The following is a 144179-nucleotide window of genomic DNA, read 5'->3' as shown; positions in this document are numbered from 1 at the left end:
CCCCATCCCCCCTCCCCATGATAGGTCCCGATGTGTGATGTTCCCCTTCCCGAGTCCAAGTGATCTCATTGTTCAGTTCCCACCTATGAGTGAGAACATGTGGTGTTTGGTTTTCTGTTCTTGTGATAGTTTGCTAAGAATGATGGTTTCCAGCTGCATCCATGTCCCTACAAAGGACACAAACTCATCCTTTTTGATGGCTGCATAGTATTCCATGGTGTATATGTGCCACATTTTCTTAATCCAGTCTGTCACTGATGGACATTTGGGTTGAAGCTCTTTTTTTTTTAATCTTGCCCTAATTCCTATCTAAGAGGTCTAGGGAGTCATGCCCTACAATCCATATATTCTCATCAGATGGATTTTATTTAGCCCTATATATTGTGACTTACTTTCTAATTGGTCTCTGGCACAACATTATGTGACAAAGAAGAAAGTCAAAGTATTTTACCCCAAAACATACTTCTTTGCCATATTTTGAAACAGTCCTGCAAAGCTCTCCTTTGTGGGGGAAAATCTGCATCTGTAAGAATCTCTATTAACATAGCTAGCTCTTTTCCTTCCAGGCCTCCCCAGTCCTGAAAAGATTAAGTAAGAGTCTAGCACCTTTTAAAGGTCTGAATAGGAAACATTTGTCATCTGTTGTCTCTAAGGGCAGCCACTATAAGACTTCAAAATAAACTTGCTCTCTATAATCTTTTATCTTAACCTGAACATATCATTTCTATTGATCCCAGGTCTTTAGACAAACTCAACCAATTGTCAGCCAGAAAATGTTTAAATTTACCTATAGCCTGGAAGCTCCCACCTACCCCCCTACCCACGCTTTGAGTTGTCCCACCTTTCTGAGTTAAACCAATGTATTTCTTAAATGTATTTGATTGATGTCTCATGCCTCCCTAAAATGTATAAAACCAAGCTGCACCCTGACCACCTTGGGCACGTGGTCTCAGGACCTCCTGAGGTCTGTGTCATGGTCCATGATCTTGGCACAGAATAAATCTCTTCAAATATTTTACACAGTTTGACTCTTTTCACGACATTACAATGCCTTGGTTTTCATATTTGAAAATAGTTTGCTCATTAACCACTTCGAGCTTCATTCAAGTTTTTAAAAAGGGAGTTATGCAAAGTCCTGTGAAAATTAGTGTACCCTCTACTGCTACAAAAGATAGAAGACAGAAATATAGGGTCGGCTTTTAATTCAATCAGCCCCAGTGCTCATTTGCCATAAATGCAGACATCAAGCAATGGAAACGGTGCTGTTTCCTCTTAGTTTTAATGTATATTGCAGGTGCACATATCAGAAGATAATGAAATTCTAAAAGCCCCATGAGAGCCTAAAACCACACTGGATGGGCTGCATAACAATTCAAAATTGGAATAAGGGACAGACAAACTATAAAACTGACAGGATTCATTTTTGATATGAAGTTTAAAAGAAACATTCTTGCAACTCAAAGTTTGCAAGCTCTGCAATTTTTATACATTTTAGAATCAGTGTGTGAAGTTACAGACATTTTCATTCGATAAGGCACACCAGGAAAGGTGCAATAAAGCTAAAAATGCACAAACGCTTGCCCAGGGGCTCCAGACACTCCAGTCACTCACTGTATACCAGCCACCTATACTTTAAGACATCCCTGAAAACCCCGATCACCAGTAGAGGGGACTGTCTTACAAGGGAGAGTTCTCTTTCTCTCTAATTCTTTCACATATATACATATCACTTCTCTTTTCCAGTTCTGTGTGCTTCCTTGCTGTCCCTGGGATCCCCCTGCACAATATGGACAAAAAACTCAGTATCTCTTTGAGTTACCCCAAAAGAATCCACTCACCCAAAAGCCTTAAATAAATAAGGCAGTCCTTGCTAAACACTTTGCAAGAGAGACAAAGGAAAGTGTTTAAATTACTATCCTACAGTAAGCAACTTCAAAATTTCTTTATGCTGTGTAGGCTCTCTGGAGTCCTGTTTCAACATTACTCTTCACTCTGAATGACCTTTTGTCTCTCTCTCTCTGCTTCTCTTCCATGAACTGCCTGCCTATGCAAACGCCTGCCTATCCTATCTTGTTACTCTCTCACTCAGATTTCCTCAGGAACTTCAAATGTTTGGAACCTTTATTATTAGACAGATCAACCTAGCTTTCTCTGTTCCTGCCCTCAAATTTACCTATGAAAACTCCTTGCAATGATTCAGTAAAGTAACAGATTCTCCAGTTAATAGAGCCAATACTCCACAGTTCACACATTTAACAAATATTTCCTGTGTGTCTGCCATTTGCCAATGGTTGTCTTAGGAGGTTAGGATATGGCAGTCAGCGACCATCTTTTTCTGTTTGAGCATGCTTATGATGTCTCATCTCTACCCCAATTTTCTCATGAAAACATTTCTTCCAAACACACATAGTATTCTCTGAAGGGAATTCTGATAAATAAAGTTGTCTACACCTTGCTAAATTTATTGATGTAATGCATATACAATGTTACATATATTCAAGTGACAAGTATTATGTATGAGTATTTGTTAATGTTTCATATGTGAATCAGGAAGGAATTAAAAACCTGAACTGACCTATAACTAATAATATTGAATCAGTGATCAAAAACCTCCCAACAGAGAAAAGCTCAGGATCAGATGGCCTCACTGGAGAATTCCACCAAACATTTAAGAAGAATTAACACTAATCCTTCTCAAACTCTCAAAAAATAAAAATTAAAGAGTACAGCTGGGTGCAGAGGCTCATGCCTATAATCCCACCACTTAGGCTGAAGCAGGAGGATTGCTTGAGCCTAGGAGTTCAAGGCTAGCCTAGGCAACATAGAGAGATCCTGTCTCTCTGAAGGAAAAAAGAAAAAAGAAAAATTGAAGTGGAGATAACTCTTCCAAATTCATTGTATGAGTTCATCCTTACCCTGTATTCAAAATCAAAGATACTATAACTAAACTATAGGCCAATATCCTTGATCAATGTAATATACTGCATTAATAGAATGAAGGACAAATACCAGGTAAATCATCTCAACTGACAGAGAAAAAGCATTTGACAAAAATCGGCACCCTTTCATGACAAAAACACTCAACACTAGGAATAGAAGAAATTTACCTCAACATAATAAAGCCCATATGTGAAATGTCCACAGCTAAAATCATACTCAATGGTGAAAACTAAAAGCCTTTTCTTTAAGGTTAGGGACAAGGTAAGCATGCCCAGTCCTACCACTGCTACTCAACATAGTTCTAGAAGTCTTAGCCAGACAATCGGGCAAGAAAAATAAATAAAAAGCATCTAGATATAAAAGGAAGAAGTAAACCTTTATGACATTGAGTTTATGTCAATGGGGAAAAGCTTTACGACATTGAATTTGTCGGTGATTTATTGGATATGACACCAAAAGCATAGCAATGAAAGCAAAAATAGACTAATGGACTTAGATAAAACTTTAAAACTTTGGTGCAGCAAAGGAATAATTTAACCCCTTTTCCCATTTGTCCTGAGAATACTTACCAGTGGTGCTTGCAGCAGCAGCGTTTACCCTGAGATAACATTGCCACGAACTATCTTGCTTTTATTATTATTTTCTCATCACTCTAGCTATCGACTTTGGAAACAAAAGACATCATTCAATTTACAGTATTCTGTTGTTAGTAGTGGTATTTCAATTTACAAAATATAGTCATTCTCAACTGCCCAAAATGTCAAATCCTAGAAAATGTAGCATTCCTACAAATAATGTTAACATTGTTGTCAAATAGTTATAGGCCAAAGAGTCAATTGATGAATCTGATTTTCCTGAAAGAGATGATTCTGATGATTCAGATGATTCTTATGTGAGTTCTGTTTATAAATAACTCTAAAAACAGTTTTTTTATTTTATTTTCACATTGAAAATCAGTCAGATTTGCATCAGTCTCAAAGAGTGTGTTTATATAAAATTAAATAAGTGCTGGCAGTGAGCTATGCTTTCTTTTCCAAACAGAAAAAAGGTTAAAAAGTGGAAAGGCAACCTACAGAATGGGAGAAAATATCTGCCAATCATATATATCATAAGGGTTTCATATCCAGAATATAACCCCGATAAAGAACTCCTACAACTCAACAACAACAAAACAAATAATCCAACTAGGAAATGAACAAAATACCTGAATAGACATTTATTCAAAGAAGATATACAATTGGCCAAAAAGCCATAAAAATCTGCTCAACATCACTAATCATTAGGGAAATGCAAATCAAAATTCCAATTAGATAATCACCTCACACCCACCTGATGGCCATTATAAAAAACACAGAAAATAATGTGTTGACAAGGATGTGGAGAAATTGGAACCCTTATGTATTATTGGTGGGGATGTAAAATGGTACAACCACTATAGAAAACAGTATGAAGCTTCCTCAAAATTTAAAAATTAAAATACAGTTACTGGGAGCGGGTTGTATGTGGCCAAGATGGTCAAATAGAAGCAGCTAGTATGCGCTGCTCTCACAGAGAGGAATGGAAAGTTTGAGTAAATACAGCACCTTCAACTGAAACATGCAGGTAGACCCACTGGGACTAATTAAGGAAACAACTTGACCCATGGAGAATTGAGAAAAGCAAGGCAAGACGATAGCCCACTCAGGAGCAACATGAAACCAGAAGAACCTCCCCTGCCCAGGGAAGTGGTACTGAAAAATCCAAGGTGACTAGGGACTGGAGCAGACCCCCAGCATACTGCAGTAGCCCTGTGGAAAATTGGCCAGACTATTACGTGGGTGCCCATTCCCTTATCGCCTTGCTGGATAGGTCCTCCAGGCTTGGGCCTCCAGCCACTTCTTTCTGGGGCTATCGAGCCATTAGAAGCTCTATAACTTCCTAGCCAAAGCCCCAAGGCACAACTAAAAACCTTTTTTCTCAAGCCTTTGCAGTGGAACTGCCCTTGCTACCCTTGGACTAATGAAGGAGCACGGTTCCTAAGTGCCTCATACACACCTCCAACAAGCTGCAGTCACACTAAGGAGGCTGTCCATCTCACATGGGTCCCACCCACCCCCTACTGCTCATCACCAAAGAGAGAACCCTCAGCTTGGGCCCACAACACAGACCCTCCCTCCTTGGCTGATTGCACTGAATGATTGCTAACTTACATCTCTCAAGCAAAAGACCCTTGGCCACAACCACTACTAATGTCCCTTCTTCTGCTCCAGGTTGGGGAAGGAGCAAATACACTGATATCACCTCAGAGTTGCAGTGGGCAGCCCAGGAGTGCCAAGCTGTGAACTACAGCCAGCACTCAAGGGGGAGAAGAGCCCACACCTTCAGAGCGTTGAGAGGGAACGTGGCTACAACTATGAGGAAACATAGGGGAGCCACACAATTGAGCAAGAATCTAGCAATTGACCAATAAGCCTAAGTGCCATTTACTTGATCACACTCCAAAACATCAACACTAAAAATACCTTCCTAACATACTCCACTCTGAAACCAAAGACAAGAAGTCAGCTTCAAATAAAGACCCTGCACAAAGCATTGGCTTTGTGAAAACATCCAGAAAAGAAGTCTATTGATTGCACTCAATCTACTCTGCAGTTAAAGGAACACTCACATGCATAGATGAGAAAGAATCACCATTGCACTACAGCCTGGGCAACAAGAGTGAAACACCATCTCAAAAAAAAAACAATTAAATTAAAAAGAATCAGCGCAAGAATTCCACTAACTCAAATGACCAGAATGTTGTGTGTCTTCCAAACAACTGCACCAGGTCTCCAACAAGAGTTCTTAACCAAGCTGAGCTGGCTGAAATGACAGAAATAGAATTCAGAACATGGATAGAAACAAAAACCATCAAGATTCAGAAGAATGGCAAAACCCAATCCAAGGAAACTAAGAATCATAATAAAATGATACAGGAGCTGGAGGACAAAATATCAGGTATATAAAAGTACCTAATGAGTCTGACAGAGCTGAAAAATGCAATACAAGAATTTCACAATGCAATCACAAGTATTAACAGCAGAATAGGCCAAACTGAGGAAAAATCTCAGAACTTGAAGACTGGCTCCCTTAAATAAGACAGTCAGACAAAAATAAAGAAAAAAGGATAAAAAGGAATGAACAAAACCTCTGAGAAGTATGAGATTATATAAAGGGCCAAATCTATGAATCATTGACATCCCTGAAAGGGAGGAGGAAAAATCAAACAACTTGGAAAACGTATTTCAGGATATCATCCATGATAAGTTCCCCAACCTTGCTAGAGAGGCCAACAGTCAAATTCAGGAAATAGAGAGAACTCCTGCAAGATTCTACACAAGAAGATCATCCCCAAGACACATCATCATCAGATTTTCCAAGGTCAAAATGAAAGAAAGAATGTTGAAGTCGGCTACAGAGAAAGGGCAGGTTACCTACAAAGGGATATCCATCAGGCTAAAAGAGGACCTTCCAGCTGAAACCCTGCAAGCCAGAAGAGATTGGGGGCCTGTATTCAACATTCTTAAAGAAAAAAAATCTTCAGCCAAGAATTTCACATCCAGCCAAGCTAAGCTTCTTAAGTGAAGGAGGAATAAGATCCATTTCAGATAAGCAGATAATTGAGGGAGTTTGTTACCACCAGACCTGCCTTACAAGAGATCCTTGAAAGGAGCACTAAATTCAGAAAGACAACTACTAGTTAATACAAAAACACACTTAAACACACAGACCAGTGACACTATAAAGCAACCACACAAACAAGCCAGCATAATAATCAGCTAACAACACAATGACAGAATCAAATCCACACATGACAATACTAACCTTGACTGTACATAGGCTAAATGCCCCCACTTAAAAGGCACAGACTGGAAAGCTGGATAAAAAAGCAAGACCCAATGGCATGCTGTCTTTAAGAGACCCATTTTACACATAATGACACCCATAGGCTCAAAATAAGGGGATGGAAGAAAATCTACCAAGCAAATGAAAACAGACAGGAGAAAAAAAGGCAGGGGTTGCAATGCTAATTTCAGACAAATCAGAATTTAAACCAACAAGGATCAAAAAAGACAAAGAATGGCATTACATAATGGCAACAATTTCAATTCAACAAGACCTAACTATCCTAAATATATATGTACCCAACACAGGAGCATCCAGATTCATAAAGCAAGTCTTTTGAGACCTACAAAGAGATGAAGACTCCCACACAATTATAATGAGAAATTTCAACAATCCACTGACAGTATTAGATCATCAAAGCAGAAAATTAACAAAGATATTCAGGACCTGAACTCAACATTGGGCCAAATGGATCTGATAGACCTTTATAGAACTCTTCACCCCAAAACAACAGAATATACATTCTTCTTATTGCCACATGACATATACTCTAAAATTGACCAAATAATTGTATATAAAACAAACCTCAGCAAATGCAAAAGAACCGAAATCATACCAGACACATTTTCAGACTACAGTGCAACAAAAATAGAAGTCAAGACTGAGAAACTAACTCAAAACCATGCAATTACATGGAGCTTAAACAACCTGATACTGAATGACTTTTGGGTAAATAATGAGATTAAGGCAGAAATCAAGAAGCTTTTTTAAACGGATGAGAATAAAGACACACCATACCAGAATCTCTGGGACACAGCTAAGACAGCATTAAGAGGGAATTTCATAGCACTAAATGCTCATGTCAAAAAGCTGAAAAGATCTCAAATTAATAACCTAATATCACAACTGAAAGAATTAAAGAAGCAAGAACAAATCAGCTCCAAAACTAGCAGAAGACTAGAAATAACCAAAATCAGAGCTGAACTGAAAGAAATTGAGACATGAAAAACGATTCAAAAGACCAATGAATCCAGGAGTTTATTTTTGAAAAAAATAATAAGATTCATAGGCTGCTAGCAAGACAAATGAAGAAGAAAAGAGAAGATCCAAATAAACACAATTAGAAATGATGAAGGAGATTTTAACCCTGAAGGCACAGAGATAAAAATAAACATCAGAAACTACTATGAAAACCTCTATGGAAAACAAACTAGAAAACTAGAAGAGATTGATTAATTCCTGGACATGTACACCCTCCCAAGACTGAACCAGGAAGAAAATGATTCCCTGAACAGACCAATAATGAACTCTGCATATGAATCAGCAATAAATAGCCTATCAACCAATAAAAGCACAGGACCTGATGGATTCACAGCCAAATTCTGCCAGATGTACAAAGAAGAGCTGGTACCATTCCTACTGAAACTATTTCAAAAAATTAAGGGGGAGTGACTCCTCCCTAAATCATTCTATGAGGCCAACATCATCCTGATACCAAAACCTGGCAGAAACACAACAAATAAAGAAAACTTCAGGCCAGTTATCCTTGATGAACATTGATGCCAAAATCCTCAACAAAATACTGGCAAACTGAATCCAGCAGCACATCACAAAGCTAATCCACCATGATCTAGTAGGCTTCATCCCCAGCATTCAAGGTTGGTTCAACATATGCAAGTCAATAAACGGAATTCACACATAAACAGAACTAAGGACAAAAAGCGCATGATCATCTCAACAGATGATGCAGGATAGACTTTTGATAAAATTCTACACCTCACCATGTGAAACCCTCTCAGGAAACTAGGTATTGAAGGAACATAGCTCAAAATAGTAAGATCCATCTATGACAAACCCATGGCCAACATCATACTGAATGGGCAAAAGCTCGAAGCATTCCTCTTGAAAGGCACAAGAGAGGGAATGCCCTCTTGCTCCACTCCTATTTAACATAGTGTTGGAAGTCCTAGCCAGAGCAATAAGATAAGAGAAAGAAATAAAGGGCATCCAACTAGGAAGCGAGGATGCCAAACTATCCCTGTTTACAGAAAACATAATTCTATATCTAGAAAACCCCATAATTTCAGGCTAAAATCTCTTTCAGCTGATAACTTCAGCAGTTTCAGGACACAAAATCAATGTACAAAAGTCACTAGCATTCCTATACACCAACAGCAGTCAAGTTGAAAGTCAAATCTGGAATGCAATCCCACTCACAATTGCCACAAAAAAAAAGAATAAAATACATAGGAATACAGCAAACCAGAGAGGTGAAAGATCTCTACAGTGAGGATTACAAAACACTACTCAAGGAAATCAGAAAAGATACAAATGGAAAAGCATTTCATGTTCATGGATAGGAAGAATCAATATCATTAAAATGACCATAGTGCCCAAAGCCATGTAGAGATTCAATGCTATTCCTATCAAACTACCAATGACATTCTTCACAGAACTAGGAAAACTATTTTAAAATTCATGTGGAACCATAAAAGAGCCTGAATAACCAAGGCAATCCTAAGCAAAAGAATAAAGTTGGAGGCACCCATGACCTGACTTCAAACTATACTATAGGGCTACAGTAACCAAAGCAGCATGGTACTGGTACAAAAACAGGTACATAGACCAATGAATTGGAAAAGAGAACACAGAAATAACACTGCACACCTATGACCATCTGATCTTCAACAAAGCTGGCAAAAACAAGCAATGGGAAAAGACTCCCTATTCAATAAATGGTGCTGGAATAACTGGCTTACCATATGCAGAAGATTGAAGCTGTACACCTTCCTTACATCATGTACAAAAATTAACTCAAGATGGATTAAAGACTTAAATGTAAAACCCAAAACTACAAAAACTCTGGAAGACAACATAGGCAATATCATCCTGGATATAAGGATGGGCAAAAATTTCATGACAGACACAAAAGCAATTGCAACAAAAGCAAAAATTGACAAATGGAATCAAATTCAACTTTAGAGATTCTACACAGCAAAAGTACTATTAGTAGAGTAAACAGACAGCCTACAGAATGGAAGAAAATATTTGCAAACTGTACATCTGACAGAGGTCTAATATCACGCATCTATAAGGAATTTAAACAAATTTACAAAAACAAACTATGTTAAATAGTGGAGAAAGGACATGAACAGACACTTTTCAAAAGAAGATATACATGCAGCCAACAAGCATATGAAAAAAGGCTCAATATCATTGATCATTAGAGAAATGCAACTCAAAACCACAATGAAATACCATCTCACACCAGTCAGAATGGCTATTACTAAAAAGTCAAAAAATAACAGATACTGGTGAGGTTATGGAGAAAAAGAACACTTACGTGCTGTTGATGGAAGTGTAAATTAGTTCAACCATTGTGAAAAGCAGTAAGGCAATTCATCAAAGGGGTAAAAGCGTAACTACCATTTGACCCAGCAATCCCATTACTGGTTATATACCCAGAGGAAAATAAGTCATTCTTCCATAAAGACACATGCATGAGAATGTTCATCGCAGTACTTCACAATAACAAAGACCTGGAATCAACCTAAATGCACATCAATGACAGACTGCATAAGGCAAATGTGGTACATATATACTATGGAATACTATGCAGCCATAAAAAAAGAATGAGGTTATGTCTTTTGTGGGAACATGGATGGAGTTGAAGGCTGTTGTCCTTAGCAAGCTACCTTAGTAACAGAAAACCAAATACCACATGTTCTCACTTATAAGTGGGAGCTAAATTATGAGAACACATGGACACATGGCAGGGAACAATGGGCACTGGGGCCTACTGGAGGATGGAGGGTAGGAGGAGGACCCCTCGATAGGATCAGAAAAAAATAACTATTGGGTACTAGGCTTAACACCTGGGTGATGAAATAAGCTGTATAACAAACCCCCATGATACGAGTTTACCCATAGAACAAACCTTCACATGTACCCCCAACGCTAAAATAAAAGTTAAAAAATAAAATAAAATAAAATAAAATAAAATAAAACAGAATTATCACATGATCCAGCACTCACACTTCTGAGTAACTATCCAAAACAGTTGAAAACAGGGACTCAAAGCGATATTTACACACCCATGTTCATTGTAGCTTTATTCACAATCGCCAAGAGGTAAAATAAACCTAAATGTCCATCGCCAGATGATTGGATTAACCAGATACACATACATTGGAATATTATTCAGTCTTTAAATAGAGGAAACTCCTATTATATGCTACATTGAGGGGGAAACTTAATGTCATGTTAAGTGAAATAAGTCACAAAAACAGTTGACCTTTGAACAACACAAGTTTGAACTTCATAGGTCTACTTATACTTGAATTTGTTTTCAATAAAATTTACACTAAGTATGCCTGCCTCTCCTGCCTCTCCTTCCACTTCCTCTACCTCTTCTGCCTCTGACACTCTGAAACAGGAAGATCAGCCCCTCCCATTCCTCCTCTTCAGCTTATTCAGTGTGAAGGCAATGAAGATAAAAACTTTTATAATGATCCTTTTCTACTTAATAAATTGTAAATATATTTTCTCTTCCTTATGATTTTCTTTTTTTTGTTTGTTTTTTAAAATATTTATTCTCTTCCAACTTTTATTTTACATTCAAGAGGTACATGTGCAGATTTGTTACATGGGTAAATTATATGTCACAGGGGTTTGGTTTTATCACCTAGGTAACTGGCATAATAGCCAATGGGCAGTTTTCCAGTCCTCACTCTCTTCACACCCTCCTCCCTCAAATAGGGCCCAGTGTCTATTGTTCCCTATTTGTGTCCATGTGTACTCAATGTTTAGCTCCCACTTACAAGTGAGAACGTCTAGTATTTGGTTTTTAGGAGTATGGCCTCCAGCTCCATCCACGTAGCTGCAAAGGCCATAATCTCTCTCTCTCTCTTTTTTTTTTAATAGCTGTGTTGTATTCCATGATGTATACATACCATATTTTCTTTATCCAGTCCACCAGTGATGGACATCTAGTTTGATTCCAAGTCTTTGCTATTGTGAATAGTGCTGAGATGAACATAACACACGTGTTCATGTGTCTTTATGGTAAAATGATTTATATTTCAGTGGGTATATACCCAGTAACGAGATTGCTAGGTCAAATGGCAGTTCTATTTTAAGTTATTTGAGAAATCTCCAGACTGCTTTCCACAGTGGCCAAACTAATTAACATTCCCACCAGCAGTATATAAGTGTTCCCGCTGGTCCACAAGCTCCCCAGCATCTGTTAGTTTTTGACTTTTTAGTAACAGCAATTCTGACTGGTGTGAGGTGGTATCTCATTGTGGTTTTGATTTGCATTTCCCTAATAATTAGTGATATTGAGCATTTTTAAAATCTGCTGTTGGCTATGTGTGTGTCTTCTTTTCACAGGTGTCTGTTATTGTCCTTTTCCAATTTAAAAAATGCATTTTAATAGTTTTTGGATTACAGGTTGTTTTTGATTACATGGATAAGTTCTTTAGTGGTGATTTCTGAGATTTTGGTGCACCTGTCACCCAAGCAGTGTCCACTGTACCCAATATGTAGTCTTTTTATCCTTCACCATCCTCCCACCCTTCTTCCCAAGTCCCCAAAGTCCATTATATTATATCATCCTTATGCCTTTGTATCCTCATGCCTTGGTTCCCACTAATAAGTGAGAACATATGATGTTTTTCATTCCTGAGTTAACTTAGAATAATGGCCTCCAGCTTCATCCAAGTTGCTGCAAAGGTCATTATTTCATTTCATTTTACAGCTGAGTAGTATTCCATGGTGTATACATACCACAATTCCTTTATCAATTTGTTGCCTGATGCATATTTAGGTCGGTTCCATATTTTTGCAATTGTGAATTTTGCCGCTATAAATGTATGTGCATGTGTCTTTTTCTTATAATGACTTATTTTCCTTTGGGTAGATAGGCAGTAGTGGGATTGCTGGATCAAATGGTAGTTCTACTTTTAGCTGTTTAAGGAATCTCCACGCCATTTTCCATAGTGGTTTTACTAGTTTACATTCTCACCAGCAGTATAAAAGTGTTACGTTTTCACCACATCCACGCCAGCATCTATTATTTTTTGATTTTTAAATTATGGTCATTCTTGCAGGAGTAAGGTGGTATCTCACTGTGGTTTTAATTTGCATTGCCCCAATAATTAGTGATGTTGAGCATTTTTTCATATGTTTGTTGGCTGTTTGTATATCTTCTTTTGAGAATTGTCTATTCATGTCCTTTGACCACTTTTTGATGGGATTATTTACTTTTTGTCTTGCATATTTGAGTTCCTTGCAGATTCCAGAGATTAGTTCTTTGTCAGATGTATGGTTTGCAAATATTTTTTCCCAGTATGTGGGTTGTCTGTTTACTCTGCTGATTATTTCTTTTGCTGTGCAGAAGCCTTTTCATTTAATTAGGTCCCATTTATTTATTTTTTATTTTGTTGCATTTGCTTTTGGGTTCTTAGTCATGAATTCTTTGCCAAAGCCAATGTCTAGAACAGTTTTTTCAGTGTTATGTTCTAGAATTCTTATGGTTTCAGGTATTAGATTTAAGTCTTTGATCCATCTTGACTTGATTTTTGTATAAAGTGAGAGATGAGGATCCAGTTTCATTCAACATGTGGCTTGCCAGTTTTCCCAGCACCATTTATTGAATAGGGTGCTCCTTCCCCACTTTATGATTTTGTACGCTTTGTCAAAGATAAGTTGGCTTTATGTATTTGGCTTCACTCCTGGGTTCTCTATTCTTTTCTACTGGTCTATGTTTCTATTTTTATACCAGTACCATGCTGTTTTGGTAACTATAGCATAATTTGAAGTCAGATAATGTTATGCCTCCAGATTTGTTCTTTTTGCTTGATATTGCTTTGGCTATGTGGGCTCTTTTATGGTTCCATATGAATTGATTTTCTTAATAACATTTTCTTCTTTTTAGTCTACTTTATGGTAAGAATATTTCATATAAAATACATGTTAATCAACTGTTTATGTTATTGGTAAGGCTTCTGGTCAACAGTAGGCTGCTAGTGGTTATGTTTTTGGGGAACCAAAAGTTATACACAGACTTTTGTGCAGGGAGTTGATGCCCCTACATTGCTCAAGGGTCAGCTATATTGTATGATTCCACTTTTATAAGTTATCTAACAGAGTCAAACTCTTAGAAACATAAAGTGGTGGTTGTCAGGGGCTGGGAGGAGATAGGAAAAGGAAAGTTGTTCAATTAATATAGATTTTCAGTTTTGCAAGATGAAAAATATGTAGAGCTCTGTTGTACAATAATGTGCATATAATTAACACTATTGTATTGTATATAAAAGTTTAAGATAGTAAGCTGTATGTTGTGTTTTTTACCACAATAAAAAAATTACTGGTAGAAAACCCTCCCTCATGAAAAGAAAAAGTATATACATACACATATATACATATTATGTATGTAGGTATGTGTGTGAGTTTCTTTATTGTATTTTTGGGGTTTTCTTTTTCCAAATTTTCTTTAATGAGTGTTCATTGTTTTCATAAAAAATAATTTGGAAATTTTAGTTCATGAAAGAAATTCTGTCCCCAAACCCTACTTATTCCATGAAACTATCCTTGTTTAATATCATCCATCTCTTTTCAATTTTCTGTTCTTTCCACACCTCTATTCTTACTTTCACATTGGTTTTCAGTATTTGTGGATATTCTCTATGTATGTTTCAGGATGGACTCCTTATTAGATTGAAAGTTCTTCAACAGGAAAAAAATTTGTCTTCAAATTCTTCGATATTTTGTTGCCTACCTATAAACTACCTTTTTGTGTGTGAATGCTCAGATTAGATTTCAGTAGTACAGCATTTCTCAAATTATGTATCACGGGTCTCTAGTTTCCTGGAGATGCTCCACAAATGAAGAGTTTCGTAAAGAAATAACTTTAGGAACATTTCATGCTTTCTGTGCCTGTTTAGAATTCACAATGCATATAAGCATATTAAAGGTTCTGAAAAATCCTGCTGTATATAAACCTGCTTAACTTACTTTAACTCAGCACTTCCCAAACAAATTTGATATACAGCACTCTTTAAAAATAAAAAAGAAAACCTATTGACATTGGCTGCTTTCTGGAATACTTTGTAGAAAATCATTTATTGGCTGGGCATGGTGGCTCACGCCTGTAATCTCAGCACTTTGGGAGGCTGAGACCGGCAGATCACCTGAAGTCAGGAATTCAAGACTAGCCTGGCCAACATGGTGGAACCTCATTTCTACTAAAAATACAAAAATTAGCTGGACATGGTGGCGGGCACCTGTAATCCCAGCTACTTGGGAGGCTGAGCCAGGAGGATCACTTGAACCCAGAAGGCAGAGGTTGCAGTGAGCCGAGATCATGCCATTGCACTCCAGCCCAGGTGATAGAGTAAGACTCTGTCAAAATAAATAAATAAATAAACAAATTTTTTTTTAAACAAAAGAAAATCAAGTATTAACTCCTAGAAGACAGGGGCAGATAATATATCTTATTCCTCTTTGTACTTGCCATATCGTGATGTCTGACACATAATAGTGTTGAACAAAGTAAGTGTTTTTGTGTGAATAAAGAAGTACCAGAAAGTGAGCTTCTATGAAGACCACAGTTATATGTGGCTACATAGTTGTAGTTAAGGGCATGTTGATCAGGTTTTAAAAATACATTTAGCAATTTTTTAAATTGAGTACACAAGACGCTGGTCAATAGAAAAATATATGAAAATGTCCCAACCTCAGGATGAAGGCAAAATTATAGGCCTGGAAGATTAGCTAAGGACAGCACAGCTTACATGCCATGAACCATGTATGCACAGAACATTCAGACAACATGCAACATTTAAGATCATCTGGTCCAATTATTCTCAAACATTTGCATTGGCATATCCCTATTGGCCAAAGATAGTGAACACATACATTGAAAGAGGTCTGTAGAAGTCTAACTGGCCAGATACCAACAGGGAGTTTCACTGAAGTTTTATATTTTATTTCAAAAGAAAAAAATCAGTTCTATAATTGTTCCATAATATTCCTGAGTTTAAACATAAAAATAATATTTTACATGTATTAGTTGACTGACACAGTACTTCTGTTTGAGATGCAAAGCCTATTCCAACTCCTCCATTTAACAGTGGGAAAACTAACATCCACAGAGAGAAAGTGACTTTTTCAGGATCACACAGCAAATCACTGGCAAATCTCATCAGGCCTCCTGACTGCCAGTTCTGGGCTCTTTCCTGGCTAAATACAGCTCTCCCACCTCACACAAGACTCACAAAATAGAAATCGACTCAACAATTCCACTCCTAGGTACCAATCCTAAAGAAATGATTGCAGACAGAAAGAAAAATCCAAAGATGTTGTTTATATTAGCATTAAACTGTAAAGGCTCTAGATTTCTAATAATGGGAACATGGCTAAATAAAATCCATGTGATAGAATATTTTGGAACCACTAAAATGATGCTTATAAGGAGTTATACAGTATTAAATTAAAAAATATGAAAACAGGCTTTTCTACCCTGTAATATATATATTAACTATCTACTATTTTTCTATCTCAAATGCAGTGCTCAAAATATTACAAGTGACCATTGTTGAGCAGTGGGGAAATGGACAATTTAAATTTTCTTCTTTATACTTTTCTGTTTTCCACATTCTCAGCAATGAACATACAACTTTTATAATTAGAATTAAGTAGAGTATTATTTTAAATTTATTTGTAATTTAAAAATTATTTATGGGAAGTTAAACATAATGCTTGGCTCTTTTAGTTATCTGATGCTGAGTTTCTTTCCAGACCCTTCTTTCTCTGTCTGGAAGAGCTACCACAAGTTGCGTGTCAGTTGCACTGTTTTCACCCAAAGGTTCTAAGCCCACTGGTAAACACTGGGAAGATGATAACAGAGAATGCCCTCTACACATATAGTGCATGTCTGAGCTGCCAGGATGAACCTTGGACAGAAATCCCCTTGTGTGGCTGGCTTTGTCCTGATACTTCTCTTTTCCACCTTTCTTCCCGGTTCCCTTGCTGGATTTTTACTCTAGAAAGAGCCATCATGCAAGTCGTGCCCAACCTGTGAGCACCTGGGCAGTTCTTGCTCACTGTAGCATTTGTCAGTGAGAAAACAACATCCTCGAAGGCTGCAGACACTTGTGTAATGCCATCAAATGAAGCTGGACTCTTGTTTCCAAAGGGGAGGAACACGGTATCCCGAAAGGAAAATGTCTTGAAATAAACCAGTATAACACATCGTTCTAACACAGTGGTTCTCAAACTCTTGAGTGTGGGTTAGAATAGCGTGGAGGGCTTGTGAAAACATCCAGCTGGGTCCCAACCTCAGAGATTCTGATTCTGTATATGGAAAACAGGGCTGGGAAGATGAAAATTTACCTTTCTGCCAAGTTCCCAAATAACGCTGATGTTGCTGGTCTGGGGGCCACACTTTGAGAGCCAATGCTCAGGCAGAATCAGAGTCCTGTTTAAAACCAGGGAAAGGAGGGTCCCTGTGGCTGTGGACCTAAGGCTCTTAGCAGAAGAAACGTTTGATTCATTAATTTCTTTCCTTTCTTTAGCCTAGTCATTCTCTCCTTCTGTCCCTATTTAGGAGCTGTTCATTCGCTCATCCAGCAACTTAAAGAGCACCCAGAATACACTAGACAATAAACACGGAGCAATAACCAGGATAGATAAGGTCTAACTTGGGGAAACCTCTAACCCAGTGGGAATGGTCAGCATTGATCCAATTGTAATGTGCATTTCCAGTGTTATTTGAGAATGTTCTACTCTATTACGGTAGATGTGAAACTGTTGTGATGTGTTAACTATAGATAACGAGTAAGCAAGCATCTTGTGAGACAGTCAGGATTCATAAGATAAGTAAATATAAATAAGTAGAGCACATTAAGAGAAATCTGATATTCCTGAGGCACCAAATATTTGTGAAACACTAAATATACATGAGGCATCTGAGGCATTTAATATACAGCGTTAACTTAGCCACCCTTGGTGAGACTCTGGCCCCATGTGTCCTCTGCCCAAGAAACACAAGTAAAACCCAAAGGTGCTCATCATGCTAGTTGGCCAAAGGTACTTGTTCCTGCATCTTTCATAGAGCAGGTATGCGGCTGGGGTTCCAGGTATCTTCCACTTTGAGGGGCCCTTAGTCAAATCTCAACTCTGGTCTTGTAACCATACCATCCATGTGAAAGGCTGAGGTGGCAGAGAGAGAAACAGAGCATGTGCACCTGGCTTAACCCAGGATTCCGGTGGTAGTGTAGTCCTTCCACCCTACTTGCACCCATCCTTTGTGTGTTATTCTGTCCCATCCCTGTCCCCTAACTTCTTGCTGTATGTTTTAAATTGGTTCAAACATTTTAGTTTTATCTGTAAGACCTTCTGCTCCATGACCTCTGGGATAGCTTGCCTTGTAATATACAGCATCGATGTAATATACCTTGTAGGGTACTACAATACCCTAATAATCATGCAAACACATTACAAGCATATCTTACTACATTTGCTCTCTGCTTTTGGCATTCCCTCAACCCTTTACTGCAGCTTAACCCTTAAGCTTGTCTTTGGAAAGAGAATGAACACAAAACAGACCTGGGTAACAACTATCTGGCAGGCTTACTCCAAAAATCAGAATAAGTATGTGTGAGTGTCTGGGGAAGTGTCTGGTTTGCAGTGTGTTCCCCACAAAAGTAACTATTATATTATGCTTCTATGCTTCTACGCTTCTACCTTCTACAAGATAATACTGCCTTCTAAAAAACAACACAAAATCTCAAAACCTTCTTCAATTCTTAAAGACCTTTTTTTTTTTTTTTTTTTTTACAAAGCAGCACTAAATTATGCAGCAAAGTCACATCATATAATGAGCTTGGTCACAGCTTTATTTCTGTTTCTTTCCCCAGAGCACAGGCTCTCCCTCGCTCTCTGTTTTAAGGGACTGCTTCTCATATTGCTTGGGTATAATTACTCTGCAACCCACAAAACAAAGGCCATGTCTGGGGTTCATCTATTGACACTATCACTTTGTCCCTACTTGAAACTCCTATCACTTAATGACAAACATTATGTTTCTTCTGTAAAATCAAAGCTTTGTAATTCATCAACCCCCCAACAAAGCGAGCCCTCCTCTCTGAGAAATCATGGGAACCCCCTTCCTATTTGAAACGTTCTATAGCACTGACTTCCATGAACTCCACAAAACAGCTGTCTGTATCAAGACAGGAAAAGCTGGGACACATTTAGTAAGGTTTTGTTTAGGATTTTTAAAATGCAGCCTGGAGGGATCTCCCTTCTGCTAGAGCTGAGAAATGAAGCTGCAGAACCCGACTGAAAGCAGCCATTCGGAGGAGCAGCTGAAAGTTATTTCACCATGAAGCCGGCCTTGGCAGGCCTCCGACACTCCATATGGTGGCAGCTCTGGCCTCTAGGAAGCCCCCAGATCATTCTCCCCCCTTGGTTTGCATTGTTTATAATCCCAGCATGTGTGTTTGAAAGGCAATTATATAGAAAAGATGCCTCACTCTGAATTTTTTCCCCTATTAACTTTTATGTGAATAATCCACTGAGCTGTAATTTAATATTTATTCCATGTATGTATTCTCTGTTCATCTAAGTTGTACGACAATTAAACATGACTTGAACCAAGAACGACTCAAGGAAGCAAATGAAGTTGTTACCCTCAAGGGGCTAAGGTGTGAAAAATATGTATACTGTCTTAGTCAGTTTGGGCTGCTATAACAAACTACTATAGACTGGGCAGCTTATTAACAATAGACATGTATTTCTCACAGTTCGAGAGGCTGGCAGTCTGAGATCAAGGTGGAGCATGGTTGGGTTGTGGTGAGGGCTCTCTCTTCCAGGTTGCAGACAGCTGACGTGTTCCTGTGTCCTCGCATGGCAGAAAGAGGGCTAGTGAGCTCTCTGGAGTCTCTTGGATAAGGGCACTAATCCCATTCATGAGGCTTCCACTGCCGTGATGCAATTTCCTCTCAAGGCCGCACTTCCTATATCATCACCTTGAGGGTTAGAATTTCAACATATGAATTTGGGGAGGACACATTCAGTCCATAACATCCATTTTCCTGTGCACTCTAGAGGCCTTTGAAACACCAAGTCCTCCTTCATTCCCCAGCTCTACCCTCTGCTTCCCTAGAAAGCTGCACACAGACTCCTCCTTCAGCCCCAAATTCAAAGCTTTTATGCATAAAGAGGTCAGCTCTGTGACCGCATCAGACCCCACAGAAACAAGGCAGTTTCTCTCCTGGCTCAGCCCATGTGAAAGGCAACCTGCTAGGGAAATGCTGATACCATGAATTTGCTTAGAGTGAGAATCTGCTGTCATTTTTTATCACTTGATGGAAAAGTAGAGAACTATTAGTCCTCCTTCCCTGCTGAGCTCAAGAGTAAGTTTCATGCTGTCCAACAGAAATATAATACAAACCACAAATGCTTGCCGTCTTCAGATATATGCAATTTAAGATATGCTAGTAGCCACATTTAAAAAAAAAGAATTATAATAATAAATTGTATTTAACCCAATATATCCCAATTCTATCATTTCAACATGTAATCAATATAAAAATTATTAATAAAAAATTAAGTTATCTTTTTACAGTAAATCTTCAAAGCCTACTGTGCATTTTGTATTTACAGCACATCTCAATTTGAACTGGTACCATTTCAAGGACTCACTTGCCACATATGACCAGTGGCTACCATATGGGACTACATAGGTTTAGAGGCTCGAAAACAAAGTGAGTGGCAGAAAGAGAACCTCTGAGTGAGAAATCTCCATGGAAATCACATTCTCTTTCACATTTTTTGGGAATTTTCTTCTGTCTGATGAGTGCAGCATAGCTGCTGAAGAACACTTCCTCTGGGATGAGGCTCACCTGTATCTATACCAAGAAAGTTTCCTTCTTTACCTGCCCCTCTTCTTCAGAGCATTGCTGTTCCCACTCCCTGTGCACACAGATCCTCTGGTGCTGATTCAATAGATCTAGAGTCTCCCCTCCTCATTCCTCTCCAATTGTGCCCTTCTAATAAGCTCCCTAGTGACTCTGCTCCTGCTGATCCTTGAATCCCACTTTGAATAGCGAGGTGCTGGATACTGATGCTCTCCAAAGCTGTGCACATTTGATCCAATGGAGGCAGTGGATGTCATGGTGGGAAGAATGTGAACTTGTACTCACACCACCAGGGCATAAGCTTCAGTCCACCATGTGCTAGCTGTGAGCTGGGCAAGCTACTCAACCTCTCTAGGCCTCAGTCTCCTTTTCTATTAAAATGGAGGCAATAGTAGGGCTAACACATTGGGTGGTGCTAGCACATAAGAAATGGTCAGCAAAGCTCAGACATTTTAGCTTTATGACATTCAATTCAGCCTAATTCAGACATTGAGAAAAGGAAGGAATTACATTTTCTTGATTTAAGCAGAAATGTGTCTAGCTTAATCGTTTCCTCAAGGAAGCCTTCCCTAACCATCTAGTTTGAAGTAGATGTACAGTCATGCATTGTTTAATGGTGGGGATATATTCTGATAAATGTGTCATTAGGCAATTTTGTCGTTGTGCAAATATCATAGGATGTGCTTACTAAACCTAGATGGTACAGCCTACTACACACCTAAGCTTTATTGTTGTTAGGCAATAAACCTGCACAGCATGTGAGTGTACTAAATACTATAGGCAATTATAACTCAATAAGTATTTGTGCATCTAAACATGTTTAAACATAGAAAAGGTAAAACAAAAATATGATATAAAAGATAAAATATGATAGAACTGTGTAGGGCACCTACCGTGAATGGAGCTTGCAACACTGAAAGTTGCTCTGGGTCAGGCAGTGAGTGAGTGGTGAGTGTATGTGAAGGCTGGGACAGTACCGCACACTAGTGCAGACCTTATAAACACTGTACACTTAGGCTACACTAAATGTATAAGAAGATTTTTTTCTTTCTTCAATAATAAATTAACTTTAGCTTACTGTAAATTTTTTACTTTATGAACTTTTTAACTTTTAAAAACTTTTTGACTGTTTTGTAATAATGCTTAGCATAAAACACAAACACATTGTACAGCTGTCCAAAAATATTTTCTCTTTATATCCTTATTCTGTAAACTTTTTTCCATTTTTAAACCGTTTTTTAACTTTTAAAACTTTTTTGTCAAAACTAAAACACATTAGTCTAGGCCTACATAGGGGCAGGATCATCAATACCACTGTCTTCCCCTTCCACATCAGGTCCCACTGGAAGGTCTTCAGGGACAATAACACGAATGGAGCTGTCATCTCCTAGGACAACAATGCCTTCTTCTGAGGGACACCTGCCTGAGGCTGTTTTACAGTTAACTTAAAAAAATAAGTAAAAAGAGTATCATCCAAAATAATGATAAAAAACATAGTCTAGTAAATACATAAACCAGTAAGATAGTCATTTGTTATCATTATGAAATATTACACAACTGGTAAAGTGGTAGGTTTTTTTACACCAGCATCACCACAAACACATGAGTAATGGGTTGTGCTATAATGTTGTAAGACCTATGATATCACTAGTTGACAGGAATTTTTCAGCCTCGTTATAACCTTATGGGACCACTATTATATATGTAGTCCGTCATTCACTGAAACATAGTTATGTGCATGACTGTGGATGCATCCCCTGTTCTCAGATGTGTATATCTCCAGCATAGCCTTTATCACAAATTACCAGTTTTAGTCCATTTGGGCTGCTATAGCAGATTATTAGAAACTAAGTGACTTATAAATCACATATATTTGCTTCTTATAGTTCTGGGGGCTGAGATGTCCAAGATCAAGATGCTGGCAGATTTGGTGTCTGGTGGCAGCCCATTTCCTGGCTCACAGGTGGAGCCTTCTCACTGTGTCCTCATAAGGTGGAAGAAAAGAGGTGGCTCTCTGGGGACTCTTTTAAAAGGTTGCTAATTCCATTCATGAGGGCTCTGTCCTTATGTTCTAATTACCTCTCCAAAGCCCTCACTACCTAATACCATTGCCTTGGGGGTTAAGATTTCAACATACACACTTTAGGCAGACACAACATTCAGCCCATAGCGATACTATAATTATTAACTTATTTCTCTGTCTCCTGCACAGGAATTTCAGTAGTTTGAAGGCAGCAAGGGCAGCATCTCACTCAGTGTTTTCTTATTGCTGGAGACCTAATGCTGGTTTGGCTGCTTAATGGTTTGGCACCTGGGGAATTTGTTAATGATATCAATTCATAGGCTCCACCTCCAGATAGTCTGGTTCAGTGGGTTCCATTTGGACCCAGAAATCCAGATTTTTTAAAAAAGCACCTCATAGATTCTGCCACCTAGTCAGGTTTGGAAACCAGTGGATTTTCCCTCTTTGTATCTGTGGTACCCACCAGTGCCTGGCATGTAGTCGGATCCAAATAAAATGTTTGCTGATTGAACACATCAGCCTTTCCACTGACACAGCAAGTCATAATCTCCAAAGGGTTTGCTTATATATAAAATCTTACCTGCAGGGGTGGATCAGGTTTTGTAGAACCCAACCCTTAGTCAATCTGAGGGGCCTCCTTAAAAAAGAAATATAAAATTAGAAGTGAACATTAATATTTATTTAAAATGAAAAAAACCACAACAAATTACAAACTGAAAAAAATGACAAATGCTGCATTATAAAAACTACTTACTACCTTTACTAACTAATTGCCTGATATGCCTCTGTAGTACTTTTTACCTTTTTTTTTTTTTTTTTTTTTTTGGAAAGGGAGGAAATACTATTTTATCATCTATGTATTAATGATTTTATTATGTTATTGATAGCAAAATTTTCAATAGTGAAATAATGACATTGAGTCATTTCTCTAACATAGTTCATCACATTTTGTTTCCCTTAAAATCTGTAGTTTTTACACACTTACTATTTGTAGTATTTCTACTAGTGTGTGTTCTACAAACACAGAAATCTTAAAAATCATATTTCTTGTAACTGCCCTAAAACTATGTGTGGATAATGTGTATTTGTGTATTTGTGTATTCTCCATTATCAAGTTTAATCCTAGCATAATCTTTCTTAACTAGATATTGATGAACTGAATTATCCAATCACAACATTATACAGCAGATGAGTTTGTGTCCTTTGTAGGGACATGGATGCAACTGGAAACCATCATTCTCAGCAAACTATCGCAAGAACAGAAAACCAAACACTGCATGTTCTCACTCATAGGTGGGAATTGAACAATGAGATCACTTGGACACAGGAAGGTGAACATCACACACAGGGTCCTATTGTGGGGTGGGGCGAGCGGGGAGGGATAGCATTAGGAGATATACCTAATGTAAATGATGAGTTAATGGGTGCAGCACACCAACATGGCACATGTATACATATGTAACAAACCTGCCCGTTGTGCACATGTACCCTAGAACATAAAGTATAATAAAAATAAAAAATAAAAATAAAAAAAAGAATTTTCCACAAACCACCTTCTGGCTCCAAACCTTGTTTTTCCTCTTCTACCTATGTATTTCCAGTGTTGGGGCTGTAGGAGGCCTCATATCACAGTGTGGCTTCTGTCTCACACCTTTGGGTCACAACACCACAGGAGTCAACACAGTGACTACTATGAGGTAGTAGAATGATCCCTGGAAGCCTTTTTTAAACTGGAACGACTAGCAATAACTTTACCGTATCTGAAAATGACTGACAAATCTAATGATTCCATCACACCCAAACTAAATGTATCTCCAACTCAGCTTTCTCTAAGCTGGATTCTCAAAATGCCTTTAGCCAGTCCATTAACAACCATCACAAGGGGAAATGCAATAAAGGGGAATACAAACTGGAAAGAAACAGCAATCTTAAACAATAGCTGTTAATATCTTACTTTTGCAATGTAATTTAAAGATATGACCGTGTGAACACATTGCCTGAACTCCTCCCAGGGTCGTGTAAGGGACTTAGGCACGTATATGTCTCAATATCCAATCTCAGAGAGCTTCACAGTCAATCTACCTCTGCCCATTTGATCCTCACAATCCCTACATTAGATAGAGTTACCTGGTTGTGTGAAACAGAAACAACTCTGGGTCAGCAGGAATGCATTTACTGGAAACATATCAGTCCCAAGAACAGAAGGAAGAGCTGAAAAACCATTTCTCTGAAAGCAGCTCTTAGATCCAGGAAGCAAAAACACATCAATACGCTTTTCAGATTTTCTCCCTTAGGATAAGTGGGATTCAAATGTTTTTCAGCCATTGCTTCAATAGTTCAAAAATGTGATTCCAGGGACATAATGAGCATGGCTCATGGGCCCACCCCCTTGTCCAGGGAGGAGATGGGTGACTTGATTGATACTTCCACCAAGACTGGGTCCAATGGGAAGACGCCTGGTTACCCAAAACTGGATCAGGTGCTGGTATCAGAGTAAGGGGAACATGGAGCCAGCCTCTCACTCAGAGAGAGTGAAGTCCACAGTCTTCTCTGCTATGAGAAACTCATCAGCCAAAAAGCCTAATCAAAACTGAGTGTGTGCCAGCCAGCAGCATTGCTCCCTCCAGGTGGTTCTCAGTAAGGAGTCTTATAATGACATTTGCTTTCTGCAGCTAGGAGTTGCCTAAGCTCCTTGAAGCACAGCAGAGCTAACAGGGAGAGCCCTGGGATAAAAATCTTGCCAGGAGTTCCCACAGTTGGACCCAAACTAATGCTTTTTCCAAGTGCAGAGCAGCAAAATCTGAGTTGTGGCTATCACTGGCAATGGTTCTCAAACAACAGCATGCGTTCGAGTCCCTGGAAGGGTTTCTTATGATGCCGATTGCTGGGGCCCATGACCTCAGCAGGTCTGGGGTGGGATTTCAGACTCTGCATGTTTAACATGCTCCCAGAGGATGATGATGATGCTTGTCTGAGGACCACATCTTGGAACCTACTGGTTTTAGAGGCTTCTCTATCTTCTCCACATGATTACTGCAAGGGATTCCACACCCTCTACCTGGCTCAGCTATCAAGGAGAAGCCTTCAAGGTTGCTATCAAAGGATAAGCAGCGTATCAAGTCATCCAGCAACTGATCACTGGCTTTAAGACACAGCATATAAGTTTGTGTACACACCAGAGGTTCTAATTTTGGACCAGATAATTATTTGATGTGAGTGGTGTCCTGTGCACTGTAGAATGTATAGAAGCATCTCTGGCCTCTCCCTTTTAGATGCCAGTAGTATCCTGTCCCCCTACCCATGGCCAGCTGTGACAATCAAAACTATCTCTAGACATTGCCAAATGTCACTTGGGGAGTGGGGGGAGCAAAATCGCCTCCAGCTGAGAACCGCTAATATGTGTGAGAACATGCTTCTGCAGCATGAGTGTGTTCTAGGAGACAGCATTCAAGATTTCTCCAGCTGGGCTCTATGCAGTCCCTTAGAGCAAACTGTAAGTTGACATAAATCATAATGATGCCTTTCCTTTCGTGCACATACTTTTAGGGCTATTTCACTTACTCAAGTTCCTCTGATTCCTGACCTGTGTGATTGGTACGCAAATAGTACCATCTTCCCCATTTTAAGAATCTCATACTCTGCTGACTGAGCGAGCTAGCCAGGTGCTCTGTTGTCTCTCTAAAACTCAGAAAGTCTCAAAGAGGTTTCAGATTTGCCCAAGTTTACACAGATAATAAACCTCAGAAAATGACCAGAATACATGCCCTCTAATTTCTAGGCCGATGAATTGTCCATCAAATGATGCAATCTGCATTCATTCTATAAACATTTCATAAATAGCACTAGGTAACAGATTTTCATAGTTTTTGGTGGTCAAAAAGCCAGAAAAGACATGAAAACATTGGTTTGTACAGATGGTGGCCTTTGAAAATCCCAACCAGGCCAATGAAATATATGTATTACAGGTTAGTTGTTGTTGTTGTTGTTGTTTTGAGACAGTCTCACTCTGTTGTCCAGGCTGGAGCAAAGTGGCGAGATCCTGGTTCACGGCAACCTCCGTCTCCTGGGTTCAAGTGATTCTCCTGCCTCAGCCTCCTGAGTAGCTGGGATTACAGGCACCCGCTACCACGCCCTGCTAATTGTTTTATTTTTAGTAGAGAAGGGGTTTCACCACGTTGGCCAGGCTGGTCTCGAACTCCTGACCTCAGGTGATCTGCCTGCCTCGGTCTCCCAAAGTGCTGGGATTACAGACATGAGCCACCATGCCCAACCTATGACTTAGTTCTATAAGCTCCTCCTAAGGACAAGTCAATAGCCACGGAGGCTTCTTGTTATATAGGATCAGGTAAACTTAAAGTTCCCTTGGAAATGTACCTGATCAAGCCAATGAGATTCTTCTGATGGCTAGTCTAGGCCCTGTAGCCATAAGCAGAGCAAGGACACCTTGCCTCAGATTTATCCAAGTTACCTCTACTCTTTCTAATATGTCAAATAATATTTTCAGTGGATAACGTCCAGGCCTAAGTCACCTATGTAACAATCTCTCTCTCTCTCTCTCTCTCTCTCTCTCTCTCTCTCTCTCTCTCCCCCTCACTGTCACCCTGAATTTATTCCAGAGAGGATCTGAAGCCAAAGCTCATAGTGAAACATCAATCCACACAGAGTTCAATAAATGCTAGAAATTCAGGGTTAAGGCATCTCTACATGCACGCTATTTCCACCTCCCATCATATCTACCAGCTTGCACTGCAGTGTATGACTCTGGTTTGTTGGAATGAGTGGTTGGGCAAAGACAAACCCTCACAGGCTACATGTATTTATGTGAAATATTTTTCCTATTACTTTAATTTGGCCTCCCTGCCTTTCTAATTTGCTTGTTTACTGTCCTAAAGAGAAAGCAATATTCACTTCAGTTTGAGCATACAACATGCCAAGAAATTACAGACAAGAACAAATCCAGGAAATTAAGAAGATAGCCCAGTAAAATGTAAGTATGGGAAACAACCCATAGCCTTTAGGTTTTTATGCTAATTTGAAAGCATCCCTAGTAAGGGTGTGTGTGTGTGTGACCATTATCAGGGTCTTACTAGTGAGAGGACTAATAAACGACACACAATTTGTCTGGTTTTCAAGGCTGATTGTCATTTTTGTCTTCTGCCTCTTAGGCTCAAAAAAAAAAAACTTTCAATATGAATTTAACATGGTTGAGGGTTGCTGAGTGAGCCAGCAGGGCTATCCCAGAGAGGGCAATGGACTTCACTCCTAGTGAGATCAAAACAGAGCTCTCAGCTGGAAAGAACCACATAAATAAGCCCTAAAGTAAACTAATAATGAAAGCTTGGATTCTCCTGATCCCAGCCTCCCTCTCTGTGTGAGATTGTCTCAATGTTCCAGCATGCTGTTGGAGGCTCTGGTGATGCCAGGCAGATGGAGTTACAAAAATAATCGCCCAGCCAGAATGTTCACTACCAAGTGGCAATGAATTCGTGTCATGACTGCACATGCCCGAGTGATTTCACCATCCAAACAAGATGAAGTTACTCTAATGGCTCCCACTGGCTCCATATGGCCTCTCGATGTTCTATTCCCTGCGGTGGGATTTCCTTTGGTCTTATTTCTTGCTGTGAAATTTATTAAGAGGAAGAAAGGGAATAATAATGAAACACAAAATCCTTACTTACCTGAGTTTGCCTGAAGAAAAGGAAATTCTATGGAAAATACATGGAAAGAAAAGACCAAATGAAACTGTAGCACCTCTTCAGTCTTTGACCACATCTTCAGTAAAATAAAATAAGAACTTCTTGAACTAAAATTTTATGATGCTATTTGTTCTGGGTATATTGAGTGTTTCTGTTAATACTCTTGAAGACAGTTGTGTCAACATCTATAGAGATTTGAAGTAATTAACAATATCAATTTCACCAAAAATATTCAAATAATTGAATAGAAAGTTAAAAGCATGCATATTGGGTTATCAGTTTTTTAACTTCTAGCTGTGGAAGTTTGGGCAAATTACTTAACAGCTCCACTTCATTTTTCTCATCTTTAAACTAGCCATACAAATGATGGTCTTGTTGAGTTTTATGAAAATTCTATAGGTAAAGGGAAAACTAAAGCATGTTATCAAAAGTTGGTGAAAAAAGTAGGGAATGTAGAGTTATAAAGGTAAATGTTAGAAACTAAAATTGTTAATATAAATATCAAGTTTTAGGAGGGCAGGAGGAAGAGGTATAGTGTGTGAGAACTTAAGCCTCATCTTTTTATTGAAAAATTAACAAAATGTCATTTGTAGGTGATAGATTTAAAAATGGAAGTATATAAATATTAATTAAATTTAGTGTAAACCACCATAAAAGCAAAGGACAGCAATGTTAAAGGTTGATTCTGGGATGTGGGGCAGGGATGAGTGAGTGTTGTATGCAAGGCTATTAGTTTTTATCATAGTCTCTTCTGTATTCTTGGATCTACTTCCACATGCAAACATATGCTTCTATTTAATAAAAACTAAAGCATCATAAAATTAATAAGAATCAAAAATACAAAAAGGTTTAAATCAAAATAATACTGTGAAAAAAATTAACATATAGTTTCTTTTTTTACAAGTCTAATATTTTATTAATTATACAATATAAGAAAACTTTTCAACTATTTTTCGTGTGTTATAATTAACCGTAGCACATAATTTAAAATATTAATCAAATATGAGGGAAAATACTTTCATCAGATATACATCCAGTTATTGCCTATCATTTGATGTCTAATGAGACATATTTCTTCAGCTCTATTTTGAAGCATATTTAATAAACATTGATTCAGAGAAGTACAAATATAACTTTTTCAGTAAACATAATACACATAGTTATGAAACATTATCTTAAAAAATTGTCTTTTACTCTAGGCAAGAGAAACTTTTCCAATTATCCTTTAGTCTTCCAATTATCTTTAAATACTTAGTCTTAAAATACTTAGTCTTAAAATAAGACAAAGTGTTTATTATCTAATGTAATAGTACAAGTGTATTACAGTATATGAGTAGGAGGATGTGATCTGGAACTAGGCTGCATAGCTTCAAAACTTAGCCCCTTATGTGTTTCTGTACAAGCTATTTAGACTTTTAGAAACACTTTTCTTTTCTGTAAAATGAAAATAATATTGACTACCTAATAGAGTTTTCATGAGAATTAAATATATTTAATACCCGGAAGCTCTTAGAATATTGCCTCTCCCTATGCCCTATGCCATTGGCAAGTATCAATAAATGTCAGCTATTATTATTACTACCTCCTATTTTCAGCAAAATTTATCTTTTTAATTTTTTTTATTATACTTTAAGTTCTAGGGTACACGTGCACAATGTGCAGATTTGTTACGTATGTATGCATGTGCCATGTTGGTGTGCTGTACCCATTAACTCGTCATTTACATTAGATATTTCTCCTAATACTATGCCTCCCCCATCCCCCACCCCACAACAGGCCCCACTGTGTGATGTTCCCCACCCTGTGTCCAGGTGTTCTGATTGTTCAATTCCCACCTATGAGTGAGAACATGCAGTGTTTGGTTTCCTGTCCTTGTGGTACTTTGCTCAGAATGATGGTTTCCAGCTTCATACATGTCCCTACAAAGGACATGAACTCATCCTTTTTTATGGCTGCATAGTATTCCCTGGTGTATATGTGCCACATTTTCTTAATCCAGATCTATCATTGATGGACATTTGGGTTGGTTCCAAGTCTTTGCTATCGTGAATAGTGCCACAATAAACATACATGTGCGTGTGTCTTTATAGTAGCATGATTTATAATCCTTTGGGTATATACCCAGTAATGAGATTGCTAGGTCAAATGGTATTTCTGGTTCTAGATCTTTCAGGAATCGCCATACTGTCTTCCACAATGATTGGACTAGTTTACACTCCCATTAACAGTGTAAAAGTGTTCCTATTTCTCCACATCCTCTCCAGCACCTGTTGTTTCCTCACTTTTTAATGATTGCCATTCTAACTGGTGTGAGATGGTATCTCATTGTGGTTTTCATTTGCATTTCTCTGACGACCAGTAGTCCTAAGCTGAGCCAGAGTATATGGGGACTCTAAACCTTCACCCCTCTAACACTCGCCCTGTGTGCAGTTTCTGCGGGTACCTGGGGTGAGAAACCAGCTTAGTATGTGTGCCCCAGGCCTGTACCCTGGGAACAGAGAAGACAAAAAAATCTAGAAGATATTTCTCTCGAGTAATTTCTGGGCCGTTTTGGGATCCACATATCATAGCTTAATGGGAAATGAGGGAAGGGGCATGCTGCCATTGCTTTGAGGAATCCGTAGGGCCCCAGCTCAGGAAGCACCAGAGCCTGGAGGAGGATGTGGCGGAGAGGGGTGGGATTTACAGTTTGGGGAGCACTGGGAGTCACACCCTAAAGTGGGAAAGTGATGTTCCCATGGACGGTAGAACCACAGTGGCACGTTATGGAGGGCTCACAGGCCACAGGCCACAGTAGGGTACATGGGACACAGCCCTGCATTACCTGAAATATTTGGGACAACTTTAAGGGTGGTGTTGAAGTTCTGAAGGTTTATAGATAGGGCTCTGAAATAACAAAATTTAGGAAACCATTTTAACATGACCCCATTAGTGTCCACAGGCCTGAGGAAAGGTGTATTTCATAAGTAGTCCTGACTGAGATAAAGATGGAAGCTGACGCTTGTTCTTCATCCTTCCAATTAAAGATGGATTCATATCATCTTGTTGATGGCTTAAGAGTGCACCTGCCTAGAGGCATTGCTGGACAACAACTTCCCATAGTCACTAATAGTTCCTGTTTCTACAATTATGTGGCAACTTCTTCTTTTAAAATGTCTCACAGCCTCTCTTTAAAATGTTGTTGGCCGGGCGTGGTGGCTTATGCCTGTAATCTTAGCACTTTGGGAAGCTGAGGTGGGTGAATCACGAGGTCAAGAGATCGAGATCATCCTGGCCAACATGGTGAAACCCCATATCTACTAAAAATACAAAAATTAGCTGGGCGTGGTGGTGCGTGCCTGTAGTCCCAGTTACTCGGGAGGCTGAGGTAGGAGAATCACTTGAACCCAGGAGGCACAGGTAGCAGTGAACCGAGATTGTGCCACTGCACTACAGCCTGGCAACAGAGGGAGACCTTTGAAAACTGGCACAAGACAGGGATGCCCTCTCTCACCACTCCTATTCAACATAGTGTTGGAAGTTCTGGCCAGGGCAATCAGGCAGGAGAAAGAAATAAAGGGTATTCAATTAGGAAAAGAGGAAGTCAAATTGTCCCTGTTTGCAGATGACATGATTGTATATTTAGAAAACCCCATCATCTCAGCCCAAAATCTCCTTAAGCTGATAAGCAACTTCAGCAAAGTCTCAGGATACAAAATTAATGTGCAAAAATCATAAGCAGTCTTATACACCAATAACAGACAAACAGAGAGCCAAATCATGAGTGAACTCCTATTCACAATTGCTTCAAAAAGAATAAAATACCTAGGAATCCAACTTACAAGGGATGTGAAGGACCTCTTCAAGGAGAATTACAAAACTGCGCAATGAAATACAAGAGGACACAAACAAATGGAAGAATATTCCATGCTCGTAGGGAGGAATAATCAATATCGTGAAAATGGCCATACTGCCCAAGGTAATTTACAGATTTAATTCCGTCTCCTTCAAGCTACCAATGACTTTCCTTACAGAATTGGGAAAAAAAACTACTTTAAAGTTCATATGGAACCAAAAAAGAGCTCTCATTGCCAAGACAATCCTGAGGCAAAAAACAAAGCTGGAGGCATCATGCTATCTGACTTCAAACTATACTACAAGGCTACAGCAACCAAAATAGCATGGTACTGCTACAAAAACAGAGATATAGACCAATGGAATAGAATAAAACCACACATCTCCAACCATCTGATCTTTGACAAATCTGACAAAAACAAGAAATGGGGAAAGGATTCCCCATTTAATAAATGGTGCTGGGAAAACTGGCTAGCCATATGTAGAAAGCTGAAACTGGATCCCTTCCTTACACCTTATACAAAAATTAATTCAAGATGGATTAAAGACTTAAACGTTAGACCTAAAACCATAAAAACCCTAGAAGAAAACCTAGGCAATACCATTCAGGACATGGGCATGGGCAAGGACTTCATGTCTAAAACACCAAAAGCAATGGCAACAAAAGCCAAAATTGACAAATGGGATCTAATTAAACTAAATATCCTCTGCATGGCAAAAGAAACTACCATCAGAGTGAACAGGCAACCTACAGAATGGGAGAAAATTTTTGCAATCTACTCATCTGACAAAGGGCTAATAACCACAATCTACAAAGAACTTAAACAAATTTACAAGAAAAAATCAAACAACCCCATCAAAAAGTGGGCAAAGGATATGAACAGACACTTCCAAAAGAAGACATTTACGCAGCCCGCAGACACATGAAAAAATGTTCATCATCACTGGCCATCAGAGAAATGCAAATCAAAACCACAATGAGATACCATCTCACACCAGTTAGAATGGCGATCATTAAAAAGTCAGGAAACAACAGGTGCCGAAGAGGATGTGGAGAAATAGGAACACTTTTACACTGTTGGTGGGAGTGTAAACTTGTTCAACCATTGTGGAAGACAGTGTGGCGATTCCTCAAGGATCTAGGACTAGAAATACCATTTGACCCAGCCATCCCATTACTGGGTATATATCCAAAGGATTATACATCATGCTGCGATAAAGACATATGCACGCATATGTTTATTGCAGCACTATTCACAATAGCAAAGACTTGGAACCAACCCCAATGTCCATCAGTGATAGACTGGACTAAGAAAATGTGGCACATATACACCAGGGAATACTATGCAGCCATAAAAAAGGATGAGTTCATGTCCTTTGTAGGGACATGGATGAAGCTGGAAACCATTATTCTCAGCAAACTATCTCAAGGCCAAAAAACCAAACACTGCATGTTCTCCCTCATAGGTGGGAATTGAGCAATGAGAACACTTGGACACAGAAAGGGGAATGTCACACACTGGGGCCTGTCGTGGGGTGGGGAGAGGGGGGAGGGATAACATTAGGAGATATACCTAATGTAAATGACGAGTTAATGGGTGCAGCACACCAACATGGCACATGTATACATATGTAGCAAACCTGCACATTGTGCACATGTACCCTAGAACTTAAAGTATAATTAAATAATAAAATAAAATAAAATAAAATAAAATATTATTGTTCCTGAGTGTTAAGTATAAAATGTTTGACAATTATCTAATCAATAATAGTAGTTAAACTATATATATATATCTAACTAATAATTCTAGTAAGGCTATACATATCAAGAATCCACAATGCATGCCTACATTTTAAATGTCTTAAAATATGACCTAAACTTTGATTTGTTCTATATATTTATCAAATTACTCAGGGAATTCTAACAAAATATTTGTTAAGACAGAAAAGCTATAGTTATGTCATTTCAGGAGATAAGAAATCTAATTCCATTGATAGAAAATATTATAAATTACATTTTAAATTTCTTAATACCTATTAAAAATAAGAAAGTTATGCTTATTTTATTATTATCATTCAGATATATGACAAATTCATTCCAGAGATATGCAGATCAAGTTTGCGGTATATATATATTTCAGAAAAAATCAGATTATGTGGCCTTGAGTAAGTTACTTAACCTCTCTTAGCCCCAGTTACCTAAACTAAGCATTCATTTATTCATTTATTTGTTCATTCAAGAGGTATTGATTGGGTTCCTACTGTGTGCTGAGCACTATTTTGAGTATCCTCAGTGAGTACTGAGTACTGAGGATATACTGAGTACTGATGATACAGTCTTTCAAGAAAGACAAGTTCCTTGCTCTCAATGGAGTTGACATTTCTAATGGGAAAGAAAGACAATTAGAATATTGAAAATTCAATAAATCAAAAATAATACCTGCTACCGAATAATAGTAATAGCTCTTTCTGGCATCCAGATCACAGCTAAAATATCACCCCCTTAGAAGAACTCCCTGTCCATTCAGTCGTTCCCTTTGTATGTAATCTAACTACATTTGATCCAATACAAATAGAAGGATTGAATGACAAGAAAAAGCAAGCCATGAAAATGTTAGGGGAAGAGCATTTGAAATGGAGAGAATGAAAACTACAAAGCCACTTCGATGGAGGAGAGCTTGGTGTGTTCAAGAATGAAAGAAAAATTCTGCCTGGCTGGAGCCTGATGAAAAGGGAAGAGGGTGGTGCCACAGTTGGCTCGCTGGATAGGTAGGTAAAGGAGAATTTGAAAGGCTATGATTAAGTAAAGAAATTAATTTTAAAAATAAAACCATTAGAGGTTTTATTCTGAATGTGATGGAAAGTTTATCTATTGCTGTGTAACAAATTAAAGGTTGCTGCAAAAGATTTGAAGTTTGTCGCAAAGCCATTTCTTAATCTTATCATCCTTTGCCATTAGAAGCAGCTGAGAATTTTCAGAACCTCCAAGTCCAGGCTGCTTCTGTTTAGAAGTACTTCTTTAATCTTATCTCTTTCCTCTTGCTTTTTAATGTAAGCAGGAAGAAGAAACCAGGAGTCACCTTTAACACTTTGCTTGCGAATCTCTCTTACCTAGGAAACGTAGCCTGTTAGGCACATTTTCTGCTTTCTACATTATCAGCCAGGCACGATGGCTCACAGCTATAGTCCTAGCACTTTGGGAGGCCAAGGCAGGAAGGTCACTTGAGCTTAGGAGTTCGAGGTTACAGTGAGCTATGATTCCACCACTGTACTCCAGCCTGGGTGATAGACACATTAACACAGTTTAGTGTTGCTAAACTTTCTGCCCCTATATGGGAAGGATGATCCTCTATCCTCTAATTTCCAATACCATTTTCTTTTTGAGTCTTCACCAGTACCTCTTTGAAAGCCATTGGGCTTCTGCTAACACTTAGTCAAAACACCTTATGCTTTCACTAACACATTTTCTTAAAAGTTCTTTCTACTTCCACCCACTGCTGGATTCCAAAGCTACTCCCACAGTTTTTGTTATGGTAGCACCCAGTGTTCATGTACTAACATCTATGTTAGTTACCAACTGCCATGTAACAAATTGCCCCAAAACTTAGTGCAAAAAGCAACAGATATTTTTAATTTCTGAGAGTCAGGATCCTGGGAATAGTTTACCTGGGTGGTCTTACCCTGAGTAACTCATGAGATTTTAATCAAGGTGTTAGCTAATAGGGTGTAGTCATCTGAAGTCTTGACTGAGACTAAAGTATCCAATTCCAAGATGCTTCATGTAAATAGCTGGCAAGTCTGTGTTGCTGGTTGGCCGTGACTGCTTGTCATGCAGTCCTCTCCATGGGGCTGCTTGAGTGTCATGACATGACAGCTAGCTTCTTTCAGAGTGTGTGACATGGGAAGAACAAGATTAAAGCCACAATGTCTTTAATGTTTGAGCACTGAAAATTTCAAATAATCAGTTCTACGATATCCTAGTGTTTGTACAGTTCTAACCCATTTAGGGCAAGATGGGAATACACAAGGGCATGAATACAAGGAGGCAGATATTGGGACCATCTTTTTTTTTTTAAGATTCAAGGGTTTCGTGTGGAGGTTTGTTACATGAATATATTGCATAATGGTGAGGTTTGGGTTTCTAGTGTACCCATCACTTAAATAGTAAACATTGTTCCCAATAGATAATTTTCCAACCTTCACCCACTTCCTTTCTGTTCCCTTTTGGAGTCCCTGTGCCTATTATTTCCATCTATATGCCTGTGTGTACCTATTGTTTAACTCCTGCCTATTAAGTGAGAACATGCAGTAGTTGATTTTCTGTTTCTGAGTTATTTCACTTAAGATAATGAGCTCTAACTCCATCCATGTTGCTGCAAATGACATGATTTCATTCTTTTTATGGCTGCATAGCATTCCATGGTTTATATATCCCACATTTTCTTTATCCAGTAAACCATTGATTAGACACTTAGGTTGATTTCATCACTTTGCTATTATGAATATTGCTACGATAAACATACAAGTGCAGGTATCTTCTTTAAAAAATGATTTCTTTTCTTTTGGCATATACCCAGTAGCGGGATTTCTGGGTTGAATGATAGTTCTATTTTTAGTCCTTTGAGAAATCTTCACACTGTTTTCCACAGACATTGTACTAATTTACACTCCCATCAACAGTGTATATGCATTTTCTTTTCCCTGCATCCATGCCAACATCTGTTATTTTTTTTTACTCTTCAATAATCCATTCTGATTGATGTAAGATGATATCTCATTGTGGTTTTAATTTGTATTTCTCTGATGATTAGTAAAGTTGAGCATTGTTTTCATATGTTTGTTGGTCACTTACAGATTTTCTTTTGAGAAATGTTTATGTCCTTAGCCTACCTTTTAATGAGGCTGTTTGTTTCTTTCTTGTTGAATTTTTGAATTCTTTGTAGATTCTGGATATTAGTCTCTTGTCAGAGGCATAATTTATAAATATTTTCTCCCATTCTGCAGGTTATCCGTTCACTCTGTTGATTATTTATTTTGCTGTGCAGAAGCTTTTTAGTTTAAGTCCCATTTGTCTATTTTTGTTTTTGTTTCATTTGCTTTGGGATATTAGTCATAAATGCTTTGCCTGAGCCAATGTCCAGAAGAATTTTTTTCTGTGTTTTTTTCTAGGACTTCTATAGTTTCAGGTCTTATTTAAATCTCTAATCCTCCTTGAATTAATTTTTGTATATGTTGAGAAATATAAGTTCAGTTTCTGCATATGGCTAGCCAATTTTCCCAGCATGGTATATTGAAAAGGGTGTCCTTTCCCCTTAGTTTTTGTTGACTTTGTTGAAGACCAGCTGGTTCTAGGTATGTGGCTTTATTTTGAGGTTCTCTATTCTGTTCCATTGATCTATGTGTTTGTTTTTTGTACCAGTACCATGCTGTTTTAGTTATTATAGCCTTGTAGTATAATTTGAAGAGAATGTGATGCCTCCAGCTTCATTCTTTTTGTTTAGGATTGCTTTGGCTGTTCAGGTTCTTTTTTTGGTTCCATATGAACTTTGGGATTGTTTTTCTAACTCTGAGAAGGATGACATTGACAATTGGATATAAATTATATTGAATCTGTAGATTTCTTTGTGCAGTATGATCATTTTAACAGTATCAGTTCTTCCAATCCATGAGCATGGAATGTTTTTCCATTTGTTTGTGTCATCCATAATTTCCTTCATCAGTATTTTGCAGTTCTCCTTGTAGAGATCTTTCATCTCCTTGGTTAAGTGCATTCCTAGGGGTGTGTGTGTGCGCGCGCGCACGCGTGTGTGTGTATTGCAAACGGGATTGAGGTTTTTTGTTTTTTGGATTTTTTTTAAAAGCAAAGTTTCACTCTGTGACCCAGGCTAGAGTGCAGTGGTGAAATAATGGCTCACTGTAGCCTCAACCTCCCAGACACAAGTGATCTTCCCATCTCAGCCCCCTGAGTAGCTGGGCCTACAGGCACTCGCCACAACACCCAATGAATTTTCTTACTTTTTGTAGAGATGGGAGTCTCACTATATTGCCCAGGCTGGTCTCAAACTCCTGGGTTCAAGCAATCCTCCACCTTAACCTCCCAAAGTGCTGAGATTACAGACAAGGGTCACTGTGCCCACAAGAATTGAGTTCTTGATTTGGTTCTCAGCTTGAATGTTATTAGTATATAGAAAGGCTACTGATTTTTATACATTGATTTCTTATCCTGAAACTTGACTGAGGTTGTTTATCAAGTCTAGGAGTCTTTTGAAAGAGTCTTTAGGATTTTTTAGGTATTAAATTATATCATCAGTGAGCAGAGATAATTTGACTTCTTCCTTTCCAATATGGAAACCTTTTATTTCTTTCTCTTGCCTGATTGTTCTGGCTAACACTTTCATTACTATGTTGAATAGAAGTGGTGAGAGTGGACGTCCTTGTATCATTCCAACTCTTAGGAGAAATGCTTTCAACTTTTGCTCATTCAGTATGATGTTGGCTATAGGATTGTCATATATGGCTCTTATTATTTTGAGATATGTTCCTTGAATGCCTAGTTTGGTGAGGGTTTTTATCATAAAAGGATGTTTGATTTTATAGAATGCTTTTTCTGCATGTATTGAGATGATCATATGGTTTTTGTCTTTATTCAGTTTATATGGTGAACCACATTTATTGATTTGCATATGTTGAACCATCCTTGCACCCTTAGAATTAACCTCAGTTTACTGTGATGTACTGTCTTTTCAATGTGCTGTTGGATTTGGTTTGCTAGCATTTTGATGTGAATTTTTGCATCTATGTTCATCAGGGATATTTGCCCGTATATTTTTTTTTGGTCATGTCCTTTTTTTGGTTGTGTACTGGTTTATTGTCTAGTCTTCTGCCTTCTACTCTTGCTCCTCTACAATCAATTCTCTCCACAGCAGCAAGTGAACTTTTAAAGACACAAATCAGATCATGTCACTCTCTTGCTTATAAACCTAATGGCTTTTTGTAGTAGCCAGCCTTTAAGATGGCTCCAAGGAAGGCCTATGTTTAGCCTCCTTAAGGAAAATAAACGGGCTGGGTGCAGTGGCTCACAACTATAATCACAGCACCTTGCAAGGCTGAGACAGGAGTATGGCTTGAGCTCAGGAGCTCAAGACCAGTCTGGGCAACAAAGATCCCCATTTCTACCAAAAGAAAAAAAAAAAAAAGCCAACCAGGCAAGAATTTTATATTCTGCCAAACTAAACTTTATAAATGAAGGAGAAATAAAGTCTTTGCAAGGCCAGAAAATATTAAGAGAAATCATCATCATGAGACAAGCCCTACAAGAAATGCTCAAAGTTGTTCTAAACATGAAAACAAAAGGACAATACTCGCCAACACAGAAGCACACATGAGTAGAAAGCTCACAGATCCTGTAAAGCAGTTACACAATTGAGACTTCAAGACAACCAGCTAACAGCACTATGACAGAAACAAAATCTCATATATTAATATTAACCTTGAATCTTATATTGATTTGGGTAATATTACTATCTTAACAATATTTAGTGGTCTAATCCATGAACATTAGATGTTTTCTAATTACTTAGGTCTTCTTTAGTTGATTTCCACAATATTTTATAGTTTTCATGGTAAAAGTCTCACATTTGTTTTATTAAGCTTATTTCTAATTATTTTTTAAATTTTTGACACTATTATAAATGGGATTGTTTTCTTAATTTTATTTTTGGAATTTTCTTTGTTAGTGCATAGGAATAAAATTTATCTTTGTATGCCAGTCTTACATCCTGCAACCTTGCTGAGCTCATAAGTTCTTTTGTGGATTTATTAGAATTTTCCACATATAAGATAATGCCATCTGAGAATAGCTAGCACTTTCAACATTATGTTGAATTAGTGGTGACAGCAGACATCCTTGCCTTGTTCCAGATCTTAGCAGAATATTATTCAATTTTTTTACCATTAAGTACGATTTAGCTGTCAATTTTTTGTAAATACCTTATCAGTTTGAGGAAGTCCCCTTCTATTTCTAGTTTGATACATATGTTTATTATGAAAGGGTTTTGGATTTCATCAGATACTTTTTCTTCATCTTTTGAGATGATCATGTGATTATTGTCCTTTATCCTATTAATATGGTATATTACATCAATTTATTTTTCTGATGTTAAAAAATCAAACTTGTGGAGTTTTTTTGTTGTTATTAAATCCTACTTGGTCAAGTTGTGTAATCCTTGTTTAAATATGTTCTTGAATTCACTTGACTACAGTTTTCTTGGGAATTGTTGCATGTATGTTTATAGGGAGATTAATCCATAGTTTTTTTGTGATTTCTCTGTGTGGCTTTGGTCACAGGATAATATTGGCTTCATAGAATATGTTAGAGAGTATTTCCTTCTCTTCTACTTTTTGGAAGAGCTTATGAAGTGTTGGAATTAATCTTTTTAAAATGACTAGAATTTGATGGTGAGGCATGTCATCTGGGCCTGAGGTTTCTTTTTATGTAACATTTCAAAATTACTAAGTCAATCTTTTTTTCTTGTTATAAGTCTATGCATTAATACATGTTCCAATTGTTATTCAGTCAGTTTAGGTAGTTTGTATTTTGTAGAAATTTCTCCAGTTTATATAGATAATCCATAGATAATCAGTTATTCACAATATTTCTTTGTAATCCTTTTTTTTTCTGTAAGGTCAGTATGAATGCTCTCTCTTTCATTCCTGACGTTAGTAATTTGAGTCTTCACTCTTTTGTTCTTGCCAATCTAGCTAAAGTTTTTCGATTTTGTAGATCTTTTCAAAAAGCTAACTTTTGGTTTGTTAGATTTTTTTTTTTCTATTATTTTTGTATTCTCATTGGGAGAAGCTCAGAGACTCCAAACTTTGCCCTTCAAGAGAGATCCAAATATACAGCATCGCGATGTATATAGCACTAGGGACTTAGCAATCAATCTTTTATGGTTATTCCTCACAGCTTGTATATGAGGTCAGATCGAAAGAATTTGTTTTGATCTGCTCAGAGGTCAAAAAAGATTTTTAGAAGTCAATGGGAGAAATGGATTTCCATTCCTAACTTCATTCCATGCATCTTGAATGCTCCCAGTTTGTAACAGTTAAATATTTCCAATGGGAATCCTTGTTCACTTCAAAGTAATCATTTCTCCAGACAATGGCTATAAAGCTCCCTCTAATAAAAATGTAGTCCCATCCAACATTTAAGATAAATTTAACATGAGACGAAGTTTTAATTTAAGATTATCAGGTGCATATTTAACAGTAGGAGCCAATACACAAAATCTGTGGTGCTGTGAAAATAACTGAAACTGTGATTACCCTTGAACAAATATTAGCATGGTCACACTTTTTTGCATAGCAGGTGTTTTTAATTATCTTACCCATTCACAGACTGTCTCTCTGCAGAGTTCATAAGAATTTTTATGACAAAATGCTATCATACTTTCACCTACAGCTTTTGGCTTGCTCTCCTACTCTAATTCCTGAATAGTTAATTAAAACTCTCAAATTTTGTCAGGAGACTGGAACATTTATTGAGCATTTACTGTATGCATATAGGATATTGGATTAGGCACAATAAGTGAGAAACCTTAAATAAATCAAACACTGCAACAATAAATGTCGTGTTTTGGGGAGATGGTGTACTGGAGGATAGATTCAACATGTGCTTCTCTTCAACTGCAGAAAGGGAAAAAGTTTGTAACCCATGGAAGCATCCTAGAACTGTCAAAAGTATATTAAATCTATGAATGCTGTGATAAATAAGGACTTGTTTTATTTGTTTCTTCAACAACGTGAAAAATACAAATTGTTCTTGGAAACAGAATAAAAACACAAGTAAACTAGTTGTACTTTGCTATGACAACTGACAGTGAAACTTCTTTTGAAACACATTGCGAAAATAATCAGCATTACAACTTCTGACAAGGCTGTATGCCCTAGTCCTTATTGGCTTCTTCCCTAATCCGCAAATATTTTCTTCACCTGTGCCCAGGACTGACCCTAGTGTTAACATACATCCCTGGAAGAACTTATTTACAATGCACATTCTTGCTTCTATGCTGTTAATATGGTATAGATCCCGGATTCTGCATTTTAAATAAGTATCTATATTTTTTTATTCGGGTAGAACCAGGACCACACCTTTAGAAACTTGGACCCATTGTGTTTCTGCTCTATGCAAGGCAGAATCTGTACTGGAGAAGCTTAAAATTTAGTCAGAGAGTCAAAACACAGTAACAAAACAAAACAAACTGCAGAAAGAGATAGCAATATTCATTCATTCAACAAAATTTATCAAGTGCCTACTATGAATCTACGAGTTTGCCAGAAAAATAATAGGGTGTTTAAACTTTTCTTGTTTCCAGTTTGAAGTTTCAAGATATGGATACCACATTTTAAAGTGAGACTTGAAACCATCAGGCAGGACTTGCAATAGAAGGTTGTGGGAAACTGGAATTTTCCATAGCTGATTGCCAATCTTCAGCCTTCAAGGCTGAGGAAAGATTTGGAGGTGTGAGAAAGAGTGTCCAAGAGAATAGCTGGTGGGCTGTGTGTCCCAACCTCTTTTATGGGAATGGAAAGGGAATCTTCCTTTTTTACTGAAAATCAACACAGAGGGACTCTAAAGTAGGTTAATACGAGTCCCCACAGCTGGGGGACAAGACGCACTGGTTTCTGACTAATGACTGAGGAATCTGTGGGGTAGGAGAGGAATATCTGGTTTGCTAGAGGGATTTTCCCATCATATTGCTCTGCCTTTTCTGCCAAGGGGGGTTCTTTGTCCTGACTGAGTTTCATGATGTTTTTCAACTAAGGGCCACAAAGTGATTAATTGTTGAACTCCTCAACACCCCGGTGAGGTAGTTAGGTATCATTATCCCTGATGTCCAGCTAGACAAACAGTGAAGGTTGGCTGCATTGACTTAGATCACACAGGGAGCAGGTTTAGGAAGAGAAATGGGTTGTAGCCTCCTGAAACCAGAGTGAGAACTTGGTCTGATCTCCCTAGGAAGATTCCCAGTTGGCCAAAATGTTCACTATGCCTCCTTCAAGTGCAACAACGTGTGGGGCATTTTGCAATTGTCAGTGTATGTGAACTGAGAGCAGCTGTGTGATAAAATATGAGGGAGGGAAAGCTTTTCTGAAATGTCTGGTTTCCAATTTGTGCTTGACTGGCAGTCAGAGAAAATTGTGCTGATTTAATTGGCAAGGGAAATGTGCACCCAAGGCACTTGCTGGGGTTTCCTTGCAAGGAAAATATATATAAATGTATATTATATAAATATTTATATATAAATATTTATATTTATATATTGTATAAATATTTTATTTTTCAATTTAAAAATATGTTTTGAATGAGTGCTACACATCTTAGCATGCAAGCCTTTGGCAGCATCAAACTGTTCTCAGAGCTCTCTAGAAGTGCTGCCCTATGCAACAGATGGTTAATAACTACAAAACCATTCAATCGAACAAACATTGAATTAGCCTGGGAGCAGATTTGGGAGGTAGGTGGACAAAGAGATAAATATAATACAGTCCCCACCCTCTAGAAGATTACAACCTATCCTGAGAGGTGGAGCTGGATGGTAAAACACACAACCAAATAAACAAAATGCAAAAACAGAAGTTTACAACCTAAGCATTGATAAATATAGCAGAGTTCCCTTTTAATTGGGGTTGGGTTCTAAAATCAGAGAATAAATAGAAAATCTCATTTATTCAAAATTACCCTTGAAGGTTTCATTAACTTGTCCATAAAGTGTTACATATATGGGTCATAAATATAAGTCTGTGCAATAATTCTTATGTCCTTTAAATTTTTAAGAATCAATGGAGTTAAAATATAAGGAACATAAACAAAGGGCAGGTGCTTTGTGTGAACATTCAAACTTGCCCACCAATGAGATGATTATTGAAGACCTAGCTGGGAATGGAGGTTGGAGTGTAAAATCATACAGTGCATCTGCTTGATTTTTCTGCATAAGAAACAACTCCAAATCTCAGTGGCTTAATATAACAATCGTTTATTCTCATGGAACTGTTGGTCAGTTGAATGTCAGCTCTCTTGCCTGGGCTTGGCTGGGACAGTTCAGCTTTGCTCCACAGTTTCTCCATTCTCCCTGTAATACTATTGAGCTATCCTGGACATGTTTTTTCCATGGCGATTACAGAGACTCAAAATCCCAAGCCTGGCCGGGCACAGTGGCTCACGCCTATAATCCCAGCACTTTGAGAGGCTAAGGTGGGGAGGATCACTTGAGGTCAGGAGTTCCAGACCAGCCTGGCTAACCCCATCTCTACTAAAGATACAAAATTAGCTGGGCGTGGTGGTGGTTGCCTGAAGTCCCAGCTACTCAGGAGGCTGAGGCATGAGGATTGCTTGAACCCAGGAGACGGAGGTTTCAGTGAGCCGAGGTCATGCCACTGCACTCCAGCTTGGGCAACAGAGTGAGACCATGTCAAAAACAAAACAAAACAAAACAAAAACAGTCAACAAAATCCCAAGACATTTCACTCAAGCGCCTTTTAAGATTTTGCTTGGTTGGGTGCAGTGGCTCATGCCTGCAATCCCAGCACTTTGGGTGGACAAGGCGGGTGGATCATGAGGTCAGGAGTTTGAGACCAGCCTGGTGAAACCCTGTCTCTACCAAAAATGCAAAACTTAGCCAGGTATGGTGGCGGGCACCTATAATCCCAGCTACTCGGGAGGCTGAGGCAGGAGGTTGCAGTGAGCCAGGATCACTTCAGCCTGGGCAACAGAGCACGACTCCATCTCAAAAAAAAGAAAAAAAAAGACCTTGCTTACCTCACACTGGCTATGACTGAAGGAAGTCACCTGACAAAGACCAAAATCAAGTGATGGGGAGATAAGTTCTGCATCTTTAGTGATTGGAACTGTAAAATCACATAGCAAACAGTATAGACACAAAGGAGGGTGGAGTCCGTCCATCACTGGAATTTATTTCATTTCACATTTCAGAGTTTAGTCTCTAGCCTTCTTATTCATAAAGCAAGCTACTTTCCCATAAGTTCCATTTCTGCTTGAGTTGTAAACAGTGTTAGTTTCTCTTTGCAACAAATAAAAGTTAAATATGCATAGCAAGTGTAGGGGCAAAGGGGATTTCCTTTCACCCCTAGAAGATTTGAGTCTTTAAGTCTGCTGAAAAAAGCAGGAGGAAAAGCATACAAATTTATTACCATGAATGAGGACATCACAGGGAGGTGAGCACCCAGTAACCCAATGAAGTTCAGAAGCTTAGAGACCCTTCTTCATAGGTGAGAGGGAAATGGGAAGTGTAGGAAATAATCAATTGTAGAGGTGTAAAAAGTGACTTTACGGTAGATATGGGCCCAAGAAAACAGACAGTAGCCTCAGAAAAAGTTTGTCTTGGCTCTAGGTATAGTGTTTGGTTTTTAGTCTCTTCTTCCGTGATTTGTGTTTAATCTTCCCTGGTTAATGAAATTGCAGTAAGAAGGTTGAAGGCAATTCTGTGCCTTTTTAGCAGATTTGATCTTTAGGTTGATAAGAGAAAAGCCTCATGTAGCATCTACTGATCCCCATGTGCCTTTAATTTTAAATTGTCAGCATACCAGGTTGCTATATTTTGGGGTGACTTTTCTAGGACTTCTTCAGAAGCAGCTCCTCTGCCAGGCAGACTGTGAGATACACGTAAAGTGAAATGGAGACACGTTAATTTTAGCAGGGAGAGGACATCCAAGAAGACTTTTTGGAAAAGTTGGGATTTATCTGGAATTGTGGGGAATGGGTAGGATTTGGATATTCCAGGCTGAAGTGAGGTTTCAGAGAGAAGGTGAGAAGCTCACTCTCTGTTTGGAAAGCAAGTCCTTTTTTTTGTTATCTATATAATCACCTGTAGCTCTGGTCTCAAATTATTTCTATAGATAGAAAATAAGCACTTTAGAAATCACCACTGTGTGCATATAAAGTAACACATGTCTCCTACAAACATGCCAGAACTCAGCTTAATCAAGCTTTCCTCTCAAAGCACAGTCAAAGCAGACATCAGGAAGGATCCAATGTGGGGACTGAAGGAAAGTAAAGCTGGCTTCATTGTACTTAGCTTATGCTGCCCTGAAACACAGTTCAGTTTTCACAGAGCCTCGGTTTCCATGCCTATGTGCTCGACAGTGTTGCCTAAGCTTGGGTCATGGGGAGATTTGTTCCCAGAGAGAAGCTTGACGTCCACCTTCACATCAGAATGGGACCATCTCCAGTGCACAGTACTAAGAATGGAACTAAACTTTGATGACTACAGAATTTAGCTAGACTTTAAACAAGAAGAGGAAAAGGATGATAGTTTTGGGAGATGGGGAGAGTCAGAATAAAAGGATTCTTTTTCACTCAAATGGTGAAAAAGAGTAGATAAGGGAGGAAAATTCTAAAGAATGAATACTTAGAAAGTCAGGAGTGGGAATTCATCAAGGTTTTGGAGAAGGGAAGACTAAGTTTTATGAAGACCCAAATTATCTGTTTTGTTCATTGTTATTTTCCTAATATCTGGCATATGATACAATTATACAAAGCAATAATGAAATATATGAATGAAAACAATTATATAGATACACAATACATATGTTCATATAGGTATATAAACATAGTTCAAAATTTTTACTTGTCAATAGTATACAAATTGATACTTGCAAAAAAGTCAATTAAAATGTATGTAAAGCAACAGTGAAAGCTGTTTTTCACTAACCCTGCAATTTCACTCTTCCCCAGAAGTAATTGCAGCTGTGAATTTGATATGTGACCTTTCAGATAGTTTTCTCTGACTAGATGGCCTACAATGTGAAATGTAACTCACCCTTTACTGGATTGATCTAAATTACTGCTTAAATAATGTCAAAAGCAGTACATTTACTTGTAATCTACATTCATTCTTTCTTCACTCATTACATGAAACTTTCTCATTCTAAGTGGAGTGATATGCCAAATTCTAAGAAAGTTGTCTAACTTAAGGAGTTCAACCCCCATTTAAAAGGCCGTACCAGAACCACTTAGGCTTTTAGCCAACCATAAACATCGTGTGTGTGTGTGTGTGTGTGTGTGTGTGTGTGTGTGTGTACTCCACAATTCTTCCTCTTCAATTCAGAAAGAGTTGCTCCCAAGGCAGCTCCTAAATGCTGGAAGTATTCCTTCTCTAGGGCTGCTATAAGAAAGTACCACAACTGGGTGGCTTAAACCAGAGAGATGTATTGCCTCGTAGTTATGGAGACTGGAAGTCTGAGACCAAGATATTGGTAGGGTTGGTTCCTTCTGAGGGCTAGGAGGGAGTGATCTGTTGATTACCTCTCTTCTTGGCTTATAGATGGCCATCTTCTCCTAGTATCTTCACATTGTCTTCCCTTTGAACACGTCTGTGAAAGTGTCCACATTTTTCCCTTTTATAAGGACATGAGTCATATTGGGTGAGAGCTCACCCTAATGACCTCATTTTAACGTGATTACCTTTGGAAAGGTTTTAGCTCCAAATAAGGTCACATTCTGATGTGCTGGATGTTAGGATTCCAACATATATTTTTTGTAAGGACACAATTCAACCCATAACACTCAATTACTAGGGATTATATTCATAAAACACTCTCTCAGGAATCATTCTTTTAGTTGCTTTGAATTATTGTATTTGGAGGAAGCCAGACCATTAAAGATCCTGAACCATATTGTTGTGGCCACTTGTACATTTGTTGTCGGTGAGGCAGTTCGGGTTCTTGAGTTTGCTGCACAAAATAATTTGAGAGTGAGTCCAAGATAAGGGTAGCACAAGAAGTTTATTGCAAAGCAAAAGTACACCTGCAGAGGCAAAGCAGGCTGCTCAAAGGGTGAGACAGCCCCTAGTGTCTTAAGGGAAACTCCCTTTATGCGAACTGTACATACATATTCATAAAATACTGGTGAGGTCAAGCATGCAAAGGTGGACCTGAAGCTGATGCATGTACTCAGCATCTAGATGCTCTAATATGCATCACATACATCATTGGCATCTAAAATCTCTATCTAGTGGTGTGTTTTTTCTATTAAAATGAGGAAAAGTTCACTATAAGTTAAATCTTGAGCCTAGCTGCACAGATGGGACCCAGAAAAGTCCCTGCTTCCCCAAGGCAGGAATTTGTAGCTAATAGCTTCTTGGGCTTTTGGTGCTGATTGGCTGGAAATTAGGGAAGCCACATCATGAATAAGGGGTTCTTGTTTTCTTTCCCAGGCTATTTTGGGTGTCAGAAGCTTGAAACCATCTGGCAGTCAGTCGGTTGACATCCTGTAGGATTGCTTATCATGCAAAAGAGTTAGGTGTTGAGGCAGAAGGGTGTGAGGATGTGAGACAAGCCCGCAAGGCTTCACACAAGGGGACAAGTCAGTGTAGCCTCCTAACTTTACTTATCCTACCTCGAGTTGGCTTTTATTGACATCTCTCACACATTAACAACATTTTACTTATCAGACTTTTTCATGAAAAATGAAAATGCAGCTTAGCTGATGAATAAACTTAGCAAATAAGATGGGTAGAAAAGCTCAACCCTCCACTCCCCTACTTTAAGATAGAGAATACAACAATTCTTTGGGAAATAGGGACAACTTCATAGACTCCAGGTGGACATATTTTTTCGGGTGCCACCACTCAACATATTATACTAGCATATGAGAAATAAGAGGCAAAATAGGTGGGTGTGGGATTCAGAAACGATCAGGAGAGAGTGCCAAGGATCAAATTTGCTGTCTTTGTAATCCTGCCTTGGAATTGGAAGCAGCTGATGCACCCTAGAACACTGCTGCCAAAAGCTGTTGATGCCCCATTAAGCTACTAGAACTGGCTCAGATAGTTGAAATTAAAGGTTCTCTAATTTTGCCTAATTTTTCAGCATTCTATTTGTGGCAGAGCCACAGTATGTATTAGCCCTCAGTATCTATTCTTTCCTTCTTTCTTTTAGTAATAGAATCTCCAACTCAAGTATTTTTCATATTTTTATTGTTTTATTTTGTTTTAAATTGCCGAATAATCAATGTACATTTTTATGGGGTAAAGTGTGATGTTTCAATACATGAATACATTGTGTAATGATCAAATCAGAGTAATTAGAATATCCATCACCTCAAACATTTATCATTTATTTGTGGTGAGAGCATTCAAAATCCTCTTTTCACTATGTTGAAACAAGCAATACATTATTGTTAACTATAGACATCCCACTATGCAATAGAACACCATAACTTATTCCTCCTAACTGTAATTTTGTACTTGCTGACCAGCTTTTCCTATCTTTACTCCTTCCTCCCCTGTCCAGTCTGTGGTAACCACTATTCTACTCTCTACTTCTATGAGATCAATTTTTGCAGATTCCACATATAAGTGAGATCATGTGATATTTGTCCTTCTGCTTGGCTTATTTCACTTAACATAATGTCCTCTAGGTTCATCCATGTTTTTGCAAATTGCTGGATTTTGTTCTTTTTTATGGCTTAATAGTATTTCATTGTGTATATATACCACATTTTCTTTATCTATTTTTCTGTTGATGGGCTCTTAGGTTGATTCCATATCTTGGTTATTGTGAATAGTGCCACAATAAACATGGGAGGCCAGATTTCTCTTCAACATATTGATTTCCTTTCCCTTGGATATACACTCAGTAACGGAATTATTAGGTCATATGGTAGTTCTATTTTTAATTTTTTGAGGAATGTGCATACTGTTGTCATAAGGGCTGTACTAATTGACATGCCTACTTATAGTGTATAAGAATTCCCCCTTTCTCTACATCCTTCCCAGTATTTTTAATGTTTTTGCCTTTCTGATAATACTCATTCTATCTGGGGTGAGGTGATATCTCATTGTGGTTTTGGTTTGCAATTCCCTGATGATTAGTGATGTTCAGCATTTTTCCATTATATCTGTTGGCCCTTCTCATGTCCTCTTTTGAGAACTGTCTATTTAGGTTTTTTGCCTGTTTTTCAAATTGGATTATTTTTTTGTTGCTATTGACTTGAGTTTCTTATAAATTCTGGATATTAACCTCTCATCAGATGCATAGTTTGCAAATATTTTCTCCTGTTCTACAGGTTGTGTATTCTGTTGATTGTCATGCAGATTTTTGTATGACATAATCCCATTTGTCAAGATTTGCTTTTCTTGCCAGTGCTTTTGGGGTGCTATCCAAAAATTCCTCACTCAGACCAGTGTCATAAAGTGACATTTCCTCTGGTTTTTTTTTTCAGTAGTTTCATAGTTTGGGGGTTTTAGATTTGTCTTTAATCTATTTTGAGTTGATTTTGTACCTGGTGAGAAACAGGGGTCTAGTCTTATTCTTCTGCATGTTGATATCCACTTTTTCTAGCATGCTTTATTGAAGAGACTGTTGTTTCTCCAATGTTTTGTTACCTTTCTCAAAAATAAATTGTCTGTAAATACCTGGATTTATTTCTGGGTTCTCTATCTCTTCTATTCGTCTGTGTGTCTGTTTTTGTGCCAGGACCATCTCTTTTGGTTACTATAGCTTTGTAGTATATTTTGAAGTCAGCTAGTGTGATGCCTATAGCTTTGTCCTTTTTGCTCAAGTTTGTTTTTGCTATTTGGGTTATTCTGTTGTTTCATATGAATTTTAGAATAGCTTTATCTATTCCTGTGAAGAATGCCATTGGTATTTTGATAGGGATTGCACTGATTTGGTAGATCACTTTGGATAGTATTAATATATACATTTTAATAATATTAATTATTCCAATCCATGAACATAAAATATCTTTCCATTTGTGTCCTTGTCAATTTCTTTCATCAATATTTTATAGTTTTCTTTGTAGAGATTTTCACCTTCTTAATTAAATTTTTTCCTACTTGTTTTGGTAGCTGTTGTGAATGGGATTATTATCTTGATTGCCTTTTTAGATAGTTCACTGTTGGCATATAGAAATGCTACTGATTTTTGCATGTAGATTTTATATCCTGCAAGTTTACCAAATTTATTAGTTCCATTAGTTTTTTTGGTAAAGTCTCTAGGGTTTTTTATATAAAAAGATTATGTTGTTCCAAAACAGGGCTAATTTGACTTCCTCCTTTCCAATTTGAATGTTCCTTATTGTTTTTTTCTTGCCTGATGGCTCTGGCTAGGGGTGCCAGTACAATGTTGACTAGATATTAAAAGTTGGCATCCTTTTCTAGATTTATATCTTACAGAAACCTTTCAGCTTTTATCCATTCAGTATGATGTTAGCTGTGGGTTTGTCATACATAGACTTTATTGTTAAGTACATTTCTTCTATACCTAGTTTATTGAGGATTTTTAATTATTAAAGGCTGTTGAATTATCAAATGCCTTTTCTGCATCTAATAAAATGATCTTTTGGTGTTTCTCTTCATTCTGTTAATGTAATGTATCATGTTTATTGATGTATGCATGTTGAGCTATCCTTGCTTCCCTGGGATGAATCCCATTTGGATGTGGTGAATGCTCTTTTTAATGTGCTGTTGAGTTTGGTTTGCCAGTATTTTGTTGAACATTTTTGCATTTGTATTCATCAACGATATTGGCTTCTGATTTACTTTTTTTTGTTGTGTCTTTATCTGGTTTTTTCATCAGGGCAATGTGCTGTCCTCAAACAATGAGTTTGGAAGAATTCTTTCCCCTTCAATTTTGTTGAATAATTTTAGAAGAATTTGTGTTAGTTCTTCTTTAAATGTGAGGTAGAATTCAGCAGTAAAGCTGTCAGGTCCTGGACTCTTCTTTGATAGGAGACTTTTTATTACTGATTCGATCTTGTAACTCATAATTGATCTATTCAGATTTTCTATTTCTTCATACTTCAATCTTGGTAGGTTGTATGTGTCCAGAAATTTATTATTCATTTCCTCTAGATTTTCTAATTTGTCAGTATATAATTTTTCATAATAGTCTTTTATGATCTTTTGTATTTCTGTGGTGTCCATTGTAATGTCTCCTTTTTATCTCTTATTTGAATTATCTCTCTTATTTTTAGTTAGTCTAGCGAAAATTTTGTTAATTTTGTTTATCTTTTCAAAAATCCAACATTTTATTTATTTTTTGTAATTTTTTAGTCTTTATATTGTTTATTTCTGCTCTGATCTTTAGCATTTCTTTCTGACTACTAATTTTTGATTATTTTTCCTTGTTTTTCTAGATCCCTGAGGTACAACTTTATTTATTTGAGACCTTTCTACTTTTTTGATGTTGGCATTTATTGCTATAAAATTCCCTCCTAGAATTGCTTTTGCTGTATTCTCTAGGTTCTGGTTTGCTATGTTTCCATTTTCATTTGTTTCAAGAATTTAAAAAATTTCTTTCTTAATTTCTTTATTGACCCATTGGTTATTCAGGAAAATGTTGTTTCATTTTCATTTATTTGTACAGTTTTGAAAGTTTCTCCTGTTATTGATTTCTAGGTTTATTCTACTGTGGTCATGAAAGACATTTGATATTATTTTGATTTTTAAAAAAATTGTTGAGTATTGTTTTGTCACCTAATATGTGCTCTATCCTGGAGAATGTCTCATGTGCTGTTGAAAAGAATGTATATTCTACACTGTTGGATGGAATGTTCTGTAAATATCTTTGGTCCATTTGGTCTACAGTCTGGTTTATTTGGCATGTTTCTTTGTTAATTTTCTGTCTGGATAATCTGTTCATTGGTGAAAGTGGGATGGTGAAGTCCCCTACTATTATTGTATTGCAGTGTCTCTCTCCCTTTAGATCTACTAAAATTGGCTTTTACATTTAGGTGCTCCAATGTTGGCTGTATATATACTTATAATTGTTGTATGCTCTTGTTGACTCACCCCTGTATCATTATATGACATCCTTCTTTGTCTCTTTTTACAGTTTTGGCTTAAAGTATATTTTATCTTATGTAAATAGAGTGACACCTGCTATTTTTTCGGTTTCCATTTGTATGGAATATCTTTTTCCATCCCTTTACTTTCAGTCGTGAGTATCCTTACAGATGAGGTGAATCTCTTGTAGGCAGCATATAATTGGGGCCTTTTGAAAAAAATCCATTTACCCACTCAATGTCTTTTAATTGGAGAATTTAATCAATTTACATTGAAGGTTAGTATTGTTAGGCAAGGGCTTCCTCCTGCCATTTTGTTACTTGTTTTCTAGCTGTTTTATAGATTCTTTCTTCCTTTCTTCTTTTCTAACTCTTTTTCTTTGTAGTTAAGTGATTTTCTCTAATAGGATGTTTTGATTCCTTTCTTTTTATTTTTAGTGTATTTATTATAGATTTTTGTTTTGTGGTTACCACCGGCTTACTAAGAACATCTTATAGTTATAACAAATTGTTTTAAACTGATTAGAACTTCACTTTGGTAACAAACAAAAGAAACATAAAACCCTGTACAGTTTGCCTTCATTCTCCCTCCACATTTTGAGTGTTTGGCATTACAGTTTGTATCTTTTAGTATTGCCTATCTCTTAACAAATTGTCTTACCTATTATGTCTTTAATAATTTTATATTTTAATCTTCATACTAAAGATATAAGTGATTTACTCACCAAAAATTATGGTGTTAGAGTATTCTGAATTTTTCTGTATACACACTTTTACCAGTGAGTTTTATACTTTCAAATGTTTTCTTGTTATACATCAGTATCTTTTTCTTTCAGTATGAAGAACGAGCTTTGGCATATCTTATAAGACAGGTCTGGTCATGACAAATTCTCTTACCTTTTGTTTGGGAAAGTCTTTGCCTCACCTTAATTTCTGAATGACAGCTTTGCTGAGTACAGTATTCTTGGTTGCCAGTTTGTGTTTTTTCAGTACTCTAATTATATTATTCCAATTTCCTCCTGGCCTGCAAGGTTTCTGCTGTGAAGTCTATTGCCAGACATATTGGAATTTCCTTATTTGTTATTTACTTCTTTTCTCTCACCAACATAGCATCCTTTCTTGGTCTTTGACCTTTACAATTTTGATTATAACATGTATTGGGGTAGTTTTAATTGGAATGACTCTGATTGGTGACCTTTGACCTTCTCTACCTGGATATTTATATCCTTTTTTAGGTTTGGAAAGTTTTCCGTTATTTCTTTGAGTAAGACTTCTACCCTTTATTCTTTTCCTGCTCCCACTTGAATTCCAGTGACCCAAATGTTTTCTCTGTTAATGCAATTCCATAGGTGCTGTAAGCTTTCTTTGTTCCTTTTTATTATTTGGTCTTTTTTTATCTCACTGTATTTTCAAATAGTCTATCTTCAAGCTTACTGATTATTCTGCTTGATTAATTCTGCTTTTGATGCTCTCTATTGCATTTTTTAATTTCACTAATTGTATTTTTCAGCTTCCACATTTTTGTTTCATTTTTTAACATTTTAATCTCTCTGTTAAATTTTTAAAATAAAGTTCTGAATTATTTTCTCTTTTCTTGAGGTTCACAGAATTTTCTTAAAGTAGAGATTTTGAATTTTTTGTCTGTCAGATCACATGTCTCCATCTCTTTAAGGTCTGTCACTGGCACCTTGTTTTGCTCATTTGGTGAAATCCTAATTCCCTGATTGTTCTTATTTTTGTGGACATATGTTATTTTTCTGGACTTATTTTGTGTGACATATGTCAATGTCTGTGCACTGAAGAATTGGGTATTTATTCCAGTTTTTGAAGTTTGCCTTTGTGTTGATCTTTCTTCAGTGGGTCTGTCCAGAAATCTAAGCAGACTGACTATTATCAGAGCCCATAATCACTGAAGTCATTTCAGCACTAGTGGATATCCTGAACCTGTGTTGGCTGTGAGTCTTGCAAAGGCTCTAAGGTTGATACAGCACCTTGGCCTAGATGGACCTGGGGAATACCCAAAGAGTATACCCAGGCTGTGTAGGATAACACCGAAGGGGCCAAGTGTGAAAGTCTCTACTATTGGCCCAGACAGGCATGCGTTTCATAGCAGATCTCTGAACAGGTGAGACAGTTCTCTGACTGTACCCTCATGATAAACTGTGGAATGGGAATCAGTGGGCTTACCCTAGTGGCCCTGATGTGTATGCTTGTGAGCATTCTTCTGCTCAGGCAAGATCTCCTTGATTATGATAAGAGAGTGGAAACTGGCCCCTTAAGAGCTGCTGTGGGACAGACAACTGTGAGGCTTTTCCAGAAGCCCAGGCAAGTATGCATTCCCCAGCAGTTCCCCACAAGGGTGGGTGAGCTCCCTGAGTGCAGCAAGCTGAGACTGGCCCCCTCAGTCTCTACTTTTGGATGGAGAACAGAAGGTACATTTTGGAGGCTTAGATGGATATGAAATATGAGTGAGTCTTGCTCAGGATCCTTGCATGTGCAGTAATAAGTAGGAACCATGCTGAGGGAGCTCAGCCAAGTTATAGGGTAACTATCAGATCCAGTCTTGAGAACGATGGCAGGCAGAAAAGCTTTTCTGCTGAGGCAGTAGTGTGCATGATTCCTTCTAAACCTTTGGCAGATGGTTTTAGTCACAGGATCAAGGACAAACAGGGTTGTAGCCATACCCAAAGGGGAATGGGTTTGAATCTAGGAGCACAATTGGCAGGTCTGCTACCTGGTTATTGGTCTGCAATCTCAAATAAGCCTTCCTAGGTTTTAGGCTCCACCAGGATCTCAAAACCTCCTACTTGAATTCTGAGGCTCTCACAGACAGACTTTTGTCTGTAGATGGGTGTAGACTTCTTGTTGTTGTTGAGGGATATGAGCACGTTATATTCTATTCTGCCATCTTGCCAATGTCACTATAACCCAACCCAAGTTTTAACAGAGCATATGTCTACCCATCTAAAGACTACAATTCACAGGCCTTTCAAAGCTAGGCCATATGACTGTGTTCTGGTCAATCGGGTATATGAAACCATGTATACAACTTTTGCATGTAGGACCCACATCTCTAGCAATGAGGATGTGAGGAAAGAAGGAGATCTGAGAGAAACAGGCAAGAAGTCAGAGGTATAGCCAAATGAACTGCACTAAGGTTAGTCCCCAGGGAAAAATTTTAACTCCAGTGTGGGAAACTGGTGTACTATTAGCAAATCAAGGCAGAAGCCAGATCATACACAAGTTCTGGAAAAGTAAGACCAATATAATCAGAGTAATATAGTTCAGAACAATTGAATTTAGAAGGCACACAAAGCTAAAGACAGTAAGATTAATTTCAACAGGATGTAGTAATAGTTCTTGATGCTGGCTTTCATAGGGACTGTCAGACTCTGGAAGAGGCTGAAATTGTAGTTCAAAGATGCTCAGGAGAATTGCATGAGCAAGGCTGGGGAGTTAGGGATTGGAAGCACAGGTGAGATTAAAACACAAAGGGAAAAAGTTACTGAAGCCTTCAAATCACTTCTAAAGCATTCTATAAGGTTTTATCACCATAAATGCCACTATTGTAAACAAATAAATGTAAAAAAATGGTTTAAACTTGTATTTATTCTTTTTAAAAAGTAGATGGAGCCAGGTGCAGTGACTCACATCTGTAATCCCAGCACCTTAGGAGGCTGAAGCAGGTGGATCACTTGCAGTCAGGAGTTCAAGACCAGCCTGGCCAATGGGGCAAAACCCTGTCTATACTAAAAATACAAAAACTAGCCAGGCACTGTGGTGTATGCTTGTAATTCCAGCTACTTGGAAGGCTGAGGCAGGAGAATCACTTGAACCTGGGAGGCAGAGGCTGCAGTGAGCCGAGCTCATTCTATTGCACTCCAGCCTGGGTAACAGAGTGAGACTTCATCTCAAAATAAAAATAAAAATAAATTTTTTAAAAAAGAAAAGTAAATGGAAGTGATTTTCATGTGTTAAGTTAATATCTGATGGAACACTACCATTGCCTTTTCCCTCATCTCAGGTTTGCTGCCTCATCTGTTTTTCTTTGTGTGAGGCTCAAGTCCTATTACTGGCTCAGAGTGTATGAAATTGTATCAGGTAAAGTGTAAAATCATTACACCTTCTGAAAGAATCTAAGCACTGAAGACAATAATCTATGATCCTTACTACAGATCAGCAGGGCCCAAATCAACTTTCCTCAGCCTCCCAGGGAAGGGAAACGTTGCTACGAGTCTTGTGTTTTATAATTGAAAGTAACGCATACTTTCTGTTTCCAATGGTTTTAAGTCTTAATGAATATTTTGTGTGTGTGTGTGTGTGTGTGTGTGACTATATACACACTTTGTTTTAATCTGATGTTTTCCCCCAACTATATTATCATATAAATCAAGAACATATCTGTTTGAGCTACAGGGAAAATAACTTCTTTCCTTTTTTTTTTTTTTCCTGAAATGGGGTCTTACTCTGTCACCCAGGATGGAGTGCAGTGGAACGACCTCGGCTCATTGCAATCTCCGCCTCCTGGGTTCAAGTGATTCTCCTGCCCCAGCCTCCCGAGTAGCAGGGATTACAGATGCCTGCCACCACAACCGGCTAATTTTATACTTTCAGTAGAGACGGGGTTTTTCCATGTTGGCCGGGCTGGTCTTGAACTCCTGACCTCAGGTGATCTGCCTGCCTCAGCCTTCCAAAGTGCTAGGATTACAGGCATGAGCTACCACGCCTGGCCACTTCTCTACTTACATATAGAATTTTAATACTAAAATAGGTATGCAGATTTTCCAGAATTAATTATTATGTTAATTTAGAAAACTAAAGCCAAAAATATCAACCTTAAGTAGTCTTTCTTCAATAGTGAATGGATTCAGCCCAAATATGAAATATTACAGTGATATACAAAACCAATAACTTTGCAAAGGAGTTTATAAAAAAAAAGTAAAAAATAGGCCAGGCACAGTGGCTTACACCTGTAATCCTAGCACTTTGGGAGGCTGAGGTGGGCAGATCACCTGAGGTTTGGCGTTCAAGACCAGCCTGACCAACATGGAGAAGCTCCATCTCTACTAAAAATACAAAATTAGCCAGACATGGTGGCACATGCCTGTAATCCCAGCTACGTGGGAGGATGAGGCAGGAGAATTGTTTGAATCCGGTAGGCGGAGGTTGCAGTGAGCCAAGATCGCACCATTCCACTCCAGCCTGGGCAACAAGAGTGAAACTCCGTCTAAAAAAATAAAAACGAATAAATAAATAAAGTTACTAAGAAACTAAATTAATCCAAATAAAAACAATAAACCTATTAGAAAGTTTTTGAGAGAAAAATAAGTTTAGAAATGTAGTAAACGGAATCAAAATAAACCAAACTGTTTTAGTCTAATGTCTGGAAAACATTTTTAATTCTAAAAGTAATACAATAAATCCTTAAAAGTCACCAGAACCAGATGGTTCTACAGGTGATATTTTTTAAAAAGTTCAAAGAATGTGTAAGTCCTATTTTACAAAGACTTACTCAGAATATTAAAAAGAAGTAAAACATATTATCTCAGTGTTAAAACTAGCCTAATACTAATTTAAAAACCAGACACAGTTGGTACAAAGAAAGAAAATAGCAAGTTAATCTTACTTTTAAATACAGATGCAAAAGTTCTAAATAAAATATCAGCAAATCCCTATCATAAATAAAGTGTCAGCAAATCAAATTCAGTAGTGTTTTGAAGGAATATTACATCATAGTTATGTAGAATTTAGTCTAAAATTGCAAAAATATGGTTCAAAATGTTTTTAAAAACTACCAATTGTGATAATAATGAATAAAGTCCCCGTGATTATCTTAATCACTGCTAAAACTATTTACTAAAATTCAGCACTCATTCCTCATTTTAAACTAACACAGACACATACAACAAAGCACAGACTAAGAGCAGCAGCAACCACTGAAAAACAACAGAAAATCCTGTGACAAAATATGAAATATACAAATCAATGATTTTCCTATGTAGCAGCAGTAACCAGTTAAAAGGAAAATGATCCCACTAATAACAGCAACAAGAATACATGTGCAAGATGTACATGAAGGAAACCATTAACTTCACTTCAGTGAAAACCTGGATAAGTGAAGTAATGTATCATGTTTCTAGAATGGAACATACAATATTATAAATATTGTATATTTATATTATAATAAAATATATAAGTATTTACATACTCTGAATTAATTTATAAATGTAATGCATTTCCATTGAAAATATTAACAGGATTTTTTAATGGAAGTTACAAGCCAATTCTCAATTTCGTAATAGAGTTTTGGAAAACAGTAATGTGACAAAACCTGGACTACCAGATATCAAAATATACTATCAGCTCATCAAATTCAAGACAAAATTAAGACACAAGTACACAAATAGATTATTGGACAGACAAAAAGTAAGAAAAACATATTTGCATGCACATGAAAGTGATATACCTAATCAATGACCAAAAATTAGACTCTTCATCATATGGTGTTGCAACAATTGGCTATCCTCTTGGAGCAAAAGGAAAGTAGGTCCTTAGTCCATCCCACTTACAGAAGTAAATTACAGATAATTAAACAATCATGGTAACTAAGTGTGGCTGCAGTCACCTCAAGGATCAATTGGAGAAAAACCCACATTCAAGATCACTCACATCGTTTAGAGTAGGATGTGGCTTCCTGTGGACTGCTGGGATGAGGTCCTCAGTTCCTTATTAGCTGTCTTTGACACTTGGGTCTCTCCAAAAGGGAGCTCACAGCATGCCAGCAGGCCTCATCATAGTGGGCAAATGAGAGAAAGCCAGAGAGAGCTCCAGCAAGATGTCACATTTTTGTAATCTAATCTCAGAAATGAAATCCCATCATTTTGTAAATATTCTGTTTGTTAGAGGTAAATCATTAGTTTCATCCCGGATTAAAGGGGAGGTGATTATACTAGGGTGTGGGTACTGGGAGGAAAGGATCGCTAAGTTCTATTTTAGGAAGCAGCCTGACACAATAAGCAATGGTTACAAATGGGAGATTCATAGAAGAGGGAAATGAAAGCTCAGCAAACTTAAAACACTGTGGAGGAGCTCAGATTGTCCAGAGAATTCAAATAGAAACAGCATTTCATTTTTCTTCCATTTGACTGGCAGAATGTAAGCTCTGGGATCATGTTGCCTGAGTTAGTATTCCAGCTTCACCATTTCCTAACTGTGTTACTTTGAGCATTTGCTTAATTTCCCTGGCCTCTATTTCCTCACCTGTAAACAAAAGATAAAAATAGTACCTACCACACAGCAGTGTTTTGATGAATAAGTAAGTTGATATATGCAGAGCACTTAGTGCCTGAGACATAGTAAGTGCTCAATAATTACTTTAAAATATCATTGTTATCCAAGGCATAGAAAAGTAACATACATTGCTGGTTAAGAACATGAATTTGTGAAGTATTTTTGGCTATGATTTGAGAGACTCTTTTATTATACTAGTAAATAGTATACAGTAAACCCTCACTTAACATCATCGGCAAACTCCTGGAAAAGGTGACTTAAGTGAAACAACGTATAGCAGGTAGTTGAATAAAATTTCCTTCAATGATGTTTCATTATAATACTGATGAGAAAAAACATTGGTTTTGTTATATGCTGTTTCACTTAAAGTTGAAGTTTCTAAGAACCTATCAATGACACGGAGGACTTACTATATTCCCTTTCAACCAGCAATTCTACTTGTCTAGAGTTGTAGTCACATGGTTGCTTGAAAATATATGTTTAAGAATTTTTGTTTGTAATAAGGAAAAATTTTCTAACAAAATGTTCATCAGTACAGAAAGGGCAAACATAATCTGATACAATTACATACTTTGCAATTCTTTACAGCAGTTGAAACTTTTAAAAATGTAGCAAAGGCCTAAAGTTATAAAATATACAGCAAACATTGAAACCTGTCATCAAAGTGCTTAACATTTGTTGAATGAATGAATTATTACATTAAAAAGTAATTCTATATATAGTGAAATGGAAAGGCTGCTAAGAAATATCATTACTGAAAAAAATGAAATGCAGAATAGTGTTTAGTGTGGTACTGTATCTACAAATGACCACAATTAACCTATGTGTAGATAAATGGCTTTAACAAGGATCTGGAAAGATTCATGCCAAACTGATAAGGAATATTAGCTCTGAGGAAAAAACTAAGATCTCAGGTTTTGGTGAAGGGAGCCTGTATATGTATTTATTGCTTGATTTTTTACAACCGTGTATGTATTCTATATTGTATAATTTTTAAGGAAATACATATATTTATTATTTAATATGTAGAAAATTATAAAAAAAATTAAAATGTCCATAGACCACTGCACAGAGTCTTAGCATTTAGTGATATAGTCTAGTTTTCTTTACACATGTAACTGTATGTGTGTTTGTATCTATATATGTGTGCATATAAGAAGAATCTTATAATTTCAGGAAAAGGTATAAAAGCTCCATTACCACTTTGCTACAGACTGAATGTGTTCCTCCAAAATTCATACGTGAAACTCTAGTCCCCAATGTGATGATATTTAGAGATGGTGACTATGGGAGGTGCAAAGGTTTGAATGTGTCCCCTCGAAAATTTAGGTAGTGCCAACCTGATACTATTAAGTGAAAAGTCATTAGGCCATGAGGGCTCCTCTGTTGTGAATGGGATTAGATTACCTTATAAAAGAGCTTGATGGAGGGAGTTGGCCCTCTCTTGCTCGTTTGTCATCTGCCATGTGAGCATGTTGGCATCTTGGTCTTGGACTTAGCCTCAAGAACTATAAGAAATAAATTTCTGTTAATTGTAAATCACCCAATTTGTGGTATCCTGTTATAGTAGCACAAAACAGATTAAGGCAGAAATTGGTATGTAGAGTGTTGCTATAACACATACCATACAACTGTGTTAGCAGCTTAGGAATTGGGTAATAACTAGAGGCAGGAACAATTTTGAAGTGAACATCAGGAAAAGCTGTCTTGCTGTGAAGACAGCATTAAGAGTGATTCTGGTGAAGGCTCAGAAGAAGAAACCTCTAAGGAAAGCCTCATTCTTTTTAGAGATGAGTTAAACTATTATAAACACAATGTTCGTAGAAATATGGACAGTAAAGGCCATTCTGATGCGGTCTCAGAAATGAGGAACAAGGTATTGGAAACTGCAAGAAAACTCATTCTTGTTATAAAGTGGCTAAGAAATTGGCTGAATTTGTCTGTTCTAGGACTTTATGGAAGGCAAAACTTAGCAATAAACTAGGATATTTGGTTAAAGAAAACGTTAAGCTATCAAGTGTTCAGGATGCTGTGTGGCTTCTTTTAACCACTTATAGTAAAATGTGAGAAGAAAGAAACAATTTAAAGACAAAATGTATAATCTAAAGGGAAGCAGAATGTAAACCTTTGGAAAATTATCCTGGCCATGTAAAGAATAAAAACTGTGTTTGGGCCAAGGATTTGGCCCAAGTGACCATTTTATAAAAAAAGCAGTATGGATATAAGGAAGTCATGTGATATTCATCAAGACAATGGGAGAATGACCCTGAAGCCATTTTAGAGAGCTTCAAGACTGCTGCTCCCATCACAGGCCCAGAGTGCTGGGTCCTTGAGGGCAGAATGGCTTAAGGGGAGGGGCCCAGGAACAACTGGAGCCTCAGGGCTCACTGCCCAGGGCCACCTCAGTCTATGCTCCCTGAATTCTGATGCAGTGCTCCTTAGCTGCACCACCTGTGGCTCAAGCAGACCTAGATGCTGCTCGGGTCACTTCTCTGGAGTGTGCAAGTTGTGAACCTTGGAAGCATCTACGTGGTGCAAATTCTGTAGCCCCAAAGAGCAAAAGAGCTGTGGAGTCATGGCTTCCTCCACTTAGATTTCAAAGGATACCTTGAACAGTTCTGGGGCCTAGGCTGAGACATAACATCATGTCAGAGCTGCCACAGAAAGTCCCCATTAGGGTAATGCTAGTAGAGTTATGAGCAAGGTTGTCCCTGAGACCTCAGACCTGTAGAGATACCAGCATGCAGCAACAACCTGGGAAAGCTGTAGGCATGTAATTTCAGTGCATGAGATCTGAAGCATTAGCAAAGCTATGGGGATGGGGCGGGGCTACTCTGGGGACTTGGGGCCCAACCCCTGCCCCAGTGTGTCTGGAAGGTAAGATATGAAGTCGAAGAAGATTATTCTAAGCTTTAAAATTTAATGTTGCCTGCTCTGTTGTGTTTTGGACTTACTTGGAATGTGTTACTCCTTTCTTCTTTTCCATTCTCCATTTTGGAATGGAAACGTCTTTCCTGTGCCTATCCCATCACAGTATTTTGGAAATACATAACTTGTTTGATTGCACAGGCTCACAGTTGGAGGGAAATTTGCCTCAGGATGAATCATACCTTGAGTCTCACCCACATGATGTTTAGATGAAACTTTGAACTGGACTTTAAAGTTGATTCTGGAATGAATTAAGAATTTTGGGAGTTATTGGGATGAAATGAATGTGTTTTGTATATGTGAAGAACATGAATTTTGGGGGATCAGGGATAGAATGCTATTACTTAAATGAGTCTTCTCCAAAATTCAGGTTTTGCCATTGTGATAGTATTAAGAAGTGGGACTTTAAAAGGTGATTGGGCCATGAGGGCTCCTCTGTTGTGAATGGGATTAGGTTCCCTTATAAAGGAGCTTGATGGAGGGAGTTGGCTCTCTCTTGCTCTTTTGTCTTCTGCCACGTGAGAATGCTGCATCTTAATCTTGGACTTCTCAGCCTCAAAAACTATGAGAAACAAATTTTTATGCTTTATAAATCACCCATTCTATGGTATTCTGTTAGAGCAGCACCAAATGAATTAAGACAGGAAAAATTAGAAGTATGGAGCCCTCTTGATGGGATCAGTGACCATATAAGAAAAGGCAGAGAGAGATTGCTTTTTCCCTCTCTCCTCTTCACCATGTGTCACCACAATAAGAAAGTGATCATCTGCAAACCAAGAAGGGGGGCCTTCATTGGACATCTGATCGGATGGCAACTTGATCTTGGATTTCTTAAGCCTCCAAAACTGTGTGAAATAAGTGTTTCTTGTTTAAGCCACCCAGTCTATGGTTGGTTTTTTTTAATAGAAGGCTGAATAGACAAAGACATATTCTGAACCAATATGTCTTTCACCTTCTCACTGATGTTTCTTTTGTCTAGAATCACGTTAATTTCCACCATTATTTAAAAATCCCTCCTTGTACATGATCCCAGCTATTCTCTCCTTCACTCCTTATCTTTGCTGTCACTTGTCATTCTGCCAATTAAATTATTTTAAACAAAACTTGCCACATTTCAGAAGTTAGCCCTCTCAACATTATTTTGATAAAAACATGCCCCACTTTTTGTATTTGTCTGTGCTTATATGACCCACATATCATCTTTTACACATTTATTTAAAAATTAAGTTCAGAGACTTCCTCATGGAGCCAGAAAGGCTTTCTTTACTTCACTCCTGCTACATCCTCAATCTTGATGTTTTCTTCATCAAGGTTCTTCATGGCTATCTTGTGATAGGGAAAGTGTCTGAATTAGTCCATTTTCACACTGCTATAAAGAACTACTTGAGACTGGGCAATTTATGAAGAAAAGAGGTTTAATTGACTCACAATTCTGCAGGTTTAACAGGAAGGCATCAGGAAACTTACAATCATGGTGGAAGAAGAAGGGGAAGCAAGCACATCTAACCATGGCACAAGCACATCTTACCATGGCAGAGCAGGAAGGAAAGAGACATAGCACAAAGTGGGGAAGTTTCACACACTTGCCAACAACCAGATCTCATGAGAACTCACTATCATGAGAAAAAAAAGGGGGAAGTCTGCCCGAGTGATTCAATCCCTCTCACCAGGTCCCTGCCCTGACATGTGGGGATTACAATTTGAGATGAGACTTGAGTGGGGACACAAAAACAAACCATATCATTCTGCCCCAGCCCCTCCCAAATCTCATGTCCTTCTCACATTTCAAAACGCTATCATGCCTTCCCAACAGTCCCCCAAAGTCTTAACTCATTCCAGAGTTAACCCAAAATCTCAAGTCCAAATTTTCATCTGAGGTAAGGCAAGTCTTTTCTTCCTATGAGCCTATAAAATAAAAAAAAAAAAAACAAGTTAGTGACTTCCAAGATACAATAGGGGCACAGGCATTGAGTAAATGCTCCCATTCCAAATGGAAGAAATTAGCCAAAACAAGGGGGCTTTAGGCCCCATGTGGGTGTGAGACCCAACAGGGCAGTCATTAAATCTTAAAGCTCTGAAATAATCTCCTTTGACTCCATGTCTCACATCCAGGCCCCACTCATGTAAGCGGGGGGCTCCCAAGGCCTTGGGCTGTTCTACTCCTATGGCTTTTCAGGGTACAGTCCCTGCAACTGTTTGTATAGGATGACATTGATTGCCTGCAGGCACACGGTGCAAGCTGTCAGTGGATCTACCATTCTGGGACCCAGAAGGCAGTGGCCCTCTTCTCACAGCTCCACTAGGCAGTGCTCCAGGGGGGGGACTCTGTGTGGGGTATCCAACCCCACATTTCCCCTCCACGCTTCCCTAGTAGAGGTTTTTCATGAGGTCTCTGCCCCTACAACAGGTATTTCCATACATCCTCTGAAATCCAGGTGGAGATTCCCCAACCTCAACTCTAGCTTTCTGCACACATACACACCACACACACACACGCCCAACAGCACATGGAAGCCACCAAGTCTTAGGACTTTTATCCCCTGAATCAATGACCCAAATTGTACCTTGGCCCCTTTTAGCTACAGTGGGAGCTGGAGCAGCTGGGATACAGGATGTCATATCTTGAGGCTTCACAGAGCAGCTGGCCTCTGGGACTGGCCCATGAAGGTATTTTTTCCCCAGGCTTCAGGGCTTGTGATGGGAGGAGCTGCAGCAGAGGTCTCTGAAATATCCTGGAGACCTTTTCTTTATTGTCTTGGCTATTAACATTCAGCTTCTCTTTAGTTATGCAAATTTCTGCAGCCACCTGAATTTCTCCTCAGCAAATGGGTTTTTCTTTTCTACCACATGGTCAGGCTGCAAATTTTCCAAACTTTTATGCTCTGCTTTCCTTTTAAACATAAGTTCTAATTTCAGACCGTCTCTTTGTAAACACATATGACCATGTGAACCCTGAGTACCTGAGACAGGTCTCAGTTAATTTAGAAAGTTTATTTTGCCAAGATTGAGAACACACACCCATGACACAGCTTCAGGAGGGCCTGATGACATGTGTCCAAGGTGGTCGGGATACAGCTTGGTTTTATACATTTTACAGAGACATGAGACATCAATTAATATATGTAAAATGTACATTGGTTCAGTCCAGAAAGGCAGAACAACTCAAATAGGGAGGGTGCTTCCAGGTCACAGGTAGATGAGAGACAAACTGTTGTATTCTTTTGTTTCTGATTAGCCTTTCCAAAGGAGGCAATCAGATACGCATTTATTCTCAGTGAGCAGAGGAATGACTTTGAATAGAATGGGAGTCAGGTTTGCCCTAAGTAGTCCCCAGCTTGACTTTTCCCTAACTTAGTAATTTTGGGGCCCCAAGATTTATCTTCCTTTCACAACTTATACTGTTAGGAGCAGTCAGACCACATCTTGAATGCCTTGCTGCCATGAAATTTCTTTTGCCAGATACCCTAAATCATCTCTCTCAAGTTCAAAGTTCTACAGATCACTAGGGTAGGGGCAAAATTCCACCAGTCTCTTTGCTAAAGCAAAGCAAGAGTGCCCTTTACTACAGTTCTCAATAAGTTCCTTATCTCCTTATAAGACCACCTCACCCTGGATTTCACTGTCCACATCAGTGTTACCATTTTGGTCACAACCATTCAGCAAGTCTCTAGGAAGTTCTAAACTTTCCCACATCTTCCTGTCTTCTTCTGAGTGCTCCAAACTGTTCCAACCTCTGCCCATTACCCAGTTCTAAAGTCGTTTCCACATTTTCAGGTATCTTTATAACAATGTCCCACTTTCCTGGTACCAATTTTTTTGTATTAGTCTATTTTCACACTGCTATAAAGAACTACCTGAGACTGGGTAATTTATGAAGAAGAGAGGTTTAATTGACTCAAAATTCTGTAGGCTTAACAGGAAACATGACTGAGAGGCCTCGGGAAACTTACAATCACTGTGGAAGGAGAAAGGGAAGCAAGGCACATCTTCCCATGGTGGAGCAGGACAGAGTGCAAGCAAAGGGGAAGTGCCGCCCACTTTCAAACGACTAGATTTCATGAGAACTCACTCACTATCACGAGAACTGCAAAGAGGAAGTGTGCCCCCACGATTCAATCACCTCCACCACACCCATCTCCTGACACGTGGGGATTATATTTTGAGATGTGATTTGGATGGGAACGCAGAGTCAAAAAATATCAGCCCCCATCCTCCCTAAGCTGGATTTTTTTCTTTTCCTTTCTGTTTAGTATGTGACTGATATAGTTTGGATATTCGTCCAAGCCCAAATCTAATACTGAAATAGAATCCCCAATGTTAGAGGTGGAGCAGGCCTGGTGGCAAGTGTTTGGATCACGGGGGTGGAACTGTCATGAATAGTTTGGGACATCCTCTTGGTGATAATTGAGCTCTCTCTGAGTTCTCACAAGATCCAATCATTTTAAATGTGTGGTGCCTCCCCCTCTCTCGCTCACTCCTGTCCCCCTTCACCTTCTACATGAGTAAAAGCTCCCTGAGGCCTCCCCAAAAGCCACACAGATGCCATTACCACGATTCCTGCAGAACATGTTCTGCATGCAGAACAATGAGCCAATTAAACCTCTTTTCTTTATAAATTACCCAATCTCTGGTATTTCTTTATAACAGTGCAAAGAATTGCCTAATACACTGACTATGTTATTAGTTATTAGTTCTTTGAGTTTCTAGAGTCTGTATGTACTTGTATATAATCAATATTTCCTTCATTGTTATTATTATTCCAAGATACGTGATCATTTTCTTTCCAGACTCACTTTTACTTCCATGGTCACTTTTAAATTTTTGATTGATACCAAGTGCACAGTTACCATTTCCCTGATTATTCCTGACTTCTGAGAGAGTTCACATTTTCAAAATGGCAATCAAGAATTTGCCTAATAATCTTCTTTGAGCGGACCAAGACTTCCTGCAGAGATCTGCATAGCTGAGGGCCCTCATCACCACTCATTTTTACTGCGCTAGTTGTGTTTGTGCATGTGTATGTGCTTCATTTGCATTGTAATATCTCACTTATTCTGCTATTTAGCTGGATATCGCAGTAAAATTCCACAATTGAAGCATTGGGTTTGCTCTCCCCTCATAGCCTCTCTCAAATAATGATCATTGAACTTACAATTTCATATTCATGGATTTACATCCAGATATACATCTTATCGGCATGCAATGCTGACCTCCGTTCTCCTACTATACATGTTTCTTTTGAAGAATGTCCTCAGTCATTCTTCAAAATGGACAATGAAATGTCCTACCCATGGACAATGAAAATGAAATCCTAAAGCCCCTCAACCAACTGAATGAAAACCATGTTGGCCAAAGGGACCCGAGAGAAACCTTGAAAACTGAGTTCCCAGCCATGCTGGGATGGGAGGTCAGACATACCTCATTATATTTTCTCCTTGGGTCTTCCCTAAGGGTTAAAAAGAAAGAAACTAGCCCTTTGGAAAGACTTGCTGCATCTCTGATATCAACCAACTGCCTAGCGCTACCTCCCCCTTTTGCAGTTTTAACAAAACAACTGACCAGCATTCCTTCCTGATAGGCCAATGACAAGGAGTGGTTCTGGCTGGTTAAGGGAGGATGTGCAGTGAGGGTTTTTGTGTCCTCCGCTTCACGCTTTGACATCAGAGGGCTGAAAACGCCTCCCTTGGATCATGCTACCACTACCATTTTTTTTTTTTAACATGGGTCTCAAGGAGAGGCTTCAGCTCAGTTGTAAATGCACATATTTTTCGTTTCATAAATATTCATGATTCCTCATGTAACTAATTAAATACGTATATTTGCCCACCTGATTCAGCACAAATCTCTGTCTTATTCTTCTCACCCTTGAGGTGTCTGTTTCTGGCTTCTGGCCAGAGGCTACACCACCCAGCCTGTCAGAATGGCCACCCTGTAAGCTCCAACCCTTATTGAAAAATAAGGTTCTTACTTTTACACTGTTGGTGGGATTGTAAACTAGTTCAACCATTATGGAAAACAGTATGGCGATTCCTCAAGGATCTAGAACTAGATGTACCATATGACCCAGCCATCCCATTACTGGGTATATACCCAAAGGATTATAAATTATGCTGCTATAAAGACACATGCACACGTATGTTTATTGCAGCACTATTCACAATAGCAAAGACTTGGAATCAACCCAAATGTCCATCAGTGACAGACTGGATTAAGAAAATGTGGCACATATACACCATGGAATACTATGCAGCCATCAAAAAGGATGAGTTTGAGTCCTTTGTAGGGACTTGGATGCAGCTGGAATCCATCATTCTTAGCAAACTATCACAAGAACAGAAAACCAAACACCGCATGTTCTCACTCATAGGTGGGAACTGAACAATGAGATCACTCGGACTCAGGAAGGGGAACATCACACACCGGGGCCTATCATGGGGAGGGGGGAGGGGGGAGGGATTGCATTGGGAGTTATACCTGATGTAAATGACGATTTGATGGGTGCAGCACAGCAACATGGCACAAGTATACATATGTAACAAACCTGCACGTTATGCACATGTACCCTACAACTTAAAGTATAATAATAATAAATAAATTTAAAAAAAAAAAAGAATAGAAAAAAAAAAAAGAAAAATAAGGTTCTTTTTTCCAAATGTATAAACCTCATTCTTCAAAAGACGGTCATATTACAGTTATTGTTTTGGTCCTTAATACAGATTATACTTATTTCCTTGTGTTAAGATTTTAATGTCATTTTGTCATATTATGCCATTTATTTACAATTTGTTTTATATAATGATACACATAGCATATGATACTCATTTATAATACACACAAACAGGAGCATATTGAGATTCTGACTCAACACCTCACCTTCGTGGGAGAAGTAGAGGCCTGTAACAATTTATAATTGTTGTAACTCTTAAAGGAAAGGGGTCCCAATCCAGACCCCAAGCGAGGGTTCTTGGATCTTGCACAAGAAAGAATTCAGGGCAAGTCCACAGTGCAAAGTAAAAGCAAGTTTATGAAAAAAGTACAGTGATGAAAGGACAGCTACTTCCTAGACATAGTAGGACAATCCTAAACGTAAAAGGAAGAACAAATTTACCCCAGGTACAATGCTTGTATATATAGGGAGATGTGCTCTGCTACAAGGGTTTATGATAAAAAATTAGTTTTCTTAATTACTATATTTTGCAAGAATTGATATTATTATCTTTAAAGCAAAATTAGGAATGCCTTCATTCGCAAGATATTGGGATATTAGGACACTCCCAAGTCCAAGTCTGTTTAGTAAACTTTACTAATCTGCTCCCTTAACCATAAACATCTAGAGGCTAGGAATACCTTTCTTTCTGAGAACACAGCCCAGGAAGTCTCAGCCCCATTTTCCCAACCCTCACTCAAAATGGAGTTGCTCTGGTTTGAATGCCTCTGACATATCTCCCCATCCCTTTACCAGAGGACCTTTAATCCTAAGGGTTGCAGAGGGATGAAGATCCATCTCCTGTAACTTCTTCAGGCTGAATAGGGGCAATGATATGCCTGCCTAACTATTAGGGTCTCTTGTATTCAGGGTAGAGAGAAGCTGAGTCAGAGAGTGTTGGTATGGTGGTCATTCATAACTCCAAGTTCTGACAAAAGGTGATATCTGAAAGATTAATAAGTGTCCAATTTAAGAAAGTGTTGAGTGAGTGTGTCTTGCATTCCTACACAAAGAGTACAACCGCAATATATCCCACAACGGCAAAGCAAAATAAGTAAAATCATTCCAAGGAAACTAAACAGAAAGGCTTTCCAAGAACTGGGCAGTTCTTGGAACCAAGCATATATAGGGTCAACTGATAGTGCATCAATGGCATAGATATGAGTATCTGCAGCTTTCATAGCCTGGGTAATATTATGTGAATAGTTTGGAGCATACACACAACATTCAGTTTTGATCAAAGCACAAGTTCCCCCTTGGGCCGCTGTTAAAATGTCCACATACCTAACAGTTTGTCTGATTACGTAGAGAGGCTAAAGTCTATGCCCATCAGTAAATAAGTAACTGTCTGCATGATTCCAACTTATATCTAGGGGAGGAGACCACTCCTCATATCATCTTATGCCCAATTTCTGCCTCCAAAGAAAGAAGTAAAAACTAAAAGGCAGAAATGAAATCCACAGGCAGATAGCCCGGCACCACACTCTGGGCCTGGTAGTTAAAGATCGACCCCTGACCTGATTGGTTATATTATCTATAGATTACAGACATTGTATAGAAATGCACTGTGAAAATCCCTATCTTGTTTTGTTCCAGTCTAATTACCGGTGCACGTAGCCCCCAGTCACATACTCCCTGCTTGCTCAATCAATGATGACTCTCTCACATGCACCCCCTTAGAGTTGTGAGCCCTTAAAAGGGACAGGAATTGCTCACTCAGGGAGCTCAGCTCTCGAGACAGGAGTCTTGCCGATGCCTCCGGCCGAATAAACCCCTTCCTTCTTTAACTTGGTGTCTGAGGAGTTTTGTCTGCCACTCGTCCTGCTACATATCCAAAGGTAGAATGCCAATCCATATCTTTATGTTACCCATCCCTTTCATTTTTTCTGAATGGGAGTCAGAGGTCACTGATTGGCTCACAGGAATAAACAGGATCAGTCTCTTGTGTTCTGTTGGCCTGTGGGACTTCATAAGAGACAGGTTTAATTTGAGATAAGTGGACCCAGCTGTTTATTCCCAGAAGTTTAACTGCAGTTGGGATGCTAAGGAGAACTTGCTGGGGTCACTTACATTTTGGAGAAAGCTGACCTGCTGGGATCCTTTCCTCCAACTTTTTAATAGGATGCAGTCTCCCAACTGGGTTGTCACAACCAGCTTAGTTCTTCCTTCATGGGGAAAGGGTGTCTTTGATTTCCATATTCAAGGAGTGCGTTTTGCACTTGTCCTAAGTTAATCACATAATTCTACAGCTTGAAATTATCTATGTCTATTAAGAGGACTGTAGTTAAGAAAGGCCTTCCATACATTATTTCGAAAGGGCTGAGCTGCAGATTTCCCTTACGGACCACTCGAACCTATAATAAGGCTACAGGCAATAAAGACAGTCTGATTTCTGATGTCTCTTGGCATAGTTTAGCAAAAGTCCTTTTTAGAGTTTGACTAGCTCTTTCTACTTTTCCCGAAGACTGTGGCCTCCATAGTAAGTGAAGGCGGTACTGAATTCCTAGGGCTGAAGATATGTTTTGGTTAATTATCACTGTGAAAGATAGGTCACTGTCACTCTGTAAGCTCCTAGGCAGCCCAAATCTAGGAATTATTTCCTTTAGTAGGAGTTTAGAAACCTCATTTGCCTTTTCAGACTGGGTAGGAAAAACTTTGATCCAACCCGTAAAGGTGTCAACAAATATTAATAAATATTTAAACCCTTTAGATGTGGGCATCTGAGTATAGTCTGTTTACCAGTCTTCATCAGGGTATGTTCCCCTATGCTGAACAGGCCTTACTAGAGGAGGAGGTAAAGACTGATTATTTAGGTTATTCCAGGCACGCAGTTCACAAGCCTGAGTTACCCACTTTATTGTTTTAAGTAAGCCTTTTCCTATAAAAAGCTGGGACATTAATTGAAATAGGGAATCTCTTCCCAAATGAGTACATTCATGCAAATGTTAACTATTTTTCACTGATGAGCACCTGGTATTAACAGTTTGTTTTCATTGATAAACCAGCCAGAAGGATCTTGCATTATACCCTGGCCTTTAGCCCATTCTTGTTCCTCTTTAGTATACCTAGGTTCTGTCATTATCCTGGCTTGGGGCATTAGCATGCGGACAAGCCCAACTAGCTCCTTTAACGCTGCTGCCTTAGCAGCTGCATCTGCAAAAGAATTTCCCTTAGCCTCCCTTAGAGTCTCCTTTTTGATGTCCTCTGCAATAAATTACAGCTTCTTCCTTGGGCAGGAAAACAGCACCCAGTAGATTTAGAATTTCTAACTGATGTTTTATAGGAGAACCCTTAGCAGTTAAGAGTCCCTGTTCCTTCCAGATAGCAGCATGAGCATGAAGTACCAGAAAGGCATACTTAGAATCAGTATAAATGTTAATTCTTAAGTCCTTTCCCAATTGCAGGGCTCTAATAACAGCTATTAATTCTGCCCTTTGAGCTGAGGTAGAAGCTAGTAAGGCCTAAGATTCAGTTACCTGGTGTTCACTGACAACAGCATACCCAGCTTTCCTGTTTCCCTGGTGCACAAAGCTACCTCCATCTGTAAACCATTCTACCTCAGGATTACCTAGAGGCTCATCCTTTAAATATGGATGACTGGAGTAAACTTGCTCCATAACTTGTATACAAGAATGATCTAGGGCACCTGTGGATTCAGGCAAATAGATGCTGGATTCAAAGTTTGACATACTTTAAGTCTTATATCAGGAGCATCTAGCAACAAAGCCTGATATTTACTCGAAGGAAAGGAGAAGGAGGAATTTCTTGTTTACCTGTGATTTCCAAAAGATACTACTGTTTGCAGTTGAGTCAACAAATCCCTTCCCAACAAGGGAATGGGGCATTCAGGAGAAAACCAAACTCCCTGAAGATCAGCTTAGAGGATAGGTAAAATGATGTCTATGGGCTTGTCCATCTATCCCCTTGACCATACAGTTTTGGGGTGACAGAAGCCCATTATAATGGGTCAAAACAGAGTAAGCAGTCCAGAAGGAAGTTAATGTTCTTACCTGCCATGTCAAGGGTTACCAAGGCTCATCCGGAGATATGTTGTCCAACAGGAGCTGTGACGGAACATCCTGGGCCCTGTCACTCTTGGGCTTGCCTGGCTATTTCGGCCATCATTGGTTTGGGTGTCGATGGCTCCCTTCAGGATGCCAGGCAACCCCTCTTCCAGTGGCCAGTTTTTTTATAGTGTATACACTGATTTATGCTCAAGGTGCAGTGACTTAGATGCCCAGCTTTGAGCTTCCCACCTTTCAGTTCCCCTTGTTCAAGCCAAGAGCCAGGAGGGTAACCCCATGTGGGAAGTGAGCTTAAGGCTGCAGCCAAGAGCTGCACGTTGTGGGAAGTTCCTCTTGCTCTTTCGGCTTCCTCTGCTTTGTCCCTGTCATTAAAAACTAAAAATGCCATATCCAAAAGCTGTCCTATAGGAGTTTGGGGACCATAGCTGCTTTTTTTCAGTTTCCTATGAGTATCAGGGGCAGAGTAGGTTCTAAAATGTGTTCCCAAAAGGGTTTGTCCTTCCCTTGAGGCAAGATCAGTGTTAGTATATTTCCTGATGGCCTCAACTAAACACCCTTGAAACAAAGCTGGATTCTCCTCTTTACCCTGAGAAATTTCCTTAACCTTTTATTAGTTAACAGGCTTTTTCATACACTTCTTCATCTCTTCCAACAAACAAGTGACCCTATGATTTCTCCTCTCCAAGTCCTCACTGCTCCGTTAATAGTTCCACTCTGGATCTTGATCTGGAACTCCTGTACCTCCTGCTTAATATATCGTATGGTTCAGGTTGCGAGCCAATACCTCATCTGCATGGGTCCTAGCTGTACCAAAAATGCATTGTTTCCCTTCCACTGTACAACACAGAGACAACAAAACATGCAGATCCTGCCAAATTAAACCATAGGTCAGAGTTAATTTCTCAAACTTACCTATGAATTTTATTGGATCTTCAAAAAAATGACCAAATTTCTCTTTACATAGAGCCAAATCAGACATGGAAAAGGGAACATGTACTCTCACAATGCCTTCTTCCCCATTTGCCACCTCCAAGTGGACAAAGGTTTGGCTTTGGAGGTTGACAGGAGGCTCCACTATAAGTAGTACTCACTGGGCTAAGTTCCTTAGGGAGTGGTGGGTGGGTGTAGAGTGGGACTAGATGGGTACAAAGGAGGGGATGAATGGTTCTCAATACAACTTTCAGGTGGACTACAGGGAGAAAGGACCAACACATCTGAACCTTCAGAGTTGACAGAAGGAAGTGTTGCTCCACCCGAAACTGCCCGCCAACTCTGGGGCGGGAGGGCAGTGCGTGGGGCGGGGTGGATGTTGCATTAAAGGATCATCTAGTATGTCCAGCTCTTTTTCTTCTTTTCCTCTCATCAAACATGTTCCACATTATCCATATAATATTAGTGAGCTGAGACATGAATCTTAAATAAATCACAAGGACTTTGACAAAAATGTTGAATAAGGAAAAGGAAATGAAGAGGATTTAGATGGGAATGACCAGAGTAAGCAAGCAGGTTCTGGCCAATAGTGGCAGTGTGGATTGGACAAGTAAAGCTGGTTTGCCCGAATCCAGGAAAGGAAAGAAGCTTTTCATGTGCAAAATGAGACAAACAGCAGAGAAAAGTCCCCTGATTTCCATCCCAGTGCTTCTCAATCACACATAGTCTGCATAGCAGCAACAAAACATAGCTACATCTATCTGATCTTATTGCTCATAGCTGTTAAATATCGATCTCAATCAGCAATTTTAGAGATGAAGCATTCAATGATTTTTGTCCCAATGTTTCACAAGCGAGTGGACAGAAATCAGGAGTCACATAGGAAATGAGTAAGGTAAAATCCCTAAGACTAGTTAAATAAAGTCTCCTGAAAATGACACTGAAACACAGACAGCAACCAAGACATTGATTTATGCAGCAAGGATGACAAGGCAGATTAATATGAAGAGCATAGCTTGAGGTGCCAAACCCATTTTCAGCCAAGAAGGACTTTACTTAGAGGAGCCTCTAACCCCCTAAATCTTAGAAGGGACTCTAACCTTCCTAAGTTGGGCCTCTAATCCGAGGTCAGTTAAGCGTCCTTGCCTTTTTGTTAAGAGGGGCCTCCAATCCACTCGGTCTTAGGAGAGACTCTACCTACCCTAAGTTGGGCCTCTAACCCCATCTCATTCTTTACCCAGGTACCCCACCACTTATCCAAAGTCATCCAATCAGTGCTGCAGTCTATTTCGTTTGGGTTGGGGGGGTTTCTTCTGTGGTCTCCAGAAATATGTTACAGGAAAGGGGTCCCAATCCAGACCCCAAGAGAGGGTTCTTAGATGTCATTCAAGAAAGAATTCAGGGAGAGTATACAGTGCAAAGCAAAAGCAAGTTTATTAAGAAAGTACAGTGATGAAAGGAGAGCTACTCCACAGACACAGTAGGATGCTCCTGAAAGTAAGAGGAGGAACACATCCACCCTAGGTACGATGCTTGTATATCATGAGGAGATGTGCTCTGCTACAAGGGTTTGTGATAAAAAATTAATTTTCTTAGTTACTATATTTTGCAACAATTGATGTTATTATCTTTAAAGCAAAATTAGGAATGCCTTTGTTCTCCAGATATTGGGATATTAGGATGCTCCCAAGTCTGGGTCTGTTTAGTAAACATTATTAATCTGTTCCCTTAACGGTAAACATCTAGAGGCTAGGAATACCTTTCTTTCTGAGAATGCAGCCCAGCAAGTCTCAGCCTCATTTTCCTAGCCCTCACTCAAAATGGAGTCGCTTTGGTTAGAACACTTCTGACATAACTATTAGCAATACATTTCAGACATAGAAACTCATAACTGGCTCTAGTATAGATAACATCAGCCCTAGGGTTTATACAATAGCTTGGACTCTATCTCTTTATGCCTCACAGAAATGACTTAATTGACATGATATGGATAACTTGAAACTAATGTAACTTAAAAAAAACTCACAAAATTTATTTTGTATTGAAACCACCTTCACAAAATTATGACTGAGACAGTGAAAAAGATTTAACTTAATCAACTCCATCTTGCCTCTAATCTCCAAGTTGTCCTTGTTCATTCCTGGGTGTATGCTGAACTAACTTTGGGAGAAATTTAGTTTATAGTTTAAACAAAGACGGTAACAGCCCTTTCCCAAAGCATGCCTCCTTCTTGCCTGGGGACTAGATTGCCTTTGTAGGACTAACACTAGCCACAAGATTAGAATTTATGGTTTAGGAGGCAGGCAGTTGGAGGCTACAAGATTCTGACCCTCACTAAACTGCTCCTAAGATCAGTGCTTAAGATATTTTGCAGACCCTGCACTTGACAGATCAGCTGGCACCACTCAGATTGGCTCATCTGATCTTGTAACCCCACTCAGGAAATGACTCAGTGCCAGAAGACAGCTTAAACTCCCTATGATTTCATCCCTGACCAATCAGCACTCCTGGCTCACAGGCTTCCCCCCATCCACCAAGTTGTCCTTAAAAACTGTGCTCCCTGAATATTCGCGGAGACTGATTTGAGTACTATAAAACTCCGATCTCCCACACAATTGGCTCTGCATGAATTACTTTTTCTCTACTGCAATTCCCCTGTCTTGATAAATGAGCTCTGTCTAGGCAGTGGTCAAGGTGAACCCACTGGGCACTATAGTATTGTTAATAACAAAATATACCTTACCTCATGATAAATTAAGATACACTGATGTATAACTGAAGAACTGCTCTGTACCTTGGTATCCAAAACCATGAATATTATTCTTGACCTACTTCCTTATTAGTTTCACCTGAAAATTATGAGAACTTCTTCCTTTTTCACGTGTTCTTCTTGTATGCCACTGATTACCCCTGCCTCCATTATCCATTACCCTCTTTTCAATGTTAGTAACATAATGTCCTCCAAGATTTCAGCTGGGCACATGGCTGCCCAGCTGGACTACATTTCCCAGCCTCCCATGAAGCTAGGTGTGGTCATGTGACTGGGTACTGGCCAATTAAATGTGAGCAGAAGTTACGTTACTAACATCTATGCTAAATTTCAAATAAAGTAATTATTTGCATTTGGTACCAGTTTTAGACCCAGGCAACAGGATTGCCTTCCATGAGGCCTGTACTTTTCAAGGCCCTATCCTGGATGTGTCCCTCCCTATAGGATGAGAATTCTGCAGGACCGAAGGGACCTTTGTTCTTCTATTGTCCTTCTAGACCAAGCTTTAAGTCCATGGAACCTTAGAATTCCTTGTCCAAATGTCTCTGAACCTGTTTCCAGAGCCTGCATGAGCTTCTTCTGTGGATCTATCCTCCTGAGTGTAAACCATGCCACCAGTTCATTCACTCCTAGGACGAAGGCTCACTGAGAAACAGCTGTATAGTGGGGAGGTGTACCGACAAAAGAGTGTCTTTACCTTCTGGGCAAGGATGCTGGCAGTGCAGGATGGAGCTGGAGTGGGAGAGGAAATGTGGTCAGCCATAAGCTCAGGGTCAGGTGTGAATTCTCCCTATGCTGTCATATCCAGTTCAGAATTCCAAGAGGTCTGAGAATCCTAAATTTGCCCCTGGATTTCCAGGCAGTTAAGAAGGCATACTGTCAAAATAGTAGGTTCATTGGCAGTGTTTTTGTTTGTTTAATAATTTGGAAGTATTTAGACAAACAGCATGTGCGCCTATAATTGTATCTCTGTCCTGGTCTCCTGAATGCAGAAAAAGGCCTGCTTACACCTTTCTTCCTTTTTTCCTTAGGCTGGAATATAGATGCGTTGCTGACCAGCAAGCTCTGACCTTGTGTGGACAAATACAGTATCTAAAGGGATGGCAGAGCAACCCGTTCAAAGGAACTGACTTCCTGTATGAGCCTGCATTCTAGAGTCACCCCAGCTCTGGAATGCTCATACCTAACTGTTCCCTGGAGAAATGCCAACTTCTCTCTTATTTGAAACACTGCATTTTGGATTTTTTTTTTAATCGGTATGATCTGTATTCTAACCAACACAACGAGTTTCAGTCTCTTCTTCCCACTCTGCACACCACTGGTTCTATTTGAAGACCTTCTTAATAAGATGAATAGATTACTAGTGAAGCACACTCTTTCTACTAAATATAAGATTCACTTTGTCTCATACTAGGTGCTCTACAGTCACACTGCTTGAGTTTGTGTCTCAGCTGTCCTTTCACTTTCTATATGTGACCTTGACAATGTTCGTCAACCTCTCTGTGTCTCATGTTTCTCATTTGTAAAATGGAGATTAAAATAGTTTCTTCCTTCTCAGGTTGTTGGGAGATTAGATGAGAATCTTAGTCTGTTCAGGTATAACAAAATAATATCAACTGGGTGGCTTATAAACAGTAGAAATTTCTCATAGATCTGGAGACTGTAAGTCCAAGATTAAGGCACCAGCAGTTTCAGTATCTGGTAAAGACTGGCTTTCTGGATCATAAACAGCAGTCTTCTCACTGCATCTTCACATGGTGGAAGAGCTGAGGGAGCTCTCTGAGGTCTCTTTCATAAGGGCACTAATCCCATTCATGAGGGCTTTACCACCATGATGTAATCACCTCCCAATGACCCCACCTCCAAATGCTATCACATTAGACATTAATTATTAGCATGAATTTGGGGGGAAACAAACATTCTGTCTATACATGCACAAGACCAAGAACAATATCTGGGAAAAGTAGGTTATCAATAAATTTACAATTTTTTATTATTATTTGTTTCAACTGGCTTTCATTTTTTATTAGATTGTGCTACAGTAACAAACAGTTCCCAAATCTCAGTGACTTACAACAAAAAACTTATCTCCTTGCTCACCTTGGATGGGAACTACAGTTCTGTTTCAGATACCTCCTTCTTTCCATGATCAGGCTGTTTGAGACACTGGTGTTCTTGTGGAGGAGGTAAAATAAATAAATAAATATAGATAGATATAGATATATCTTGATATCCCTACGGTAGAGAAGCATAACCCACTCACATAGAGAGGTAGTGAAAAGTGGAAAATAATAATGCAATCTACCACATTCTCAATCTAGTGCCAAAGCTGTGGTGCATAAAACCACATTCTTTGATAGCTGCGATTTTGCTGGCTCAACACCACACCTTCTTAACTTCCAAAGTGACAAATAGAGGGAAAGATGTTTGATCCATCTGTGCCCCTGATTTTCCACGTCCCTGATATTTCTACCCCTGTTTTAAGTGACCACAACAGCATTTTATATTTTTTCTTTCTTAATCCTTCCTTCTCCTACAACTAGGGAGGCAGGAGAAATGGGTTTGATGGTTTTTAGGCTCCAGGGCCATAGGAAAACTTTGGGGGGTAGATTGTGTTATTGCTCTCAACTCTTTACTCTCCCTTTGTACAATAGAAGTATACATCCTACCTGTTGCCATGAATATTCAGTGTCTCTTATGAGAAAAAAATATGCAGCCCTGTCCTATTGACATAGGGGTTGGCCATGTAACTTGCTTTGGCCAATAAAGCGGAAATAGATATAACTTATGCCACATTTAAACAGAAGCCCTTTGCCATAAGAGTAGCATGTTATAAACAGGGGTTCCTTCAGCCTGTATCCCAAGCGAAGTCACATCCAACAGAAGCAAAGCTTTGTTGCTGCAAACCACAGAGCACTGGGCATCATTTGTTACCATGGCAGACAGAATCAATGTGCCTTTTAATTTAGCACCACCTGTCATCACACACCCACCTCAGTACTTTGAAGATGGGAGGTGCAGAGCTCTATTTCTTGTCCCTCCCTCCCTTAATGGGCATCAGGATTCTTCACTGGGAAAATGTTCCACAGAACATGGGAGCTTAGTTCTTCTGAGTGGCCAGTTTTACCTACTGTGGAAACAGGCTCCTGTGAACAACACCAGCCGTAGTGTCTTCTTCTCTTCCCCTCCAGCATCATATACTCATATTTAATCCTTGATATCAAATTCGATTCTCCCTTGATTTCTTGACATACTGCTTTTTTTTTTTTTTCTATTTCCTGCTTGGATAACTTCTCTCATGCTCTCCAGAAATATTTCATGAACTAACACAAAGAAAGGCAGGTAAGAGGGTACTATAGTGACAAACAGGCAAGACCCTGCCCTCATAGAGCTTACATTCTAGTAGGAAAGACAGACAAGAAATGATAAACAAAAATGCAATGTCAAGTGGTGAGGAGTGCTACCTAAGAAAAATAAATCAATTAAGGCGAATAAGAATGACATGGAGTTTTACCTTAGCCTGGGTGGGCTGGAGCAACTGCATGTGTTAATACACTTTAGCATGGTATCACTCTGTACACACACTGTAGAGCATGTCTTTGGCTAAACCATAGGATGTCGCTAGCAAAAATCCTGAGTGCTGAGCATTTTCAGTATCTTTAGCACATACAATATCAGTCACACCTGAGAATATCCCCCTGTGTTCTACTTGCTGCTTTGAGAACCCCAATGCTGTCTTCTTTCTTAATTGTAGACCAATGTGTTGGTGACTCACCTCAGGTTTGCATATTGCATTGTTTTAAAATATTTCTCTTCGTGCCTCAAATTTAGAAGGGAACTCAAGACAGAAGCGAGGAAACAAGAAATAGGAGAAAATGTTTGTTTGCAATTGGCAAAAGAACAGCCAAGAAAGAGCCTGGGCTGTTGCGCTTTACAACTTTGCTGCCTTCCTCCACCCCTGGGATTGGGGTTCATTTATAACAGGGAAGCAGCTTGATAAGAAGCAAATATGACTAATCTGTAATATTTTATTTACTTTAAAAAAGAAAGAAAGACTAGAACCAAATCTGACTAAACTTAAAACTTACTAATTTTGCATGGTAGAAAGATGAATGTTTGTTATATGGGTCTTTATTCCCTTTTGTGTTTAAAATGTATCTTTAAAAAAAGGTTCTTAAGGAAAAAGAAGAACAGAAGATTCAAAACATTTGGTCAGAACATTTGGTAGCAGCCCTTGCATTACCATGTCAGTCTATGCGTCCCTGAGCAAGTTATTGAAGTTCTCTAAGCCTTGTGATCCTAAGACCCGTGTTTTAGGATGTGGTTAATATTAAATCAGAAAATGTATGCAGAACACCCAGTATTGGACTTAGATGCATATGTTCTTAATTCATGGCAGCCACTATGGCTACTTCCTGATTTCCCAAAATGTGTTTGCTACAGTCTTAAATGTATATTCTCTCCGAAATTCCTGTTGAAACTTAATCCCCATTGTGGTGGTGTATTAGGCTGTTCATATACTGCTAATAAAGACATACCCAAGATTGGGTAATTTATAAAAGAAAGAGATTTAATGGACTCACTGTTCCAGATGGCTGGAGAGGCCTCACAATCATGGCAGAAGAGGAGGGAAGAGTAAAGGATCATCTTATGTGGTGGCAGGAAAGAGAGCTTGTGTAAGGAAACTCCCCTTTATAAGACCATCAGATCTCATGAGACTTATTCACTATCATGAGAACAGCACAGGAAAGACCTGTCCACATGATTCAATTACCTCCCACTGGGTCCCTCCCGTGACACGTGGGAATTATGGGAGCTACAGTTAAAGATGAGATTTGAGTGGAGACACAGTCAAACCATATCAGGTGGTATTAAGAGACAGGGCATTTGGGGAATGAATTAAAGCACTTATAAAAGAGGCTTCAGAGAGTCTTCCATCTCTTTTCCTTCCATCCCCTCTGCCATGTGAGGACACAGCATCCCTTCCCTCCTGAGGATCCAGCCACAAGATGCCATCTTGGAACCAAAGAGACAGGGCCCTCACCAGCCAGCACCTTGATCTTGGACTTCTCAGACTCCAGGACCATGAGAAATAAATTTCTTTTGTTTATAAATTACCCAGTCTGTGGTATTTTGTTATAGCAGCACGAACAGAATAAAGCAGTGTCTATGGAACAATAATATCATAAGAGGTTCCGAGGTATTCTGAGGTCAAGAAAGTTTAGGAAACTATACTTTACATGTCCTTCTTGAAGATTCAGAGAGACATCAGGATATTAATAGCACAGAGAACTTCTACAGTTAAGAAATCTGTTTTGTTTATCTTTGTTTTTTTCATTTACATCAGTGTTTCCCAGGTTTTGAACATGAGACACAGGCCTACAGTACTTTTGCCTAAAAGGAAGAAATGAAGCTACACTTGGGGTTCCTAAACTTTGTGAGAAAGGCTTTGAATTTCTTTTCCTCGAAAAACATGGTGCAGAAGTTGGAGGGGCAACTGCAAGTGACCATATTCTTCCTCACTACTGGGACACGTGGCAACCTGTAGAGAGGGAGGGCTCAAAGCTGCACCTGATATGGAGGCCAACCAATAAAGCCCTGAAGTCTGCTGCTGGGTACTCATTAACTAGTTGGAAAGCTAACCCTGTTATCCTCTACAATTAGAAAATTATGGGCCAGGCCAGGTGGCTCATGTCTGTAATCCCAGCACTTTGGGAGGCTGAGGCGGGCAGATCACCTGAGGTCAGGAGTTCAAGACCAGCCTGGCCAACATAGTGAAACCCCGTATCTATTAAAAATACGAAAATTAGCCAGGCGTGGTGGTGTGCGCCTGTAATCCCAGCTGGAGACTGAGGCGGGAGAACTGCTTGAACCCGGGAGGCAGAGGTTGTAGTGGGCCAAGATCACGCCACTGCACTCCAGCCTGGGCAATAAAGCAAGACTCTGTCTCAAAAAAAAAAAAAAGAAAAAAAAGAAAATTATGTAAAATGTTGATGATCTCACAAAACAAACAAGCAAACACATTTTTATTGACCAGGTATTGTTAGCTACTAATAATTACCCAACAGCCAAAAATCAGCTTCACCCTAAAGTACATCGTGCCCCGTTTTGAAGTGAAGAGACTGTTAATAACAGCCCCATCACAAATCCTATTGGCAGATTGTCCCTCAATATGAAAAGGCCAAATATAGACGAGTTTCATGCTTGAAACTAATGTTTAAGATCTGTTCGAGCACTTAAGCATTTTACCATGAAGACGATATGTCCCCTGTGCGCTAGGCTACATATTCGAGAAGAGCTCAGCCAGAGACGCTGGGAAGAGGCTGAGCAGGGGCTGGAGAAAGTCTGCATTATTACTGGCAGTGTGTCCTGGGGTCCATCAGCTGGGTGTGACCATGGAGGATGCAGACAGACCTTTAAAATCGATGACAGCATGTCTCCAGAGAAGATGAGTAGCCAAGGAGAAAAGCAGCCTGCCCAGAAACCCAGGCAGGAGCCGAAGTGATGGAAGCGATAATATCCCCTTCCTAGAGAACAGGGCTTCTCTATCGTTACGTTTCTTTTCCGTACATTCATGTTTTCTAAAGAAGGCAGGATTGAGAGTGAGAAGAGGTGGAGGGGGTCTTACTGGGTGAGCTGAGGGGGCCTTTTCAGGGTCACGAATTTATTAATTCAGCTCTCCCAGGCCAGATTTCCAACTATAAAATAGGGACAGTAGTAGTATCTACCTAATGGTGCAGATCAGATGAGAGTCTTGCCACAGTACATGGCCTGTAGGAGGAGCTCTGTTAATGTTGCTTAATTTAGACGATGATAGTAGAGTGTTTGCCTCCTTGAGCTCATGTCATATGCTGACCATATTTCGCTTTCTTCTCCTAAGAGGGCCTGTGTCCCAGCAGACGCTTGGCTGAAGCATGCTCATGGTAATTGAATCTAAGGTCTGGTGGTGCTGTGTAAAGAATAACTGATATGCAGAGATTCTGAAGGGAGCTTTGGGAATGGAACATCTGGTTTGGAAAGAAGCCTTGTAGGCCAACCCCCTGTAGGCCAGAGTAGGAGAGGAAAACAGGAAGTTTTATTCATCTTACTTTCTTGGTTTTTCAAGTTGCAGTCTCCAGCTGTTTACATCAACTTTGTTTTTCCTAAAGAGGAGAGAGAGTATAAAGCACTGTAAGTCACAGTCTTTCCATGAAGTAGCCCTTTGTGGAAAATCGGAGTTATTCTTTGACTTGGCTAGTTCATCTTTTATTTTTCTCTTCTTCACCCAAAGCAAATATCTTTTCCCTGGCTTCTTTTCAGGCCCGAATAAGTTGTAGAGAAGGACAAGAGAAAAGAAGTTTGGGGAGAAGAAGGTGGGGAGGAGCAGGAAGGTGAAAGAAGCAAGAGAAAAACCCAGGGGAAGAGGAAAGAAAGGAAAAGAGTTCATACCCCAGAAATTTAAGATACTAACATGTTTCCAGGGTTGGAGAGTCTGCACGTGGATCATTGTGAATTCAGTGGGGCATCACAGACAGGGGTCATTGTCCTCAGAACTGAAGAAGAACAGGAAACAAACCCACAAAAATGAAGACTATGCGTTTCTTGAAAATAAATTATATTCAACTTATTGACAAATATCACTGCAAACACTTAACGTGACATTTTCTAATCTTCCTGTTAACCTCATATCTCTTCCCTCTAGGGTCCGGGTGAATGAATAGTCTCTGGTGCTAGATTACAAGGGTTCAGACCCCAACAGGGCTACTCGCCAGTCAGGTGACCTTAGGCAAACCGCTTAACTCTCTGGGCCACAGTTGATTCATTTGTAAATGGGGATGATGATGATGGTGATGATGATGGTGATAACTTACCTACAGCCTAGGCTATCCTGAGGATTAAATAAGTTAACATATGTAAAGTGCCTGGGCACAGGGCAAGTGCTATATGAATGTTAACTATGATTATTCTGGCCACTCTGCTGAGATACTTGAATCCTACAACACAAAGTGGCATGCACTCTTTTTTCATAGCACTTACTGTATGCTTTGAACACTTCATATATAAAGACACCATTTTATGCCCTAGGAGGCAGGTACATTATGAATATGACCCATATTATAGATGAGGAAACTGAGGCACAAAGAGATTAAGTAACATGCTTAATTTCCTGTATCTCATAAATGACAGAGTTGACTTAAACCTAGGTAGTTTAGCTCTAGAGAAGGGGTCAGCAAATGAGGGCCTGCCACCTGGCTTTGTAAAAAAAGCTTTATTGAACCAAGGTTATTCCCAATCATTTATATATCATCTGGCTGCTTTTGCATTAAAATGGCACATTTGAAAATATTTGTTATCTCGTCTTTTTACACTAAACTTTTGCTGACTCCTCCTGATCTACACACTCTAACCACACTTGTAGCTATTAAGGTAGGGTTGCCAGATTTAGTAAACTAAAATATGGGATGATCAGCTAGATTTGAACTGCAGGTAAACAATGAAGAGTTTTTTTTTTCAGTATAAGCATATCTCATGTAATGTTTGGTAACTCTACATTAAGGTAACCTGCCTCTCTGATCTACCTTTGAATACATGGCCAACATTTTTCAGAAACCAAGTTCCCTTTATCTCTTCTGAATCATGGTGAGCTAGAGCTGCAAGGGACCTAAGATGGTCAATAACTTGCCCAGCATCCACTCAAGACTTCATGACAAAGCCGACCTGGAACTGTCTCTTTGTATAACAGGTGGCCTTGTTAAAGTTTTTAAAGTGTGGTGGTGGTGGGGAAGTATGATGTTTGTGGAAAAGACCTGGACCAGAAGCATGGCTGAGCCTAGGAACAATCATGACACAGAAAGTCACCTCTGTTAAGCACAGACAGACAAAACCACATGATCTCACTTATATGTGCAGTGTAAAAAGGTTGAACTCACTGGAACAGAGAGCAGGATGGTGGTTACCAGCGACTGGGGGTGGCAGTGGTTAGGAAGATACAGATGTTGGTCAAGGGATACAAAATTTGAGTTAGACAAGCAGAATGAGTTCTAGCGATCCATTGCACAACGTGGTGACTACAGTTAATAACAATATATCATATACTTGAAAATTGCTAAGAGAGTAGATTTTAATTGTTCTCGCCAAAAGTAAGTAAGTATATAATGTAACACATATGTCAATTAGTTTGATTTAACCATTCCACAATGTATCTGATATGGTTTGGCTATATGACCCTGCCAGATCTCATGTTGAATTGTAATCCCCAATGTTGGAGGTAGGGCCTGGTGAAAGACGTTTAGGTCATAGGGCCAGATCCCTCATGGCTTGGTGCTGTCCTCATGATATTGAGTGAGATTTCCTAAGATCTTGTTTTTGTAAAGTGTGGCACCTCCCCATCCCCCAACTCTCTCTTGCTTCTCCTGTGCCATGTGAGATGCTGGCTCTCCCTTTGCCTTCTGCCATGAGTAAAAGCTTCCTGAGGCCTACCCAGAAGCCAAGCAGATGCCAACACCATGCTGCCTGTACAGCCTGTGGAACTGAGAGCCAATTAAATCTCTTTTTTTTTTTTTATTAATTACTCAGTCTCAGGTATTTCCTTATAGCAATGCAAGAATGGCCTAATATAGCATCTCTGTTTCAAAACGTGATGTTTTACACTATAAATATATACAATTTTTGTCAATTTAAAAATAAATTTTAAAAGGAAGGAAAAAAAGAGACAGTCATCTCGTGACTTCCTGTCCACTGGTCACCTCACCAGCCTCAGTTTCCCCATCAGCAGACTTGATGTACATCTTTACAGCTGACGTTGCCTGAAACCATCTTAACTGCTTCCTTTCAGCTTCTGTGAAGTATAATAAAACCAGCAATGCTCTTCCCAGATGAACTGAGACTTCTCTTCTCCCTCCTGTGAGCTGGAAAAAGTCTTGGAGATTGGAAAGAAGCAATTCAGAGTCAGACCCATTTGTTGTCAGGGGTAATGAGAGCTAATATGCAACCTGTCTGGGCTGGAAGAGGGAAACACCTGCTGTCGCCCAGGCCTTGCCCTCAGAGGGATGAATCTTGTCCTCTGTGCATGCAGGAGAATGAGGAGATCAGGGTCCCATGCCTGATTCCTTGTCTTCCACTTCCAGCTCTGTATAACTTTGAAGCAATTACCTAAATCCATCCACATGCAGATATTCAAGCCAGAGTTCAGTAGATATTCTATTCTTGTATTCAGGTGAGGTGGTACTTTAAAGGTTTATTCCCTTCAGTCTCCTCTCTTCAGAGGACAGTCAGAGACACACACCCTGGGCCTGAAAGACAGGGGCCTACCTTGTATGTTAAATTACCAGTTTACCTCCTATTTCCTGAGAATACATTGATTCATGCCTCTTAGGAGTTTCAAAATCTTGAGACATGCATGCAGAATAAAAGTGAAGATCAATTGGTTTTAAAATATGGGCACAAATTCTTCAATGCTCTTCCCATCAAGAGGTGGGTGAGGGTCTATATCTACTCTTTCATCTGTGTAAGGTTATGTCTGCTTTGACCTATAAAGTATGGTGGAAGTAACGCTATACAATTTTCAAAGGTAGGTTATAAAAGGTCACACAGCTTTTTAATCTCCAAGATTGTTTACTAGAATACCTACTCTTATAGCCACACCATGTGAGAAATCCAATGACCCTGAGAGGCCCTAAAGGGAGGAAATCCAGCCACATGGAGAGACCACATGTAGATGCTCTGGTCAACAGTCAGCTGAGCTAGCATTCAACTTAGAGATACAAGTCATTTGTGTGCAGAAACTTCCATAGGTACCAACACCCAAACTTTCATGTCACTTCAGGCTGTCTGAGTCTTCAGAGCTGAGACCTCAGATGTCATAGAGCAAAATGTCCCCTGTTTTGTCTTGCCTAAATTCCCTATCATCAAACCTATAAATATAACAAAATGGTTACCTCTTATGCCACTAAGTTGGAGTGGTTTGTTATGCGGCAACATATAAACTGAAACAATCATAAGCATGAGAGAGAGAGAGAGAGAAAGAAAGAGGGAGAGAGCATTGTATTATAATTGTATTATAAGCCTTTGGGATCTATATTAAAATTTACATTTTAGAATCTTAAAACTGTGAGAAAGAGTAGATAAATAGACATATCACTGATTAAAACATGAAAATAATTTTTACAACTCAAGATGGCTCATTTAATATTGGCCAATTATCTTCAAAGAGGTTTGCTCAAGTATGACACCACAACTTGGAACAGCTCATTCGTGAAAAGGTAGCATCCTGAGGTTTGCAATACCCAACGTTTATTTTCCAGGGGGATGTTTACTTTTACTTTTACTTTTACTTCCCCAGAGGCCCCAACTCCCTATTATTCTTTTATTCTTCCCTCCTGGTATATAACCTTTCAGCAAAAGATCAAACTCTGGCCCTATTTCCCCTGAGAAAAGAACAAGGGGAAATTTTGGATCTAAAGAAATCCACGGAGACCCTATATAACTGGGAAATGTGCCATTTCCATTTGTTTATTTTATATATGGTTTCAAATTCTTTGAGATCCTCAAGGACTTCGGTTTGCCTGACTTTGGAGCATAAGTAAGTCTGTAGTTGGCTCCCTCTCTTGATCTATGCTTTGCTCCCGTAGCATAGCAAAGGCTTGCTTTGTATTGCAGACAAACAGAAGTAGACGTTTGGAAATTTGGCATCAGGGTGGAGCCCAGAAAGTAGGTAAAAGTTAAAACAGACAAAAAGTTGAAAAGATGAACTATTAATCTTGATAGTAGGCATATAAGCTCACTAAAGAAGAAAGCACTTTGTATATGAAACCACTGCATAGCAAGGAAGACCCAATACCTGAAGATTAAATTAAATCAAAGTATAATTGCTTCTAAAAATTGTAATAATGAGAAAGCTATTGGAGTTGTATATGAAATTATAGATATTTGGCGTAAACCTTGTAACCAGATGAGTTTTCATGTCTCTGTAGGCTCTTTCTCCTCTCAAATCATTTTGCACACCGTCATTATATTAATCTTCCAAAAAGTTCTACTGTTCTATTTTGGATTTGAGAAACTGAAAGCCAGAAAGGTGATTTAGCCAAGGTACACAACTGCTTCATGAACTGGAGCCCAGATCATCTAATTCCTGACAAAAACTATATACTTTCTTAAGGCACAGACATTGAAAGGAAGTAAAGAAGACAGAAGAGATGTGGTGAGGAAGCAGGAGCCAAGAGACTTGGGTTATCACCCAGGGAAACAGAAAGAAACTCACAAAAAACTGTGAATACTGTTCATCAAAAGTAAGTATAGGTGATTAAAACAGAACTGCAATTACACTTGAAACTTTCTGTTTCAACAATCATAATAAAAGAATTCATGATTGAAATAACCCATATTAAGCATCCTATATGTGCACTTACACCCCATGTACATCAGTTTTTGTGACCAAATGGATTTGCTTCTTGCAGAATAATTTATATCATCTATGTCAGACTGATTAAAAAATCCTCACAGAGGATAATATGTATCTAAATAGTTTACATATTTTGACTTCATAGCACTCAGAGAAGAGAAACTAATCTCACAGAGGTATGTTGATAGGAATAAAAGAAAATAGGCTTGGCACGGTGGCTCACACCTGTAATCCCAGCAATTTGGGAGGCCAAGGCGGGCGGATCATGAGGTCAGGAGATCGAAACCATCCTGGCTTACACGGTGAAACCCCGTCTCTACTAAAAATACAAAATATTAGCCAGGCGTGGTGGCGGGCGCCTGTAGTCCCAGCTACTCAGGAGGCTGAGGCTGGAGAATGGCATGAACCAGGGAGGCGGAGCTTGCAGTGAGCCAAGATTGCACCACTGCACTCCAGTCTGGTAGACAGAGAGAGACTCCATCTCAAAAAAATAAAAAAAATTATATATATATATATATATATATATATATATATATATGCTTCACCACATTCATAATAGAAACACCAGGGCTGAGCACAGGCACGGTGGCTCATGCCTATAATCTCAACACTTTGGGAGGCTGAGGTGGACAGATCACCTGAGGTCAGGAGCTCGAGACCAGCCTGGCCAACATGGCAAAACACTGTCCCTGCTAAAAATACAAAAATTAGCCAGGCGTGGTGATGGGCACCTGTAATCCCAGCTACTCGGGAGGCTGAGGCAGGAGAGTCGCTTAAACCCAAGAGGCAGGGGTTGCAGTGAATTGAGATCGTGCCACTGTGCTCCAGCATGCACAACAGAGCAAGACTCCATCTCAAAAAAATAATAACTAAATAAAAAACCAATCTCACAGAGGCATGTTGATAGGAATAGAAGAAAGGATTTCAAAGCAATTTTATTGAGCTCAAGATACCTATTTTTAGATTTTTGTCTGAAATGAAGAAAGAAGGTCTATAATTTCAAAACTTTCATCCATTGAAATAGCATCTTGTTGTGCCTAAATTACGTTGAGTTTTTGCAATGGTTGTCCTTAAATTGCAACACTCAGTACCAAAATCCATGCTTCAGATATGGGTTATTAAAATTAGAATATAAAATCAGTATCTTGAAGAGATATCTCCACCCCATGTTCAATTGCAGCATTATTACAATAGCCAAAATATGGAAACAACCTAAATGTCCATAGATGGGTGAATGGGTAAAGAAAATGTGACACACACACACACACACACACACACACACACACACACACTGGACTATTACTCAGCCTTAAAAAAGAAGGAAATCTTGCCATTTGCGACAACATGGTTGAATCTAGAGGACATTATATGCTAAGTGAAATAAGCCAGGCACAGAAAGACAAATACTATATGATCTCACTTACATTTGGATTCTAAAGAAGTTGAACTCATATAAGCAGAGAGTAGAATGGCAGTTGCCAAGGAATGGGGAGAGGGGTGAAAAATGGGAGATGGTGGCCAAAGAGTGCAAAGGTTCAGTTATGTGGGATGAATGGGTTTTGGAGCTGTAATGTACAGCATGGTGATTATAGTTAATAACAATGTATTGTATAGTTGAAAATTACTTTAAAAAGTTGATTTTGAGTCTTCTCACCACACACACACACACACACACACCCCACAAAATCCTAACTTTGGGAAGTTATTGTGTGTTAATTAGCTTAGTTGTGGTAATCATTTCACAATTTATACCATCACCTTGTACACTTTAAATATATACAAAATTTGTGTGTCAAGTCTACTTCAATGAAGCTGGAAAAAAAGAGTAGGAAAACATTTCCCACAAAAACCTTCCTCAGTAACCAGATTCCACCCTTCCTGACCTAAGTCCAATGGAATGAGGAGAGTTCAGAATCCAAAATGAAGTTGAGTCACAGAAAATGCACAATGTTTTCTTTCTTTTATGCTGGAGTTTGTGAAATGAGAATCATACCCATTAAGTGTTTCATATATCAAAAAAGAGTCTCTTAATGGTGCCCTTAGAACCTTATAGACTCTCCCAAAGACAACTGTTTTATTTTATTTAATCAGTGAACATAACCTCTCTGAAATGTAGCATCTTCAAAGACAATCAGTTTTAGTAAAATTTCTTCCTTTAATTGATTCTCTTTCTTGTATATTTAATATAAAGAAGAAACATATGTTCCTGGAAAGATCCATTTTACAAAGCATTAGATTGGGTCCACAGCCAGATGGAACAAGGCAAGACGTAGAATGTGCAGCAGCCAGTGTGACAGGGCTTGCAGCTCAGACACTCATTGAGCACCTTCCTCAAGGTCTTATTAAAGACTACATGAAGCCCCAGTGCCAAGCATTGCAAAAGAGACAGAAATAACATACTGTTTTTCCATCACCTCTTTTGGTTACAACTGAATTCACTTAGCAAATAATGGAAAAGTAAATAGAATGGGTTTTACCTTCTTCAATAGCTGACATTGCTATTTTGATCTTTTCCCATACAATAGTAGAGGCCCTAGAACCAACAATGGATTTTATTCTGGTCAGTGACATTTTCTTGAAGGAGTCCCAAGTTTAATAAAATGGAGAAACATTTCTTACAATTGACATAAAGCTTTGTGTCTGTAAGTCATAAAATCTGGAAGAAAACACCTTGAATATTTAGTCCAATGTTGCTGTTTTTCCCCAAGGTGGTTATTAACAAACACACAAGGCTAGCAATAAAATTCAATGATGTTTCTAACAACAGGAGAAAAAGTATTGCTGAATCTGCGGTAATAAGTAATTAATATAAGGCAAATAATGACACTATGAGATTAGAAGCAGGAAAAATTCATTAAAATGCTCTTTGTGTACTCAAAGCAGTTTGCATATTCAAGTGAATTACTTGAATGCTGGAGGACATTTACCCTCAGCATCTGTTTTATTATCCACTAGGAACCTGTGCACATACCTTGGCAAACCTCATCCTTGCTCCACCAAGATAAACATGCCAGAAAGGGATTGGGTTTGGCCAAGAATGAAGTATTCACTACACCATCAAGCATTTTCTTCTTTGTCATAAGGGAGCACTCAACTGGTTTTCCAAAGGCACACGTGCAAAATAGAATTATCTCTGCCTAGCTGTGATGGCTCTTCCTCCTTCCTGTGGGGACAGCCCTGCCTCAGTGCACTTTCCTAAGGGCAGCGTCTTTCCTGCATGGGTCCTGTGTGATTTTTAACTCTGGAGAAAACTTCCACTCCATCTAATTGGGTGGTCAACATTTGGACTCGATTTTGAAATTCATTATCTGTTACTCTTTGTAAACCTAACAAAATAAACAAGTGTGGTTAATTTAGATGTCTCTGGGCAATTTTCATCCATATGTACCTTGCGGCTTAAATGAAAAAGCAATTGAACTGGAAGACTCTATTTTGCTGTCAGAAAATTGATCTCTTAAAGGGTGTGTGTGTGTGTGTGTGCGTGTGTGTGTGTTTCCAATAAATAAACATAATGAGTCATTGGATTGTAAGCTCCTTGAGGGCATAATTTGTTTAAACAAAATATTTAATTCAGTTATTTTTATTTATCCCTTTAATCAACAAATATTTACTATGTGCCTGGTACTATCAATCAGTGGATAAATGAATGAAGGAATAAATGAACAAATAAATGAATAAACCATCCACTTCATGGCCTTGCCGTAGCTCTCCAACATTATATCCTCTTGTTTTTCATGCCCTGAAAAAATACAGCAATTTACAAAAACCCCTTGCAGCCCACAGATCTTATACTTGGGAGTGAACAAGCAGTACCATCACTAGTATTATGAGAAAAAACATTTTTTTAATGTAAAGTATGTGTACCTCCTTGGTAAAGAATAATTCACCTGAGTACCTTCTGGATTTACATACACTATGGGTATTTTAATAATATCAGTTAACATGAAGGCTTTACTTTGGCTGGAAAAATATTCTAAGTTTTAACATACAGTAGTCCCTCCTTATCCACAGGGGATACATTCCAAGACCCACAGTGGACACCTGAAACTGTGAATGCTACCAAACCCTATATATACTATGCTATTTCCTGTACATACTATGCTTTTTCCTATACATACATACCTATGATAAAGTTTAAGTTATAAATTAGGCACAGTAGGAGATTAACAACAAAAACTAAAAATAGAACAATTATAATAATATACTGTAATAAAAGTTATGTGAATGGTGTCTCTCTCTCAAAATATTTTGTTGAACTGTACCGGTGAGTAACTGAAATCTTGGAGAGCAAAACTGCAGATAAGGGGGACTACTGTATCTTCTTATTTAATCCTCACAACAACCCTATGAGGTAGGTATCACCCCTACTTCATATCTGAGGAAACTCAGATACAGAGAGGTTAGGTAACTCCTGTAAGTCTGCACAGCTATTCGGTGAGAGTGCCGAGCTCTTGGTATCTGCAGTCTAACTCTTGTACCTCTGCTCTTAATCTCGACACACTCGCTCCCGTCTCCACAGTGCCACAGCTCAGTCCATATACAGAAAAGAGGCTGGCAGGCCACAAAGGACTCTATTTGCTTAGAGCAAATTTTCGTCTTCACCCACTTAAACAAGGAAACAGAGGATTGTTTGAGCTACACTGACCAGCAAACAAGAGCTTCAGGAGCCATCATTCTTGTAAGAATTCTATTTATGCAACATGTGTGTGCACGTGCATGCATGCATAAACCAATGCAAAAAAAGAATAGTTACCAAAATATGAATGTTTTTTATCTCAAACTGATGAGATTTCTGAGGAATTGACTATTTCCCCTTGCATTTTCCTATATTGTTTGAATGTTTACAAGAGCAATAAACAATTGATACAATCAGAATAAATATATTAAATCATTTTTATTGTGAAATAGTGATGGCTCTGGAGTCAGCTTGGGTTTAAATCACTTTTATCTGAGCTTAGGCATGTTTCTTATCCTCCCTACTTTGGGCTTCCTTATCTGCAAATTGAGGTTAATAAAAATACTGCTATCACCAGACCTGGAGAAGATGAAAATGAAAGACACACCCTGCCTTCACAGAGTGTGGCAAGTCCAGAGCCACATACATGTGACTTCTGGAGATGCAAATGAAATTTCTACCTTGAAGACCTGCCATCGGCTCTCATTTCTAACAAGGAAGGCCAGGCCACCACACACAGCTCAAACAGTGAGATGTACTCCAACTCCATTTGAGTTGTCAAATCCTCTTTTCTATTTTATATCAGGAGTTCAGAACAGCCCCAGGCAGCAGCACTACAAATGGCTTCACCCTTGGCATTCCTAGCATGAGAATCAATGTCTGAACAACATACTGGAATGTTGAGTCTATTCATCTCCTTTGATCTGGCCAAAGAGGCAGCATTTTCACATAAGACAGGTACAGTAGTTCTTTCCTTTCACGCTGTCTCTATGCATATTGACTTTTGAAAAGAACAGTGATTGACAGTGAAACCCACCCATGAAACAGAGAATGGAAATAGCTGGGAAGACTGGTTTCCCTGCTGCTTGTGGGGTAGAGAACACTGATAGAGGCCATGGCAGCTCAGAAGAGAAGAAAACAGGAGCCAATGGTCTGTGGAACAATAATAACGATGATTACACCTTGTCACCTTCCCTGGCTGCAGAAGATCTTTGCTATAATATATTTGGAAGAATTCACAGCCATACATAGCCAGATTCAGTAAGAACCAGTATCCCTGGGTTTCCTAGCCAGGAAAAAGCATGTAACAGGGACTCCTCTACTCAGAGCCAATCAACTGAGACTTATGTGACTATAACAGGTCCATTGCCCAACGCGCAGTAAGTCAATACACCGACACCTAAGGCTGCAGCAGAGAATGTTTTCATTGTAAGGCTGCCAACTGAGGGGATGGGAAGAAACCTCAAATCCGCCTCCCTGGGGAGTTTGGGGATAGGGACTTTAAGGGGTTTGGAGTGGGTCAAGGTGTAGGGATCGTTGATTGGTCTGAGAATGCAGGGTGAAGTCATGGGATGGGGAGGTGAAGAAACTGCATTCTCATGCTGATTCAGTTCCTCTATGGGGATCTTCAAACGGCTGTTCCACCGGAATTCAGGATATGAAAAACATCTGAAGCAATGTTTAAGGAAAAAGCCTTGTGATTCCAATGTGTGATCCTATCTATTGAAACAAGGGATGCAAATGGTCAGTGTCTACAGTTTTGTGACTTTTTGTTATAAGAAGGTGGGCCAGAATGCAGTCTGATGAATGCTTAATTATAACTGTATATCTGCCTAGAGCTCAGTATGTAATTCTTGTTAACCCTGTGGGGACAGTTTCACTTCCAGTTAGGAAGGTTTCACTTCCAGTTAGGAGGAGGCTCCCTGGAGCTACTGTTTTACTAGTGAGGGCAGCACTGAGATATCTGGCTTCCAGAAGTGCCAGAGAGTCACAATGTCAAGTTCCTGGCAAGGCCCTGGTATTGGTAGGACAGTGGTTTTGGCCACAGTGGTTTTTCTAGTGTTGGGCAGGGAAGCAGTGGCATTGTCCTTCTCAAAGCATTCTAGCATCGGTTTGTGCATCCCTCCTGGAAGCCTAACCTCAAGTCTCCCAATATTCTTTACCAAAATCCTTTCCTGCTTAGTTAGTGGCAAGTTTCTTACATATAACTAAGAACCCTAAAGTTACTAACGCCTACTGTAAAGAAATATTTTTAGCCTTCTAGGAGCCTGAGAACCATGGCTGGGCAAAGTTGTTGCTAGCCAGTCCTGCACGTGGAGACTGAGCACAGGACTGCTCTGCCCATCTGTTTATTCCCATCCAGGACAACCAACACGTGAAGGGGCCCTTCTACCACTCCTGCACTCTGGGTGTCCAAAGCCCTCATTGTTCTTAAGATAAGAGGTTCCGCCTCTCCCCCATATCAGTGGCTTTCAAAGTCTGCTATATGACAATCAACTGGGAGCTTTTAAAAAACACTAATGCCCAGGTCGTACTCCATATAAATTAAACCAGAGTCACTGGGGTGGACTCCAGGTATCATTAACTTTTAAGCTCCCCAGGTGATCCCGATATGCAGCCAAGTCTCAGAACCACTGGTCTAACCAGTGGCATTCAAACTGTGCTCCCCAGACAAGCACCTCCAGGGAGCATTGTTAGAAATGCAAATCTTAAGCCCCGTGTGGTGGCTCAAGCTTATAATCGTAGCACTTTGGGAGGCTGAGGTGGGTGGATCACTTGAGCTCAGGAGTTCAAGACCAGCCTGGTCAGTGTGGTGAAACCCCATCTCTACTAAAAATACAAAAATTAGGCGGGCGTGGTGGTGCGTGCCTGTAATCCCAGCTACTCGGGAGGCTGAGGTGAAAGAATTGCTTGAACCTGGGAGGCAGAGGTTTCAGGGGGCTGAGATCATGCCATTGCACTCCAGCTTGGGCAACAAGAGGATACTCCGTCTCAAACAAATAAACAAACCAAAAAAACAGAAATGCAAATCTCAGGCCCCACCCCAGACCTACTGAATCAGAAACTCCAGGGGGAGCTCACTACCCCACAAGCAGCAATCTCAGCAATCTGGGATTTCATACTCGCCCTCCACGTGACTCTGCTGCATGCTCAGGTCACTGGACTAAATCACTCCCAGGCTGAAATTTAGGCAGTTTTAGAATTTACTGTTTCTAGTCATTGCTTAAGAACACTTTTATTCTTGCAATTAATATGTCATGATGCAAATTTCTACGTAGAGAGAATTTTTCATGGGTTCCAGGGTGGATACAGACTGCAAACCAACTTTATCCGTGCCCCCACCCCCCAACTCAAGATCAGAGTGAATCCATTTTTCAGAAAATATAAACTACTTCATGACGTTTATCCAACCAGACTGTGTGACTTCATTTTGAAAGGTTGAACTGGAAAAAAAAAGGTGGGATGATTAGCATATAGAACCCTTAACCAGAGACTTGAATTATACCAATGAAACACATAAACACACATTTGTGCCTGCATGCACATGCCCACACACATGCCCATACTCTCTCTCAGACATACACAGTTCCATGAAATGAGTATTGCCTGTCCCTAGCAGCACCTGTGGATCTCAGGGACAGGAAGAAATTGGTAGTTCACCAGGAGAGATCCAATATGCAACACTGTATGGCTTGGCACAAAAATCATACAGTCCCAGGTGAGGAAGGATTATCTTGTGACCTTTTCTGTGTAAGACAAGATTAGACAGACCTGTCTTCAAAGCCAGCTTCTGCCACCTACCAGCAGCGAAATAAGAATAATCATTTTGATCCTGTAGTAACAAGTGCTATCAATAAAAGGTTTTATGGTTGCTAACTTAATTATTGCTATTCTCATCATCCTGGCAGTGGCCACGTGGAGTTCTTCTAAATACAATCGCCCTCTTGAGACTTGTAAGCACAGAGAAGGATGACCTCATCAAACTGATTTTTCTATCCAGTCCTGATAAAGGGAGGTTTCAAGAAAGCCCGAAAGAGAGGAGAGGTCTGATAAATTTTAAGCACAACTGTCTCCTCCCCAGGCTCCAAAATAAAGTAGAGCATCTGGGCTCCAGGAAATCGTAGAAGAGAGTAATTGCTTTAGAATGTTATGTCTCTTTTCTTTGTGATACGCTCATTTTTTAAAGTAACATGATGAGTAACAGCCAACACCCTAGTGGAAGCCTAAAGAGAGAGAGGAGGTTGCAAGAGCTTATAAGTAGAGAAAGCAAAATGCAGGGAGCTCAAAAGTGATGGTTAATAATCACAACTAACATTCATTAACTAGGCACTTACAATTTGCCAGCCCCCCAAAGGACTCCACCTAGTTTTATCCATATATAATCATGAGCCCCATGTTGCGGATGGAAACCAAGCATAGGACGGCTAAATAAACAAAGTGAATGTGGAGATTTGAACCTGAGTTTGCCTGGCTGTGGAGTTACCACTCTCAACGTGCTGAGGAGTAAGGGGTGACCCCCACAATTAGAACCTCTGGAGCCCTACTTGCCTCTGCTATAAAGACACCATCATGTCCATTGCCATGGTTGGGGGTGGATATGATGGTGTAGGCGCAGGCTCAACTTCAAATGGAAATACAGAAAAATAATTGCCGTATATTGCAATTATTGGTCACCCTGGGGATGTCTCAATGGGAGTGACAGCTGAGCTGAGACCTGAAGGAGTCACCACTGTTCAAGAGGGGGCAGAAGGGAATTCCAGGCAGAGGGAACAGCCGGCATGGATGCCTGGAGGCCTGTAAGTATGGCCCTTTAGTAAGACATAAGTGTTCAGTGTGGCTAAAATGCAGACCTAGGCTTTTGACGTTACCGTGGCAACTGAGAAGTCATTAAATAATTTTAAATAAGGAAGGGTCTTGATCAGGTTTGAGTTTTAGAAAGATTGTTCTGGTTGCAGCCTGGAAAATGTATTGGGTTTAGTAGTTGCTGTTCAGAGTTAGAGAGACCATGAACAAATAAGTATTGAGAACTTACTATATGCCCATGATAGTTCTATCGTTGCGCTCTGTGGTAAACTAGGTAGCTTCAAGCATGCTCTCTTGGAACTCACATTCTAAGGGTGGAAGGAAAACAAGCAAGTTGCCACTAATACAAAGGCTATGGAAATCGTTCATGTGAGAGGTGGAAGTCCTCCCTCCTGTGCTTCTCTGGCTATCTACAGTATAGGAAAGGATAAGATTTCCCCAGCTCATCCCAGATCCACATGTGATCCTAATGGGCATAATTAGTGCACCCTTACACAACATGGGACCCACCACTCAAGTCTGACAACACATGAATTGGACTTTCTTTATTCAGGGAGACACTTTCATTGATTCTGTGTGTAGATGTTTGCAATAAAAGTTTCCAGAGCCCTACTCTCAATTACTTTTTGTTCGTTTGCTTGTTTTGTTGTTTGTTTTGAGACAGAGTCTTGCTCTGTCACCAAAGCTGGAGTGCAGTGGCACAATCCTGGCTCACTGAAACCTCCGTGTCCTGGGTTCAAGCGATTCTCCTGCCTCAGCCTCTCAAGTAGCTGGGACTACAGGCGTGCACAACCACTCCCAACTAATTTTTTTTGTATTTTTAGTAGAGATGGAGTTTTGCTGTGTTGACCAGACTGGTCTTGAACTCCTGAGCTCAAGTGATCCGCCCACCCCAGCCTCCTAAAATGCTAGGCTTACATATGTGAGCCACCATGCCTGGCCTTAATTACTCTTAATCAGGGTGGACTGTGATGCTTCTCCCTGGGGTAGAAGTGAATCTGGAGGAAGGCACAGCATTGGAGATATTGACAAGACGGGCAGCTGATGGAATACAAGAGATGTCTGGGCAGATGAGTATGTGGGCTTGAATTTTAATCCACGAACAGGTGAGAAGTGCAACACACATTGGAATTTCAGTTCCTTCAACTTAAATATCATTCTGTTTCACTGAACTACATCTTAGATCAACTTGTGTAAATGGTAAAGTCCATTGGAACTGACTCACAGTGAAAAGCAAATACTGTTGCTAACTGAATTATGTTGAGCACCTACTGAGAATGTGACGGGGAAGGGATGAAGGAGGAGCAGATCTCGAAGCTGCATGGTTCCTGGGATACACAGCAGGGTGAACCCGCTGTTGCTGGTAGGAAACTGCATTTTCCCAAAAGGCCTTGACTCTCCAGGGTGAGGTCCTCGGTCTGAAACCCTGAGCAGAAATCCTTGTTCCAGTAGCTGCAGTAGCCCAGGAAGTAGCTGCGGGCCCTGGCTTTCTCGTGTTGGGTAGTCTGCTCCATTGAGGTGGTCTCAGTGGTCTTCCTTCTGCTCTTGCAGTCAAGTCCTCGGGTTCAGGGGTTGGCTTCTGATGGCCTTCTGCTCTGGAAAACGCACCACCCCAGAGAAGCTCTGAACAGAAGCACTTCACAGGACTGACTACCCGCAAAAGACGTTTTTTTTTTTTTTTTTTTTTTTTTTTAATTTATTTATTATTATTATACTTTAAGTTGTAGGGTACATGTGCATAACGTGCAGTTTTGTTACATATGTATACTTGTGCCATGTTGCTGTGCTGCACCCATCAACTCGTCATTTACATCAGGTATAACTCCCAATGCAATCCCTCCCCCCTCCCCCCTCCCCATGATAGGCCCCGGTGTGTGATGTTCCCCTTCCTGAGTCCAAGTGATCTCATTGTTCAGTTCCCACCTATGAGTGAGAACATGCAGTGTTTGGTTTTCTGTTCTTGTGATAGTTTGCTAAGAATGATGGATTCCAGCTGCATCCAAGTCCCTACAAAGGAGTCAAACTCATCCTTTTTTATGGCTGCATAGTATTCCATGGTGTATATGTGCCACATTTTCTTAATCCAATCTGTCACTGATGGACATTTGGGTTGATTCCAAGTCTTTGCTATTGTGAATAGTGCTGCAATAAACATACGTGTGCATGTGTCTTTATAGCAGCATAATTTATAATCCTTTGGGTATATCCCCAGTAATGGGATGGCTGGGTCATATGGTACATCTAGTTCTAGATCCTTGAGGAATCGCCATACTGTTTTCCATAATGGTTGAACTAGCTTACAATCCCACCAACAGTGTAAAAGTGTTCCTATTTCTCCACATCCTCTCCAGCACCTGTTGTTTCCTGACTTTTTAATGATTGCCATTCTAACTGGTGTGAGATGGTATCTCATTGTGGTTTTGATTTGCATTTCTCTGATGGCCAGTGATGATGAGCATTTTTTCATGTGTCTGTTGGCTGTATGAATGTCTTCTTTTGAGAAATATCTGTTCATGTCCTTTGCCCACTTTTTGATGGGGTTGTTTGTTTTTTTCTTGTAAATTTGTTTGAGTTCTTTGTAGGTTCTGGATATTAGCCCTTTGTCAGATGAGTAGATTGCAAAAATTTTCTCCCATTCTGTAGGTTGCCTGTTCACTCTGATGGTAGTGTCTTTTGCTGTGCAGAAGCTCTTTAGTTTAATGAGATCCCATTTGTCAATTTTGGCTTTTGCTGCCGTTGCTTTTGGTGTTTTAGACATGAAATCTTTGCCCATGCCTATGTCCTGAATGGTACTACCTAGGTTTTCCTCTAGGATTTTTATGGTATTGGGTCTAACATTTAAGTCTCTAATCCATCTTGAATTAATTTTCGTATAAGGAGTAAGGAAAGGATCCAGTTTCAGCTTTCTACTTATGGCTAGCCAATTTTCCCAGCACCATTTATTAAATAGGGAATCCTTTCCCCATTTCTTGTTTCTCTCAGGTTTGTCAAAGATCAGATGGCTGTAGATGTGTGGTATTATTTCTGAGGACTCTGTTCTGTTCCATTGGTCTATATCTCTGTTTTGGTACCAGTACCATGCTGTTTTGGTTACTGTAGCCTTGTAGTATAGTTTGAAGTCAGGTAGCGTGATGCCTCCAGCTTTGTTCTTTTGACTTAGGATTGTCTTGGAGATGCGGGCTCTTTTTTGGTTCCATATGAACTTTAAAGCAGTTTTTTCCAATTCTGTGAAGAAACTCATTGGTAGCTTGATGGGATGGCATTGAATCTATAAATTACCTTGGGCAGTATGGCCATTTTCACGATATTGATTCTTCCTATCCATGAGCATGGTATGTTCTTCCATTTGTTTGTGTCCTCTTTGATTTCACTGAGCAGTGGTTTGTAGTTCTCCTTGAAGAGGTCCTTTACATCCCTTGTAAGTTGGATTCCTAGGTATTTTATTCTCTTTGAAGCAATTGTGAATGGAAGTTCATTCCTGATTTGGCTCTCTGTTTGTCTGTTACTGGTGTATAAGAATGCTTGTGATTTTTGCACATTAATTTTGTATCCTGAGACTTTGCTGAAGTTGCTTATCAGCTTAAGGAGATTTTGGGCTGAGACAATGGGGTTTTCTAAATATACAATCATGTCATCTGCAAACAGGGACAATTTGACTTCTTCTTTTCCTAACTGAATACCCTTGATTTCTTTCTCTTGCCTGATTGCCCTAGCCAGAACTTCCAACACTATGTTGAATAGGAGTGGTGAGAGAGGGCATCCCTGTCTTGTGCCAGTTTTCAAAGGGAATTTTTCCAGTTTTTGCCCATTCAGTATGATATTGGCTGTGGGTTTGTCATAAATAGCTCTTATTATTTTGAGGTACGTTCCATCAATACCGAATTTATTGAGCGTTTTTAGCATGAAGGGCTGTTGAATTTTGTCAAAAGCCTTTTCTGCATCTATTGAGATAATCATGTGGTTCTTGTCTTTGGTTCTGTTTATATGCTGGATTATGTTTATTGATTTGCGAATGTTGAACCAGCCTTGCATCCCAGGGATGAAGCCCACTTGATCATGGTGGATAAGCTTTTTGATGTGTTGCTGAATCCGGTTTGCCAGTATTTTATTGAGGATTTTTGCATCGATGTTCATCAGAGATATTGGTCTAAAATTCTCTTTTTTTGTTGTGTCCTTGCCAGGCTTTGGTATCAGGATGATATTGGCCTCATAAAAAGAGTTAGGGAGGATTCCCTCTTTTTCTATTGATTGGAATAGTTTCAGAAGGAATGGTACCAACTCCTCCTTGTACCTCTGGTAGAATTCAGCTGTGAATCCATCTGGTCCTGGACTTTTTTTGGTTGGTAGGCTATTAATTGTTGCCTCAATTTCAGAGCCTGCTATTGGTCTATTCAGGGATTCAACTTCTTCCTGGTTTAGTCTTGGAAGAGTGTAAGTGTCCAGGAAATTATCCATTTCTTCTAGATTTTCCAGTTTATTTGCGTAGAGGTGTTTATAGTATTCTCTGATGGTAGTTTGTATTTCTGTGGGGTCGGTGGTGATATCCCCTTTATCATTTTTAATTGCGTCGATTTGATTCTTCTCTCTTTTCTTCTTTATTAGTCTGGCTAGTGGTCTGTCAATTTTGTTGATCTTTTCAAAAAACCAACTCCTGGATTCATTGATTTTTTGGAGGGTTTTTTGTGTCTCTATCTCCTTCAGTTCTGCTCTGATCTTAGTTATTTCTTGCCTTCTGCTAGCTTTCGAATGTGTTTGCTCTTGCTTCTCTAGTTCTTTTAATTGCGATGTTAGAGTGTCAATTTTGCATCTTTCCTGCTTTCTCTTGTGGGCATTTAGTGCTATAAATTTCCCTCTACACACTGCTTTAAATGTGTCCCAGAGATTCTGGTATGTTGTATCTTTGTTCTCATTGGTTTCAAAGAACATCTTTATTTCTGCCTTCATTTCGTTATGTACCCAGTAGTCATTCAGGAGCAGGTTGTTCAGTTTCCATGTAGTTGAGCGGTTTTGAGTGAGTTTCTTAGTCCTGAGTTCTAGTTTGATTGCACTGTGGTCTGAGAGACAGTTTGTTATAATTTCTGTTCTTGTACATTTGCTGAGGAGTGCTTTACTTCATCTCACTGGGGAGTGCCGGACGATCGGTGCTGGTCAGCTGCTGCAGCCCGACCAGCGAGAGCTGAAGCAGGGCGAGGCACTGCCTCACCTGGGAAGCGCAAGGGGGAAGGGAGTCCCTTTTCCCAGCCAGGGGAACTGAGACACACAACACCTGGAAAATCGGGTAACTCCCACCCCAATACTGCACTTTAGGAAACAGGCACACCAGGAGATCATATCCCACACCTGGCCGGGAGGGTCCCACACCCACGGAGCCTCCCTCATTGCTAGCACAGCAGTCTGTGATCTACCGGCAAGGCAGCAGCGAGGCTGGGGGAGGGGCGCCCGCCATTGCTGAGGCTTAAGTAGGTAAACAAAGCTGCTGGGAAGCTCGAACTGGGTGGAGCTCACAGCAGCTCAAGGAAACCTGCCTGTCTCTGTAGACTCCACCTCTGGGGACAGGGCACAGTAAACTAAGACACACAGACACCTCTGCACAGACGCAAACGACTCTGTCTGACAGCTTTGAAGAGAGCAGTGGATCTCCCAACACGGAGGTTGAGATCTGAGAAGGGACAGACTCCCTGCTCAAGTGGGTCCCTGACCCCTGAGTAGCCTAACTGGGAGACATCCCCCACTAGGGGCAGTCTGACACCCCACACCTCACAGGGAGGAGTACACCCCTGAGAGGAAGCTTCCAAAGCAAGAATCAGACAGGTACACTCGCTGTTCAGAAATATTCTATCTTCTGCAGCCTCTGCTGCTGATACCCAGGCAAACAGGGTCTGGAGTGGACCTCAAGCAATCTCCAACAGACCTACAGCTGAGGGTCCTGACTGTTAGAAGGAAAACTATCAAACAGGAAGGACACCTACACCAAAACCCCATCAGTACATCACCATCATCAAAGACCAGAGGCAGATAAAACCACAAAGATGGGGAAAAAGCAGGGCAGAAAAGCTGGAAATTCCAAAAATAAGAGCGCATCTCCCCCGGCAAAGGAGCGCAGCTCATCGCCAGCAACGGATCAAAGCTGGACGGAGAATGACTTTGACGAGATGAGAGAAGAAGGCTTCAGTCCATCAAATTTCTCAGAGCTGAAGGAGGAATTACGTACCCAGCGCAAAGAAACTAAAAATCTTGAAAAAAAAGTGGAAGAATTGATGGCTAGAGTAATTAATGCAGAGAAGGTCCTAAACGAAATGAAAGAGATGAAAACCATGACACGAGAAATACGTGACAAATGCACAAGCTTCAGTAACCGACTCGATCAACTGGAAGAAAGAGTATCAGCGATTGAGTATCAAATGAATGAAATGAAGCGAGAAGAGAAACCAAAAGAAAAAAGAAGAAAAAGAAATGAACAAAGCCTGCAAGAAGTATGGGATTATGTAAAAAGACCAAATCTACGTCTGATTGGGGTGCCTGAAAGTGAGGGGGAAAATGGAACCAAGTTGGAAAACACTCTTCAGGATATCATCCAGGAGAACTTCCCCAACCTAGTAGGGCAGGCCAACATTCAAATCCAGGAAATACAGAGAACGCCACAAAGATACTCCTCGAGAAGAGCAACTCCAAGACACATAATTGCCAGATTCACCAAAGTTGAAATGAAGGAAAAAATCTTAAGGGCAGCCAGAGAGAAAGGTCGGGTTACCCACAAAGGGAAGCCCATCAGACTAACAGCAGATCTCTCAGCAGAAACTCTACAAGCCAGAAGAGAGTGGGGGCCAATATTCAACATTCTTAAAGAAAAGAATTTTAAACCCAGAATTTCATATCCAGCCAAACTAAGTTTCATAAGTGAAGGAGAAATAAAATCCTTTACAGATAAGCAAATGCTTAGAGATTTTGTCACCACTAGGCCTGCCTTACAAGAGACCCTGAAGGAAGCACTAAACATGGAAAGGAACAACCGGTACCAGCCATTGCAAAAACATGCCAAAATGTAAAGACCATTGAGGCTAGGAAGAAACTGCATCAACTAATGAGCAAAATAACCAGTTAATATCATAATGGCAGGATCAAGTTCACACATAACAATATTAACCTTAAATGTAAATGGACTAAATGCTCCAATTAAAAGACACAGACTGGCAAACTGGATAAAGAGTCAAGACCCATCAGTCTGCTGTATTCAGGAGACCCATCTCACACGCAGAGACATACATAGGCTCAAAATAAAGGGATGGAGGAAGATTTACCAAGCAAATGGAGAACAAAAAAAAGCAGGGGTTGCAATACTAGTCTCTGATAAAACAGACTTTAAACCATCAAAGATCAAAAGAGACAAAGAAGGCCATTACATAATGGTAAAGGGATCAATTCAACAGGAAGAGCTAACTATCCTAAATATATATGCACCCAATACAGGAGCACCCAGATTCATAAAGCAAGTCCTTAGAGACTTACAAAGAGACTTAGACTCCCATACAATAATAATGGGAGACTTCAACACTCCACTGTCAACATTAGACAGATCAACGAGACAGAAAGTTAACAAGGATATCCAGGAATTGAACTCATCTCTGCAGCAAGCAGACCTAATAGACATCTATAGAACTCTCCACCCCAAATCAACAGAATATACATTCTTCTCAGCACCACATCATACTTACTCCAAAAGACGTTTTTTAACACAGATGGCTTCCAGGGGAAAAGGGCACACAGCCTTTCACCTTGAATTGGGTGTGATTGTGAAGACTGATCCCCAGAGACTTGGCCCTCCCCCACCTCCCACCCCCTTGTATCCACCCTCCCCCACCTCATCCCTGGAGGCTCTCTGAGGGTCAGTCCAGGCCGCTTCCTCACTCTATGGTGGGAAACCCATCAGCAGGTAGCAAAATGCCTCGCTGTCATTCCAAATGCAGTGCTAAGTGCAGTGCTGGATGCAGTTGCAGACCCAGACGTGCTAAGGAGATTGAAGGAAGATTGTGACCCATACCACCAGCAGTTTACGTTGAATTGATAATTTCAGAAATCAAATGATCTGGGGACGCATCATTATAGTATATTGTATTTGTGTGTGTTTAAAAAGACCAATTAAGCTGGGCATGGTGGCGCACGCCTGTGGTCCCAGTCTCAGGAGGCTGAATTGGGAGGATGGCTTGCATTCCTGCCTGGGCAACAGGGCAAGATCCTGTCTCTTAAAAAATGTTAAAAATGGCCGGGCGCGGTGGCTCAGGCCTGTAATCCCAGCACTTTGGGAGGCCGAGACGGGCGGATCACGAGGTCAGGAGATCGAGACCATCCTGGCTAACACGGTGAAACCCCGTCTCTACTAAAACTAATACAAAAAACTAGCCGGGCGAGGTGGCGAGCGCCTGTAGTCCCAGCTACTCGGGAGGCTGAGGCAGGAGAATGGCGTAAACCCGGGAGGCGGAGCTTGCAGTGAGCAGAGATCCGGCCACCGCACTCCAGCCTGGGTGACAGAGCGAGACTCCGTCTCAAAAAAAAAAAAAAAAAAAAAAAAAAAAAGTTAAACATTTAAAAATAAAAAAAGACCAATCAGCTAAACATGCTTTAAATATCACAATTCCCATTTATTCATTTAAAAAAAAAAAAACCTCAAATAATGAAACCTGTCTGACATTCTCTCGTCATCTAGGACGCTTGCTTCTCCCTCACCCACTCATCCCTAAGGAACTTGTCCATTCATCTCCTTAAACAGGAAAAAGAAAAAAGAAAGCAATAATTTGACCAGCAGGGGGCAGCAAGAGACAAAGAATAAGACAATCGATTTAACTTCCCCAGCCCCCAACTTTGTCTGGAATCCTGGATTAGAATGGTTTAAATTGGGAAAAAGATGGTGGAGGAGTGGGGATGGAATCCAAACCACAGAATCCAAATTCATAAAGTTAAGTGGATGCAGAACTTGCTGGAACAAGATTTACGGAGGACAATAGCCAGACAGTCATTTTTTGTTTTTTTCTTGAATTCTATGGAGGAAGGTCACCCAGCAGATATTTAAAGAGAACCTGGCTCTCTTTGATGATGTCCACGAACTCAGTAACAAACATGTAATTTGGGAGATATCCTATAGATAAAGATGAAAGAAAGTGGTTCCCTTTGAATATTCACCCCACAGTGAATTGGAAATGTGGGTCTCCGACGGGCCAGGAGTACCTGGGCAGCTGGGGTGTCTGGCATCCAGCCCTGGGCATCTCGGGACCCACCTGACCAGGTGAGGAGAAGTGGAAGACGCTGGGAAGAAAGATGGGTGGGCCTTGTGGTCCTGGACGGAATCTCTTACTTCCTGAAGAATCCTTAATGTGTATTAAAATGTCAACCCTGATACAAAGAAACGTGGACCATAAAGAAGAGAGTAAGGGGACACAGGAAAGAAAATTGTGGTCGTGGGAGGCTTCTTCATGCGAAATGTTTATTTGGGGTCCTAGGCTGAAATGGTTGAATTAAAAGTCCTGTAGCCTTCAGGACACGTGAGCTTGTGCCTATTACAGGCACTTTATATTAGTTTCCTAGGGCTGCCATAACAAAAGTACCACTAACGGGGTGGCATGTGACAAGAAAAAATTATTCTCTCACAGTTCTGGAGGCCAGAAGTCCATAACCAATGTGTTAGCAGACTACGTTCCTCCAAAGCCCCTAAGGTAGAATTCTTCTGCATTAGTCTGTTTTCACACTGATATAAAGAATTACCTGGGTTGGGGCGGGGGGCCAGGATGGGTGGGTGACTAGAAACAGCTGTGATTGGAGGTTCCAACAAAAAGAACCATAATAAGTGTGTGAGCGCTTCACTGGCAACCAGGGTACCTGGGTTCTCTCATCAGAACTGCCTAGGCGGCTGGAGTGATCCACCCAGAGGAAGAGCAGTGTGGTGCGGCAACCCACTTAAGAGCTTCCCGGGGCAGGGAAGCCCTCCCCCCCTGCCAGCCAAAGAAGGCAGTGAGTGAGCTGCAACCCTGCTGGGGAAACAGTGTTTTCTTCCAGGGAACTGTGCAACTCATGGATTGGAAGATCCCACCTGGGAACCCACACCACCAGGGCCTAGCATCCTAACCCCGGATCCTCACAGATTCTCATCAGCCTCTGGGCTGGAATCTGCTTAAGCCTACGGAGCTCTGAGCTCCAGGGGGAGAAGTGACCAGCACCACAGCTGTGGCTACCTTCTGTCTAAGCCCTTTGAGCCCCTCGGGGGAGGGGCAGCAGCCAGCACTGGGACCCACAACCACCTAACACGCTAAGCTTCCTGGGCCGGGGAAGGACAGTATCCATCTCTATGGCTCCAGGCTGTGCTTTTCTCCTGCTGGAGCCAGGGAGGCTGGATGGCTTGGTCCCAAGATGTATCCCCCACAGCCCAACACACCGGCTGTGGCAGGCTGTGGCAGACTGTGGCCAGAGGCTTCTTCAGGCCTGACCCTGACTCATCCTTCCTCACTGGATAGGGCTTCCCTGCAGGAACTCCAATAACTCCAGCCAAAGACTGAGGGACAGAACCCAGATCTCCCTGGGACTGAGCCCCTAGCGGGAGGGGTGGCTGCAGTCTCTGTGGACCAGCAGACTTAGCCTTTCCTCCTGGTAGTTCTGAAGGATCCAGGCAGCCCAGACAAGTGGGTTTCCCCCAGCGAAGCACACCCGTTCCACCAAAGTGCAGTCAAAGTGCTTCGTTAAATGGGTCCTGTTCCCCATGCCACCCAACTGGGTGAGATTCTCCAACAGGGATGTCAGACTCCCTATACAGGGGCAATCCTACTGGCATCAGGTCAGTGCCCTTCAAGGTCAGAGATGCCAGAAGAAGGAGCAGACACCCATCTTTGCTGTTCTCCAGCCTCTTGGGTGATATCTCTGGGCGTGGAAGTGAACCAGATGAATAGGGCCTAAAGTGAACCCCCAGTAAACTGCAGCAGCCCTACAGAAGAGGGACCTGACCATTGAAAGAAAAACAAACAAACAGAAAGCAACAACACCAGCATCAACAACAACAACAAGAAACACCCACAAAAATCCCATCCAAGGATCAGCAGCCTCGAAGATCAAAACTAGACAAACTTATGAAGATGAAAAAGAATCAACAAAAAAACGCTGAAAACCCAAAAGGCCAGAGGGTCTCTTCTCCTCCAAATGATTGCAATGTCTCTCCAGAAAGGGCACAGAACTGGGCAGGGGATGAGATGGACAAATTGAGATGAAGAAGTAGGCTTCAGAAGATGGGCAATAAAAAACTACGCTGAGCTAAAGGAGCGTGTTCTAACCCAATGCAAAGAAACAAAGAACCTTGGTAAAAAGAGGAATTGCTAACTAGAATAACCAGTTTAGATAGAAACATAAACGACCTGATGGAGCTGCAAAACACAGCACAAGAACTTTGTGAAGCATACACAAGTATCAACAGCTGAATCAACCAAGCAGAAGAAAGGATATCAGAGTTTGAACACCACCTTGCTGAAATAAGACATGCAGACAAGACTAGAGAAAAGAGAATGAAAAGGAATGAAAAAAGCCTCAAAGAAATATAAAAAGACAAAATCTACAGTTGACTGGAGTACCTGAAAGAGATGGGGAGAACAGAAACAAGCTGGAAAACACACTTCTGGATATTATCCAACAGAACTTCCTCAGCCCAGCAAGAAAGGCCAACATTCAAATTCAGGAAATACAGAAAATACCACTAAGATCAACCCCAAGACATATAATCATCAGATTTCCAAGGTCGAAATGAATGAAAAAATGTTAAGGGCAGCCAGAGAGAAAGGCCAGGTCACTAGGCTTTCCCTACAAAGGGAAGCCCATCAGACTAACAGAAGACCTCTCAGCAGAAACTCTACAAGCCAGAAGACATTAACTGGGGGCTAATATTTGGCATTCTTAGAGAAAAGAATTTTCAACTCAGAATTTCATATCTAGCCAAACTAAGCTTCATAAGTGAAGGATAAGTAAAATCCTCTCCAGACAAGCAAATACTGTGGAATTTTGTTACCACCAGGCCTGCCTTTCAAGAGATCCTCAAAGAAGCACTAAATATGGAAAGGAAAAATTCGTACCAGCCACTGCAAAAACACACCAAAATATGAAGACCAATGACACTATGAAGAAACTGCATCAACTAGTGTGCAAACTAACCAGATAGCATCATGATGACAGAATCAAATTCACACATAAAAATACTGACCTTAAACATAAATGGGCTAAATGCCCCAATTAAAAGACACAGACTGGCAAATTGGATAAAGAGTCAGGACCCATTGGTGTGCTGTATTCAGGAGACCCCACTCATGTGCAAAGACACACATAGGCTCAAAATAAAGGGATGGAGGAAAATTTACCAAGCAGATGGAAAGAAAAAAAAAGCAGGAGTTGCAATCCTAGTCTCTGACCAAACAGACTTTAAACAACAAAGATCAAAAAAGACAAAGAAGGGCATTACATAATGGTAAAGGGAACAATTCAACAAGAAGCACTAACTATTCTAAATATATATGCACCCAATGCAGGACCACCCAGATTCATAAAACAAGTTCTTAGAGACCTACAAAGAGACTTAGACTCCCACACAATAATATTAGGAGACTTTAACATCCCATTGTCAATATTAGATTAGACATATCAACAAGACAGAAAATTAAGAAGGATATTTAGGACTTGAACTCAGCTCTGGATCAAGTGGACCTAATAGACATCTACAGAACACTACACCCTATATCAAAAGAATATACATTTTTCTAAGTGTCACATGGTTCCGCTTATTCTAAAACTGATCACATAGTTGGAAGTAAAACACTCCTCAGTAAATGCAAAAGAACTGAAATAATAACAGTCTCAGACCACAGTGCAATTAAATTAGAACTCAGGATTAAGAAATTCACTCAAAATCACACAATTACATGGAAACTGAGCAACCTGCTTCTGAATGACTCCTGGTAAATAATGAAAATAAGACAGAAATCAAATCTTTGAAACCAGTGACAATGAAGAGATAACATACCAAAATCTCTGGGACACAACTAAAGCAGTGTTAAGAAGGAAAATTATAGCACTAAATGCCTACCTCAGAAAGCTAGAAAGATCTCAAATCAACACCCTAACATCACAATTAAAAGAGCTAGAGAAGCAAGAGCAAACTAATCCAAAAGCTAGCAGAAGACAAAAAATAACTAAGATCAGAAAAGAACTGAAGGAGATAAAGACATAAACACCCCTCCAAAAAAATCAATGAATTCAGGAGCTGGTTTTTTGAAAAAATTAACAAAATAGATAGACCACTAGATAGACTAATAAAGAGGAAAAGAGAGAATAATCAAAGAGACATAATAAAAATGATAAAGGGGATATCACCACCAACACCACAGAAATACAAACTACCATCAGAGAAGACTATAAACACCTCCATGCAAATAAACTAAGAAATCTAGAAGAAATTGATAAGTCCCTGGACACATACAGCCTCCCAAGACTAAACCAGAAAGAAGTCAAATCCCTGACTGGACCAATAACAAGTTCTGAAATTGAGGCAGTAATTAATAGCCTACCAACTAAAAAAAGCCCAGGACCAGATGCATTCACAGCTGAATTCTACCAGAATTACAAAGAGGAGCTGGTACCATTCCTTCTGAAACTATTCCAAACAATTGAAAAGGAGAGACTCCTCCCTAACAAATTTTATGAAGCCAGCATTATCCTGATACCAAAACCTGGAAGAGACACGACAAAAAAAAGAAAACTTAGGGCCAATATCCGTGATGAACATTGATGCAAAAATCTTCAATAAAACACTGGCAAACTGAATCCAGCAGCACCTCAAAAAACTGATGCAGAAGCAGAAAAGTCCTGTGATAAATTCAACATCCCTTCATGTTAAAAACTCTCAATAAACTAGGTATTGATGGAATATGTCTCAAAATAATAAGAGCAATTTATAACAAACCCACAGCCAATATCATATTGAATGGGCAAAAGCTGGAAGCATTCCCTTTGAAAACCAGTGCAAGATAAGGATGCCCTCTCTCACCTCTCCTATTCAGCATAGTATTGGAAGCTCTGGCCAGGGCAATCAGGCAAGAGAAAGATATAAAGGATATTCAAATAGGAAGAGAGGAAGTCAAATTGTCTCCGTTTGCAGATGACATGATTGTATATTTAAAAAAAAAAAAACATAATCTCAGCTCAAAAACTCCTTAAATTTCAGCAAAGTCTCAGGATAGAAAATCAATGTGCAAAAATCACAAGCATTCCTTTACACCAACAATAGACAAGCAGAGAGCCAAATCTTGAATGAATTCCCATTCACAATGACTACAAAGAGAATAAAATACCTCAGAATACAGCTAACAAGAGACGTGAAAGACCTCTCCAAGGAGAACTACAAACCACTGCTCAAGGAAATAAGAGAGGACACAAACAAATGGAAAAACATTCCATCATCATAGATAGGAAGTAGCAGTATCATGAAAATGGCCATACTGTCCTATTCCCATCAAACTACCATTGATATTCTTCACAGAATTAGAATAAAAACTACTTTAAATTTCATACAGAATCAAAGAAGACCCCGTATAACCAAGACAATCCCAAGCAAAAAAAAAAAAAAAAAGTTGGAGGCATCATGCTACCTGACTTCAAACTATACTACAAGGCTACAGTAGCCAAGACAGCACGGTACTGGTACCAAAACAGACACATAGACCAATGGAACTGAACAGGGACCTCAGAAATAACACTACACATGTACGACCATCTGATCTTCCACAAACCTGACAAAAACCAGCAATGGGGAAAGGATCTCCTATTCAATAAATGGAGCTGGGAAAACTGACTAACAATATGCCTAAACCTAAAATTGGACCCCTTCCTTATACCTTATATAAAAAAGAGGCACTTCTGAAAAAATACAGTAGATATTACTTTTAAACAGAAACTGAAATCCTTCCTTCCACCTTATGCAAAAATTAACTCAAGATAGATTAAAGACTTAAACGTAACACCTGAAACCATTAAAAATCCTAGAAGAAAATCTAGACAATACCATTCAAAACATAGGCATGGGCAAAGACTTCATGACAAAAACACCAAAGGCAATTGCAACAAAAGCCAAAATTGACTAATGGGATCTAATTAAACTAAAGAGTTTCTGCACAGCAAAATAAACTATCATCAGAGTGAACAGGCAACCCACAGAATGGCAGAAAACTTTTGCAGTCTACCCATCTGACAAAGGTACAGTATCCAGAATTTACAGGGAATTTGAACAAATTTGCAACAAAAAAAACCAACCCCATCAAAAAGTGGCCAAAGGATATGAACAGACAGTTCTCAAAAGACATTTGTGTGGCCAACAAACCTATTTTAAAAACCTCAACCTCACTAATCATTAGAGAAATGCAAATCAAAACCACAATGAGATACCATCTCACACCACTCAGAATGACAACTATTGAAAAGTCAAGAAACAACAGATGCTGGCAAGGCTGTGGAGAAGCAGAAACGCTTTTACACTGTTGGTGGGAATGTAAATTAGTTCAACCATTGTAGAAGACAGTATGGCAATTTCTCAAGGATCTAGAACCAGAAATATTATTTGACCCAGCAATCCAATTACTGAGTAGGTACCCAGTGGATTATAAATTATTCTACTATGAAGACACATGCACACGTATTTTTATTGCAGCACTGTTTACAATAGCAAAGTCATGGAACCAACTCAAATGCCCATCAGTGATAGATTGGATTAAAAAAATGTGGCACATATATACCATGAAATACTACACAGCCATAAAAAGGAATGAGATCATGTCCTTTGCAGGGACATGGATGAAGCTGGAAGCCATCATCCTCAGCAAAATAACACAGGAACAGAAAACCAAACACCACATGTTCTCACTCATAAGTTGGAGTTGAACAATGGGAACACGTGGACACAGGGAGGGGAACATCACACACCAGGGCCTGTTGGAGGATGGGGAGCAAGGGGAGGGAACTTAAAGGACAGGTCAATAGATGCAGCAAACCACCATGACACATATACCTATGTAACAAACCTGCGCACGTTCTGCACATGTATCCTGGAACTTCTTTTAAAAAAAAAAAAAAATGAACTACCTGAGACTGGGTAATTTGTGAAGAAAAGAGATTTAATTGACTCATAGTTCCCCAGGCTGTAAAGGAAGCATGTCTAGGAGGTCTCAGGAAACTCATAATCATAGCGAAGGGGAAGGGGAAGCAAGCATGTCTTACCATCATGAAGCAAGAGAGGCAGAGAGCAAAGAGGGAAGTGCCACACACTTTTATACCATCAGATCTCATGAGAAGTCACTCACTATCACAAGAACAGCATGGGGGAAGTCCTCCCCCTGACTCAATTACCTCCCACCACATCCCTCCCCTGACACGTGGGGGTTACAATTAAACATGAGATTTGGGTGGGACACAGAACCAAAATATATCACCTTCCTTTTCTCTTCCCAGAACCTGGTAGTTCCCAGCAGTCCATGGCCTTCTTGGGTAGCAGATGCATCACTCCAGTCACTGCCTCCCTCTTGGCATGACTTTTTCCCTGTGTGTGCATCTGTGTCTGAATCTCCATCTCCTTTCTCTGATAAAGATATCAGTCCCTGGATTGAGGGCCCACCCTAATCCAGTATGCCCTCATTTTAACTATTTACATCTGCAAAGACCGTGTTTCCAAATCAAGTAACATTCTGAGGTTCCAGATGGATGTGAATTTGGGGGTGAGGTGTCACTATTCAACCCAGGACAGAACAGACCCTGAATAGGAATCATGTTGTGGCAATCAAGCTAGATGATGCTGCACTCAAATCCTGTTACTTGCTCTCCCTAAGCCTTGGCTTTCTCATCTGTGAAATGGTAGCATCACCCCTAATGGGATTGGGAGTTGAATCTGAGATTATATGCCCGATGCAGTTGATGTACAACAGTGGTCCAGTGGAAAAGCCAGCCAAGCTGTGGTGGTGGAGGCTCTTTGCCCATTCACAGCCCCAAGGGACCTACCCAGCCCTCAAGGGACATTCTACACATCTCCCCAACTCAAGACCAATCACAGAAAGCGGAGGCTTTTAAGCAAGACAATGATTCCTCAGCCCTCAGATGACATCCAGTGGTGACCACCACGAGGGAGGAATGCAGCATTTTATCTTTGTAGCTATCTTATTTAGGACTAAAATGGGAGGTAGGTTTTCCCTATGCAGTTCTCAGCTTGACTTTTCCCTTTGGCTTAGTGAGTTTGGGGACCCGAGATTTGTCTTCCTTTCACACACCTAACCTCCCTACTGGTAGGGCCAGTGCTGGCTGTAGCAAGGATTTGTTTCAGAAATCTGGCATAATCAACAACCACAAATCCTGGGAGGAAGATGGGACACTGAGAGAGCTGTGCTGCAGACTTTTTTAATTAAAAAACTTCTTTTAAAGTTTTTTTTTCCAACTTGATTTATATATATATATATATATATATATATATATATATATATATATGTGTGTGTGTGTGTGTGTGTGTATATATATATATATATAATTTCAACTTTTATTATAGATTAAAGGGTATATGTGCAGGTTTGCTACATGGGTATATTGTATGACACTTAGGTTTGGGGTCCAAATGATCCCATCACCAAGGTAGTGGGCATGGTACCCAATAGGTGGTTTTTCAGCCCACACTCCCCTCCCTCCCCCTTCCAGTAGTCCCCAGTGTCTTTTGTTCCCATCTTTATGTCTACATGTATTCAATGTTTATCCCCCACTTATAAGTGACAACCTGCAGTATTCGATTTTCTATTCTTGAGTTAATTTGCTTAGGATAGTGGCCTCTGTCTGCATCCATGTTGCTGCAAAGGACATGATTTCATTCTTTTTTATGGCTGCATAGTATTCCATGATGTATATGTACCATATTTTCTTTCTCCAATCCACCACTGATGGGCACCTAGGTTGATTTCATGTCTTTGCTATTGTAAATAGTGACATTATGAACACATGAGTGCATGTCTCTTTTTGGTGGAATGATTTGTTGTCTTTTGGATATACACCCAATAATGAGATTGCTGGGTCAGATGGTAGTTCTATTTTAATTTCTTTGAAAGATCTCCAAACCATTTTCCACACAGGCTGAACTAGTTTGCATCCCCCCCAAGAGTGTATAAGCATTCCCCTTTCTTCTCAACCTTGCCAGCATCTGTTATGTTTTACTTCTAAATAATCATTCTGATTGGTGTGAGACAGCTTCTCATTTTGGTTTTGATTTGCATTTCTCTGATGAGCATTTCTCAATTTTTGTCCATCACTTGCATGGCTTCTTTTGAGAAGTGTATCTTCATGTCCTTTGCCCATTTTTAAATTGGATTATTTGTTTTTTGCTTGTTGATTTAAATTCCTTGTGGCTTCTGGATGTTCGACCTTTGTCAGACACATAGTTTGCAAATATTTTCTCCCATTCTGTAGGCTGTCTGTTTATTCTGTTGGTAATTTGCAGTGCAGAAGCTCTTTAGTTTAATTAGGTCCTACTTGTTAATATTTGTTTTTATTGCAGTTGCTTTTGGGGACTTAGCCATAAATTATTTTCCAAAGCTGATATCAAGAAGTGCATTTCCTAGATTTTCTTCTAAGATTTTTATCGTTTGAAGTCTTACATTTAAATCTTAATCCACCTTGAGTTAATTTGTGTATGATAACTGGCTACCCAGTTATCCCAGCACCATTCATTGAATAAGGAGTCCTTTTCCCATTGCTTATTTTTGTCAATTTTGTGAAAGATCAGATAGTTGTAGGTGTGCAGGTTTATTTCTGGGTTCTCTATTCTGTTCCATGAGTCTATGTGTTTGTTTATGTGCCAGTACCATGCTGTTTTGGTTACTGTATCCCTGTAGTATAGTTTGAAGTCAGGTAATATGATGTCTCCAACTTTGTTCTTTTTGCTTAGGATTGCTTTTACTATTCAGGTTAGGGCTCTTTTTTGGTTTCAAATGAATTTTAGAAGTTTGTTTTCTAATTCTGTGAAAAATGATACTGGTATTTTCATAGGGATAGCATTGAATCTGTAATTGCTATGGGCAGTATGGCCATTTTAACAATATTGATTCTTCAAATCCATGAGCATGGAATAGTTTTCCATTTATTTGTTTTGTCTCTATTTCTTTCAGCAATGTTTTGTGGCTCTCCTTGTAGAGATCTTTCATCTCCCTGTTAGATGAACTCCTAGATATTTCATGTTTTGTGGCTATTGTAAATGTCGTTGTGTTTTGGTTTGGTTTTCAGCTCGAACATTATTAGTGTATAGAAATGTGACTTATTTGTGTACACTGATTTTGTATCCTGAAACTTTATTGAATTCGTATCAGTTCCAGGAGCCTTTTGGCAGGGTCCTTAGGTTTTTCTATATATGGAATCATATCATCAGTAAAGAGAGAGAGTTCGACTTCTTCTTTTCCAATTTGGATGGCTTTTCTTTTGTTCTCTTGCCTAGTTGCTCTGGCTAGGAATTCCTGATGCAGGTATTTTACAGGAATCTTTGTTTCAGTGACTCTCACTTTGAGGCTGGCTCAGACATGATACTTAGCATGGTTTCACAGCATACTTTCTGAATGCAGTGTCCACACTGAGGTAGATAACTGCAAAAGTTATTTCATATTTGCCATTGGTATTCACTCATTTCGCAGCCAAAAGTCTTTATTTTATGTCTGTTGGATAAATGTATTACTTCAAAAAGCGTTTTGGGAGGGTGCTAATAATCTTTTTTTTGTTTAATCAAGGAAAGATTTTTTTATATGTCTAAGATTTTTGTAAGTCTGAATCTTCTTGAGCGAGTCAAAGACAGTTCACTGGTAATATGTGCCTTCCACATCCAGATTGGCAGCACCCAACCAGACACAAATAAACTTTTTAAGGAAGTGCCCTTCTTCTCCCACTGACTCAACAAAGCTACAAAAATATCTAATTGTAGCAGCCAGATCCTTTTGAAAATGGGCCTCCATTGAAATGTGCTTTCACCTGTAAGTGTACAATGATGTATATTGACTTTGTCAGAGATGCCATAGTTTGATCCTTCATTTTGATTGGCATCAGAGTATACAACCTCATTTATGCAATTATTCATTCATTCAACAAATATCCATGCATCAAGTGGTAGGACAGTCTCTAAAATGTCCCCCAACAGTCTCTGACTCCTGCTACTTAAATATTCTCCTACACTTGAGTGTAGGCTGGGCCTAGTGACCTGCTTTTGGCAAAAAGAGTGTAGTTAAGTGATGGCATGTCACTTACAAGATTGGTAGGTTATAAAACTAACTTCTGTCCTGTTCGCATTCTCTCTCTCTCTCTCTCTCTCTCTCTCTCTCTCTCTCTCTCTGTCTTTCTCTTGCTTTCTCTGATGCAGTAAGTAGTCACATTGTGGGCTGCCCTATGGAAAGACTCATGAGAAAAGAGACAGAATCCTGCCGATCCTGTCAGTAAGCTTGGCAGCATATCCTACCCCAGTCTAGCCTTGAGTTCACTGCAGCCCGGGCTGATATCTTCCTTTAAATATCCTTTTTTTCTTTTTTTTTTTCTTTTTTCTTTTTGTTTTACTATACTTTAAGTTCTGGGATACATGTGCGGAATGTGCAGGTTTGTTGCATAGGTATACAAGTGCCATGGTGATTTGCTGGACCCATGAACCCATCACCTACATTAGGTATTTCTCCTAATGCTATCCCTCCTTTAGCCCCCCACCCCTCGACAGGCTCCAGTGTGTGATGTACCCTTCCCTGTGTCCATGTGTTCTCATTGTTCAACTCCCACTTATGAGTGAGAACATGCAGTGTTTGGTTTTCCGTTCTTGTGTTAGTTTGCTGTTGGGATCCGTGCCGGGGGTGGTGGAGAATGAAAGAACACACAAAAGACAAAGACACACAGAGAACATGGCGGCCGCACTCAGAGCCTCCGCCTCACTTTGTTTATACTCCATAAACCCCACGTCAGCAGAAAGAATGCAATGCAAAACAAACTTTCTTTTCCCACATGTAACCTTCTACTCAGTTCTTTGTTTCTATGCTCTTCCTTATCTGCCCGCCTTCTTGGCACCTACGGGAGTTCATTAAAAGTTCAATTGGAGATACTGTCCTTGAGCCCTATCTATTCTCAGCATACTGTTTTCAAAGGCCCCTGCATTTCCCCCCCCCCTTTTTTTTGTTTTGCCTCAATCCTAAAAAGGTAGCCCATATTTGTTCTTGTGTTTTCTTTTGTTTTTGGAGGTGATGGAGGGAGCATCGAATCACCAAAAGAAGTAGACCCAATCCAAGTGCCCAAAGCAATATACTTCCAGAGATTGTAGAAATCCATGTCTTCATCTGGGTCCATGAGTTAAAGGCAGCAAGGCGCTGACCCAGCTCCTGAAGGGTTACAGTTCCGGACAACACATGTAATTGTTGTCGAAATGCTTCAGAAATGTTCTGAGTGAGCTCTTGGATGTCCAAACTAATATTTTTATGGCCTATTAATAATTTTTGGATTATGGTCCAATTTTGAGAGATGTTAAAAAGCACAGGTGTTACACAAAATTGAGTGGAGTTCCAATCACATTGTAATGTTATCCGAGTACTGAGGACAGTGAGCTGATCTCCAAGCCATGTCAAGGCTTGTTCCATGTTGTCCAATCTTTCAGCAAGTTGAGAATCAATGTTTCGTTGTTGAAGCTATAACCGGTGAGATTGTTCATCCCATTGCTGCACAAATTCAGCATTTTGTATGCTTTGATGAAGAGTGAGCCCTGCTATGGCCGCAGTGGAGACGATGGCGACAAGGCTTATCACCGAGGCAATTATAAGTCCAAGGGCACGGAGGGTTTGCTGGAGAGAAGTCCAAATATAAGTCTCAAGAGGTGATGCCCCCCATGGTCACGTAAGGTTAACAGGTAGCCAAATTTCCTTACGAGCCCTGAGGATATAAATATCCTCAGTAAAGTTGTGCCACCAGGAATGATTGAGGCAAGACAAAAATGTACACGTATCTGTACAATTAACAATCCCCGTATCATTATCCCATGTCAAATTCCCTGCTAATAATAGGTAGGGCTTACGGACATAAGCAATAATATATCAGGAGGTATTTCGATATAACTGAATATGAAAGGAGTTATTCGGGTTAGAAAGATTAAGGGGCATATTCCCCACAAAAGTGCTAATGGCATCGCCTGCAGATAACAACTTCCAAAAATAACTCTGTACTTCAGGCCTCCTTCATGCCATACCAAGGTTTCATTACTGTTAGCAGCAATACTTTTATTTACCCAGTGTCATTTCAAAGGTATGTGACTAAATTTTGTTTGAAAATCACTGTGCACACTTCAATCAGTTATTTGCATCCCATTGTATTCTAATAAAATCCGGGGTTTAGTTCCCTGACATTGTTCTCACTCCAGCACCTCAATATTAGGAGAAACCTCTAGAATAGGACAAAAAAGTAAAGAACTAGGAATAGTTTCATTACTATATACAGTATGATTATATTAAAAACTTCTAGTTACAATAATAACAGTATTAGCAGCCACATGACTATGATTATAATGAATAGCCCAGGCTTCATGCGATCTTCGGAGACAATGAGAACTATTTCCCATACATATTGGAACTCCTTCCACTCCAAATTGATATGTGTTGTTTATAATTCCCGTTTCCCGTTCTATATTGTCCTTGTCTATATAGGGGGATGGCATCCAAGTAGTGTCATTGGTGAAAACCTTAATTTCCGCCTCCCCCCAGGCGACTCCCTGATACAAGTGTGGAAAGGGAATATAAGTCCAATATTCATACAAAGCCTCACTAAGAGAAATAAGTCCCCTGCCAAGGCACATCCAACAAAGGAAGAAATGCATGCTGAATCCAGTTTTCTTTTCAACAGGGTTTCAATCATCTTGTAGGAAACCACTCAGGTCCGCTCCCTGTAAGGACAAGAGCATAGCCCCGTCCCTGTTTTAGAACTTGCCCTTGAACATACTTACCTTCTTCATTAGGATACCAAACCTTTAAACTATCAGCAGGGACTATCACCGAGGGAGGTGAGGAAAGATGGGTTACGGCAGCGGAATCTTGCAATTGTCTCCATTGATTCAAAAATATTAAGGTAAAAAGAACCTTCAAAATCTGGTTTCAAAATCTGGTTTCTGGGGGGCTCATTTCCTCCTTTTTGTTTTGTTTTAATAGTTAAGTTTTTAAAGTTAAATTTGCGCGCTCAATGATGGCTTGACCTTGACTGTTGCCCGGGATACCGATGATATGTTGAATATTGTATTGCTATAAGAAAACTTGTAATTTATGAGAGACATAAGCAGGGGCATTATCAGTTTTAAGTATAAGAGGAATGCCCATGATGGCGAAACAAACTAAGGGATGAGTAATAACAGAAATGAGAAAAGGTATCAATGGTATGATGAACATTTTAATCGTCCAAAAGAAGGGACATCTCGTGGATTAACCCCAGGATGGAAGGATGGAATGCTCAAAGGAGCACAGGAAGGACAAGCTCGAATAAGAGAACGAGCTTGTTTGTGAGTTAAATGAAACCATCGTTGAAGGCCAGAACTATTAGTGTGATGTAGAGTATATTTTTGTTCTGCAGCATGTAGGTGGCCAATTAAAAGCAAATCAATCTGAGTATTACCATGAACTAATGGTCCAGAAAGTTGAGAATGAGAACGAAGATGAGTGATGAATAAAGGAGCTCTATGTTGGCTCAAAGTAAAGGATAACAAAGAAAAGAATTTCTGAAGAGAAGAAGTAGCACAAAGAGGTAAAGTGGCCTGACAAATATAAGAAGTAACATAAACGGCGGATTGAGAATCACTAACAATGTTACAACCAGTAGTAGGGAAATCAAGTAAGATCATGAGAATAGCAAACAATTCTCCCTATTGCACCGAGGGATAAGGATAAACTGTAACTCAAGATTGATGAAGCTTCTTGCCAAGAATCAGAAGTTGCAAGAAGATAAGTGATCTGACTATGAGTGAATTGAGAGATAATTAAGGAAGGATCTCCTCCCCAAAGTTGTCGACAGTGATGCCGTCCTTTGATGATCAGTTCAGCTAAATGATCGATATAAGTAGCCAAGCGTTTAGATATTTTATTGGACAAAAAGATCCATTTTACTGGTCGACTAGTTTGATGAATCATTCCTGTGGGAAAAGGTAAAGTATGAAATAAACAAAAGGAAGGGCCTTTTGAAGTTGCTCTTCAACAAGCTGGAGTTCCTGTAAAGCCAAAGGAGTTAAATGGCGTGAGTTGTCCAAGTGACTGTCTCCTTCTAGAATAGAAAAAAGATGTTATAACTGATATGTTGGTATTCCTAAAACAGGACGCATCCAATTAATGTCTCCTAGAAGCTTTTGAAAATCATTTAATGTTTTTAAATGATCACGTCGAATTTGAATTTTTTGGGGTCGAATATTTTGTGCCCCCAAGGTATAACCTAAATATTGAATAAGAAAATCCAGTTAAATTTTTTCTGTGGCAATATTAAGTGAGTAGAAAGAAAGCTGAGTTTGTAATGATACAAAAGCATCTTGCTGCTTTTCTCTGGTTTTAACTTTGTGGGATAAGGGCAGGATTAGGAAGACCAGGCTGTAAACTTTCCCTAGGTTTAATGTAAACATTTATAGTTTTAAGACAAGACAAAGACGGGAATTCCATGCAGAAATACGTGGCTTTATATTCCTCTCGGCCATTTGTTTTTTGACTTACTCTTTTAGAGTCCTAAGTATTTCTTTAAATAATGGTCACTGTTTCACCTAAATAGGAGTGGTGGCTATGAGTTTAAAGGATTGTAGCCCATTTTGAACATCTTATTTTTGGCAGTTGAGGAAATATGAGGAATGTTTAAAAAAGCAGCAAATTGTTGTGAAAGATCTTGTTCCCCAAAATTAATATTGATAGGAACAATATAAAAATAAAAAAAAACACTTGACCTTGTTGACCTTTAGGACCGACACAGGTTAAAGGTTCTACGTCTTGATAAATCACAGAAGCAGCACCCAAGCCAGTGAGTATAACTGAAACTTGTCTTTTTTCCCATTGTATAGGCCACTAATTTAAACAAATAATAGACATATTCACCCCCGTATCAATTAACTCTTTTAAAACTATCCCATTAATGTGCAATGAACATAAGGGCTTTTGATTAGAAACTAAAGTTTTCCAAAAAACAGTTTTTTCTGTGCTACCAAACCCTCTCTATTGAGAATACGTTCCCCTGCCTCTAGGCATATAAATTGTGAAACTTGTACCAAAATAAAAATTTTATTAGTAATATCATGTCCTTTTGGCAAAGGGCCACACACTCTAATAACTAATTTATATACTCCTCTATTAGGAGACAAAGTATAAGGCTGAGTAATAGCTAAGTCAGCAGCGGCACTCTGCTTAGTTGCCGCATAAAGCTGAGAAACTGGGGTAAGGTGTGGGATCCTTAAGGAGGACTTGAATTTATTCCTTAATGTTATAGGCCATTGCTCACTGAATATTGTAGTAGACTTGTATTGTAATTGTTGGGGCCCCAAGCCTGTGGGCCCCGGCTCCCATTTCCCAGGAGAGGAGACAGTAAATTTCCACTTTTATCAGTTTTGGAACGACATTTATTTGTCCAATGTCGACCTTTACCACAATATTTGTACACCTCTGAAGGCAGCTTTCTGCCTTGAGGGATAAAAGTGTTCAATTTTTATGACATTCTTTTTTGAAATGTCTAGGTTTACCACACTGAAAGCAAACACCTTGTTTGTTATTTCCTTTTAAGGCTTTAGACAAAGCTCCAGCAAATAATTGAGCATTATAAATAGCCCCTCCAACACTAACACAAGTTTTAATATATTTATCTAAATTGGCCCCATTGGCCTTTAACGATTTTAACAATTTTTAGCAGTCAGCATAAGCATTTTTAAAAGACAATGTTTGTAACAAAATTTTTGAAGCAAGGCCAGCACCCACAATTTTGAAGACAGCATCCTGAAGACGGGCTACAAAATCTGGATATAGTTCATTTGTGCCCTCTAAAATCTTCACAGAGGAAAGGGAAGTTTTTCCTGTTATCTCTACCTTATTTCAAGCCCTTAAAAACAAAGTCTTGATTTGAGTAAAGGCAACATCATCTAAACCAGCCTGAGCATTAAGAGTAGCATATTGGCCCATGCCTGTGAGTTGTTCCTCAGTGGGTCCAGGGGGATCACACATAATATTTTTCCTAGCCTATACATGTGCCTTGTTCATTTACCAGTTGTGCAATTGTAACCACTGAGAACGATCAAGAAAAGCCTTCCCCAAAGTCTTCCAGTCTATAGGAATTATCAAATTTTCTGATGAAAAATATTAAGAAGACCAAGGATAAAAGGAGATTGAGGTCCATAGTTAGAAATGGCAGCTTTCATTTCTTTTTAAAAATTTAATTTGTAAGGCATTAAATTGGACATTATTGCCACCATTTGAAAACTGAGCATTAGGAGCAAAAGAAGCACAAATAATTGGAAACAGATCCAGCTCCTTAAATTTTTTTTTTAATTAAAAGTATATATAATATATAATAATACTCATATCCCCAAATATAAAGAATCTCAACATATTAATAAGAAAAGGCAAATAACCCAACCAAAAGTAGCAGAACAAGGAAATGACAATAAACCTATATGTCCAACATCATTACTCACTAGGAAATATGTATATTAATACCAAATTGAGAATCATTACATACACAATACAATGGTTAAAATTTAAAAACACAGAAAATATCAAGAGGTAGTTAATGTGTTAAGCAGCTCGAATACTCAACTTCTGTTTGGAGTGTAAATTGGTGGAACCTATGCACCCCTATAACATAACAATTTCCTAGCTGGGGTTATTAATACTATATTAATATTAATAGTTAATATTAATGTGCTTATTTATTAACTATTGAAATACTCATAATATTTTAACAAACAACAAGATATACATATACACTGGTTTTGACATATTAAACAGGTGTTTAGTATAAATTTAAAGTATGTCTGATGTGAACAGGGCTTCAACTTTGCCAAACAAAGGTAAAGATAAGGAAGCCGGGGGGTTGGAGGCACTGGAAAATCCTCTTTTAACAGGGCAGAAGGAAAAGAAACAGGGAAAGCTCACAAAGGTGAATTAGAAGAATGTATCTGTAATATTTGTTGAAGCATTTCCATAATACACTGCAGGTCAGAATTTCCCTTAGAAGAAGGAAGAGCTGGCTTTTTCTCTTCTCCCCCTTTTGCTACCCCCACCATCCTCTGTTATCCTGGCACAAATGGGCTCCATTTCAGATTTATTTATTTATTTATTTTTCCAAATCCTCAGATACCTTTCCTCCTGTGGCTACATTACCACACTCTGAATCAGTCTCAAGTAACTCTAATGTCTGAGTGATAGAGTCACACAAGGTCCACAATTTTAGAGGCATAATATCCCCTAACTGGAGAGCTCAAAGCAGAGTTTTTACTACCTGTAACCATTCTCTGCGATTCAGCTGCACTTTAGTCTGATACTGAAACCAGTAACAATGTTGTTCAACATGAGCAAACAATCACTTCAAAGTCTTTTTCTTTCACTTCTACTCCTATAGACAGCAACAGTCCTTGAAACAGCCGTAAATATTCTGAGGCCAGAGAGATGGAATTCCCCATAATGAAAGCTTAAGAAGGTTCCCCTTAACAATATCTGGGCCATACCCGCCCCTAGGGGGTTCCCCTTCTTGTTCTCCCCTACTCACCCATGCTGACCCTGCTCGCTGCGCCACTTGTTGGGGTCCGTGCCAGGGGTGGTGGAGAATGAAAGAACACACAAAAGACAAAGACACACAGAGAACATGGCGGCCGCTCTCAGAGCCTCTGCCTCACTTTGTTTATACTCCATAAACCCCACGTCAGCAGAAAGAATGCAATGCAAAACAAACTTTCTTTTCCCACATGTAACCTTCTACTCAGTTCTTTGTTTCTATGCTCTTCCTTATCTGCCCGCCTTCTTGGCGCCTACGGGAGTTCATTAAAAGTTCAATTGGAGATACTGTCCTTGAGCCCTATCTATTCTCAGCATACTGTTTTCAAAGGCCCCTGCAGTTTGCTGAGAATTATGGTTTCTAGCTTCATCCATGTCCCTGCAAAAGACATGAACTCATCCCTTTTTATGGCTGCATAGCATTCTGTGGTGTATATATGCCACATTTTCTTTATCCAGTCTATCATTGATGGGCATTTGGGTTGGTTCCAAATCTTTGCTATTGTGAATAGTGCTGCAATAAACATATGTATGCATGTGTCTTTATAGTAGAACGATTTATAATCCTTTGGGTATATGCCCAATAATGGGATTGCTGGGTCAAATGGTATTTTTGGTTCTAGATCCTTGAGGAATCGCCATACTGTCTTCCACAATGGTTGAACTAGTTTACACTCCCACCAATAGCGTAAAAGCATTCCTATTTCTCCACATCCTCTCCAGCATCTGTTGTTTCCTGACTTTTTAATAATCACCATTCTAACTGGCATGAGATGATATCTCATGGTGGTTTTGATTTGCATTTCTCTAATGACCAGTAATGATTACCTTCTTTTCATATGTTTGTTGGCTACATAAATGTCTTCTTTTGAAAAGTGTCTGTTCATACCCTTTGCTCACTTTTTGATGGGGTTGTTTATTTGTTTTTTTTTTTTTTTTCTTGTAAATTTGTTTAAATTCTTTGTAGATTCTGGATATTAGCCTTTTGTCAGATGAATAGATTGCAAAAATTTTCTCCCATACTGTAGGTTGCCTGTTCACTCGGATGATAGTTTCTTTCACTGTGCAGAAGCTCTTTAGTTTAATTAGATCCCATTAGTCAATTTTGGCTTTTGTTGCAATTGCCTTTGGTGTTTTGGTCATGAAGTCTTTACCCATGCCTATGTTTTGAATGGTATTGCCTAGATTTTCTTCTAGGGTTTTTATGGTTTCAAATGTTACATTTAGGTCTTTAATCCATCTTCAGTTAATTTTTGTAGAAGGTGTAAGGAAGGGGTCCAGTTTTCCCAAGACCATTTATTAAATAGGGAATCCTTTCCCCATTACTTGTTTTTGTCAGGTTTGTCAACAATCAGATGGTTGTAGATGTGTGGCATTACTTCTGAGGCCTCTGTTCTGTTCCATTGGTCTATATCTCTGTTTTGGTACCAGTACCGTGCTGTTTTTGGTTACTGTAGCTTTGTAGTATAGTTTGAAGTCAGGTAGCATGATGCCTCCAGCTTTGTTCTTTTTGCTTAGAATTGTCTTGGCTATACGGGCTCTTTTTTTGGTTTCATATAAATTTTAAAGTAGTTTTTTCTAATTCTGTGAAGAATGCCAATGGTAATTTAATGGAAATAACAGTGAATCTATAAATTACTTTGGGCAGTATGGCCATTTTCACAATATTGATTCTATCCATGAGCATGGAATGTTCTTCCATTTGTTTGTGTCCTCTCTTATTTCCTTGAGCAGTGGTTTGTAGTTCTCCTTGAAGAGTTCCTTCACACCCGTTGTAAGTGGTATTCCTAGGTATTTTAGTCTCTTTGTAGCAATTGTGAATGGGAGTTCATTCATGATTTGGCTCTCTGTTTGTCTGTTTTTGGTGTACAGGAATGCTTGTGATTTTTGCACATTGATTTTGCATCCTGAGACATTGCTGAAGTTGCTTATCAGCTTAAGGAGATTCTGGGCTGAGACAATGGGGTTTTCTAAATATACAATCATGTCACCTTCAAACAAAGACAATTTGACTCCTCTCTTCCTATTTGAATACCCTTTATTTCTTTCTCTTGCCTGATTGCAGAACTTCCAATACTATGTTGAATAGGAGTGTGAGAAAGGACATCCTTGTCTTGTGCCAGTTTTCAAATGGAATACTTCTGACTATTATCTTCATCCTGCTAGTGAGCTCTTGAGTCAGAAGGCCCAGCTAAGATTTCTGACCCATGGAAACAGAGATAATATATGTTGTTGTTTTATGCCACCAAATTGTGGGCTAATTTGTAACACAGAGATAGATAACTAATACATCTTTACTGGCGCTGAAGTTATATATTATATATACAATATATTATATATTATATATGTAATATAGTATTATATATTGAGAGCAGTGGCAGAATGTCCTGTTTCTCAAGACATGCAAACAATTGCCACAGGAAGTGGCAAATGGCCTCATTGCACCTCTGTTCTAAATGTGATGATAACATAAGTAAAGATGTGTCTTCACTTTTTAGCTTAAATACATAGGGTTCATAAAACTGACCAAACTTTAAGGTGATTTGGAATGACTTTTAATTACATGAGATATTTCTGACTGCTTGGAAATGGTTCACTATGGACTAGAGAATATGCATACATCTCAGAATAAAATATGTTTGGAGCTTGAAATCAGAATTATTTCATGATATGATATCTCCCTCTGCAAAACTCATATGTATTGATAGAACCACCATTTTAAAAAATTAGAAAAGGCGGTAATAAGGTCATTTCATCCATTCCATTTTTGCTTTCTTCATTTTCACCCAGTATTATATTTTTTGCTCTTTAGTAGCTGCAAAACATGGACTATAAATAAAGTATACAAAAATATTTATGTCAATAAAATAGAAAGTCTTTGAAGGAAACTTAAAAGAAAGGGCCTTGTTAAAATTTTGGGCCAGGATGCACCAACTCCTATGAAATCAAAATATATTCATGAATTTTAGAATCTGTTAGAAAATCCCTGCATTTCTAAGGCTGGGAACAGTGGTTCAAGCCTGTAATCCCCAGCACTTTAGGAGGCCAAAGCGGATGGATCACTTGAGCTCAGGAGCTCAAGAAAAGCCTGGGCAACATGGTGAGACCCCAGCTCTCTCTCTCTCTCTCTTTCTCTCTCTAAATAAATATATATATATATACACACACACACACTTATATATATACACACACACATATATACATTTATATATACATGTTATTTTTATATATATATATATATCCCTGCATTTCTACTCTATCAATACCTATATTCCCAAATTTAATTCCAGAAAATTAGGTAGATACCAAAATGGAGTGAATCTAGGCAGTTGGATGTTGGATATAAGAGTCTAGAGCTCAGGAGAAGGATTCAGGCTGTATGAGATCTCCAAGGGAGTGGTAGAGATAAAGAAGAAAAGAGCCCCAAGGCTATAGACTGATAAGCTCCAGTATTAAGATGGTGAAAAGAAAAGGAGCAACTCACAAAGAAAACTAAGGAAATCTGGCTCAGTCTCATTCAAAGCAGCCTTCACTGGGAGGGATAGAAAATTCCTGCTGACTCCTAAAGATTGTGTCCTTGGTTCTTCCTATCCTCTCTGCATGCTCCCACTCTTACTTATCTCATTTAGCCCTATGATCATTAACACTCATCCTCATGAAAATTACTCCAAACTCTGTCTCTATTCCTACCTTTGGGACAGCTTTACCTGGCTATCTATACCCAGATGGTGTCTCAGTGAAACATATCCCAAATCAAACTAATTGCCTTAAATCTCCACAGAGATGCCATCTTCTCCTAAGAGACTTCCCTTGAGCAATTTTGATGTGATCTTCTCCTAAAAGGCTTCCCTTGAACTACGTATCTATAAAAGCCTTCTACCCTTTCCCCCAAATGTTCTCTATCTCCTTAGGTTGTTTTATTTTTGGTAATAGTATTTCCTAATACTCAACATTGTATTATGAATTTATGTCTGTTTAAATTCTCTCTCTTGCTCTAAAATAGATGCCCTATGAGGACAGGGATGTAGATTCTTTGATTCCTTGATGTATCCTCAGCTCCTAAAATGGTCTCTGGCCAAAATAAGAGCTCAATAAATACTTCCTGATTCAGATTTTTTTAAGCTTCTCATTGCCAGATTTTAAAAAATAAATTTATAATTTTGGAGCCCAGGTAACAAAACCAAAAATAGATAAATGGGACTGCATCAAACTAAAAACCTTCTGCATAGTAAAGAAAACAACTAACAGAGTAGAGACAAATTATGGAATGAGAGAAAATATCTGCAAATTATACACCTGATAAGGGGTTAATATCCAAAATATTTAGAGAACTCAAACAACTCAACAAGAAGAAGACAAATAACCCAAATAAAATTTTAAAAATGGGCAAAGGAGATGAATAGACATTTCTCAAAAGATGACATACAAATGGCCAACAGGTATATGAAGAATTGCTCAACATCACTAATTGGTGAAATGTAAATTGAAACCACAATGAAATATCAACTCATGCCTGTTGGAATGGCTATTATCGAAAAGACATAAAATAAGTATTGTCAAGGATATGGAGAAAAGGAACTCTTGTATAATATTGTCAGAATATAAATTAGTATAGCCATTATGGAAAATAGTATGGAGGTTCCTCAAAATATTAAAAATAGAACAACCATATGATTCAGCAGCCCCACTTCTGGATATATAACCAAAGGAAGTGAAATCAATACGTCCCATGTTCATTACAGCACTATTTACAACAGTCACAAATGGAATTAACCTCATGTTCATGGATGGATGGATGAATAAGTTTTTAAAGTACTATTCAGTCTTCCATTAGCATTCATATTTCCTTGTCATTTTTAACAACGTGGATAAACCTGGAGGACACTAGCTAAATGAAATAACCCAGACACAGAAAGACAAATATTGCATGATCTCACTCATATGTGGAATCTTAAAAAGTCAAACTCATGGCCGGCCGCGGTGGCTCACACCTATAATCCCAGCCCTTTGGGAGGCCGAGGCGGGCGGATCACGAGGTCAGGAGATTGAGACCATCCTGGCTAACACAGTGAAACCCCGTCTCTACTAAAAATGCAAAAAATTAGTCAGGCGTGGTGCGGGTGCCCATAGTCCCAGCTACTCGGGAGACTGAGGCAGGAGAATCGCTTGAATCCAGGAGGCGGAGCTTGCAGTGAGCCGAGGTCGCGCCACCGTACTCCAGCCTGGGAAACAGAGTGAGACTCCTTCTCAAAAAAAAAAAAAAAAGTCTAACTCATAGAAGCAGAAGTAGAATACTGGATGCCAGGGGCTGGAGAATGGCAGGAGGGAAGAAGACGGAGAGATAGTGGTCAAAGGGTACAAAATTCAGTTAAGATCAATAGGTAGTTCTGGAAATCTAATAGACAGCATGGTAACCATAGTTAATAATGTACTTGAGAGTTGCTAAAAGAGTAAACCTTAAATGTACTCACCATTGTATCACAATATCATGCATACTGTGTTTTTTCTTCCTTCTTGATGATTCAGGGTTTCTTCCTTTATAGTTCCCGTCCTGCTCAGAGAGGGTCAGTTTGTTATCCTTTTAGGGCAGGTATGCTAATGACAAATTATCTTTGTTTTACTTTGAGAATGTTTTGATTTCTGCTTCATTCCTGAGGATATTTTTGCTGGGACTATGATTCTGGGTCGACAGTTTCTTTCTTTCAGCATTTGGAAAATGTTATGCCACTTTCTTCTCACCTCCATGGTTTCTAATGAGAAATACATCGTTATTTGATTTGTTTTCCCGTCTTAGGTAAGGTTTTGTTTCCCTCTCACTGCTTTCAAGGTATCTTTCTTTGTCTTTAATTTTTAGAAGTTTGAAATGATGTGTCTTGGTGTGATATCTTTTTAACTTATCCTGTTTGGGGTTCGCTGAGCTTCTTGCAACTGTTAAATCATATCTTTTGTCAAATTTAGGAAGTTTTCAGCCGTTATTTCTTAAAGTACTTTTTCAGCCCCATCTTCTTTTTCATCTCTCTTCGGTACTCTGATGACGTGAATGTTAGGCCTTTCATTATAGTCTGACCAGTTCTAATGTAAGAAACGTCATTCGGATAAAGTGCAAGGTTGGAGTTTACCATTTTTCTTATAGTTGCAGCTAGGCACTTGCACCAGCATATACACAAAAAGAAATCTGTGCCCACTGTGAATCTATTTCTCTCACAATCCAGTGACCTTCTATTTGAGCTCCCATATCCCTCCCATATTAAAGGCAGGCGGGGACTTCACAGCATTTAATGGGCTCTTTATCTCCTAAAGAAACATTTACAAAAGAGTTATAGAAAAGGCAAAATGAAATTTGGAATAATGGAAATAATTTTTAGAGAAAAAGATCAAAAAAGCGGTAAAAAAGAATAAATATAGTGCATTGTTAAAAGGCTGGCTTGAACATAACACTCCCTCAACGAGGCTTGAAGAGAAATCAAATGGTGTTCAAAATTCCTAATACAGCCTTCACAACAGTGATTTCCACTTGATTAACAGCTGGAAAGCCCTCTTATGCAAGCAGTTTGAACCTCCCTTATTGAATACAGTGCTTACGGCTAAAAAGTTTATTCACGTTTACAAGATGACCACATCCCTCACTTACATAAGCTCTGTTTCCTGCATTTGTGGGTTTGTGCCATTGCTGCTTCTTGATTGACAAGTGCAGGGTCTAGTGGGCACTCCTGGACCATACCATAAAGTGCCCTCCAAACCCCAAAGTGCTTCTAAAACCCTCTGAACTTCCTCTGTGTTAACAATTTTCACATTTTGCTGATACTCCCCCTTGAACATCTGTCTCCCAAATTGACCCTGTGTTTTGTGAGGTCTGTTGCAAATCCCATCTTTTTTACTGAGCCCCAGTGTCTGGCACATAGGGGACACTCAATAAATGTTTTGTCTAATAAATTTATGAATGAACAAGATCTCTCTGTACGTATAGAAAAAGATCTACACACTCCAAACTCTATACATTCATTCATTCAGTCATTTATTTCAAAAGGTTTTTACTGAATGTCTCCTATGTGCCAGGTGAGGTGCCAGACACTGAAAGTATAAGAAAAAAAAAGAATGTGATTTATTTTCTAATGAGGAACTCCCATGTCAGACTTGTGCTCCCAAATATTGGCCTGAGCTCCCACATCTGCCCCTAGATCAAGGACTGGAAAACTTGACCATTTCCTTCTTTTGTAAATAAAGTTTTGTTGGGGAATAATCACACTCATTTGGGTACTGCCTATAGCTACTTTCATGCTACAATGACCTGCAATGCTTAAAATACTTAAAATCTCTCTCTATATAGGAAAATTTTACCAATCCCTGCCCTAAATCACAAATTGCAGAATGTCGTTTGGATACACCCTCTGCTTGCCTGGAAATACCTACAGTGTCAAACAGGCAAGATCATGGCTCAATCCTTCAACCAACACTTGCAGTCAATTTTATTGGGGGATATTAAATTAATAGACAAAATATAAGCATTTGCCACCCCCCCAAAAATCCTCAGATCACATATCACTCACTGCTAATCAAAGCCCCTGATTTTACTGCAATGTGTTCTATCTGCATTAAACTCACAGAATGGAGATAACCAAAGGTGGTCTGCAGTCAGCATTCAGGACAATTGTTTCGGCTCCATCACTTAGCAGTGGGGAATACTTTATGTTTAGGCACGTGCAATATACAGCTCACATTCCATTGACCTTGAAGTCAGAGCATGTTTGGAATGTTTGAGGAAAAGCCAGGGGTTCAACAAGGCTGGAAAAGAGTGATATGGTTTGGCTGTGTCCGCACCCAAATCTCACCTTGAAATGTAGCAATTCCCACATGTCAAGGGTGGGGCCAGGTGGAGATAACTGAAACTTGGGGGTGGTTTCCCCATGCTATTCTCACAGTAGTGAATAAGTCTCACAAGATCTGATGGTTTTATAAATGGGAGTCCCCCTGCCCATGTTCTCTCTTGCCTGATGCCACATAAGAGATCCCTTTGCTCTTGCTTCGTCTTCTGCCATGATTGTGAGGCCTCTCCAGCCATGTGGAACTGAGAGTCCATTAAGCCTCTGTCCTTTGTAAATTACCCAGTCTTGGGTATGTCTTTATTAGCAGCATGAGAACTGACTGATACAGGGAGTGACGGGGTGCACTAGGAGATAAGAAGGGGCAAAGGGCAGGCTCCTCTGAGGACTTGGATTTCCACTTCAAGTGAGATGGAAACCACTGAAGGATTTTGAGCAGAGGAGTGATCTATCTGACTTGTGTTCTGAGATGATCACTCTGGTTGATGTGTGCGGATTAGATAGTAGGGGTGAGAGTGAAAGCAGGGCCATGGGAGGAGGCCAGTGAGACTCAGCACTGAACCTGTCACACAGTGGGTGCTCCTGAGATGGCAACTGTAATTATCATTATGAACTTGACATACCTGCCTGGCTTACTTTTCACTGCTTGATCATCAAACTGGTGAGTATCTCTTGTGGAAATAAAAAGATAAATTGGGCCGGGCATGGTGGCTCACACCTGTAATCCCACCACTTTGGGAGGCCAAGGCAGGCAGATCACCTGAGGTTGGGAGTTCGAGACCAGCCTGACCAGCATGGAGAAACCCCATCTCTACTAAAAATACAAAATTAGCCAGACGTGGTGGTGCATGCTTATAATCCCAGCTACCCGGGAGGCTGAGGCAGGAGAATCTCTTGAACCTGGGAGGCGGAAGTTGCAGTGAGCTGATATCACACCACTGCACTCCAGCCTGGGCAACAAGGGCAAAACTCCATCTCAAAAATATAATAATAATAATAATAATAATAATAATAATAAAATATATAAGTAAAAAATAAAATGAGTCTAAGTTTCCTTTTGTAGTTTAAAAACTGGCCATAAATTCAATTCCCTAAGAAAGGTTTCATGTTTAACCAATTATATAAGAGGTTCCTATGGAAAGATCTTTGAAAGATGGGCTCCTGTTTGTAGGTAAGAATTCCAGTGTGGTTGTAAAAGCAAGTCTCTTGTTTTGTAGTCACACCTAGGCCTATGAGATGCAAAACTCAGAAGAGAGAAAAGGAAAACCCTCTATTACCATTTTACGAGTTCACATAGCCAGAGCAAAATAGTTTTGCTTCAGAAAACTTCTAATCATTAAGGCAGCCTTGGAGTTAATTTTTCCCACTTGTCAGTCCTTGTGGCTACCTCAGCAAATGCTTTTTAATTCTTTTTAAGGAGATGCTGCATCCATTGACTGTCTAGCCCTCCACCCTAAGGAGAAGTCTGCACAGGCTTCATAACAAGGCACCCTTCTCAAACCACTGGCTTTCTAAATTAGCAGAAGCGCTTCTGCAAAAGCAACATGGTATTAATGTAGCAGAAGCCACAAAGATGTCAGAAACACTATTCCTTTGCATTCATTCTAAGGCAATAATCAGAATAAATAGTTATATGCAAGAAGATGCTTTCGGCAACATGTCCTAAAGAATGGTAAAAATGTGAGAAGTGAACTAATTACTTAACAATGTGGAATAGTTTAATAACATATGAAATATTAGGCAGAGGAACATTTTAAATATGAAGGCTTCAGAAACATAGAAAATATTTTTGGCATGATGTTACGCAAAAAAAGCAGGACACAAAATAGACATTGCTTTGTGGTCACGAGTATATAAAATATTTATGTGTCGTTAGAGATGGGTGGAAAATGAGCAAAAAATGAAAATTATTACTTGAAGGTGCTGGAAATAGAATTTTTCACTTCAAAATATTTGTTGATGTTGTTGCTATGACAACTTTTCCATAAAACTGTTTAAAAGAATTAAATAAATCAAAAGTACCAAAGATGCAGACTCCCTAAGGCTGGGCAAAATGATCCATTCTCTCATACACTGCGTACCAAGTGTTTTCTTCCCCCATTGCTTAAGCACAGATTATAGATCACCTGCTGACATTTGTCTTCTCACTTAAGGCGGAAAGCTGCTGCTCCCTGGTAAGTCTTCAGAATGTGACCCACAAGCATCAAAGCCTCCAAACCAGCATAGCCAGAGCTGGAAACACTTGACGCCTCCACCTGGAATTTTATAATGACTCATCTCCTGTCCGTAGAAACGGGGTCTGGATGGATGAAAAAGTTTGAGTTAGATCCCTTTACCTATGGGAACCATATGGTCTATGCTTTTGAATAATCAGTCATTTAAGCCAGACTAAGCTTGTAAACAAATTCATTTTTTTCTGCCCCATGGTAACCCATTCATCTATTTATTCATTCAGTCCCCAAGCCTGGATGAAACAGCTTTCATTTGTCCAGAATTTGCTCTGCATTAAAGAAGTAAGATGTATCAGAAATAATCTCATCAAGAAGCTCAAAAGGGAACTGGGAAAGAGAAATACATCTTCAATTTTGTATAATGAGTTACAGTCTTGCTTTCATCATTTGGGAAATGGAGGAAGGAGTTCCTACTTCACAAAGTTAAGGGAGGATTTATTGAAATGTCACATGTAAAAAGCCTTCAGGAAATAGATAGTGACTCAGGAAATGTGTCTTTCTTTCCTGTTGACATTTCATGCTGAGCTGCTGTCATCAGTCTAACATGGAGGAGGAAGGGAATTCCAGGGATTTTGCCAATGACAGGCAGGGAAGAGTCCTTAGAAGCAGAAACGTTCATGCTAAGCCTGGGTGGATGGGTGGGATTCCTCCAGGGGGAAGAGAGGGGACAGGATCATTCCAGACTGAAGAAACTGGGTGCACATGTATGGACGGGGTGGGACTGTGCTACATGCATGCCCCTCCGTGGGTATTGCTCTAGCATGCTTTACTTGCTTGGAGTTCAAGATTAGGTTGCATTACTTTCAACATTCTGTGAGAATAAACAGAGACCAAGCAAATGAAAACAAGCAAAGACTACTTATTCAAAATTTGCAACTGCAAGACAGTCAGTCACCATGACTTGTATTTGGCAGAAAATCAAAGGCAGGCAGAGGAGTGGGAAAACTTTACTGGCCCAGCACACTTCCGCTGTGCAACTCTGAATGGAAAAACTTTATCATGGAAGAAAGAGAAGCCTTCAGGTATCCCCTGATCAGAGGCTGTTGGCCTAAGGGAGCTACAGTTGAGCTAATTAGAAGCAGGACATCCTAGGAGGTTGGTTAGGAGTACATATTTGGGCTTCTCTAGTTGGTCCTGAGTTGAAGTGAGGACAAAAATTAGGGAAACTGTCAGTTTTAATCAAGTCTACTTTGGAGTTACTATTTGCTTTCCTGGATTATTGCTAGAGATGGTAGTCTGACTTCCTATAAGTGTGACATAGCAGGCTGGCTTCCTGGGACTGGTTACTATAGATAATCAGTTGGTTTCCTGGGCTGGTTACTGTAGATAACCAGCTGGCTTCCTGGGCTGGTTACTGTAGATAACCAGCTGGCTTCCTGGGCTGGTTACTACAGATAATCAGTTGGCTTCCTGGGTTGGTTACCATAACCGATTGGCTTCCTGGGCTGGTTACTATGGATAATCGGTTGACTTCCTGGGCTGGTTACTATAGATAATCAGTTGGCTTCCTGGGCAGGTTGCTGCAGATTATGAGGGAGTCCTATTTTTATACATGGTCTGGCCATTGTCTGTTTATATATTCACTCTGTCAAGTTAAATTAAATGCTCTGCATCCTCCATCTCGTTTGGAGGAAAAATGTCATTTTTTCTCCCAGGAGCTCACCATAGGGCCCACTTGTGTCTAAAGGGTTAATTTTGAAAGTCTCCAGGGAGCCAAAACATAGGCATAGGCATAGCCCTCCTGAGTATGGCAGATGCCCCCACCACCACCCCAGACCCCAAGTACACTCTGTCAGCCCAGAACATGATTCATTGCTTTGCCTCTAGTCCTCCCTGACATCCTGGCAGTCTGGTAAGACCTGAAATTTTCCCTCTGGCCTTTTCTGGTGTTGTGCTTGGACCCAGTTTGTGTTCTGTCTGAAGGCACATGCTTGGTCCTCCTGCCTGGCTGCCAGAGCCAGAACTCAATTCATTCTTAGCAAATGGGCTTGGATTAATAATTGGCAGCAACTTTGACCATGATTTTGCAAAATACGTATTTTTTCCACAGATGGGTTTTTTTTTTTTATTTCCCTGTACCAAGAAAAAAATGAAATAACTTTTTCCCACCAAATGCACTTCTGTGAAAAGTTTGATTAATAACAGAGTCTGGACCTACTGTTTTCTGATGAGTTGACTTTGTGCATGGATAGAGCTTAGATAACTGAGAGAGTCGGGAGTTGATGTGCCCTTTGGATGGTCTCTTTGAAAATCAGATGTCTCAACTGCAATTTTGGCAAATGCTGGGCTGCAGTCAATTCTGGGATGAATTCTCTGACAGGTGCCTAAAATGACAATATTCTGGGCTATTGATTAAAGCATAATCCATACGTTTTAGATGCCAGATGTGTGAGCAAGCAAAGTCAACCTATAGTTGAGAAAACGTGGGAGCCTGACTGATATTTACCCCAGATAGACTGCTGGGGGATCTGCCAGTAAATGAAGTATTATTTTGGGAGGGTTAGGTCATAAAGCACGAAAGAGGTCATTTTGTCTTGAAAAGATAGAAAGAGCATTCAAAAATAAGTTTTAATCTGCTTGGGTCTCAATCAGCTTATTTTTAAAAAGTGACTTGACCTTCAATTTGAGAAAATAATTGTGTACTAAATGTCTGCCTGACTTTAATTTTAAAAATAAAAGACAGATACATCTAAAGTAAGCAAAATATAAAATAGTGGGTAACTATTGTATATTGGCTGCTCCTCAGAACACTGCTTTGAAGCAGGGCAGAACTGTTGGCTGATGAAATAGACCCTCTGCCTCAAAGGAGATGTGTCCTCAGCTTACACATTAACCCACTGTCTGCAAAACACTTGCATTAGCTCGTTTTCATGCTGCTGATTAAGACATACCAGAGTCTGGGAAGAAAAAGTTTAATGGACTTACAGTTCTAGGTGGTTGGGGAAACCTCACAATCATGGCAGAAGGCAAGGAGGAACAAGTCACATCTTACATGGATGGCAGTGGGCAAAGAGAGCTTGTGCAGGGAAACTCCTGTTTTTAAAACCATCAGATATCCTGAGACTTATTTACTATCACAAGAACAGCACAGGAAAGACCTGGCCCCATGATTCGATTATCTCCCACCCATTCCCTCCCACAACATGTGGGAATTCAAGATGAGATTTGGGTGGAGACACAGTCAAACCATATCAACACTAGGCTTTATTCTATGGTAGATGAGAGAAAGGTGACATTTGTCTAAAACAGTGGTTCTCAAGTAGGGCCATTCTGCTTCCCAGGGCACATTGGGCAATGTCTGGAGACATTTTTGGGTGTCCCACCTTAGGAAGTGCTTCTGGCATCTAGTGAGTAGAGGCAGAGACCCTGTAACCCTTCTATCATGCACAGCACAGCCCCCACCACAAGGCATTGTCTGGCCCCAAATGTCAATTGTGCAAAGGAGGTTGAGAAGCACTGGTCTCAAGTGAGCTATCCACTCCATTCTCTGAGGAAGCTAAAATTGCTGGTGAGGACAGCTGGCTCTGGAATGTATTGGACAGAAGGGGGAGACAGCCAGAGACTGCAAGTTCTGGCAGGAAGTGGATTATGGGCTGGCGATTGCTACCATCCTCCTCCTCACTATCACGTCACCACTCCTGCCTCACCTTCCTGGGATGCCCATGTATCAGGCACCACATTCCTTGCCTGGAAAATCCATGACTCTTGACCTCTGTATGTTGGTCCCTCTGCCTGAATATCCCACTTCCCCTTTCTTTCTGGAAAAATCCTAACTCTCTCTTAAGACCCTACTGAAATGCTAGACACCTCCATTGTGACACCCTCTCTGAACCCCCCTTCACATCCTCCCTGCCCTTCTAGGCAGAGAAGATTCTCCCCCTCCTCTGTCTCCCATGATAGCACTTATCACATTTTATTGTGATGATTTGTTTCCATTTTAGAGAAATCTGAGCTCCTGGAAATTAGGCATGGTGTCTTTCCCATCTTTGTCTTCCTAAGACCTGGCATCATGTCTAGCACTTAGTAGGTGAATGATAATTTTCTGCCAACTTACTTCTTTAAAAAGATCCCCACATACTATGTCTTTCCCACAGGGAGTACAAATTTCATAAACAGAGAGCAACAGCTTTTGTTGTGACTCAGAGAAAATATGTGTTGTCGGGGTTGCATGTAAATCTCCTAGCACAATGCCTGACACATGGATTTATTAAATGAGCATTGTTTCCTTTCAGCTTCCCTTCAAAGCAGCTAGGGTAGCTCAATGAAAAGCGTGGCACAGCCTTAGGGCACATGCAGGGATGAAGGTATCCTCACACACTGCTATGATTAAGTCTGGCTATTGTCACTGAGCAAAGTATCTTCTGCCCAATTCTTACCATAGACTGTAACCCCATCCTCGAGCTGTACATGTGTGGCAAAGGAGACCAGAGAAATGCACAACCAGATCCATCCAGACCCTTCATCACGCACAGGTGCAGCTGGCAAGAGGCTGCTCAGGCAGCGTCTGTGTCTCTAGCCTCCTTGAATCTAACCATGGGTACGGGACTGGTTCTCAGCAGTCCAGTGTGAGCGGATGTGATCTATACGCCACTGGCCCAAAGCTTTTAAAAAGGAGGCATGTCTCCTCCCTGCTCTGTCTCCTTTTCTGCTGGCCAGGTGCAGACAGCAGCGAGGCCCTGGGAAATGGCAAAGTCACAGGAAATGTCGAGTCCGGGTCCCTGAATCCCTGCATTGAGGGAGGCACTGCCAGAAACTTGGGACCATTACACTAATATGAAAGAAGCTGCTACTGTAACTTATATGTTCTACAGGCAATTTGTTACAGTTATTTAGCTTACTTTAATTAATTCACCATATTTTTACAACTAAAACAAGTAGAACCGTGTTCAAGGTGACAAATGGCATAATGCTTCTCTCCTCTCCCTCACTAAAATGATGCCAAGAAATAACAGCAAGGACAGGAGGGGGCCAATCAGAGTAGGAGAGCGCTGAGCAGCGTCCCAGGAGAGAGGAAGCAGATGAAAGAGCACTGACCACTGAAACAGGGTGGAGCATGCCGCATCCAGACCCATTGCCCCATGTGGAGTGAGACTGAAGTGTCTTTAGGGTTCTTACCCGCTAGAGTCCCAGGGACCCTCCAGACTTGGAAACTGCTTGTGGTTCAATGGAGAGCAAGAGAGAGGAGCGAGGTATAAAATTGGAGTGTTATTTAATGGTCAGTCTGTGGGACAAAATGACCCACAACAATCCCTCCAATCCAGTGCTCAGAATGTCCAGCAGCCAGGCATTTAGCATCCCCTACCCCACTAACATAAAGAAGGTTATTCTCTAATGAGACCAAACAAGCTGTCTAAGACTAACCAGGACAGTTAGTGTGAGTGTTAATATCTCTGATAAACTGCATTCTGATATTAAGAGGGGCTACCAGCAGAAGGGACAGCTCCCTTCCCACTCATCCTAAAGTGAAGCCCGTTGGTCAATAAGCTCTATTCCCCTTGCCAGAGCTCTGAGGCCTCCTCTTTACTGATTTTGATATGAATATGAATAAGTAAGCAAGGGTCTCCAGAAACTTGAAAACAAACTGAAATGTCAGAGAAAGACGAAGAGAAGCAAACTGTCAAGGAAACAGAAATTTAAAGAACCAAAGAGGCCCTTGCTGCCAAAATCGTACAATGATATTGTCAGAAAAACTAGAGAAGATACAGCATGTATGAATAGGATGCTATGAGAAAGAGATGATCAAAGAGCAAGAATGGAATTTTGGAAATTTAAAATGTGGTTACTGAGGCAAATCTCCCATGGAGAAGATTTTCAGATAAATTATGTAGATAGTTGACCCTCCAGTTGGGGACCATAAATTCCCACTCCTTGAGTGTGGACTGTGCATAGTGACTTCCTTCCAAAAAGCACAGTGTGGAAGGGGTAAGAGTAGGAAAAGCATAACTCTCCAGCGGAGAAACTTAACAAACACAGGCTCAGCCAGGTGATCAAGGTCAACATCAAATATCATAAATCATGTTGATAGAATGTTCTCTTGACATGGCATGATGCAAATGGCACTTTACCGCTGTGATCCTCCTCCCAGTAACTCACTGCCCCAGTAACATCAAGAGAAAAACATTAGATAAATTCAAATAGTGGGCCATCCTACAAATCATCTGATCAGTATTCCTCAAAACAGTCAAGGTCATCAAAAGCAAGGAAAGTCTGAGGAACTGCTATGGTTAAGAGGAGCCTGAAGAGACAATGCAATTACATGTAATGTGGTAGCTTGCATAAGGTCCTGGTCAAGAAAAAGAGCAGTAGATAAAAGCTAAGTACATCTATATAAGCCATGAGCTTTGGTTAAGAATAATGTATGAATTATTTAGCCTACCTTAATTAATTCAATTGTGACCAGTGTCACTTACTAATGTAAGATGTTACTAATAGGAGAAATGGGGTACATGGTATATGGGAACTCTTTGTATGGTCTTTTCAATGTTTTGGTAAATCTAAAACTGTTCAAAATAATAAAGTCTGTTTTAAAATGTGGTTACAGAATTCAGAATGTTGATAGACAAACTGAAAGAGAAAGTTGAGAAATTTTTCCAAACAATAGTACCAGAAGATGAGGAATAGGGAGATAGCAGTGAAAAGGCAAGCAGTAGAAATAGTTAATTTAGTTGATTCACCTATCTACTAATACAGGTTCTAGAAAGCAAAAATAAGGAAAAATTGAGGGGAAGAAATTGTCAGAGAAAGAGTGCAGGAACATTTATGAAATAAGACATGAGTCTTCGAAGTGAAAGTCTATCCACTGAAATATATATATTTCATACACACACACACCAGGATAAATGAAAAAAATTAATAACCAGAATGTCCAGTTGCATTGTTTGAAGAGACGCAATTCTGCTATAGGAGAAAAGAAAACAAATGGGATGTGAATGAAACACTTAAGATATCTT

General features: G+C 39.6%; 1 long non-coding RNA gene across 2 annotated transcripts; it reads right to left on the bottom strand.

The window, feature by feature from the left end:
- Positions 1 to 64706: 64706 nt before the first annotated feature.
- Positions 64707 to 127385, bottom strand: LOC114678347 (uncharacterized). 2 transcript variants are annotated; one of them, XR_013417215.1, is made up of 4 exons: positions 127174 to 127385; positions 85191 to 85272; positions 84829 to 84882; positions 64707 to 65214 (listed from the first exon to the last, which is right to left on the bottom strand). It is a non-coding gene; the product is annotated as an uncharacterized LOC114678347 (long non-coding RNA). The 2 variants fall into 2 exon arrangements; XR_013417214.1 differs by lacking the exon at positions 64707 to 65214 and having other exon boundaries at positions 83039 to 84882.
- Between the last annotated feature and the right edge of the window lie 16794 nt (positions 127386 to 144179).

This window comes from Macaca mulatta, chromosome 5, assembly GCF_049350105.2.
Source record: "Macaca mulatta isolate MMU2019108-1 chromosome 5, T2T-MMU8v2.0, whole genome shotgun sequence".
NCBI classification, from domain to species: Eukaryota; Metazoa; Chordata; class Mammalia; order Primates; family Cercopithecidae; genus Macaca; species Macaca mulatta.
Note: the sequence above shows the minus strand (reverse complement) of the source record. Positions and strands in the feature narration are given on the sequence as shown.